At 42.0% G+C, this 111,773-nt stretch overlaps 2 protein-coding genes across 2 annotated transcripts; both read left to right on the top strand.

Annotated features, from left to right (window-relative positions):
* Nucleotides 1–1,949: 1,949 nt before the first annotated feature.
* On the top strand, nucleotides 1,950–46,427 carry LOC118211337 (NACHT, LRR and PYD domains-containing protein 3-like). Its single transcript, XM_035388486.1, has 15 exons — nucleotides 1,950–1,982; nucleotides 11,637–11,706; nucleotides 13,106–13,403; nucleotides 14,277–16,059; nucleotides 21,001–21,057; nucleotides 21,145–21,261; nucleotides 25,047–25,220; nucleotides 32,087–32,196; nucleotides 41,144–41,220; nucleotides 41,353–41,519; nucleotides 42,260–42,421; nucleotides 42,632–42,640; nucleotides 43,156–43,202; nucleotides 43,427–44,014; nucleotides 46,393–46,427. Exons 3-15 carry the CDS (start codon nucleotides 13,211–13,213, stop codon nucleotides 46,425–46,427), a joined length of 3,519 nt encoding a protein of 1,172 aa, XP_035244377.1. The 5' UTR covers nucleotides 1,950–1,982; nucleotides 11,637–11,706; nucleotides 13,106–13,210.
* Nucleotides 46,428–51,141: 4,714 nt separating this feature from the next.
* On the top strand, nucleotides 51,142–99,289 carry LOC118210811 (protein NLRC3-like). Its single transcript, XM_035387257.1, has 13 exons — nucleotides 51,142–51,342; nucleotides 56,905–57,035; nucleotides 59,141–59,286; nucleotides 59,386–59,496; nucleotides 65,804–65,873; nucleotides 67,273–67,570; nucleotides 68,489–69,960; nucleotides 70,066–70,373; nucleotides 75,483–75,656; nucleotides 86,998–87,171; nucleotides 97,454–97,615; nucleotides 98,324–98,370; nucleotides 98,601–99,289. Exons 3-13 carry the CDS (start codon nucleotides 59,228–59,230, stop codon nucleotides 99,224–99,226), a joined length of 3,501 nt encoding a protein of 1,166 aa, XP_035243148.1. The 5' UTR covers nucleotides 51,142–51,342; nucleotides 56,905–57,035; nucleotides 59,141–59,227; the 3' UTR covers nucleotides 99,227–99,289.
* Nucleotides 99,290–111,773: the final 12,484 nt, after the last annotated feature.

Consider the following 111,773-nt stretch of genomic DNA (forward strand, 5'->3'; position numbering starts at 1 on the left):
AATGCTGTTTCTTGTGTTTGCAGATTAAATTAATATTTTTGCAAGTCAGATAAGTTCATCATATGGAAAGGGTTTTGGCAATGAATTCCTTGCAGTAGACTCCCAGCCTTGAGGTTTCATTATTTTTGTCAGTTAATAGAGCCCAGTAATTTCCTTAGAATTTTGTGTATTAGTCAGAATACTTAATGAACTTAATTTACACAGCCCCCTCCCTGTTTCTGTGTGTACATCCCCAGATAGCAAGCGACTCCGGGCCGGATTCTGGCCTGAAGTCAGCACTGCCGGGCCGGACTCGGCGCAGATCCGGCCCGGAGTCGCTGGCTATCTGGGTCTCAGGAATCCGTAGGTACATATATATATCAAGTGCCACGGTGCACAGTGTCACAGCTGTGAATTTGTGTGTGTGTGTGTGTGTGTGTGTGTGTGGTTTCTCCACAGGCTGAGTTGGTGTAATCTCACAGAGGGCTGCTGTGATGTTCTGGCCTCAGTCCTGCGTTCTCCTGACTCAGGGCTGAGAGATCTTGAGCTCAGAGACAACAAGCTGCAGGATTCAGGAGTGAGAGCGCTCTCTGCTGGACTGGAGGACCCACACTGTAATCTGCAGAGACTGGGGTGAGTACAAACACACACCCCTTCAATCCAAAGGGCTCCAGTGTGACTAAATACAACACTGATGTCAATGTTTCTAATGTGAAAACAGACGCTTCACAGAACTGAAACAGCATGTTCCTGTTCTTCCTCTTGGAAGAATAAGACTCTACACACATGAATGAAGAAAATGAATTAGTCCTGTTTCCTGAACTGTAGTGGGGTGTAAACTCAAATGTGTTTGATAATGGTTCATTCTACATACATTTTATTTTATATATAGGTGTAGAAGGTGTGTGACACACTGCTATGTGTTTGACACATACAGCCCTGTTAGTTTATATTAATGTGTGTAAGGTGTGTAACACACTGATATGTATTTGACACACACAGCCCTGTTAGTTTATATTAATGTACTGTAAGGTGTGTAACACACTAATATGTGTTTGACACACACAGCCCTGTTAGTTTATATTTATGTGCTGTAAGGTGTGTAACACACTGATATGTGTTTGACACACACAGCCCTGTTAGTTCATATTAATGTGTGTAAGGTGTGTAACACACTAATATGTGTTTGACACACAGCCCTGTTAGTTTATATTTATGTGCTGTAAGGTGTGTAACACACTGCTTTGTGTTTGACACACACAGCCCTGTTAGTTTATACTAATGTGCTGTAAGGTGTGTAGCACACTGCTTTGTGTTTGATACACACAGCCCTGTTAGTTTATATTAATGTGTGTAAGGTGTGTAGCATACTGCCATGTGTTTGACACACACAGCCCTGTTAGTTTATATGAATGTGTGTAAGGTGTGTAACACACTGCTATGTTTTTGACACACACAGCCCTGTTAAATGGTAAATGGACTGCTTTTATATAGCGCTTTTATCCAAAGCGCTTTACAATTGATGCCTCTCATTCGCCAGAGCAGTTAGGGGTTAGGTGTCTTGCTCAAGGACACTTTGACACGCCCAGGGCGGGGTTTGAACCGGCAACCCTCCGACTGCCAGACAATCGGTCTTACCTCCTGAGCTATGTCACCCCTATTTAGTTTATATTAATGTGTGTACGGTGTGTAACACACTGCTAGGTGTTTAATGCACACAGCCCTGTTAGTTTATATTAATGTGTGTAAGGTGTGTAACACGCTGCTATGTGTTTAATGCACACAGCCCTGTTAGTTTATATTAATGTGTTTAAGGTGTATGTGTGTCCTTCTCTCTGCAGGCTGTCAGGCTGTAGAGTCACACAGAGAGGCTGTGATTCTCTGGCTTCAGCTCTGTGTTCAATCCCCTCACACCTGAGAGAGCTGGACCTGAGATACAATCACCCAGGAGACTCAGGAGTAAGAGCGCTGTCTGCTGCTAAACTGGACACACTCACACTGCTGTAAGTACAGAGAGTTTACACACTGCACCTCACACACACACACACAAACAGAAGGGTTTGGGGGGCATGGAGGGCACTGTACAAACCAGCGTTACCCAAGAGGGTTGGGGATCTACAGTGGAGGGGTCTGCACGGGATCACTGCAGTAAATAGTTTTATTTCTGTGATGAACCCGGCAGGATCCCACCATTGTCCATTCTGTATGGAGAGAGAAACTGTTTATCATTGTATTTATGGGTGTGCCAGCCTCTCTTTTCTTTTTTGGGAAGTTTATTTATTTTATCCTTGGTTTCCCATACAATCAAAGACAGATAAGTGCCAGCTAATTTATTTGATTTCAGGGCTAAAATGGCAGTTTCTATAAGTGGGAAAAATATGATTGGTGGAGGGGACTGGCAAGATGTGGCTGTTGTAGTTTGGGGTTTGATCAGGGACACAGTGATGGTGGAGTTTCAGTATTACGAAGCAATGGAGAACCTGAGTGTGTGGCAGGTATGCCATCCTGCCAAGTTACGCCTTGGCGGGGGCATGCCCCATACCTATACATTACATTACATTACATTTATTTGGAAGACGATTTTATCCAAAGCGACGTACAAAAAGTGCATTTCATGGTCATAGACAGCTGCTAAACACAGGTTCAGTAAGGTACAATACTTATTTTGTACAGCTATTTCTAGCCAAGAACACAGTTCACACAGTGAACACTATTCTGACCTAACCTCTGCAAAGCCAACTAGGCAGAAGAATAAGCTACAGTATTAGGACAAATACAAATTACCAAAAAGTGCTGGGATGGGGCAACATGTAACAATTGTCATGAAAAAAAGGGGGGGGGAGATTTAGAGTGAAATATACAGCGTGGTGGTGGTTAGTCTAGGTATAGTCTGAAGAGATGAGTCTTCAGGCCACGGCGGAAGATGGGTAGTGAGGGGGAGGTTCGGAGAGGGACGGGGAGTTCGTTCCACCACTGGGGAGCTAGGGTGGAGAAGCTCTGTGATCCCTTTGAGCGGGTGGGAGGGGTTACAAGGCGCCTTGCTGCCGCAGAGCGGAGTGGTCGAGCAGACACATAGAATCAAGTCATGTCCTGCAAGTAGATGGGGGCCGTCCTTTTGGCAGCAGTGTAGGCAAGGGTCAGGGCTTTGAACCGGATCCTGGCAGCGACCGGTAGCCCGTGGAGTGATTGCAGCAGAGGAGTGACGTGGGAGAATTTGGGAAGGTTGTAGATGAGTCGGGCAGCGACATTCTGAATCATCTGTAGTGGCTGTATGGCACAAGCTGGCAGGCTTGCAAGGAGAGCATTGTAGTAATTAAGGCGAGAGGTCACCGTAGCCTGGACGAGCAGCTGGGTGGAGTGCGTCGTCAGGTATGGTCGAATCCTTCTGATGTTGTACAGAAGGAATCTGCAGGACCGTGATGTTGCCTTGATGTGCTCCTTGAGGTCCAGTTGGTCATCCAGGACCATCCCCAAGCTCTTGGCAGAGTGAGAGGCAGTCACTGTGGTGCCATCAACCGTGATTGAGAGCTCACAAAGTAAGGAGGTCTTGCACGGGAAGAAGAGCAGCTCAGTTTTGTTGAGGTTGAGCTTCAGATGGTGGCTGGCCATCCAGGTGGAGATGTCAGCCAGGCAGGAAGAGATCTTATCATTGACCTGTGTGGCCAAGGGGGGGAAAGGAAAGAAGAGTTGTGTGTCATCTGCATATCAATGATAGGAGAAGCCATGTGAATTAATAACTGAACCAAGAGATCTGGTGTATAAGGAGAACAGCAGAGGACCCAGTACAGATCCCTGCGGCACTCCCGTAACAAGGGGATGAGAAGCAGAGGCAGACCCCTTCCAGGTGACCTGGTAGGACCTATCTGTAAGATAGGAAGCGAACCAAGACAGGGCAGTCCCGGCGATTCCCATCCCAGCCAAGGTGGAGAGGAGTATTTTATGATTGACCGTGTCGAAAGCTGCAGACAGGTCAAGAAGGATCAGGACAGAGGAGAGGCGTGAGGCTCTTGCAGTGGCAAGTGCCTCCGTCACAGCTAGGAGCGCAGTCTCTGTTGAGTGCCCGGATCGGAAGCCAGACTGGTGAGGGTCTAGCAGGTTGTTCTGATGGAGAAAAGAGGTTAGTTGTTTAAGAACTGCTCGTTCAAGGGTTTTGGACAGAAAGGGTAGAAGCGATACGGGTCGATAATTCGTTACATCGGAGGGGTCTGAGGTGGGTTTTTTGAGAAGTGGGGTAACACGAGCCATCTTAAAATCAGAGGGAACATGACCAGAGGAGAGAGAGGAATTAACAATGGAGGCCAGAAAGTCATCTGCGGAGAGGGAAGAGGGAGGTGGGGGTGGAGGAGGAATGAGGAGGGAAGAGTAGGTGGAGAATAGTTTGCGTGGATTAGAGACACATGCACTGATCTTAGATTGGAAAAATGAGGCTTTAGCTGATGTGAGGGCAGATGTGAAAGTTGCCAGCAGGGTATGATATGCGGTCAGGTCATCAGAGGATCGGGATTTCCTCCACTTCCTTTCTGCAGCCCGCAGTGATGTTCTGCTGGAGCGTAGTGACTCAGTCAGCCATGGGCAGGGGGGTGAGGAGTGTGCTGGTTTGGAGACAAGAGGACAAAGTGAGTCGAGGGACTGGGAGAGGCAGGAGTTGAAGGTGGAGGTGGCAAGATCAACTGGCAGGTTAGAGAAAGACGCAGGAGGGGGAAGTGTAGACAGAGCAGTGGAGATGAGGGAGGATTGTGACGGAGTAGAGAGATTTCTCCTGAAAGTTACTGTGGGTGAGCTGTTGGATGAATTGCGGGGGAGTAAATAGGAGAGGGAGAAAGAAAGAAAGAAGTGGTCCGAGACATGCAGGGGAGTCACTGTAAGTTGGGGAATGGAGCAGCTTCTGGTGAATACAAGGTCTAGTTGGTTACCAGCCTTGTGTGTGGGGGGGAAGAGGACAGGGATAGGGCGAAAGACCGGAGGAGTGAGGCAACCCTGGACAGTTGGGAGGTCTCTGGTGGGAGGTTGAAGTCTCCCAGTAGAATAGCAGGAGTGCCATGCTCAGGGAGGGAGCTCAGGAGAGTGTCCAGCTCGTCCAGGAAAGAGCCGAGTGGACCTGGAGGACGGTACAGAACAATAATGTGAAATTTTGAGGGATGAGTTACAGTAATTGCATGAAATTCAAAGGAGGAGGAAGTAGGGTTAGGACTGGGGAGGACACAGAACTTCCAGGACAAGGAAATTAGCAAACCGGTACCCCCGCCTCGGCCAGAGGTCCTGGGGGTGTGCGAGAAGGAGTATCCCACAGACAGTGCAGCTGGGGTGGCGGTGTTATCGGGAGTGATCCAGGTTTCTGTGAGAGCCAGGAAGTCAAGAGACTTCCTCTTGGCAAAGGCAGTAATGAAGTCAGCTTTCTGGACAGCTGACTGGCAGTTCCATAGTCCACCTGTGAGAGTGAATTCCTGAGGTGTGGATAACGGTGGGTAGATCAGGTTAGATAAATTGCGCCTGCGGTGAATAGACCATTTGGGGCGAGGCAGCGCACATAAGGGAATGGGGTTTATAAACATGATGAACTGATGACGAGGCTGCCTATGGCAACCTCCGCTGGAGCTATAAATACAAGGTGGCAATTACATACTTGCATTACCTTCATTAGGGCAGATAAGCACCTGGTGAAGCTACTCGAAATTAGCTCAACAATACCGGGCAATTTAACACCAACCCCACACACAGTTTCACTAACGCGTTTAACTAACAACATCATTGGCATTAGTCTCGGCTGTTCAGTTTTTACTGCTAGATGGCTGACTTTTAGTGAGCTCAGCGACGAATCAGGAGGAAAGAAACAAAACAAAAAATGCATAGAGAGTCCTTTTGTATTGCCCCAGGGTGCTCAAATGAGTATTACTACACAATACCTATCATTTTCATGAACTGCCTCTGACGAGACTGCAACTGCTGAGCTGCTGGCTGCTCTGAAATGGTCCACCTGTGGGACGGGGCGACGGGTCTGCAGTGCTGCTTTGTTCTTCACACCACAAACCAACTGAAGCCAGACGCTGTGGTTGGGTGGGAGGGCAAAATTAGCAATGAACTTATCTACAGTATGTCAGATATCAAGTGTTTAGATTATGGCCTCAGAGAGAGAAACAGTGAACTGGATACAATATTGGTTTGAAGAATGCTGCCTACCCTCCCCTCCAGGAAGATTAAAGGAAACGTTCTTTACGCCGCTCTGATACCCTAATCTAGGCGGGCGACCTATGGGTCCCACCTCCTGCAGAGTTTGTCTCGGAAGAGACAAACCAGAAGACAAAGCTATTTACAAGATCCGGTTCTGTTTGATCTTAGGTTTAAATGCAATCTGTGACATTTTATTGATATCATTGACTGAAAACTTTGTGTTTATGTTAGAAGCACAAGTAGACTTCCATGCTTTTTATTGGTATTCAATAGCTTAACTGAATTACCTATTCATGTTTGGTCTTGGTAGAAAGGGACTAAATTCCTGAATATTTTGGTAATATATGGTTCTTAGCCATGCTTTCAACAACATAAGGTCACTTTCATTAATAAGTACACTGTCAGCTTTTAGATAGGCCAGTCCTTGTCATAAATGAGCCTGCCTCCCTTTCTACATCTGACCGTGGAATTGCCCAATCAGGGCAAACATGCTCAAGCCATGCTGCGTTAAGTGTTTATGATGGCCTCAGTAAAAAGTTGTGTTGTGTTGCAGTTGGTCTTTATTAGAGCCCGACCGATATATCGGTTTGGCCGATATATCGGCCATTATTTGACTTTTTTGACGACATCGGGATCGGCAGTTATGCAGCCGATGTGTCCCGATTTTTAAATAAGTATAATAAACAAAAAAAACATTTATTATTTATCTGTACAATTTAACACCAACCCCCGCACACAGTTTCACTAACGCGTTTAACTAACAACAGCGAGTCAACTACAGAGATTCTGAGCTAACGCACAACTAAGTTTGCTGACTAGCAACAGTTGAGACAAGTTTTAAAAAGATTATCTAAATTACACACAACTATGTTCTCTTAACTAGCAACAGCAGTTAGAGAAATCTGTCTGTTGAAATGGGGTCAGAATGTACAGAACTTTACATGTCCACACAATAAGGTCCCAAACTAAGGGGATTTTGCGTTTTCTCCTTCTTCTTCTCTTTCTTCTTCTTCTCATTCTTATTTTTCCTGCCGCCTATCCCACTAACAACATGTCTCCCCATTGGACATTTTACCGACACCAGCCAAATCTTCACCTACACAACCCAATCAAAAACTCGCATACACACGCAAAATACCCATACCTTTTTACTCTGAAACATTTCCAGTTTAAACAGCTAGCCTGCCTATACAGCACCGAGTGTTTGGCACTTTTCAGGGTTCCCCACAGAAATAACCACAACAGCCACAGACACTCAGCCCTTAAAAACATTAAATTCTGTACATTCTGACCCCATTTCAACAGACAGATTTCATAAACAACTTCACATGTCCACACAAAGTCCCAAACTAAGGGGATTTTGCGTTTTCTCCTTCTTCTTCTTCTTCTCTTTCTTCTTCTTCTTCTCATTCTTATTTTTCCTGCCGCCTATCCCACTAACAACATGTCTCCCCATTGGACATTTTACCGACACCAGCCAAATCTTCACCTACACAACCCAATCAAAAACTCGCATACACACGCAAAATACCCATACCTTTTTACTCTGAAACATTTCCAGTTTAAACAGCTAGCCTGCCTATACAGCACCGAGAGTTTGGCACTTTTCAGGGTTCCCCACAGAAATAACCACAACAGCCACAGACACTCAGCCCTTAAAAACATTCAATTCTGTACATTTTGACCCCATTTCAACAGACAGATTTCATAAACAACTTCACATGTCCACACAATAAAGTCCCAAACTAAGGGGATTTTGCGTTTTCTCCTTCTTCTCCTTCTTCTTCTCATTCTTATTTTTCCTGCCGCCTATCCCACTAACAACATGTCTCCCCATTGGACATTTTACCGACACCAGCCAAATCTTCACCTACGCGACCCAATCAAAAACTCGCATACACACGCAAAATACCCATACCTTTTTACTCTGAAACATTTCCAGGTTAAACAGCTAGCCTGCCTGTGGCCTAGTGGCCAAGGGTACAGTCTTGGGAACATGGGGTCGTAGGTTCAAGCCCAGCTAGGAACACGTTTCTTTAACCTGCTTTTACCCTCACTAATAATTGTCTACTACTTCTCAATTATTGCTTTTGCACCATATCTACCTGCCGTTCACCGACCGTATACCGAACTGAACTGCATTGTGACGTACCGTCTGCACGTTCAGTTATTAACCGGCTACAATATTGCAAAGCCATATGGATTCAACGGGAGCTCTTCTGTGCTTAATGGCCTGTGTTCTTCTTTAAAACCACGGACAGGTTTGCCAATGATATTTCACGCATTGCATAGCTATGTCACGGTGCTGCATTAACAAAGTCACAGACTGGTAAACCTCCGGTTGAAGGATTGAATCCCGCCTCGCCCTCAGGCAGATAGTTTCCTCTTTTACACTAACGTTTTCTTACGCTTATATTTGCTTTGCCAAAACTCACTCACGGCCACCTATATGCATTTCATGGCGGCAAATGTATTCCTTTTATTAAAAAGTTACACCAGTTCACCACTGTGCCATTTCTACTAACTATTTCTTCACTTGGCTACCGTATAAAACCTTATCAGCAAACGCCACGTTTCTACATTCATGTTTCCTCGCCCTGTTCTCTATCTAGCCACATACAAACAATTACTATGTACGTACGTTCTGCAACTCCACATTAAAACATTACATTTAAAATCATGACTCACTCATAATTATAACTACTACTGAACATGACAAAAGCACATCAGTGCAATAGATTACACATGTTACTTAACCCTCCACTTCAACGACTAACATTTTATACAGACTGTTATATATACCAATCGATAAGGAAACTAAGCGCGTTCATGGTCACTTCATTTACTTCACACTATAGTCTGTGATCATGTCAACCTTCACCTACATGCCCATTCTGCTAAAAACATATTGTTTCAACTACGCAATTTTATAATTTTTCCTAATTTATCTCACACTGTTGTTATTTTCTCATGTGCAAAGCCTGCTGGGACATATGCGTCTGCTCCTATTCTCCACTATCAAGTTTTCTGGTTCTAGCTTAGCAAAACAGCGAAGAGGATTCCTACCTGCAGATAAGCCTATCAAAATACCTTATAAACCTTACAAACACTAAAACTGCATCTCCACGAAATAACAGACAATGGAGCAGGACAGAAGGCTACACAAGTTGCGACCTAGGGAGCTCTAATTTTTCGAGCTTGCTGATTGTTTTGTCAATCAAGGCTCGTTGGATGGCCGTGAGTACATACACTGGCCATATTTCACCTGCGTTTCTCATGCGTTTACGCTTACGCCACCGCACCCTTTGTCACAGCCACTGTTTTACATATATAGCAAACCGAAACTGCTAAACTGTACACGCTCATCAGACTGTACAACTTCACACAAGGATAGCCATAATCCACAACCATTTCTTACAGGGTCACTTCGCATTTCTCACTCTCATAATAAAACGCTTTGCAAAAAGAAATGATATCTACAAACAATATAGGCTATCTTGCCTCACCGAAATTTAAATAAGATGTATTCCAAAGCAATGCTACCCAATATTTTCTCAATTCTTTCAAGTCACTTGGCCCTGTGTGTATAAGCATGCAGTACATGGACAGGCCAAACATATGTGGATGGCTTTCTCAAAGTCAAGATTGATTGAACTTCGATTTATGGCGTTACTTACGAGTTGGAGTGTGGAGAGGAGAGGAGAGAGGGAGGAGGGAGGAGGAAGTGATCCCCGAGACTCAGCTGAGGCAGCACGCGCAAAGTTCAAAGCCGGAAAATGCAGCTTGGGACAAGCTAGCTTGATCAGCGACACCGGACTCCCAACACGAGCCCGTCAGTACTTCAAGGCGTAGACACACGGTTCCAAAGCGGTGCGAACACTCTTAAGTCCAAAGGTACAGCGATCCAGGGTTATTCGGCGGGGACACCGAGGCTAGGATAGCTTCCTAAAAATCAACGTGAACCACGGCTCGGGTACGGAGGAAAAAAGGAAAAAAAATTTTTTCCGGTGGTCATTGACTTAAAAACCTGGTCGGGATAGAGCGGTCTGAGCTGTCATTGGCTGTTTGGAGGGCACACCTTCGTATCACGTCCGCCTTTCCCATTGTGGGGCGGGTTTCGGTAACTTTGGTAAATGAAATTCAATTTTGATCTAGTTGGATAATTATTTAGCAATGCAAGAAAGGTGGATATACTTTGTACCCCGACCTTCGTTGTGAGTATTAAAATATACCCATACCAAACATGATTGCTTTTGGTTCAGGTTACGAGAAGATGAAGAATTATTTCTCGTGCAGGCTAGCGAACTCAGAAACGCGATTCTGTAATATTCTAATAGCCTGCACTCACTTTGAGTTTTTCAGACCTGTTGGGTATCGTAATTGTATTTGTTAATTCTTCAACTAGACTTTCCTCAATTCGCTGGTGTGAACGAAGCGGCCTTGAAATACTGACGGTGCCCGCTAGTCACCGGTGGTGCTGTATAGGGATACGCAGCAGTTACGTAGGCGCTGAGTTGGCGCAGTCCAGAGATATCACACCGTGGGGGTTCACACCACGAGCGTGGTTAACAGCGAATGAACATTCCTTACTATGCCTCCACTACGTGCAAGGAGGTTGTTAATCCCCCCCAGTGTCATCTATAGCTTTGATCTTAGAATTATGGGTATCTGGCATGAGGGGTCTGGCGATCCTGAAGGGAAGTGGAAGATAGTGTTGGAATGTTGAAAGTAACAGACGCAGGCTCATTTGGGAGCTTATTCAGAAATAAAGCATTTGAGCCCTCAGAGAGAGGACTGCAGTGAAACAACTTACAACTGTCCTACAGCGGTGAATGGATCTGCTTTAGACATTAGTGCACGCACTAACTTTGTCTAACAGGGAGTACTATACATCTCCCCTACTAAACAGAAACATTACCAGTAAACCCCTCAGTATGTAGAAGCAGATCCAAACAACAGGTGATGATGGGGTGGTGGAGGGTGAGTGCAGTTCTGTGCAGCAGCAGTGAAGCAGGCAATAGCAGCGCAGGCAAGCAGCAGCACTGAGAGGTCTGATTGGTGGGTTGAAAAGGCGCTCCATTGCTGATGTGTGCCTGTGATTGGATGGGTAAGAGAAAAGTGTTGTATGTATGCAATTGGATGATTGCGGAAACGCGTGAGTATGAGTTTAATGGAGCCGACCGATTGGTCAGCTGCAATTTTTGAGTTTCCTGACAGAACTTGATTTGCACATTCTGTTCGTTTCTAACTCTGATGTGTGTACAAGAGAGAAACTGCGCAAATGGTTCAGTACACAGTGTGAACAGATTCTTCTGGATAGAGCTGCTGTAAGAGGATGAGTTTAACTGGAAGCCCTGTCTCCATGTGCTGTGAGTTAGAGCTGCAGTAAGAGTATGAGTTTAACTGGAAGCTCAGTCTCCATGCGCTGTTAGAGCTTCAGTAAGAGGATGAGTTTAACTGGAAGCTCTGTCTCGATGTTTTGTTCACAGGATCCAGCAGTCACTGGAGTACAGCTCTTTTGATGAGAAGAGTTCAGATAAATTATCTTCCGCAATAAAGGTATGAGATCTTTTTTTCTAGTTTTTAATGGGTTATGTGTTTTCTTTGTGCTGTAAATTTATTTGGTATATATAATGCCTTTATAATACAGTGCCAGGGTAATGTTTACAAGTTCCTAACATTGCCCTTAACATTAATAACATATTGCACCTTTTTTATATTATTCATGATCATCAAAAGTGGAATATCATATGAACACAATAAACCAGCTTTTTACCTAAACATTTAAAAAATGTAATAAAAAATGCTCTATTTTAATGATCTTAGCACATAGTAAAGCACGTGGCACACATATATTTAGGTTGTGTCCAAACCCACTTATACTGGTTTAACAGTGGATTATTTGAGCGCAATGTAAGGCACAGGGTTCCAATGGGCTGAACTTACTGCCTTAATTTATAGATGTGACTTGGGCATAAACATGTTATAAACCAGTCAGCATATCATCTCCCATTCCCTCTAATAGCCACCTGCACTTGGACCTTGGTGGATTGATAATATAATGGTGGATTTAAAAAGACTTAGAAAAGACAGATTTACCTCTGTCATAAAAGACCTGTTTCTGCGCGAGTCCATTAAAATTCGGAGATCTAAAAAAAACAACCATCATGCACAGTGAATCCCGCAGACCATATTTGAAAATAAATCATAAAAAGGTGATTTAAAATGTCGAAATAAATGCAGTATTCGCTGGGAAATGTTGTGGATTTTTTCAATCAAATAAGCCATTCTGTCTACTTGGCTGGCTATAGATGAAGCTGCTCTTCTGCCAGCTGATTCCTCCTCGCCTGTGCTGCTGGGTATCTCGGTTCATTAATATGCATCAGCACATTCAGTTCACCATCCCGCCTTCTAAAGTCCTGTAATGTGTCCTTGTTTATGTCTGACACATCCATGACTTTGGCAATGTTATGCAACACACAACACACCACAAAGAATATTCAGGCCTTCTGAGGGCTGTACTGTAATGTTCCACCTGACTTATGCTAACATCTGAAGTGTATTTTCAGCATTCCAAACGTCCTCTCTATTGGGCTACAGTACATGTTTTTGTGCGTTTTCGACTGAATGACTATTCACACACTCTATTATATTATCTTCAGCTGTGTCTTTATTGGACAGCCATTGTCCCCTAACAGCCACCCCTCCAGGAGGGGGATTCCCCTAGAAGACTGCAGGAATGACAGAGTTGGCCAGTATAAAGGAGTCATGTCTTTATCCAGGATAATTTACGGATGCATGTGTAACCTTACATGTAGCATCGTAAAAATTAAATGTTATGGTTCATTAATTATGGCCCATTTTATTTGTTGTGTTAATTTATTATTGTGATACAGCACACCTCTTCATGTATTTATTTCACACTGATACAGCACACCTCTTCCTGTGTTTATTTCAGTCTCTCCTGCTCACTCTGATAAAGCTAAAGAAGGATGTGAAGTTGAAACTGTTTCAGAGGCATCTGAGTCAGGATTGCCCGGAATGCTGTCTTGACGATCAGTTTATGAAGTTTATTAATGAATTGTTCGACAGTCGTGAAGTTGATGATTACCCTGAATGCATTGAGAGAGAGCAGGAGGATACTGAGGTTGTGTGCATAGTTGAGAAGTTGCTGGAGACCTGTGGCAGTGAGGGGTTTCTGCAGATCACACTCCACATCCTGAGGAAGATGAAGCAGAAGGATCTGCCTGAGCACAGTAAGAGCTTTCTCTCATTGCTACTGTGTGTCAATTAGAATTTTGAAATGAGTTTAGATAGCAAATCTAACAGTGATCAATGTTCTGATTTACAGCATCTACACTTTCATAATACTGTTTTACATTGACAATATTTCATACTGTAAATAAAGGGCCAAAAATAACATTTATTCATTTTACATTTAAATGTATTAACATATTGCCTCAAGCAGTTATTACAGGGACAAGGAAATGGACAAGATTAAACGTCCCTGAGGGGGGTTTAAAGGCAGAATCTTGTGCTCAAAAACCAGTAACTAGACCACTGTCCCATCAGACATACTGCCCTGAGTTTGTATCCTGGAATCAATCTCAGCAATCAGTATAAAAATATCACATTATAAGGGCCTCTTGGTGTCTCATGCTGTAAAGAAGCTCGTTCCAAAAGCAAAAGCATGACCCTGCAACGGGGTTTCCTTGTCAGAGGCAGTTGGTTGGGAACTCGGAATCGAAAAAGCGCTCCTATTCATCATAATGAAAAAAATACCCATTAGTGTTAATTCGGTCGAAAATGATTATAGCGAGAGTGACAGTGACACTGATGCTGCTCTCAGCAAGAAATTCTATTTTAATGATGGAAGGTATGTAATACTGTGAGAGAGGTGTGTAATGCTGTGTGGGAGGTGTGTAACACACTGTGAGAGAGGTGTGTAATGCTGTGTTAGGTGTGTAACATGCTGTTACTATAAGCATATAACACTGATATGTGTGAAATATTGTGAAGACAGAATGCATTAATTCTTTTATTGGCTGTTTTCTCTTAAAATCTGTTATTGAGTGGGAAATGTTTATCACATTTTTTAAATTATTATTTCTCATATTTCCTCTCTTCAGAGTCCATAAAAAGAGCCCAGCAGGCACTGAAAACTCATCTGAAGAAGCAGTTTGAATGCATATTTGAAGGTTTTCCAAAGCAGACGACCCTCCTGAATGAGATCTATACAGAGCTCTACATCAAAGAGGGGGGAAGTGGGGTGGTCAATGATGAACACGAAGTCAGACAGATTGAGACAGCATCCAAGAGACAAACCACACAGGAGACTGCAATCCTCTGCAATGACATCTTTAAGCCTTTACCTGGACAAGGGAAACCTATCAGAACTGTGCTTACAAAGGGCATCGCTGGCATTGGGAAAACTGTCTCTGTGCGGAAGTTCATTCTGGACTGGGCAGAAGGAAAAGCCAATCAGGACATTGATTTCATCTTCACTCTTCCTTTCCGAGATCTGAATCTGCAGGAGAAAAGAGAATTCAGTCTGATGCAGCTTCTGCAGCACTACTTTCCACAGCTGAAAGAGATGAAAAGTGTTGAAGATGATGAAGTCAAAGTTGTATTTATCTTTGATGGACTGAATGAGTGTCGACTTCCTCTAAATTTCCAAAGTAGTAAGTCCTGCACCGATATAACAGAGTCATCATCAGTGGATGTGCTGCTGACCAACCTCATTAAGGGGAATCTGCTTCCCTCTGCTCTCCTCTGGATCACCTCCCGACCAGCAGCAGCCAATCAGATCCCTCCTGAGTGCGTCCACCAGGTGACAGAGGTACGAGGGTTCAATGACCCGCAGAAAGAGGAGTACTTCAGGAAGAAAATCAGAGATGAGAAGCAGGCCAGCAGAATTATCTCACACATTACGTCATCCAGGAGCCTCTACATCATGTGTCACATACCAGTCTTCTGCTGGATTTCTGCTACTGTTCTGGAGACAATGTTGGGTAAAACAGAGAGTGGAGATCTGCCCAAAACTCTGACTGAAATGTACACACACTTTCTGCTCATTCAGACTAAGGTGAAGAATCAGAAATATCATGGCACTGATGAGATAGACACAAAGAAGGTGTCAGCATCAGATACAGATATCATCCTGAAACTGGGGCAGCTGGCTTTTCTACAGATGGAAAAGGGCAATCTGATATTCTATGAAGAGGACCTGAGAGAGAGTGGCATTGATGTCAGTGAAGCTTCAGTGTACTCTGGGGTGTGTACAGAGATCTTTAAAGAGGAGTGTGGGTTGCACCAGGAGAAGGTCTACTGCTTTGTGCATCTGAGCATTCAGGAGTATCTGGCTGCCTTGTTTGTATTTCAATCATGTGTAAATGAGAACAGAAATGTACTCAGAGCAGAAGAATCAAAACCTCACAGTGACAGAGTGCAGCTGTCTGAGTTACACAGGAGTGCAGTGGATCAGGCCTTAGAGAGTAAGAATGGACACCTGGACCTTTTCCTCCGATTCCTTCTCGGCCTCTCTCTGGACTCCATTCAGACTCTCTTAGGAGGACTACTGACAGAGACAGAAAGCAGATCAGAGAACATTAAGAAAACAGTCCAGTACATTACGAAGAGGATCGAAGAGGAATCTTCAGCAGAGAGGATCATCAATCTGTTCCACTGTCTCAATGAACTGAATGACAACTCTCTAGTGGAGGAAATCAAGAATTTCCTGAGATCAGGAAAACTTTCTGATAAAAAGCTGGAACCAAAGCAATGTTCAGCTCTGGCCTTTGTGTTACTGATGTCGGAGGAGATCCTGGATGAGTTTAACTTGATGACATACAACACATCAGCAGAAGGTCATCAGAGACTGCTACCAGTAGTCAGGAACTGCAGGAAGGCCATGTGAGTATTACGTCATTAATAATGTAGATGATTGACCACGTATTTTCCCACTTTCTAATTCTAGTCAGAATGAAATGCAATAAAATTTCCGGGCAACAGAAAATTTGGTTAAAAAAAGATTTATGAATCAAGATGTTTTAACTTGTGCCCTCATTTAATGTCTTATATCCAGAACATAAGCAGCATCAAATGCAAAACCTCAGCACTTACCATATATTTTATTTTATTTAGTATTACTATTTACTGATTTGATACTTTTACTAATTATTTGCAAAGATAGCAATTGTGAAATAAATAAGGTGTTTATTGATATCAGAGTGATCTGATGGATCAACCTTTGTCAGAACATACAATTCATGCAGATTAAAATGAAGAGAAGCTATATTAAGTTACAGTATTAAGAAAAGGTGCCCTATTTTGGTGACAGGACAGGCACAAACACACCTGGAATTGCTTGTGATATTTTTCACTTTCACCAGGGTTGTTAGTTTTATGGTCTGCGATTAATCTGCTTGTGTCAACATGGGTTTGTTGGTGCAATCGGGGATGTGCCAATAGAAACATTCGGCACTGTGTTAGTTTGGTGTTGAATAATGCATTTGCAGTTAAACCAACCCATACCAGGTTTTAACTCGTGCTATTTTGCCATTATAACTGTGCCATACGTGAATCCATAAACACATAACACAGATACAATAAATATTTTGTTTATTTCAATTAACTATTTTAAAGAAAAGTTATTCAGTCCAATGCTGGCTATTTAGGCAGTGGAGTTAATTGTGTAAGCTACTTGAATGAGACAGGTGGGAGACCGGCTTTACACCCCTCAGATAGTGTTTACAGTGAGCCCAGAACGCACTGTAATCTTGCTTTTAATCATGTGTTTGGCTGGGCTAGGTCAATGATTGAGTGAACTTTTAGAATGTTTAAAATGCATTTTAGAATTTTGGATGGATTGGGTGGTACATCACTGTACAGCCCTCAGAATGTCAGTGCATTCTTTGTGGTGTGCTGTGTTCTACATAGCCATATGCCGTGGATGTGACATAGACCTCATAGAGGACACATTACAGGACTTTCATACAGAGAGAAGCAGAGTCGCATGTGACGATCACTACAGAGATTACAGAGCACAGAGTGCACAAGAGAGCAGGGACTGGTTGGCTGTGGAGCCATTTCACTAGTGAATGTACATTCATCTCATCAAGTGCATGTCTGAAATGAATGACACTTAGTTGAAGTAAATAATTTTTTTGTTTATTTTAAATAGTGGTATAAAACAAAAATTGACAGTAAAGAAACAAAAAAGCTATAGTAAATCCAGACAAAATGCTTCTTTCCTGTCCTCTGGTGCACAAGCGCAATGCCTGCCTAGCTGAAACAGTAGCGGCAGCAGCAGGATGGAGAGGCCGACTGGAGGCTGTCTCTGCCAGCTGCCAGCCGCTCCTGGCCAGTCTGGGAATATTCTCCCTGTGGAACTGTTCATGGGAACCGTTTATTACAGCTTTTAAAATTGGCATATGAACAGAAAATACACTGTTTTTGTTTAAATATTAACAAAAAATTTAATCACAACTATTCAGTTTCATCTTCATTGGTTTGTAGAAGTCCTCATAATGGTTGTAATAGTTCATAGTGTTGGGCAGAGAAAATTCTCCCCTTAGAATAACCAGGCATGACAAGGTATATCCATATAAGAAATAGGATTTATTTCTGCAGAAAGAGTCCAGTACCTACACACAACAAAATGGATAAGCACGAACTGAAGAAAGCAGGGGCAGTTGGTACTTGGTTAATACATAAGCAAATAGTAAAATAAAAAAACAAAATAAATGATTGGCTGTGACTAGTCATAGCATAAATACTGAATAAGCACACGGTGACCTCTTAGTCTTAAGCGTTACATAAACAAGCTTTAAATCAGAAATAATTAAATCAGAAATAATAGTTTGGTCTTTATCGATTGGTTGCTTTCAGAGTCCTGGGCAGCATGGTGTCATAGCCGGTTTCTCCCTGGTAGGATGGCAGGGCGAGGATAAGGAGGAAAGCCAAGGTCACCAGTTTGGACTTCTACAAATGTGTAAGACAGAGAGAAAGAAAACACAGAGTCACACACAAACACACGTACATGCATTATTTCTAACTTATTCTTGTCCTTGGGAGGTCTGGTGCCTGGAGACGGAGGGGCCCTGCTGCAAGGTCTAGGAATTTAGTGTTGTACGGACTTCTAGTTATGCTAGAGAACACTCTCCTCCCTTCAGTTGAGATGATCACAACACGCTTGCTGTTCAGCCATGGTGAAATTAGCATTTGGCTGTGTTTCCCAAAGGGACAGAAATGGGGTGATCTGATTGGCAATAATGAAACCAAACCCAACCACACAGTCAATTTATTCTGATAATAATAATAACAGGCTCAATTACATGAACAAAAATTAGACAGTCCTGGAAATGAAGTAGAAGATAATCATGAAAGAAATGAATGAAAGGCAAAACAAAACCACAGCTTGTCTCTCCCACATTAAACCTGATCAAAGCCAAAGACGCACCGCTGAGAAGCTAGACAAAGCTGAGACACAAGATCAAAGGCTCATGTTTGCTTAACAAGTCAACACTTTATAGCCTGTATTCAATGAACATTTGTCCTTAACTTGGACTTGGACTAGTAAATGCACTTCACACCTTTTCTTCACAAACTCAGTTTGGTGAATTAATTCAAGTTATTGCTGTAATTGCCAAACTATTTGTGAAGAAAAAACATGCCTTGCTTTTTGTAAGTTTTAATTATAAGAACAAATATTGTTTGAATCCCTGCCATGTGTTTGAAAGAGGGGGGTTCCCCTTCTCTTCCTGGTCTACGCATAATGAATTGATGATTAGAAGAGAGGAGAGAATTATCTATACCCCTTTTTATATTTTACTTTTAAGCCACTTGATAGGATAACACTTCTTTTAAATGTCATGATTAAAATTGTTAAGTTTGGTTTGGGAGGGATACGTTTGGTTATGAATTAAATGTTTGTGTTTCTATGTTGGGAGGCTAGGGCAGGCAGTAAAAGGCCAGTAGTACCACCCTGGTCTCTGCTTTATTCTGGTATAGGCTGACCCAGAATCTCCAGCATAGTGCTTGTAGATAGAATGAAAATATGAAGGTAGAGGAATTGTAGGATATAATTGGGTGCCAGAATGAGGTCTTCTCGGGGAACTGTTAAAGTGATCTCTGCCCCCAGTGCCTGTTCTTGAATTAATTCTATGGCTCATCTCAGGCCAAAGCCTGACCTGTAGAGGGATCCTGAAGTTTCCTGGAGCCCAGAACAGGCTGAATGGTGTCTCCTTTGGCTGCGCCATCAAATGTATCACTATATCAATACAGTAAACCCAAAGGTATCATTAACAGGAGTTCCCACAGACCTTTGGAATACCTTGTTTCTCTACCTGGTCATATGTAACACCAGAAGAACGGACACACAGCTGGTTATATGTGAACAGATAACTTCCTTGTGTTTCTGCTTCTAAAGTAGGGATGCACCGAAATTAAGGTCACCGAAAATGTTCGGCCGAAAAAAGCAAAAAATAACACATTCGGTATTCGGCCGAAAGAGTGAAAATGCCGAAAATTTTGACCGAGTGTGTGTGTTTAAAAAAAAAAAAAAAAAAATGATTGTAACAAAAGTATAGAAATAAATGTGACACTGTTTCGTTGCTCTCCTGCGGCTATTGATGACGCGTTCAAACAGTGCCGGTGTTGTAGCGAATTCAGTATCCTCGAAGCGAACTGATTCCCCTGTCCGTGCACGCGCGTCTCGCGCTTCGACTTTCATTTCAAACAGCGTCTTTTTGTGTGCATTTAGAACGGCTAATACTCAAAGCATGCAGCTAGTAGCCTATTTGTACAGTTATTAGGTATTTTACATTTTCCTTGATTAGTCAACAATCGGCACTGACTTATCTTTTGAAATCAAATGAAATATAGATTCCACCGTTAGGCTACAGGTGAACATTTGTGGTTGGAAATCATGTTGGTTGAATGATGTGTGTTTTCTCCGTTTATTTGGTTTTTTTTAAGTCATTGTATTCTTGTATTGTACAAAGGAAATCAATGAAGATCTTGAATTACCTCCCAAAAAGATTTTTACTGAATATTATACTAGTATCAACTTTCTGTGGAACACTCCCTGCCCTCTATGTTCATTACCCCAGTTATTGTGCTTTTTTAGTATAATGTCTTCTGGAAAGGACTGAATGTTCAATAGACTAATAAAAGTTTTTTCATCACGTTGTCATTTTGTAATTTAATTTTGTCATTGAAAAGCATAAATCAAAAGCAAAATTGATTTAATAGTACAAATGGGCAAATAAATGAAAAAATACCGGTATTCGGTATTCGGCCAAGTGTTTCCTTTTTATTGGTTTCCGTTTCGGCCAAGAATTTTCATTTCGGTGCATCCCTATTCTAAAGTAAATTTACTATTAACTGTATTTTAGCTTGCAGTGCTGTGGGTTGTTTGTCACAGAAAACCTAAACTAAAGAAGCAAACTCACTGTCCTCTCTGGAAGATGTGCTTTATCCTTTGCATCTTTCCTTTTGGTGGTAGCTGTGCCAAACATTCATCAGCTTTGCAAGTTCCCTCACTGTCCACTTTGAAAGACGGCAGCTGAACTTCTGGGATGGAGTGGGAACTTACAGTATAAGAAAAGGGGCCATTTGGGTCAGAATTACATCTGTGGAACTGTCAGAGTTGAGTCCAGCAGGATGTGTAATTCTCAGGTCCGAAGTGCGGCAGCTGGAGAGTGTAGCACAGACATCTTCCTCAGAGCATCATCAACCTTAAAATCCTCAATTTCACTCTTCATTACTGAACACTATCATTTGTATCATTTACCATATGTTTTATGCATACCTAATATTATTATACTATAATATATTTACTCTTCTTTGCAGACTGAACAGCTGTGGCCTCACAGAGAAGTCCTGTGATATTGTGGCCTCAGCTCTCCAGTCATCAAACTCACCCCTGAGAGATCTGGACCTCAGCTACAATGACCTGGGAGGTTCAGGAGTGGAGCTGCTCTGTGCTGGATTGAGGAGTCCAAACTGTAAACTACAGAGACTGGACCTCAGCTACAATAACGTGCGAGATTCAGGAGTGGAGCTGCTCTGTGTTGAACTGATGAGTCCAAACTGTAAACTGCAGAGACTGGGGTGAGTAGTGCTGTGTACTGTGTGACATTAACTAAATAGAATTACTGATTATGGAAATGTAAGGGTTTGAATTTTGTCACAGGGAAGACTAATTTCCTGACTCCATTCATTTTCAAAACCTCTAACCTGAATGTTTGTGTGAATACAATTTTGCTCATAAGATTATTGACTGGGGTGTGCTCATATGAAATGATGGGCAGCTTGACCCTGTATCCTGGAGAGAGAGACTAGCTACTGCTGCCAGGCATTCGTCAAAGTGTGACATTAAGACCTTCAAAGCTGGGAGGTAAATGTCCTGCTCATCCAGGAATCTAAAACCAACAACTATCCCTGGGATTAACCTAATTAAGATTTACCCCATTTGGGTAGTGAGACTATATAAATATCACAAGGCATGACCTCTGTTGACTGACCCTAGCAGCTATCCAAGAAGAGCTGCATATCCTGCTAGTGAATCTAACAGTATGCCCAGTGAGTACCTCAGTAAGGGTGTTACCCCAAAACTTTAAGTTACTGTCACTACCCCGGTTCTCCGAAACACAGAGTAGAGAGATCCACGTATGGGGAATGACATCCGGTCATCCAATTGCACCAAGTGTGACTTTGACAGCCAGTAGCGCATTCAATGCTACAGGAGACTACTGCCCTCCTGGAAGAACATATAGGACAAGTGCAGCGCTACTACTCCTCAGTGAACATATTCACTTCTCATGCGCGGCAAGCAGGGCAGTCTTGGTGGATCTCTCCACCGGGGTTACAACAGTAACCTAAAGTTATCTTTCATCATCTCGTGTTTGAGATCCACCTATGGGGAGATGTGGACAACTCCCAGATTGCCTTATGCTCACAGCTGAGATACTGTCAGGCCAGCAAAGGATGCCTCCTCCCCTGAGGGGAGGGTGGTGTCTGGCACATCCCGTGTAGGGAAGTACTAAACACATTCCACTGCCCAAAGCTATAGCCAGGGCCCAGGAACAATGTGAAGTAATAAAACCTATAGCAGATGAGGGGAGATGTGTGAGCCTCACACAGAGCTCACCCCCAGAACTGAGTGGGCTACCGGCCTCCTGGTGACGTTCAGGCGGTAGAACCTTGCAAAAGTATCTGGAGAAACCCAGGCTGCGGCTGAATAAATTTCCTGTAAGGAGACCCCATGGAATAGGGCCCACAATGCAGCCATACCCCTCGTAGCATGAGCCCTCAGGCCCAAAGGGGGTGTTATCATCTTTGAATTATATGCCATAACAATAGCTTCCACAAGCCAATGGGACAGCCACTGCTTAGAGATACTTTTCCTTTGCAGGCAGGGGCCCAGGCCCTGGTCGCTCTTTCTTGGTGATTGACATATGCTGCCTTCATTATCGCAGCGTACGAGCACATGATGTCCCCTTAGACAGGGAAGAAAATATCTGAGAGCTGTCCATATAGTTAATAGCTAAAAGAAAATTGATTCACCATGTAACCCTCCTGAGACCCCCCACCCCAGAGAGGGATGTGTCTGTCCTTTTTTCCCATATGAAAACGATCTTGAGAGGGGTTCCCTGAGTGTAAATGTCTGTGTTTTCCCAGTGACGCAGAGTTGCAGAGCGGTTGTGTTACTGTGAGACAGTGATGGAGATCGCACACGGGGCTGAGGTGGAGGGATGAAATCCACCTCATAAAGCCCCTCGTTCTTAACAGCCCCAGTGGCAAAACCTGAGAGGCTGGCACCATCAGCCCCTGTAGTCTGAGGCATGTGTGATACTGTACTCTCAAGCTGGGCTTGAACTGAGAGAGACATACACATACACAAACTGAGATCCAAGATAGGAAGTTGAGAACCGTCCTTCTTTGGGAGCTGGAAATAAGGAAAATAAAAACTATGTTGGGTTCGATCTCTGGGAACCACATGTATTTCCCCCTTTTTGTGAGAGGGAAGGAATTCATTCCTCTTAAACATGGGAGTGCTCTCTTTTGTTTGAGAGTAAATGACTCTGTTGAAATGGGGGGTTCACTCTGAACTGGAGTCTGTAGCCCTTGGCTATTGTCTGTAGCTTTTGGCTATAGTAGCGCTGCAGTGTTCTATGTGCTCTTCCAGGAGGGCATTAGCCTCCTTTCGCAGTGGACACACTACTGTCTGTCAGAGCCAGACTTAGTGCAATTGGATGCTTCTATGGAGGTCTGGACCAGATGTCATTCCCTAGAGTTGGCTTTCAAACACAAGATGATGAAAGAGAAGTTTATTTATGGCACCAATGCAGTGATTTGTTCAAGCAGAGATGCACACTTCAGTCATTGTGTAAGTAAGCCACGTACTTTGGATGCGCTGTAAGAGAAAGAGTACTTTATCATATAACAAAATATGAGAGTTGCTAATAACTATGAATAGAAAGCTTTAACAGTGTTAAGAGGCAATCATTTTATTTACAAGATGTGGCAAGATGGACTGGACACTATGCTATAAGAGAGGAAAGAACATGCACCTGAAGATATTGTAAGATAAAGAAAAGGAACACAAAGAAATTGTGATGCATACCAAAAATACTTTTTATGAAAGGACTTTGGATAATGAAGTAATTTGTGATCTTCCACCCACTTACAGATACCTTCAATTCCATATCTTTCATATCGTTTAATAAACTTTTATCACGTCCATACTGTACGCTACGGGAACGAGGCACAGACGAGGCAGACAGTGCTGGCAACATGCCTGTAGAGGACTTTTATTGTGACAGCAGTATCACAATGAATGAAGACGGGAAAAGTGAAACAAGACGAGATCAGGCTACTCAAATGTTGGGGAAAGCAGAAGTGCTAGAGAAGTGCAGACGGGTCCAAAACTAAAAAAATATATAAAAAAAAAACGAGAAACAGAGACTCAGTGAGGGGAAGGCCAGCACACCCCTGGAGTGAGACCTTGAGGCCTATATAGGGCCAGCTGCTACTCAGGCAAAGGGGAAAGTGGTGTGGAAAAAGCACTGGTATGCTTCCGGTGGCCTGACTGTATCTCAGGTCCAGATCTGAGTGTGGAGTGGAGGTGCTGAAACTCAGCCCTGTCCCTCCGGCGCTGTCCAGGTCTGAGTGCGGAGTGGAGGTGCTGAAACTCAGCCCTGTCCCTCTGGTGCTGTCCATGGTGCTGCAGGCTGGCCAGTGAGACACAGGTGAAGTGGAGCAGAGTGGCAGCTGATGGCAGGGAGGGGCGGGGCTCCAGAGGCCCACACCACAATACAGATATATGAGCATGTGCATTACTTCCTATTACAGTGAATCTGCCTTTAGCTGTGTGTTAGTTTGCAGTGCTGTGGAAATTTGTCACAGAAAACCAAAAGGAAATAAGCAAAGTCAATGTCCACTCTGAAAAATGTGTGTTTCCTTTTACATCTTTACTTTTGGTGGTGGCCAAACATCCTACAGCACTGAAAACTAACTCGCTGTCCACTCTGAAAGATGGCAACTGCACGTCTAGTATGGGATGGGAGGGTTAAGCCCAGAGAAAAGATCATAGGAAAGGTAGATGAGCCCTTTGCCCCAATTCAGAGAACTTACAGTATAAGAAAAGGGGACATTTGGGTCAGAATCTGTAGAACTGTCAGAGTTGAGTCCAGCTGGGTGTTTAATTTTCAGGTCCAAAATACTGCAGTTGGAGAGTGTAGCACAGACATCTTCCTCTGAGTATCATCAACCTTAAAATCCTCAATTTCACTCTTCATCGCTGAACACTGTCATTGGCACATTTCCCATATAAGATACATGCTTCATGTATACCTAATATAATAATACTATAATATATGTACTCTTCTTTGCAGACTGAACAACTGTGAACTCACACAGAAGTGCTGTAATACTGTGGCCTCAGCTCTCCAGTCATCAAACTCACCCCTGAGAGATCTGGACCTCAACTACAATAACCTGGAAGATTCAGGAGTGAAGCTGATTTGTGTTGGACTGATGAATCCAAACTGTAAACTGCAGAGACTGGGGTGAGTAGTGTTGTGTACTGTGTGATCTTAACTAAATAGAATTTGTGATTATGGTTCTATTCAGTGAAATATTAAAACGCTCTTTCTCTCTCAGTTTACTCCTCTGTCCACCAGCATTCTTTCTTTGCCCATATATACCTTACTCCTCTATTACAACAAGCAAATAAAAGCAGGATAAAACCTTTTGAGGGTTGCCAGGTTTGTGGTTCCTGAGCAGAATGTAAGGTTTCAGTGGAGTCTGTAGTATCAGGTCACAGGTGATGACTGGATGCTGAGTGTCTGATTGACATGGTAAAAGATTGACCACCTGCATAGTAAAATGTTTCAGGTCTGTCACACATTGCAGTCTTCATCCATCTCTATTATTCACTACCTGCTATGAACTCTAATGAAATCCATATTTACCCCACTCTCTTTCACACACTGACCTTTTGGTGAGTTTTACTCCTTCATCACACACCTGTGTGTGCTGCAGGATTGTGGTGTTTCTGAAAGGATTGTGAATAAAATGGTATTTTATTCTGCTGGTAAAGCCAAGCATTAACTATTGGCAGGCAGGGTATGTGTGTACATCTTGGTGGGAGAGTGTCCATCTGATCAACATGTGAGCTGCTGTTTAGATGCAGTGTTACATCGTTTAGTTTAGTCACTCTTCTGTGGTCCAGTCCCAAGTCATAGGATTGATATTATACCATTGTAAGCAGGCATGCTGTGTGGAATAGCCTGATTCAGAGATCAATGTTCTGGCTCTAGCTCCTATCATCTAAAGGATAACATCATTTACAGGAGTATTTCCTAGATAAGTATTCTAATAACTCTCAAATACCCACAGTTATTAAATTTTTTGTGCAGTTTATATTACTCCACAAGGTCTACCAAACATGTTGATAAGGGGTTTTAAAAGAAAAAAATGACTTAATACATCAGGCTTTTATTATCATTATTATTATCATTGTTACAATAATAATTAAATGCAACGCAATAATTAGTGAATTATATTCGCAATAGCGTGCGAGAATAAAATGAATGGATGGATTATAGGGCAAGGACACGCGGAAAATAGGTGCAATGTGTGGAATTTTCAAAAGACACCACGTTTTTAAAAATCTAGTGTCTACCAGCAGTAAAAGTTAGTGGCAATAATCAGTTGTGGTGTTCTCATACAGCCACTAGATGGCGATGCAGTGTAATTCCAGTTGATGCCGTAGTTCAGTGGTACTCACTAATTTTCTTAGGAGAGCCACTTACTAGTAAGGCCATTACTCAGAGCCACAGAGATTGCAGATATAACTCAGATGTTTTTTTTATCGTCACTCTCAAGATATTTACCATCTTTGTATATGTTTATAAAAATACAGTACCATGCTTTCCATCCTTACATCTCTTTTTATTCTCAATTCATAATTACATTGCATTATTAAAAGATATAATACTTGTGTGTGAATGTGTAAGGCTGGGAGTGGAACTCATCTTATGTATGTATGTACATATGCAATTATACATAAGCATTATCAACATGAAATAAAAAAAGTTCACAAAAATGTATATATTGGTCTACTAATAGAGATGAAAAACGTCTTTTTCTCTGTTATATTTGTATCAGTATGTTGAGGCTCTCATGTGTTTTAGCTGTCCCTTGACTTTCTCCATGCAAAACTTGTAGTTAGTGGTTGCAATCCTAGTCAAACAATCAAGATGCACATCTGTAAGCCTACTTCTATGTTTTCTTTTGACAATGCTCATTATAGAAAATGTTGCCTCACATGAGTAAGTGCTCACAAAAAAGCTCATTACCTTCTGCACACAAAGCTTTAAATATGGATAATCTGAGGCTGGGACCATGCTCCAGAAATGAGCAGCGCCTGATCTGAGCTCAGTTTTCAGTACACCGTTGACCTGAATCTCACTCTGTATTACAGCAAGGTCTGAACAAAGGTTTTTCAGAGCAGGTGTAAGGCTTGACAATGACACATTAAAAGGGTTCTCAATGAAATTGAAAAGCTCCCTTTACCCCACAACATCTTGAAATCTCTTTTCAAATTAATTTCTTATTTCCTCCCATATGCCTACAAATTTGTCATAGTCAAAATGTTGCGGTAGATCAGGGTTAGCAGTTGTGCAGGCTCTTAGATTGGGAAAGTGAAGAAATTCTCTGCCGGGTATGAAGAGAGTGGTGATCTTGTGCTGGAAAGCAGTGACTGCTCTTAGCATGTTACCTGTGTGCTTCCCTTTTCCTTGGAGTTGGAGGTTAAGGGAATTCAGCTGGGATGTGATGTCAGTGAGGAGTGTCAGCTGTAATATCCAGTGTGGGTCCTCAAGCTTTGGCTTGCAAGAAAATCACGGATGTGAGGAAGTTGCGTACAGAATCGTTCAAGCACCTGGTCACGCGATAGCCATCTCACTTCGTTGTGCATCACCAGATCCCCGTACTCTGCCTCGTCTTCCTCCAGAAGTGCACGGAATTCCCGGTGATTAAGTGCCCTGGCCTCGATAAAGTTGACGACTCGCACAACGAGCTGCATCACATTCTTTAGCTCTTGGTTTTTACGTTTTGACACCAGTGCCCCCTGATGAATTATACAGTGAAAGGAGACTAGCTTGGGAATGCTGTCTTCCTTTTCCATCAGTCCGATAAGTCCCTTCTCCTTCCCTCTCATGCTTGGAGCTCCGTCAGTGCACACCAACACAAGTTTCGACCAGTCGATTTGTTTCCCTGCAAAAAAGTTCATCAGTGCTTGAAAAACGTCTTCCCCTTTGGTCTGTCCATGAAGTGGTAACAGACAGGACAGCTCCTCCCGAAATTCGTCCTTTTGAATAAAGCGAACCCAGACACACAATTGCGCCATGTCGCTCAATGGCGTAGGTTTCGTTTGAACGTTGGGGGAGGGGGGGGGCACATTAAGCGGGGGTCTGGGGGTCCTCCCGCAGGAAATTTTGAGCGTCAAACACTTAATTTTTATGCACCAATTTGTGTCTTTTCTGCATCAATTTATGCTGGAAATGTCTTTATGTAAAGGAAAACACAAGATTCACAGGGACAAATGCACGTGTTCTAAATATTGAGGGGGGAGCTAACGTTAAAGAGATATTGATAGCTAAAACAAACTTGTAATTTTACAAGACGTGCCCATAACGTTACACAAAACATTGACTAAGGCTAAAACACTAACACTGCAACATGGGGAGTCACGTTAATTCCCTGCTTATCAACCGAGTGCAGCTATCGCCAGGTAGTTTTCTAAGTTAAGTGAACATCACATTCAGACAGTGTGATAAGTAGCCAGCAGCGGTACACTATCTGATATCATAATTCATTCGCTGACAACTAGCTAGCTAACATTGATGTTAGCTGGCATATTGATAGGGTTACCGTTACCGTTTTTTCCAACCGCTGTGAGTCACTGACTTTAGCTAAAAAAAATTTCCCGACCGTGAAAACTCTTCACGGTAATAGCTCTTCCGATATTGGGTGGGACAAATGCAACTGTTTCCAATATTGCGGGGGACGCGTCCCACCCGTTTCCTACGCCAATGTGCTAATTACATTGAATCGAGAAAACCAACCAATTCATCATGTTTTATAACCGTTAATATTTTTCATTCATCATGATATGATTTTTTTTTTTTTTTTTTGGGGGGGGGGGTTATTAGCCGGTTTATTTACGCCCATGATGTCGCATATGTCCGTGCTCTCATCGAGTGCAGTGCTGTAACATGGTGCCGCTGCAAGATCTGCAATTGGCTGTTCCTGGATATCTTTCCTAATAAGCTAGATCCTCCTCATTAATGTCGAATCTGAAAGCTGCAGTGCATGTATTTGCTTTATTATTGCGTCCTTATTGATGAAGTCACGGTACATTATCTCAGCTGAGGTCAAAAAGCATTGTTTAACAATTTCAGCGTCCGTGAAAGCCTTTTTATGCCTAGCGGAAATCCATGCCATCTCATAAGTGGCCTCGGTCGATTTCTCGGCAACAGAGACTGATCTCGTCATCATTTTTTGCTGCTCAGTCAAAGTCTGTGTCAACTGTTTAATTTTATTAGTCCTCAGGTTGCTACCTGGCGGGTACAACATGTTGTAGGCCTACTTGGCGTGAAAAGCACTAAAGTGGCGTTCAAGGTTAGACCGTTTACAATTGGCACTAGTCTTCTGGCAAATTAGGCAGAATGGAGTGGATTAGTATTGCACAAAGAAGAACTCATCAGTTCATGCATCCTGAAATTTTCGGTGTTCGTCCTGAATTGACCGCACCTTTTTCTTTGCTGGTGCAGCATCGGTGTCTTGGGCTTCTCGGCCAAACTGATCTGCATTTTCCCCCTCTTTTCTCACGTTGCTCTTTCTCCTCGGGCCTGTTTCTAACTCCGTCGCTGTCAGCTAATGAAGAATCACTTTTCTCGTTCTGCTTTTTTCTAATAATAAATCTGTCAATTTTGAGTGGGGCGGAGGCCGAGACAATATTTGATATAACATTAGGACGTACGGAATTATGGAATATCTAATTTAGGTTTACGTGCTAAACTTGCAAAACCATTCGCAAATGCAAAGCTACGCACATAGGCTATACGTCTACCCATGATCCCTCGCTGTTACGTAACCTACGTTCTTTGACGTATCTTCAGTATGCTGTCATCTGCTGGATAATTCATTTCAATGTGCTAAAACAGGACATCTGTAGAACCTAAACGGAACCTATAGAAGTAAGTTATAGCTATATTCTTATTGTTATCAGTGGGTCTGAGCCGCAAAACAAAGTCTCACGAGCCGCGTAATGAGTAACACTGATCTAAGTGTTCTCTGACATTAAGACCATCAGTCATAGGAGGTAAATGTACCGCTCATCCAGGAATCTTGTGATTCATAGACTTCTGCCCTGAAGGAGCAACTTAACCTGTAAATTCAGCAGATGTAAGTGCCAAAACTCACTATCCTAGGGATCAACCAAATTAAGGCTTATCTGGGTAGTGAGTAGGGGTGGGCGATATAGACTTAAAACTATAACACGATATTTCATGGTATTTTTTGCGGTAACAATATAAATGACGATATGAAAATAGTACCATTCAACACTATCTTTTTGGCCACAAGTGACATCAGCGTACAGTCTTGAGAGCTGTGCAAACAAACATTGATCCAAAAAAGTAAAACTTAATCCTGACCATCATCAAATACTAAACTGTACCAATTAAGTAGGCTAAAAAATAGAACATGAATTTTATTTCCAAATTAAAATTCCAGTGAAAATGCAAACACCGATACTCGCAGGATTCATAATTTAACGCCAGGAAAAACAAATGGACGTGTTGTAAAAATACTTTACTTCTGTAAAAGTGCAAATAATGTTTAAATAGTCCGAACTTAACAGGTCTTAAACTATGCTGCAAAACATCTAAACGGTATATAAACACAATAATGATTCAAATCAAGTTCAAGTTTGAAATGTAAAGACCGATTCTGACTTTAATCATAAACTACAAACAACAAATGAAAACGCAAACACTTATACAACCTCTGTTGTACTGTCATGGCACAAATAGTCGTAAAAATAGTGCAAACAGCAAATCAAAAAGTAACAATCCCAAACATGTCTTCAGTTAGTTTACAAAACTACAAAACAGTGCAAAAACAACACAGGCTCCTGTACAGATCCCTGTGGGACTCCTGTAGCACGCGGATGAGGAGCAGAGGCAGACCTCATCCAGGTGACCTGGTATGACCTGGGGCACTCCCAGAAATGCCCATCTCAGCCAAGGTGGAGAGGAGTAGTTTTGGTTGACCATGTCGATTGCTGCAGACAGTTCTAGGAGGATCAGGACAGAGGAGAGGCGTGAGGAGGGCAGTCCTTGTTCAGTGCCCCGATCGAAATCCAGACTGGTGAGGACCAAGCAGCTTAACCGGCAGTTATTACATGAATACATCTGACCGTGGAATTGCCCAATCAGGGCAAACATGCTCAAGCCATGCTGCGTTAAGTGTTTATGATGGCCTCAGGAAAAAGTTGTGTTGTGTTGCAGTTGGTCTTTATTTTGGTGTTGGTTTCTTTGTTGTGCGTTTTAGCTCATTTCCTTTGTTTCTGTGGCATTGGAAGAGGGTAATACTTTGATAAGGTCTGGCTCTTCAGTCTTTCTTTTCTGGTAATCTAAATTTAACGTCTTGTTTGATGTCTTCTGTTTTGTTTTGTAACTTAGAAGTAGACCTGATACAGAGTTTGTTTTGGTTTGTCGGTTGATTCCACCAGGTTACTGTCAACTGACCTATCAATGATTAAATTCATAATTGTCATTTTTAATATTACTTGTTAAATTAAATCGTAAAATATATTTTATATGTAGGTTAAGTGAGCAGTATGCAGCACCAGGGGGTCCTGAGGCAGACTCAGCACAGGTGCTCGGCTGATCCCTTAGCAGTGTGCAGCACCAGGGGGTCCTGAGGCAGACTCAGCACAGGGGCTCAGCTGATCCCTTAGCCCATAGTGATGGATGACAAAGAGATTTTACATTTGTGCAACCTCATATTTGTACCTTAGTGAAACAGGAAATGGTGAAAGGCAGCAGTACAGTTCCGGGGGACTGAGATCAATTTTTTTTAGTAAAATTTCTTTAGATGCCACTTTGTTTGGTTTTATTTTAAATATTCGATAGGGGTGCCAATAATTTTGACCCCTATGTTTTTGAGAAAAATCCTATTTTTTGTCAGTTTTTTATAAGAATTGTTTTATTAAAGTGAAAGTAAGCTGTTTCTACAGATGTTTGAGCAGATAATTAAAATCATTAGGTTTATTGTTTCTTTTATATAATCATTTATGCTAATTTTAAGGAAGAGTGCCAATAATTCTTCTTTACTTGAATGTATGAACTCTTCTTTGCAGACTGAACAGCTGTGACCTCACAGAGAAGTCCTGTGATATTGTGGCCTCAGCTCTCCAGTCACCAAACTCACCCCTGAGAGATCTGGACCTCAGCTACAATGACCTGGGAGGTTCAGGAGTGGAGCTGCTCTGTGCTGGATTGAGGAGTCCAAACTGTAAACTACAGAGACTGGACCTCAGCTACAATAACCTGCGAGATTCAGGAGTGGAGCTGCTCTGTGTTGAACTGATGAGTCCAAACTGTAAACTGCAGAGACTGGGGTGAGTAGTGCTGTGTACTGTGTGACATTAACTAAATAGAATTACTGATTATGGAAATGTAAGGGTTTGAATTTTGTCACAGGGAAGACTAATTTCCTGACTCCATTCATTTTCAAAACCTCTAACCTGAATGTTTGTGTGAATACAATTTTGCTCATAAGATTATTGACTGGGGTGTGCTCATGTGAAATGATGGGCAGCTTGACCCTCTATCCTGGAGAAAGAGACTAGCTACTGCTGCCAGGCATTCATCAAAGTGTTCTCTGACATTAAGACCTTCAATCCTGGGAGGTAAATGTCCTGCTCATCCAGGAATCTAAAACCAACAACTATCCCTGGGATTAACCTAGTTAAGATTTACCCCATTTGGGCATGACTTTTGTATTATTCTATTAAATAAGATTTGACTGACCCTAGCAGCTATCCAAGAAATGCTACATATCCTGCTAGTGAATCTAACAGTATGCCCAGTGAGTACCTCAGTAAGGGTGTTACCCCAAAACTTTAAGTTACTGTCGCTACCCCGGTTCTCCGAAACACAGAGTAGAGAGATCCACGTATAGGGAATGACATCCAGTCATCCAATTGCAGCAAGTGTGGCTTTGACAGCCAGTAGCGCATTCAATGCTACAGGAGACTACTGCCCTCCTGGAAGAACATATAGGACACTGCAGCGCTACTACTCCTCAGTGAACATATTCACTTCTCATGCGCGGCAAGCAAGGCAGTCTTGGTGGATCTTTCCACCGGGGTTACAACAGTAACCTAAAGTTCTCTTTCATCATCTCATGTTTGAGATCCACCTATGGGGAGATATGGACAACTCCCAGATTGCCTTATGCTCACAGCTGAGATACTGTCAGGCCAGCAAATGATGCCTCCTCCCCTGAGGGGAGGGTGGTGTCGGGCACATCCCGTGTAGGGAAGTACTAAACACATTCCACTGCCCAAAGCTATAGCCAGGTCCTGGGAACAATATGAAGTACTAAAACCCATAGCAGATGAGGGGAGATGTGTGCGCCTCACACAGAGCTCACCCCCGGAACTGAGTGGGCTACTGGTGACGTTCAGGCGGTAGAACCTTGCAAAAGTATCTGGAGAAACCCAGGCTGCAGCTGAATACATTTCCTGTAAGGAGAGCCCATGGAATAGGGCCCACAATGCAGCCATACCCCTCGTAGCATGAGCCCTCAGGCCCAAGGGGGGTGTTATCCTCTTTGAATCATATGCCATAACAATAGCTTCCACAAGCCAACGGGACGGAGTGTAATGGACGGAGTGTAGCACAGTGGGTAAGGAACTGGGTTTGTAACCGAAAGGTCGCAGGTTCGATTCCCGGGTAAGGACACTGCCGTTGTACCCTTGAGCAAGGTACTTAACCAGAATTGCTTCAGTATATATCCAGCTGTATAAATGGATGCAATGTAAATGCTGTGTAAAAGTTGTGTAAGTCGCTCTGGATAAGAGCGTCTGCTAAATGCCTGTAATGTAATGTAATGGGACAGCCGCTGCTTAGAGATACTTTTCCTTTACAGGCAGGGGCCCATGCCCTGGTCGCTCTTTCTAAAAACCTTAGTCTTTGTCATATACGTGCGGAGAACACAGCATATGCAGCCTATGCTCCTCGTCAGAGGAGAAAGGTGGTGGGTGCAAAGCGGCAAGCTCCAACATCTCACATGTGAAAGGAGGGAAGCTTTTAGGCATAAAGGCTGGATTGAGCTTAAGAAAAAGCCTGTGAATCTTAGGGGAGAATATTGTGCACGAGATATGCACTGAGAGCACATGGAGGTCACTGACTCACTTAGCTGAGGCTAATGCAAGCAGCAGCGCTGTCTGGAGAGACAACAATTTTAAATCTGTCTCGTTTATAGGCTCTAATGGCCTTAGAGACAGAGCCTCTAGCTCCAGTGATAAATCCCAAGGGGAAATTAGCTTTTTAGCTACAGGCAGAGAACAGTGAGCCCCCTTCATGAACCTGTGAATGAGGGGGTGCTGTCCCACTGCATGGTCTTTCAACCCAACATGACAAGCAGTGATAGCTGCCAGGTAGATCTTATTGGTAGAAAAGGATTTATCTTTATCCATAAGATTCTGTGAAAAGCACAGCACGTCAGAAACAGAGTACTGGTAAGGCACTGACTGATGAGAGGCACACCATCTTTCAAACACCTGACACTTATAGTCATGAAGTGACCTGGTAGAGGGCGCTCTCGTGCTCTGGATGGTTGCAGGCACGCGAGGGGGAAGCCCTAATGCGTTGAGGTTATGCCTCTCACGGGCCAAGCCCATAGAGACAGGAGGTCTGTGCGTAGCGGGAGCGTGAATGGCTGTACATAAAGGAAAGGGATAATCACTGCAGTAACATTTCCAAAATCTGGGCATGGAGACACCATTCCCCATACAGTGGGTTTCCCCTTGACAGCAGATCAGCGCTCGTGTTCAGAATTCCTGGAACATCAATCAATCAATCAAATTTTATTTATATACCGTATTTCACAGCGATTGTCACAATATGCTTCACAGACAACCCTGGCCTAGACCCCCACAGGAGCAAGCCTAAAGCAACATGGGTCACACGTAACCACAGAAAGTGACGGCTGCTCCAGACCAACAGACTGTGGGCTAGACCATGGAGCTGGAGGGAGCGCATGCCACCTTGGTGATTGACATATGCTACCGCAGTCATTATCGCAGCGTACGAGCACATGATGTCCCCTTAGACAGGGAAGAAAATATCTGAGTGCTGTCCATATAGTTAATAGCTAAAAGAAAATTGATTCACCATGTAACCCTCCTGAGACCCCCCACCCCAGAGAGGGATGTGTCTGTCCTTTTTTCCCATATGAAAACGATCTTGAGATGGGTTCCCTGAGTGTAAATGTCTGTGTTTTACCAGTGACGCAGAGTTGCAGAGCGGTTGTGTGTTACTGTGAGACAGTGATGGAGATCGCACACGGGGCTGAGGTGGAGGGATGAAATCCACCTCATAAAGCCCCTCGTTCTTAACAGCCCCAGTGGCAAAACCTGAGAGGCTGGCACCATCAGCCCCTGTAGTCTGAGGCATGTGTGATACTGTACTCTCGAGCCGGGCTTGAACTGAGAGAGATATACACATACACAAACTGAGATCCAAGATAGGAAGTTGAGAACCATCCTTCTTTGGGAGCTGGAAATAAGGAAAATAAAAACTATGTTGGGTTCGATCTCTGGGAACCACACGTATTTCCCCCTTTTTGTAAGAGGGAAGGAATTTATTCCTCTTAAACATGGGAGTGCTCTCTTGTGTTTGAGAGTAAATGACTCTGTTGAAATGGGGGGTTCACTCTGAACTGGAGTCTGTAACCCTTGGCTATTGTCTGTAGCTTTTGGCTATAGTAGCGCTGCAGTGTTCTATGTGCTCTTCCAGGAGGGCAGTAGCCTCCTTTCGCATTGGACGCACTACTGTCTGTCAGAGCCAGACTTAGTGCAATTGGATGCTTCTGTGGAGATCTGGACCGGATGTCATTCCCTAGAGTTGGCTTTCAAACACAAGATGATGAAAGAGAAGTTTATTTATGGCACCAATTCAGTGATTCGTTCAAGCAGAGATGCACACTTCAGTCAGTGTGTAAGTAAGCCATGTACTTTGGATGCGCTGTAAGAGAAAGAGTACTTTATAATATGACAAAATAATGGAGTTGCCAATAACCATGAATTGAAATCTTTAACAGTGTTAAGAAGCAATCATTTTATTGAGAAGACATGGCAAGATGGACTGGACACTATTCTATAAGAGAGGAAAGGACATGCACCTGAAGAGATTGTAAGATAAAGAAAAGGAACACAAAGAAATTGTGATGCATACCAAAAATGCTTTTTATGAAACGGAACGGACGGAGTGTAGCACAGTGGGTAAGGAACTGGGCTTGTAACCGAAAGGTCGCAGGTTCGATTCCCGGGTAGGACACTGCCGTTGTATCTTTGAGCAAGGTACTTAACCGAAATTGCTTCAGTATATATCCAGCTGTATAAATGGATACAATGTAAAATGCTATGTAAAAGTTGTGTAAGTCGCTCTGGATAAGAGCGTCTGCTAAATGACTGTAATGCAATGTAATGTAATGAAAGGACTTTGGATAATGAAGTAAATTGTTTGAGCTTCCCTTAAATGCTATTCAGAGAACATCTCCCACAATCCACACTAGTTTACATTTGACAAAATGAAGTCTGACCTGACCAAAACTCTAGTACCTACCGCCATCCCCACGAGACCCCCCCCCCCCACCCCCACCCTACAGAGACAGGGGTGCTGCATGGTAATTTTACTGACAGTAAATAAGGGGCATTGTACTGCTGGTGTGCCCTAATGATTGAATCTGTCATTCCTGTATGTGTTGCATGTCCTCCTGCAAGGGTTTACAGTGATGGTCTTTCTAAGGACTGTTTTATACTTCTGTGTAGTCTGCATCGTTTGCATGATTTGCATTGTGTGCAACATTTGCAAACGGGCAGAGCATTTATATGGCATGTTGTACAGGTACAGGTTGTGATTTTCCACCCACTTATAGATACCTTCAATTCCATATCTTTCATATCCTTTAATAAACTTTTATCACATCCATACTGTATGCTATGGGAACGAGGCACAGACGAGGCAGACAGTGCTGGCAACATGCCTGTAGAGGACTTTTATTGTGACAGCAGTATCACAATGAATGAAGACGGGGGAAAAGTGAAACACAAGATGACATTACATTACATTACATTACATTACAGGCATTTGGCAGACGCTCTTATCCAGAGCGACGTACAACAAAGTGTATAACCATAACCAGGAACAAGTATGACGAAACCCCTAGAGAGAAGTACCGGTCCAAGTGCAGGGAACAACCGCATAGTTCAACTTGGACCCTGATGGTTAAACTGATTAACACTAACAACGAGAACGGCAACAACGCAATCTATGGAAAAAAACACAAGTAGTCATTAAGACAGTTAATGCACCTAGTCACCTACGAAACAGCTGCCTAGTTACAACCCTAAGTTTAGTCATTTACAGGGGGGAAGGGAGGGAGGGGGAGAGGTGTAGCCTGAAGAGGTGAGTCTTCAGTCGTCGTTTGAAATGGGTCAGTGTCTCAGCTGTTCTGACCTCCACAGGGAGGTCATTCCACCATCGTGGGGCCAGAACAGACAGGAGACGTGTTCTGGAAGTGCAGGTGCGAAGAGGGGGAGGTGCTAGGCGTCCTGAGGTAGCAGAACGGAGGGATCTGGATGGCATGTAGGGTTTGAATATCTTGTGGAGGTATGCTGGGGCTGATCCCTTGACTGCCTGGTATGCTAGGACCAATGTTTTAAATTTGATGCGAGCTATAACAGGCAGCCAGTGGAGGGTAGTGAGCAGGGGAGTTACGTGGGAGTGTCTGGGGAGGTTGAAGACCAGACGAGCCGCAGCATTCTGAATGAGTTGCAGGGGTCTGGTGGCAGATGCCGGTAGTCCAGCCAGAAGAGAGTTGAGATGAGATCAGGCTACTCAAATGTTCGGGAAAGCAAAAGTGCTAGGGAAGTGCAGGTGGGTCCAAAATTCAGGCCATGAGGAGGGGTACGTCTGAGTCTGCCACAAAAAAAAAAAAGAGAATCAGAGTCACTCAGTGAGGGGAAAGCCAGCACACCCCTGGAGTGAGACCATGAGGCCTATATAGGGCCAGCAGCTACTCAGGCAAAGGGGAAAGTGGTGTGGACAAAGCACTGGTATGCTGCCGGTGGCCTGACTGTATCTCAGGTCCAGGTCTGAGTGCGGAGTGGAGGTGCTGAAACTCAGCCCTGTCCCTCCGGCGCTGTCCAGGTCTGAGTGCAGAGTGGAGGTGCTGAAACTCAGCCCTGTCCCTCCGGAGCTGTCCAGGTCTGAGTGCAGAGTGGAGGTGCTGAAACTCAGCCCTGTCCCTCCGGCGCTGTCCATGTCTGAGTGTCCAGGTCTGAGTGCAGAGTGGAGGTGCTGAAACTCAGCCCTGTCCCTCTGGTGCTGTCCATGGTGCTGCAGGCTGGCCAATGAGACACAGGTGAAGTGGAGCAGAGTGGCAGCTGATGGCAGGGAGGGGCGGGGCTGCAGAGGCCCACACCACAATACATATATATGAGCATGAGCATTACTTCCTGTTACAGTGAATCTGCCTTGAGCTGTGTGTTAGTTTTCAGTGATGTGGGAAGTTCATCACAGAAAACCAAAAGGAAATTAGCAAAGTCAATGTCCACTCTGAAAAATGTGTGTTTCCTTTTACTTCTTTATTTTTGGTGGTGGCCAAACATCCTACAGCACTGAAAACTAACTCGCTGTCCACTCTGAAAGATGGCAGCTGCACGTCTAGTATGGGATGGGAGGGTTAAGCCCAGAGAAAAGATAGAAAAGGTAGATGAGCCCGTTGCCCCAATTCAATTTCATTTTCAGGTCCAAAATACTGCAGGTGGAGAGTGTAGCACAGACATCTTCCTCAGAGCATCATCAACCTTAAAATCCTCATTTTCACTCTTCATCACTGAACACTGTCATTGGCACATTTCCCATATTAGATACATGCTTAATGTATACCTTGTATAATAATACTAAAATATATGAACTCTTCTTTGCAGACTGAACAACTGTGACCTCACACAGAAGTGCTGTAATATTGTGGCCTCAGCTCTCCAGTCATCAAACTCACCCCTGAGAGATCTGGACCTCAGCTACAATGACCTGGGAGATTCAGGAGTGGAGCTGCTCTGTGCTGGACTGATGAGTCCAAACTGTATACTGCAGAGACTGGGGTGAGTAGTGCTGTGTACTGTGTGATCTTAACTAAATAGAATTTGTGATTATGGTTTTATTCAGTGAAATATTAAAATGCTCTTTCTCTCTCAGTTTACTCCTCTGTCCACCAGCATTCTTTCTTTTCCCATATATACCTTACTCCTCTATCACAACAAGCAAATAAAAGCAGGATAAAACCTTTTGAGGGTTGCCAGGTTTGTGGTTCCTGAGCAGGATGTAAGGTTTCAGTGGAGTCTGTAGTATCAGGTCACAGGTGATGACTGGATGCTGAGTGTCTGATTGACATGGTAAAAGATTGACCACCTGCATAGTAAAATGTTTCAGGTGTGTCACACATTGCAGTCTTCATCCATCTCCATTATTCACTACCTGCTATGAACTCTAATGAAATCCATGTATTTACCCCACTCTCTTTCACACACTGACCTTTGGATGAAGGTGAGTTTTACTCCTTCATCACACACCTGTGTGCGCTACAGGATTGTGATGTTCTGAAAGGATTGTGAATAAAATGGTATTTTATTCTGCTGGTAAAGCCAAGCATTAACTATTGGCCGGCAGGGTATGTGTGTACATCTTGGTGGGAGAGTGTCCATCTGATCAACATGTGAGCTGCTGTTTAGATGCAGTGTTACATCGTTTAGTTTAATCACTCTTCTGTGGTCCCAGTCCCAAGTCATAGGATGGATATTATACCATTGTAAGCAGGCATGCTGTGTGGAATAGCCTGATTCAGAGATCAATGTTCTGGCTCTAGCTCCTATCATCTAAAGGATGACATCATTTACAGGAGTATTTCTTAGATAAGTTTTCTAATAACTTTCAAATGCCCCCACTTATAAAAAAATTTGTGCAGTTTATATTACTCCACAAGGTCCACCAAATATGTTGATTTTAAAAGAAAAAAATGACTTAATACATCAGGTTTTTATTATCATTATTATTTTCATTGTTACAATTATAATTAAATGCAATGCAATAATTAGCCTGTTATATTTGCAAAAGTGCTCGAGAATAAAATGAATGGATGGATTATAGGACAAGGATGTGTGGAATTTTCAAAAGACACCACGTTTTTAAAAATCTAGTGTCTCCCAGCAGTAAAAGTTATTGGCAATAATCAGTTGTGGTGTTCTCACACAGCCACTAGATGGCGCTGTAGTGTAATTCCAGTTGATGCCGTAGTTGCATTGCTGGGAGGTCGTGCCAGCCAGATGAACTGAAGTGTAGCACAGCTCGTACACGGCTCCGGCACAGCTTCAGCTGTTAGCAAGTACAATATCGCAGGTCTGACCAATGATATCATTACTGTTTAGATGAAACCTTCATGTTATTTTATATACTGGTGTATATATTTAAGTTGTCTGTGACAGTAAGCTGCTTAATTGTTCACTGGCTCCCCTAGCTAGGTGGATTCATGAAGTAACCAACCGACCCTCCTATCGGACACTTTTAAACAGTGTCGTCAAGGTTACCGTCACGTTAAGTAAGAATTCGCAATTTTGTATAGAATGCGGTTTCATTTCACCGTTGTGAAAATTTTAAAATGAATGTCAAAAACACTGAATTAGTTAACCATAAATTGTTTGATAACTTGATGGTTACAAGATTAGGAAGAAAATATTATCATGATAACAGTTGACGTATTCAGCTAATGGGTTTTACGTGTACATTAAAAGTTATATTTATCTATTCATAGTGATGAATATTGAACGTTTTTAAAACGTATAGATGTTTGTGGACCGAAGAACATGTCAGGTCAGGTAAAGTGCGCCACAAAAATGCTGTTTCTTGTGTTTGCAGATTAAATGAATATGTTTGCAAGTCAGATAAGTTCATCATATTGAAAGGGTTTGGCAGTGAATCCCTTGCAGTAGACTCCCAGCCTTGAGGTTTCATTATTTTTGTCAGTTAATAGAGCCCAGTAATTGCCTTAGACTTTTGTGTATTAGTCAGAATACTTAGTGAACTTAATTTACACACCCCCCTCCCTGTTTCTGAGTGTATATCCCCAGATAGCAAGCGACTCCGGGCCGGATTCTGGCCTGAAGTCAGCACTGCCAGGCCGGACTCGGCGCAGATCCGGCCCGGAGTCGCTGGCTATCTGGGTCTCAGGAATGCGTAGGTACATAAATATATCAAGTGCCACGGTACACAGTGTCACAGCTGTGAATTTGTGTGTGTGTGTGTGTGTGTGTGTGTGTGGTTTCTCCACAGGCTGGGTTGGTGTAATCTCACAGAGGGCTGCTGTGATGTTCTGGCCTCAGTCCTGCGTTCTCCTGACTCAGAGCTGAGAGATCTGGAGCTCAGAGACAACGAGCTGCAGGATTCAGGAGTGAGAGCGCTCTCTGCTGGACTGGAGGACCCACACTGTAATCTGCAGAGACTGGGGTGAGTACAAACACACACCCCTTCAATCCAAAGGGCTCCAGTGTGACTAAATACAACACCGATGTCAATGTTTCTAATGTGAAAACAGACACTTCACAGAACTGAAACAGCATGTTCCTGTTCTTCCTCTTGGAAGAATAAGACTCAACGCACATGAATGAAGAAAATGAATTAGTCCTTTTTCCTGAACTGTATTGGGGTGTAAACTCAAATGTGTTTGATAATGACTCATTCCACATTCATTTTATTTTATATATAGCTGTAGAAGGTGTGTAACACACTGCTACGCGTTTGACACACACAGCCCTGTTAGTTTATATGAATGTGTTTAAGGTGTGTAACACACTGCTAGGTGTTTGACACACAGCCCTGTTAGTTTATATTAATGTGTGTAAGGTGTGTAACACACTGATGTGTTTGACACACACAGCCCTGTTAGTTTATATGAATGTGTTTAAGGTGTGTAACACACTGCTAGGTGTTTGACACACAACCCTGTTAGTTTATATTATGTGTGTAAGGTGTGTAACATACTGCTATGTGTTTGACACACACAGCCCTGTTAGTTTATATGAATGTGTGTTAGGTGTGTAACACACTGCTATGTGTTTGACACACACAGCCCTGTTAGTTTATATTAATGTGTGTACGGTGTGTAACACACTACTATGTGTTTGACACACACAGCCCTGTTAGTTTATATTAATGTGTGTAAGGTGTGTGTGTCCTTCTCTCTGCAGGCTGTCAGGCTGTAGAGTCACACAGAGAGGCTGTGATTCTCTGGCTTCAGCTTTGTGTTCAAACCCCTCACACCTGAGAGAGCTGGACCTGAGATACAATCATCCAGGAGACTCAGGAGTAAAAGCGCTGTCTGCTGCTAAACTGGACACACTCACACTGCTGTAAGTACAGAGAGTTTCCACACTGCACCTCACACACACACACACACACACAGAAGGTTTTGGAGGGCATGGAGGGCACTGTACAAACCAGCGTTACCCAAGAGGGTTGGGGATCTACAGTGGAGGGTGCTGCACGGGATCACTGCAGTAAATAGTTTTATTTCTGTGATGAACCCGGCAGGATCCCACCATTGTCCATTCTGTATGGAGAGAGAAACTGTTTATCATAGTTTTTCTGGGTGTGCTAGACTTCAGCCTCTCTTTTCTTTTTTGGGAAGTTTATTTATTTTATCCTTGGTTTCCCATACAATCACAGATACGTGCCAGCTAATTTATTTCATTTCAGGGCTAAAATGGCAGTTTCTATAAGTGGGGAAAAATATGATTGGTGGAGGGGACCGGCAAGATGTGGCTGTTGTAGTTTGGGGTTTGATCAGGGACACAGTGATGGTGGAGTTTCAGTATTACAAAGCAATGGAGAACCTGAGTGTGTTTCAGAGTGTGTGTTATAAGGGTGTTTTATGTTCAGTGGAGGGAGGGGAGCTATTTTTGCACATGGAATAGGGTGAAGGAATGGAATACGTTTCCTTTGTGACAGATTTGTGTTTTTTTCATATGATCTTGGTTTTGTGTTTTATTGTGTCTTTGTTTTTATTTATGTGATGTCATTGGTGTGTTGAGAGTGGAAATAAAGTATTGTTAAAATTCAGAATTCTGTTCTGCTGTTCTTACAGTGTGGACAATGGAGGAGAGAACAGGACCAAACCAGGACCCAGGAAATGTGAGTGTGTATCAACACAGAACACTTTCCATAGATACACACTCTGTTGTGTGTGTGTGTGTGTGTGTGTGTGTGTGAGTGAGAGACTTCTCTCTTACACACATAAACACACAAACAGAAACACACATGTACACCGGTACTATCACAGCTCTTTCTCTCACACACACATAAAGAGGTGAATATTAGTAATGATAATTAATCTCATTAATGTCTCTGGTGTGCAGACGGCTGTCAGCTCACACTGGATCCAAACACAGCGCACAGAGGGCTGTCTCTGTCTGAGGGGAACAGGAAGGTGACACACACACTGGGGAGTATGCAGCCATATCCTGATCATCCAGAGAGATTTGAGTACTGGCCCCAGGTTGTGTGCAGAGAGAGTGTGTGTGAGCGCTGTTACTGGGAGGCTGAGTTCAGTGGGCCTGTGTGGGAGGAGGTGGGATGGGTTTCTATAGCAGTGACAGATAAAGGAATCAGCAGGAAAGGACGGGGGTCTGACTGTAGGTTTGGAGAGAATAGAAACTCCTGGAGTCTGGAGATGTTCATTCACTTTGGTGGAAGCTATGAAATCTCTGTCTTTCACAATGAGAAGGAAACACGCCTACCTGACCCCCCCTCCTACCGCGGAGCAGGAGTGTGGGGTGATGGTGATGGTGCTGGTAGAGGAGCGTGTGTGTACAGGGTAGGAGTGTGTGTGGATCGTCCGGCCGGCACTCTGTCCTTCTACAGCGTCTCTGACCCTGACACACTGACCCTCCTGCACAGATTCCACACACACTTCACTCAACACACACCCCTCTATGCTGGATTTAGTGTGTGTGACTCCTCAGTGTCCCTCTGTTAACTGGAGTAGAGACACACACACACATTCACACACTCACGTGCATGCACACACGCACACAAACATGCACACACAAACATGCACGTGCACACAAACGCATACACACACACACCCATGCGAATATACACTCGCACTCACACACACACACACCCATATACACATACACACACACACTCAATCACACACTCACACGCACACACTCAGATACACATAGACACACACCCACACCTACACACACACACACATACTCACACACACCCTTTCTCTCTCACACTCACACTTATGCACACGCACTCACAAATACACACACTGATGTACACTCATGGACACACTCTCACACATCTATGCATGAACACACTCGTGCACACACACTCACACTTACACACACATACACACTCTCTCACACACCTAATCACACACTTGCACAAACACACCTACACACATGAACACACACAATCTCTCGCACACACAAACAGACACATTCACCAGTTCACTCTCACGCACACACACACATGCATGCATACGTACACACACTCATAACCGTATGCACACACACACTGTCTCTCTCTCACACACACACACTCACATCCACACACATTCACACATACGCACACAAACTCATGCACTCACGCACACACACATACATGCGTGCAGAGACACAAACACGTGTCAACACACACTCTCCTCAGTGTCCTTCTGCTAACTGGAGTAGAGACACACACCATGCGCGCACACACAAACATGCACACACACACACGCATACACACACACGTGCGCATACACACTCGATCGCATGCACACACACACACGCACATATATATATATATATATATATATATACACACTCATATACACATACACACATACACTCAATCACACACTCACACACACATATAAACACAAACACTCATATACACCTAGACCCTCACACACCCACACCTACACACACACACACACTCACATACACACACACACACTCATACACACACACACTTATATACACATACACACACACTCACACATATATACACACACTCATATGCACCTAGACCCACACTCACACACCTACACAGTCTCGCACACCCAGTCACACACACACACAGCCTCTCTCTCTCACATACACTCCATCACACACACACATACTCTCACACACACCCTTTCTCTCTCAGTCATGCACACGCACTCACAAATACATACACTCATGTTTACTCATGCACACGCACTCACACACCTACGCACGCACACTCTCTCACACCCAGTCACACACACACCTACACACAGACACACACAATCTCACGCACACACACAGACACGCGCATGCAAACATACACACGCTCATACCCGTATGCACACACACACTCTGTCTCTCACTCACACACTCACATACAGTATACAGACACACACATTCGCAAATGCACGCGCACACACACTCATGCACTCACGCACAAACACAAACGTGTCAACACACACACATTCTCATTCCCATACGCACGCACGCACATGTATAAACACACACATTCTCTTACCCATACGCAGAGACACACATACTCATGCACTCACACATGCACACACATGCATACACATACATGCGTGCACACACCATATACACATGTATACACAAACATTCTCATACCCATACATACATACACACACATACACAAAGGCACTCTCACGCACACACACATACACATACATACACTCATTCTCTTGCAGGCACACACGCTCAAATACACAGTCACACACACATTCACACAAACGCACGCACACACACTTTCTCTTACCCATACACACACGCACCCGTGTGCACACACACACATACTCATGCACTCAATCATACTCTCACACATGCACACACATATACATGCGTGCACACACACACACACATTCTGTTACCCATACACACACGCACCCGTGTGCACACAGACACACATACTCATGCACTCAATCATACTCTCACACACGCACACACACATACATGCGTGCACACGCACACACACACACATTGTCTTACCCATACACACACGCAACCTGGGCACACACATACACACACACACACACACACACACACATACTCATGCACTCACACACATGCACACACTGTCATGGGTCTGGGGTGCAGTGGCCTTGGGCTGCCACTAGAAGGCACCTGGTGTCTAGGAATTTCTTAATTTGTTTCAGGTGTCTGATTCCCTATTATTTTCACCTGGGGAGATGCCTTTATAAGCACTGACAGAACAGCAATCAGCGCTTCTGTGTTAAACCCCTTTTTCACTAAGCCGGTAAGGTATAGGTGCTCGGTGGACTCTGTACAGAATTGTGTTCGTGGGTGATTCTGTGTCCTCTTTTAAGGCGGTCAGTCTCTTAGTGCAGTGAGCGCATTCTGACGCCTTAGGGTATTTGTACTTTTATTTTGAGCTTGTGTGAGCCGTTGGGTATTGGGACGTCTTTCTGAGCTGCGTCTCAGGTTTTTTCTTTTCGCTGAGTAATTTTGCTACTCAGTTGTCTTTATTTTTTTAAGACCAGTTTTGGGTTTGGTACCAGAGCTTCGCCTCTGTACCACTGGTCCCTTTCTTTTTCGCCCTGGTTTGTAACGGGTAGTTTTTGGTTTCGCGAGCCAGTTTTACGGCTGGACAAGGTTGTCCTTCGGAGTCGTTTTTTACTCCGTGTTTTCTTTTGGTTTATGATCCTGTGTGTGCGGGAGTTGCTCTCCCGAGGATCTTATTTTGTGTTTTAGTTTCTGGTGTTCCCTTTCCTTTGTCCTTCGGGACTTTGTGGTTAACGCTTCCTGTAGCGTTACCCCTGTATTAGTCGTTTCTGGTTCTCCGACACCCCCGCACCATTATACACACACATGTTCACATCTACAGTCACTCCCACAAACGTACGCATGCATGCGCACACATTCACAAATACACCCACACAAACACACTCTCACCCAATCACACACACACACACACGTCGACACGCTTGCAACCTTCCTTGACCAATGCCTTACCAGTGCAATTTCAGCTGTGCCCAATATTAACCTCAGTACAGCTTAACCCCTGTACATAAGAGTATGATCTTTTAGCAGATTCAGGTTAAGCACTTCCTGTCTAAATATGATTGTATTTTTTTACATTTTAATACATTTATATTGAAAATGTTCAAGGTGTGGTTATGTACTTTTGATTATTAAAACATTAATATAACATTGAGAGTAATAATGCCAAAAGATGGCAAGGTAAAATGTTTTTGAAGTAATAATTCTGTCTCCTGTATCTGCATCTTTTTTAAAAGAAGCCAGTGGCAAACTCCACTTAAATGTGCATTTTACTAGTTTTTACAGTTGCTTTCATTCATTTTCACAAGAGTTCCAATGTGTAAATTTCTGTGAGCAAATGCAGCTGATAGGGAGAATGCAGAATGATCACTGCAGTGTACTTATTTCCTTTCCATACTGTAAACAATGATGGATTGAGTTTCCTCATTAATTCTGTTAGGATTGTTTCTTTTTTTGTTGGTTTTTTTTTTTGCTTTAATTTTCTGCATTTTCAGACAGTAATATGCAATGATTAAACATGAATTATAAAAATATCAAATGTTTTGCTGTTGTGATTTATTATTGTGTAATGTTTTGAACTCCTGTGACACAGTAGTACTTATTTCATATTCTGTATGGGATTATGTTTGGACTCAATATGAGTAGATGGGGCTAAAATCTGCAGTTGAAGCAATGACATTCATCTACGGTAGTGGAAATAAAATCCATTATAAGAAAAGTTGTGTAGTGTCTGATGAATGCTTGCTTGTGTTACTGTAGTGTGACCACAACTCAATACATTTTGAAAAGTCACTGCTTGTCTATTGAGCTGGTATATTTATGTTACCTCTCAAATAAATGGTTTTCCTGTAGGTTTGAACTTGGATCTGCTGCACATCAGTTGAATGGATTAGACCACTTAGCTAAAATCAGGGCAGAAGTGTGGTTTGCATGACATCCAGTCTCTGAGATGTTCCTGAGACCCTACAGTTTTTCTCATTTTTTCAGATGCATTTCTAATATTTGCAGTCACACATTACAAATGTATTGCAGTATGTTATGACTGCTTTGGCTCAATGTGGAAAACTCAATTTGCCAAACTGACTGGCAAAATTCTTACCCTAAGACACTAATTGCAGTACCTACTCACAAAGTGCACAACTCTAAATCACACTCAGTTTTCACAATTTCACAGTTTTTACAGTTGTCTTGTATTAGTACAATGTTCCAATGCTTATTGCTAGACATGCAGATTGTGAAATTACGTCTAGATGTTTGCAATCCTGTCTCGTCACTTCCAGCAACATTGCCCAGATGAGTCGCATTGCAGCACAATTGGTAATCCCAACATAAAAGGCTGTTTTACAGCACTACATTCAGCAGTGTCTGACAACATGGAGCACCCCAATGCAGTTGGTACTGATGGACGGGTCGTGGCTGTGGCTGAGGTTGTGGTCAAGCAGGTAGAAGAAATATTGTTGTATTGAATTAATTTAGAGCCACAGTGATTGACCATGTCATAAATCCAGGCATAACAATGGGAGAAGCTGGAAGGATTGTAAGGCCAAACTTAAAAATGTCAAAAGTGGCATCTAATAAGAGCTTTTGGACTGAACATTGATAAGTCAATAATTTACTGCAAAATGCGACACTGTAATTACATTACAGGATTGTTGTGTTGGTGTCATTTTATATTATTTGTGTTTCGTGACGAGCCTGTAAGCCATGTTAATAATTTTTATTAGAGACCGCGCAGCTCTGTTTTTCCAAAATGCCGGCTGATTCCACATGGGGGAAAATTGCATTTGTGTAAGCTATTCCTGTGGCAATGTTTGTTCTGTCTGTTCTGATAATGTGATTATTTTTCTTCTATTGGATAAGGCCTGCTGGTGCAAGTTTGTAATGTTCCATTTGTATGTGTTTTTTTTACTGCTTACATGTCAAATGTCTAGAGTGTAAATGTTTCTGTTTAAATGATTGGTTGAATAACACATATCACTGCTATGTTCACCGACCATGTTAAACGTACTCACTTGCGCGTCTCAGCTCCAAAGGCATGCTGATGTTAAACCCATATTCCAATCTGTTTGAAATGACACAATGAAATTCTGCCTAGTCAGAAATTTCTTTAAGGCTTAAGGCTTTGCTTTTTCAATAAAAAAATCAGCTTTAGTACGATATCAAGCCTACACATTAATGGATTATTTTACTCTGCTTGGGCAAGAAAAAGAAACATTTACCACATTTCAGCTTGTGCGCATATATATTTTGCAATGGAATAGGACAGAAAAGCTGTTTTTCATGCCGGAGGAAGACCTTTCATAAGCGGCTCTGACATGCAGTCATACGAGAGCCCAAGGGGGGTCACTAGAGAGCAATGAAACACAGATCCCTGTCTGACTGAACCCTCCCGTACCCTGGGCAACACAGGCACCAATCGTGCGTCGCCCTTTGGAGCTACCGGCCACAGTCGGCACTGGCACGGTCCGGATTCGACCCGAGGCTGTGAGGCTCATCCATGCACCTCAGCGTGGTGCCTTAACCAAATGAGCCATCCAGCAGCCCCAAGCCTTCTTTCAATAAAATTGCACCTTATCAGCATCCATAAGAAATGCTAACTTCCATACAATATGGCAAATAATCACTGAATTGATAGGAACCACTCAAAGCAGGTACACGAGGCAGACAGGAAATCAGCAGGTCAGGTGACATTTTCCCACTGTAACAGACTTTAGTACAATATGCACCAGGGAAATACCCACTACGCAGCAAGTAGAGGCATTCTCCAAAGACTCACTAAGTTGTCTCAGTCTTGATAGTATTTTCTGAGCATCACACCTCATAAGGTCACATCTCACAAGCATGGAGGCTCTGTCTGTGGTCAAACATGCCTGTTACATCAGTAATTAGGCCTCACAGCACACAACATAACAGCACAGTATAGTGCCTGGGACGGGGGTGGTGTATCGCCATGGTGGGTGCCAAAGCTTTTCGGGTCCTCTCAGGAGTGCACTCGGGACGGCCCTGAGCTGCATCCCATCCTCCTGGTAGCTCTCCATCGCTCTTCTCCCTCATCGCCACGGTAACTGGGAATGTGGAGACTGGGACAAGACTGCAGGCCTAGGCATAAGGGGCCAGGAGTGCATACAGAAATACAGAAAGATACACTTCCCTTCACTATCTTAAGCCTCCAAGCAGCTGTACACTGCAGAACACACAGAACAGTCTGAAGTGCATTAATCACTGCAGGTTTCCCACTGAATCTACAGGAACTGAGGCGGAGCAGTGAAAGAATGGGCAGTCATTCACTATGTGCGCTCATATAGACATGAAAACTGTTTTTCTGATTGATCAAATAGTGAATTATTTGCAAAACATTTTAGTTTAAAGCCATATCTGCTGCAATTATTAAGATGTAAGGATATCTGGGGAGTTCTGGAAATGATTGTTGAAAAAATATTGTAGTTTCTTTATACATACATATACAGCCACTAGATTGGTAAGGTAAAAGGTAAAGGTAAAAGGTAAAACTTCAGTTTCACACTGAGCTGTTGTGTCATGGGCGCGTCCTGGTTTGAACCGTAATCTAACCGACCGAATGCACCGATTGTTTTTTTTATTTTATTTTATTTTAATTATTCGCTGTCTCTTGCCCTATCTTGAAATAAGTTGATGTCGTAAGTTTTTACGGACAATCGTTATACTCAAACAGGTTTGTTGGTTTTGCCTACAAATACTACACTGGTATAGCAAGTAATATAATAGGCCTATAATATAATATTGGACTGGTGTACTTAAAGTCCCTAAAGAAAAATAATTCTCTAGTTGTTGCCCTGCTGAAAATTACAACTTATATTTGTCGAAGCTGGTTTGCTATGTGTTACCCACACTTTTTACCTGTTCGCCACAGGAGCGTGTCCAGGGAGTGGCCTGGGGTAGCACGGGCCTCCCCTGGAATCTGATTGGCCACCCCAGGTGCCACCCCATTATCCTAAACTATGATTGGATATCTGCCCAGTAAGATACAGGACTTAGTTTTAACTCTTTGACGAGTAAACCAAACTTCCGTGTATAGGCGCAATTCAGTCCTAAACCCGAGAGGCAGTAATACGCTAGAGTAGTGTCTAGCCTGACAAAAACCCAGAGACTATCTTGTATTGATTTGGGGCGGGGCAGCAGCTGAGCAGCAGCCAACTACACATGTGCGTCTCATGAAGAAGTCTCCTCGTCGGATTCCCGGCTGTCTCGCTGGTAGTCTCATGTCGCTCCTGAAAGATGTGAGTAGGTTTTTTGATACACATACTGTGCCAGTGGTTAAAAAAGTTTTAGCTGTAGTAAGCTGAGAAGTTTCCCCTGTCGGGTTTCGTGATAACATACCTGCCAACATTAGGCTGTGAAAAAGATTTTCACTTTCACTTTCGGCAAACGCACCCTCGCCTAAATTTGGCGCGTTATCGCCAGCTGACCAGCCTATATAGTTATAACTTTGCCTACAGATACTATACTGGTATAGCAAGTAATATAATAGGCCTATAATATAATATTGGACTGGTGTACTTAAAGTCCCTAAAGAAAAATAATTCTCGAGTTGTTGCCCTTCTGAAAATTACAGCTTATATTTGTCGAAGCTGGTTTGCTATGTGTTACCCACACTTCTTACCTGTTCGCCAGCTGACCAGCCTATATAGTCAGCTAGTCCACCAGTTTGACCACCAGCTTAATCAACCAGTTTGACCAGCTTTGTCCAGCCAGAGACCAGCTATGACCAGCTAAATGTGCTGAACACAGTTTTAACCATCACCAGCTTAGAATTCCAGATATTTACAAGCATGTAATGATTGTTTCTTTTGAATAACCAATTCAATACAATAATTGACGCAGGCAAGAAAAAAAAGCTTAATTCAGCCAAATAAAGAGGTCAAACTTTTTTGTTAAATCCGGATGTGGAACTGAAAGTGTTCAAACTCAAACGCTATTTTAAAGACGGGGAAGAACGAAGAGAGAGTAGCCTAAAAGAATAAAACTGAGAAACAAAAGAACGGAGTAAGTAGTCTGTAACGGAGTAGGATGGAGAGAAAATATGAACTAAAGGTGAACAAGTGAGGGGAAGCTATAATCGCAATTAACACGCTTAGTAAAAACGGAAAACTGACAAGAAAATATGCGATGAGTAGGCTACTAGGCTATTATCAGGTTCCCCATTTGGGAGCAAAAACGAAAGTAATTTAAATTTTTTATTTTAAGTTTTACGTTTTAATAAACTGTTTACTAATGCATTTTTGTATAGCCTATTTCATGGCAATATTTACCTCGCTGGACAGGACGTAGCCTACGTATTTGCAATCCCACTCGAACTAGATGATCTAGTGGCATTTATAATAGCCTAATGATGTACGTCTCTTTACATTAAAGCGTCTCCCAAATAAATGTAAAGTAATGAAATAATAACAAATAATTATGGTTTGGTTGGATCTGCGGCTTCTTTGGATACAAGTAGCCTATGTTTCTCTGGACCTGTGTATATCTGTTAAATGTCATTTAAGGGGATATGGGTTAATATGTTTAAAAAACTTGAAACATGCGAAGTAAAGTTTATATTGCCAAATGTTTTGTTATAAATGTATGAAGCACAATGATGGGGATATTACCGGTAGTGTAGCTAGCTACGCCTTCAGGCAACAAACAACAAGAGATTAGCTTACATTCGCAAACAAAACATTGTAGTGTAGCAGTCTGAGACTGTCGAGTGGCTACTGTTTAGCTAGCCAACGGTGTATGCCAGCGAACAAAAATCAGCAAGTTAGCGTTAGTTGGCTAACAGGGCAGGTTGTCAAAGCGCAGTAACCTACTGAGGGCAAACGGCCGGGACATCTGCATGGGAAATAAAAACGAAGTTAACCACGCAGTTGCAGATCAAATCCTCCCTTCTAGGAAAAAAGCTTCAGATCAAAGACACGTCACCGGGCGGAGGCAGGTTTCTCTCTACTGAGATTTTCCACAGGGGGGAGATCCAGCTGAATTCCCACTAAATCTATGTGTTTAAGTGTTTATGTACAAAAGAAAAAAAATCCCTGTAGGCTACTTCCCAGTGAACAAATATACATACGCGTCACCATAAATAGGCTATTGGGAGAGTGTCTGTGACTGACTGACGCCTGGTCCACACCGCTTACCCCGCCTGTGCGTGACGGCTACCTCGGCGAACTGCGGCTCGCATGCATATGTGTTTCCAGTCACACCGCCAGCTTTGCTGCTGCGGCGCTGCTACTGCCGGCCCTATCTTTCAACATTGAGTTTGCCTTTGATAATGGCCATCAATAATAGAATGTTTGATGTCATTTCATTAGAAAATTTATATTTAGTTTAGACAGAAAAAAGGTTAAGAAGCGTGTGCTCAATTGTAAAAAAAAAAAAAAAAAAAAAAAAAAATATTGTAATGAACCAAGACCCGAGAGCATTCAACAGGGTTCGTACGGTCATGAAAAACCTGGGAAAGTCATTGAAATTTAAAATGCAATTTCCAGGCCCTGGAAAAGTTATGGAAAATATTTTTTTTTGAAAAGTAATGGAAATATAGCTAAAGTTGCATCAAATATAATTACTAATTAATCCAATCATAAAAATAGTATGTAGGCTATAGGCTAGTAATAAAACGTAAATTGGCACGTAACCTTCACGGTATTTTGGTGGTGTGAGAAGTTAATTCGGTCTGGCTCAGTCTGTTTACAGGCACGCCCAACTGGCACGCTTCTGCTAATGTAGCAGTTAGTAAACGTAGGCCCAACTGTGCCGACAATAGCCTATGTCAGGGAAGTGCAGCTTCAATAATAATATCAGGACTCGAAATTAACTTTTTAGCCTACTTGTTAGCACTGGTGCTCCCAACTTCAAAAAGTTAGGAGCACTCACCAAAATGTAAGGAGCACCAACCATATATGCAATAGATTTTTTATTGATAAAAAACAATCTAACAATATAACTTTACGGTTTACAAGTCCAGTTAAACTGTCACGCCTAAAATGTGTCGACTCTTCAAGGAATTGCGTGTTATGCATTCAACCGACAAAGCGCTTCTCGTCACATTAATACCGCTAATTAAATCAACCGCCAGTAAACTACATCGGAGAAATTGGCAGTTTCAACCGGGTCGCTACACAAAACACTACGTTAACGTTTAAAAAGAAATGACGTAATCGTTCGCTTCAACTTTTCAGCTTTCGATAACGCTAATAAATTGAACATAAACTTTTGTCTTCAGGTAGGCCTAACATTAGTTAACGGATTAGCTCTCTATGTCGCGTGACAGTGGAGTGCAGCGAAAGGGAGTGATTGAAGGCTAATATTAACCAATTTAAAATCAGCATTAAGGTAAGAATGTCAAGCTCACGATTGGTTAGAAGGGTCACCGTCAGCTCACAAAGCACATAGCCTACTGAGTGTCTACTAACTAGCGAATGTACAGGGAAAGAGACGTTCGACTGGAAAAAGGAAAAAAAAAAAAGGTTGCACCAGAACAATTATTTGCACTCGCACAAATGCTCCCAATTATATTTCGAGGTCGCACAGATTAAATTTCAGGAGCATATGCGACCAAAATGGTCGCAATTTCGAACCCTGTTTGAGACATTGACAAAAATGTTAAACTATTCGAATAAAAATATGAGACAGTGTATCTAAAGCCTGGTGCACACTAGAGGATTTTCAGATCTTAACCGATTTTAAAAACGTGGGAGACCACAGACATAACGACAGATTTAACCGATTTTTTATATTTTAATCGTAAGAACGCACACACCAGACGATTCAGTCAAGACACAGGACCACACACTTGGCGTTTATACTAAACAATTTCAGAGTGGCGATTCCAGGGACTTTTTTTTATTTCCGCAAACTGATTCCCCGTCTCAATGGAGACCACAACGTTACAATAATTACATATATACATAATACAATAATATTGATACTTTTGTTGCTACGTGCAGTTGCCTAACTGCATCGAGTGAAAAAACAATATCGTCCGCGGAGAACTTCTTCGGTTTCGGCAAACCGAAATAAATTCGGTTGGTGACGCTTCCCGGTCAGCTCGCTCTCATTGGCTGTTGCGGGTTTCTGCTCAATATGCCATCGCTGTTCCTTTCACACTACAGGATTTCAAATCGTAAATATCAAACATGTTTGATATTTACGATTCGAGATCGGGGAGACTCCGATCCAGTAACATTAAGATGATGTCTGTAAACCCCTCACACTACAGGATCATTTGGTCAAATAATCGGTTCAGATTTACCTCGGATTGGGAACGCCCCCGCGATTGTCGGGAAGAGCGAATCGGGCACAAATTCGGCCCAATTGTCCTCTAGTGTGGGGCCAGCATAAGTGTGTGTCTGTCTGGTGTTTATTTGTTTTAGAGAGGCACCATATGTTTCAGATGCAGACCTAATTTTACTTAGCGTTACAATAAATAATTTTAAATCATCCCGCTGAGATAAAGTCATTTGTTTTGGTCATGGAAATTCAGTTAAAGGTTGTGGAGAAGTCATGGAAAAGTCATTGAAAATGACCCCTGAAAAAGTGTATGAACCCTGATTCAATGAGCAGAACACCCTCCGTGGGTACAATATTGTTGCCACCACCTTCTGAATAACAGATCTATGTCAGAAGCACAGAGAACAAACAACCTTAGGAAAAATATTGCTTTATTTCATCCTCAGTTTAAAAAGACAACGGGTTCAGGGACCACAGTTAATGAAGGGCTATGACAACCTAAGGCTGACCCAAGTTTGAGCCACAGACTCTAAGCTAATAAATTGCACTGCACACCAATTTGCACAGTGATTCACTCGTTTATCACACGTGAGGGAAATGTTACACACTCCAGCATTAAGGGTGATTACACTACAAATATAATGTCAAAAGGCTATGCGGCATAGCTACACTGCACTGCACACACAAACAAATCGCCTTACGGCTTTAACTGGGACAACCGTCCCCCCCCCCCCCCCCCCCCCCCTTATCAGCGGCCACCCCAGCAGCTCCAATCCCCCCTCTCCCGGTCCTCAATTTAAAGAGACTAAACACTAAACACTTAAAGACAAACCATTTGGAATAGTTAAAATCACTTCCCTGCCTTCCGGTGGCAACACCCTCCCATGGGAAAAGGGAGCAGGTATTGAGGGCGGTGGTTACAGAGTAGCAGCAACGATGTCTTGACTGCTGGACGGTGCAGTGGTAACCGGGAACAGCCACGGGAGAGCCGGGTCGCGCAGCACTATGACTCAGCAACACTGCAGACCCAGTTCCGGAGGGTTCTTTCCCCTCGTATAGACGGAGCTTATACTCAGGTCAACAGGCATGTGCACCGGCAACAAGCCCAACTAATTGCATGGCAGGGGAGTAAACACGCACTCCTAAAACCCCAGCTAATAACTTTCTTATCCCGTCTCGCCCACTCCCTAACTGCCTATCTTCATCGCCGGTGGTCCTAGCGACCACGAACGACTCCCTCCCCCCGAAATGAGTGCTAAGTTTAGAAGGAGAGTGACTTCTCTGTAAACGTCCAGACACTGCTCCCCCGTTTCGATCTACTGTGCTCTGGGCTCCGCCTTATAGAGTCACTCGGCAGAGTCAATCAGACACAGGTGAAGTTCTCACCACTCACATTACAATATTTATGTTTTTTTTTAATGTCTGTGACACATTCAGATATAGCCTAGACATTGAAACTATAGTGAACGGTGTCAGTTATGTAATGTTGCTGGTATGATGTCAATATGACTATCAACAGCTCTTCTCACTGTCTATTTTTGCTGAGAACCGCGCGCCTCACATGTGAAAAATAGGCTCCACGCCGAAACCCTAGATGACCCGCCTCAGACGCGCGTCTCACGCAGGCTGTGTGGCTGCTCCAACCTGTTAACATGGGCGCCGAAATGAAAAGCAAGAGGTTCCGCGACCGTCACGCACACGCGAGGTAAGCGGTGTGGACCGGGCCTGAGTGACTGAGTGATGAAGTCACGCCATTGGTCGGCCGGTCCAGCCATACACTAGGTTTTTAGTAGAGGAACAAATCTCCAAAAAAGGCTTTAGTGTTTGAGATACCCCTACCCGAGGTAGAATAAAGCACAACCATGTTTCTATTCAGTCCTTTGTTTTCTGGTAAATGTTTTCCTTTTCCATCCAGTGTAATATTTATATCATAAAAAACACATTTTCAATGTACATGCACTGTCTATAACTCATTCATTCAAACTGGAAAAATATAGGCCTGCCATTAAAAGTATTGATATCAAAATGATGCCAAGTTACTGTACTACAAACAGTATAAGCTATCTTGCCTCACCAAAATTAAATAAATTGTATTCCAAAGCAATGCTACCCAATGTTTCCTGGCCATCTAACAAGCCTTGATTGACTAAATTATCAGGAAACTTGTAGAATTAGAGCTCTGTAGGTTGCAACTTGTTTACCCTTCTGTCCTGCTCCGTTTTCTGTTATTTCGTCGAGATGCACTTTTAGTGTTTGTAAGGTTTATAAGGCAGTTTGATAGGCTTATCTGCAGGTAGGAGTCCTCTTCGCTGTTTTGCTTTGCTAGATCAGTCACCTTACGTGAGAATTGGAAGTAGTAGAAGTGGAACACTTGATAGTGGAGAATAGGAGCAGACGCATATGTCCCAGCAATCTTTGCATATTGTAAAATAATAGTACAAGAGAAATGAAAACAAGACTAGTTGAAACAATATGTTTTTAGCAGAATGGGCGTGTAGGTGAAGTTTGACATGATGACAGACTATAGTGCAAAGTAAATGAAGTGATGAGCGAGATGCGTTTCCTTATGGAACGGTATATATAACAGACGGTATAAAGAAACCTTAAGATAGTAGAGGGTAAAGTAACGTGTGATAAGATATAGGGTATCTCATAAAAAACACGTTTTCAACGTACAAAAATGCCAAGTTACTCACACATACAAGACATACACTGTCTATGACTCATTCATTCAGACTGCCGAAATCCAGGCCTGCCATTAAAAGTATTGATATCCAAATGATGCCAAGTTACGGTACTACAAACAATATAGGCTATCTTGCCTCACCGAAATTAAATAAGATGTATTCCAAAGCAATGCTACCCAATATTTCCTCAATTCTTTCAAGTCACTTGGCCCTGTGTTTTGTAATCTTACCGTTTTACAATGTCATGCACACTTTGTGTCAGATCAAAGTGTCGAATATTTCGAATTGCCTCATGGAACACATTGAAATTCATGTAGAAAACTGCTGGTCAGTAACTACAGCAAGCATATTTCTCCGGAAAACATGTTTACACTTGCTTCTGAACTGAATTTCAGTAAATGTACAAGTGATTGTATATTTGCTACGTACAATAAATACTACATGTAAAATACATATTGTACATACATACATAGAGAACTTCTTTATCCCCATAGGGACATTTCCCTCGCAGCATGTTACATTCACATTTACGAACAGACATTTATACCAAGAAACATACAATCATTCACGCAACAGAAAGGCAGGACAGTGAAATACATACATACCAATACAAATTGAACATGTAGACACCTATTCAATCAATCCTGATTGTGAGAGAGCCATCCACACACGTTTGGCCTGTCCATGTACTGCATGCTTATACACACAGGGCCAAGTGGCTTGAAAGAATTGGGGAAATATTGGGTAGCATTGCTTTGGAATACATCTTATTTAATTTCGGTGAGGCAAGATAGCCGATATTGTTTGTAGTACCGTAACTTGCCGTTATTTGGATATCAATACTTTTAATGGATTTTGGCAGTCTGAATGAATGAGTTATAGACAGTGTATGTCTTGTATGTGTGAGTAACTTGACATTTTTGTACGTTGAAAACGTGTTTTTTATGAGAGAGAGTTTACAACTTACACTTATGTAATACAGTTGCTGTATAGAACATGTTTAGGGCCTATTTAAATTATTGATTGCTTCCTGTCAACACTGTGGCGTGTTGTATATGCGTGTCTCTGTATATTAGTGTGTCTATATGTGTGTTCAGTGTGTTCTCATTTTGTGTGTTTACAGGTTGGCTAGTTTGGGATAGAATCCACATGTGGTGTAAACTGGTCTGATGTGTTCCAGTCTCCTGAGATAGGGGGTGCTGTTTCTAAAATGAGTCACTCAGGAGAGCCAGACACCGAAGGAGGAACCCTCAGCACTAACAAAAAACGGTATGAATGCACAAATCAGATATTTAATGTGATGTGAGTTAGAGCTGCAGTAAGAGAATAAGTTAAACTGGAAGCTCTGTCTCCATGTTCTGTTCACAGGGTCCAGGTAGAAAGAGCAGGGTCACCTGTACCCAGCTGTGTGTCTATGAAGAGTGATCATTCAATGGGGACGATATTCAACTTCAGAGAAGAGGTTCCAGGTGATTCAAGGTAAATGAACAGGTTCATATTGACACAACTATTTAATTAAACCTAAATCTGACTGGCTAATTTCTGTCGTAGGTTAGGTGCTCCATGTCATATTCAGGTATAGGTAGATGTATTGTGCCGAACTAAGGTGTTGATAATATATTATATCATATTCAGGTGTAGATGGGTGTGTTGTGCCATATTCAGGTGTAGGTGGGTGTATTATGTCACATTGAGGTGTAGGTGGGTGTATTATGTCACATTGAGGTGTAGGTTTGGTTTATTGTCAAATGCAGGTGTCGATTGAGTGTAATATATCACACAAAGGTGTTGGTTGGTGTGTTTTGTCATTCCGGTGTAGGTGTGTGTACTATGTAAAATTCAAGTGTTGGTAGACATACTATGTCATATTCTGATGTAGGATAAGCATATTTCTGTCACATTATATTGTTGGTGAGTGTATTGTGTAACATTCAGGTGTAGGTGGGTGTATTATGTCACATTGAGGTGTAGGTGGGTGTATTATGTCACATTGAGGTGTAGGTGGCTGTATTTTGTGACATTAAGGTGTAGGTGGGTATATTATGTCACATTGAGGTGTAGGTTTGGTTTATTGTCAAATTCAAGTGTCGATTGAGTGTAATATATCACACAAAGGTGTTGATGGTGTGTTTTGTCATTCCGGTTTAGGTGTGTGTACTATGTAAAATTCAAGCATTGGTGGACATACTATTTCATATTCTGGTGTAGGATAAGTATATTTCTGTCACATTATATTGTTGGTGTGTGTATTGTGTAACATTCAGGTGTAGGTGGGTGTGTTGTGCCATATTCAGGTGTAGGTGGGTGTTTTCTTCCACATTCAGGTGTAGGTGGATGTATTATTTCACATTCAGGTGTCGATGCATGTATTATGTCATTTTCAGGTGTAGATGAGCATATTATGTCACATTCATGTGTAGGCAGGCATGGACTGGGCCTATATTCTACCGGGCAAATGCCCGGTGGGCCGACCTACTTTTGGGCCAGTGGGCCTTTTGTTCATACTGGCACTGACCTGGCCCAATTTCAGTGGCCCATTGGTTCGTTTTCTATACTGACACTGGGCTGGCCCAATCACATGTCTAGGCCCCACCCCTCGCTGTCCGTTTCTGCCCTTGAGACTCGGAGTCGACATCACCTCAGCCTCGTAGGCGGTGCGGTGTGCGATGGAGAAAGGAAAGCGTAAAAGTGGTGCTGAGAAATTGCGGGAGAAAAAAATAAGAAAGCTGGCGGAGGATGCCTCAAAATGTGTCAAAATAACTTAAATGTTTGCTGGAACGACTGTGGGGGCTCCTGCAGTACCTGCTGCTGGCAGTCAGCACCAGCAACGGGTGTTTAAAATCAGAGATGTGACGGTCCAAGATGAGGCAGACAGCGAGACAGCTCTGATAGTGAGTTCTGAGCAGGATGAACCCGAAAGGGCAGACGAGGGACAGTCACAAAATGAGCAGGATAATGAAGCTGAAGTGGTAAGCAGCAGCATGTGGTTAGTCTAGTGTCAAGCAAAACTATAAGCTAGTAATGACGTTAGCATTGTTTGGCCGCAAGCTAGCGTTATCATTATCAATGTTGGGGAGACACTATGCACTGTCGTTAGCTTAGCTCTCTTGTGTTTTTCTTGATGAGCTAAAAATATTGTACTGTGGTTCTTCTGCCTCTGATAATACCATTGCCTAAAACACATTTAATTCCGCTCTGCAGATCAGTCTGGTCACTCATGCTAATATTAAACGGATTTCTCTCGTCCTGAGATATGGCGGGCCAGTCACAACCGTTTGTCTAATATGGGGCGGGTTTAATAAGATTCATACATAAACAAGTCGATCAAAAATGCTTTTGGGCTTTTTCTTTTCTCTGAATATTTTAACAGAATGAACAATAACACCTTGTATTCTCAAATTCTTATGGCAAAAACGGAAACACTCGGGACACATCACTACTACACTATCAGAGGTGTGAGCGGAGGAGCGAGAGAGAGGTGCACGTCGAGACTAGTCAGCGCGAGCGAGGTAGTCTACGAATGAGGAGGCAGGAGAAGTAGCTAAATTTGCAAGGATATAATAAATAATTGTATGGAATAGGGCTGCACAATTCGTTGTAAAAAAAATCACGATCATACATCAATGCGATCTCATTTCTAAATGACGACGATTCTAAAGCATTTGCGTTAAATGGAGAAAACTAAACCGAGTGAAAGCGAAGTTGCCTTAGCATTTAGCATGTTCCATTGTACGTTGTCTACTGTAGAGAGTCTGTATTGTAGGCTATTTGTTTTATTTAAGACCTTTATTCTTTGCCTTTGAATGGCAATCAATGTACAGTGAATGTGGTTTTTTTTTTTTGTTTTTTTTTTTTTTTACGTAAAATTGTATTAAATCATTTGAATTATTCATACAACGTCTAGCAGAGTTTTTCTTTAATAATTACTTTTTGAGTATGGGTATTGTTTACTCCACAGCCACCTCTGATCACCAGGGTCAAGAGGGAGTGAGTACACTGCTCCACTTGCATTGGTATACTTGACTTGTCCATAACACTCCGCTCTGTAGGGGCTTTGGCAAATGGTTAGATATATATCATACATATTGAACGGTCTGCGAGGATGTTGTTCTGATGGGCGGTGTCCGACCGATTGCGGTGGGCCCGGTCTGAGCCAAAAATGGCAGGGCCTATTTTTTGTCCCAGTCCAGCCCTGTGTGTAGGTGGGTGTATAATGTCACATCTTGATGTAGGTGGGTGTGTTATGTCATATTCAGGGGTTGATGGTTTATTATATCATATTCAGGTGGAGGTGGTGTTGTTTGTCATCTTCAGGTGTGGGTGAGTGTATTATGTCACATTCAAGTGTTGGTAGGTATATTATGTCCCATTCAGTTGTTTATGGTGTGTTATTATATTCTGGTGTCGGTGGTTGTTTTATGTCATTATCAGGTGTAGATGGGTATATTGTGCCACATTCAAGTGTAGGTGGGTGTTGCAGAGCAGAGTAAATTCTCCCCTTAGAATAACCAGGCACAACGAGATATATCCATCTAAGATATAGGATTTATTTCTGCAGAACGTGTTTGGCACTTACACACAAGATGGAAACGCTCAAACTGAAGAAAATGGGGCAGTCCCTCCTTTTTAATAGCACAAAGTGTTTTACTTATGATTTGTACAGTTCTGTTTCTTATTGATGCATGTGACCTTTTAGTCTTCAGTGTTAAATAAACAAGCTTTAAATCAGATATAATAGTTTGGTATTTTATCGATCGGTTGCTTTCAGAGTCCTGGGCATCATGGCATCACAGCCGGTTCCTCCCTGGCAGGATGGCAGGGGGAGGATAAGGAGGAAAGCCAGGCTCACCAGTTTGGACTTCTAGAAGTGTATAAGACAGAGAGAAAGAAAACGCATACACAGACACACACACAAACGCACGTACATGCATTGTTTTTAACTTCAGGTGTAGGTGGGTGTATTATGGCATGTTCAGGTGTCAGTGAGTGTATTATGTCACATTCCAATGTAGGTGGGTGTATTATGTCACATTCCGGTATGGCACAGCACTCTGAATACTGAACCCAGAATAACTGGAGATCACCCTTTATCAACCTCAACACTTGAAATTATTTAGAGGGAATTTACCCTCTGCACTTATTAATTCAAATGTCTCGATTTGGCTTCGTTGGTGGATCATTCCATCAGCACGACATAGGAACCACAAACACACATATACAAAAATATAAGCTTTAATGACAAATAATTCTTATTTTAAGTTAAGCAGTTTGGTTGTATTATGGGATAGGATACTGTCACAGTATAGCACGATACAATTCAGTACATATAACCTCACTATCCATCTTCCGCCGTGGCCTGAAGACTCATCTCTTCAGACTATACCTAGAATAACCACCACCATGCTGTGTATATATATATTTAAAAAAAAAAAAAAAAAAAAACCCTTTTTCCTTGTCACTTGTTACATGTTGCCCCATCCCTGCACTTCTTGGTAAATTGTATTTGTCCTAATACTCTAGCTTAATCTTCTGCCTAGTTTGGCTTTGCAGATGTTAGACCAGGATAGTGTTCATTGTTCTCAGCTAGAAATAGCTGTACAAAATAAGTAATTGTACCTTACTGAACCTGTGATTCAGCAGTTGTCTACGATCATGAAAATGCACTTCTTGTACGTCGCTTTGGATAAAAGCGTCTGCCAAATGAATGTAATGAATTTAGAATGTAGTGACGAGTCAGACGTTACAGTATTAATATTATGGTTCATAAGTAAAACGCTCTCTCAACAAGGTTACTGGGTACCGCTACACAGAAACTCACTATGAACTCATACCATTTTACGCACGTAGCCTATGATTAGTATGAGACAGAGAACAATCAGATACACTCGACTCATAGCACAAAGTTCTTTAACCATATAATTAGGTTTACGGTCCAGCCGCTGCTGTCTTGCTACTGCTGTCTCCGTACGGATGTACGCATAAATAGCTAACGGTAGGTTAAACTTCGAATTATGGCGTTACTTACGAGTTGGAGTGTGGAGAGGAGAGGAAGAGAGGAAAGAGGGAGGAAGGAGAAAGTGATCCCCGAGACTCAGCTGAGGCAGCACGCGCTAAGTTCAAAGCTGGAAAATGCAGCTTGGGACAGGCCAGCTTGATCGGCGACACTGGACTCCCAACACGAGCCCGTCAGTACTTCAAGGCGTAGACACACTGTTCCAAAGCGGCGCGAACACTCTTAAGGTACAGCGATCCAGGGTTATTCGGCGGGGACACCGAGGCTAGGATAGCTTCCTAAAAATCAACGTGAACCACGGCTCGGGTACGGAGGAAAAAAGGAAAAATTAGAAAAAGATAAAGAGAGGAGAGGCAGCCTCGGTGGTCATTGACTTAAAAACCTGGTCGGAATAGAGCGGTCTGACCTGTCATTGGCTGTTTGGAGGGCACACCTTCGTATTACGTCCGCCTTTCCCATTGTGGGGCGGGTTTCAATAACTTTGGTAAATGAAATTCAATTTTGATCTAGTTGGATAATTATTTAGCAATGCAAGAAAGGTGGATATACTTTGTACCCCGACCTTCGTTATGAGTATTAAAATATACCCATACCAAACATGATTTTGGTTCAGGTTACGAGAAGATGAAGAATTATTTCTAAGTCGTGCAGGCTAGCGAACTCAGGAACAGGATACTGTAATATTCTAATAGCCTGCACTCACTTTGAATTTTTCAGACCTGTTGGGTATTGTAATTGTATTTGTTAATTCTTCGACTAGACTTTCCTCCATTCGCTGGTGTGAATGAAGCGGCCTTGAAATACTGACGGTGCCCGCTAGTCGCCGGTGGTGCTCTATAGGGACACGCAGCAGTTACCTAGGCGCTGAGTTGACGCAGTCCAGAGATATCACACCGTGGGGGTTCACACCACGAGCGTGGTTAACAGCGAATGAACATTCCTTATTATGCCTCCACTACGTGCAAGGAGGTTGTTAATCCCCCCCCAGTGTCATCTATAGCTTTGATCTTAGAATTATGGGTATCTGGCATGAGGGGTCTGGCGATCCTGAAGGGAAGTGGAAGATAGTGTTGGAATGTTGAAAGTAACAGACGCAGGCTCATTTGGGAGCTTATGCAGAAATAAAGCATTTGAGCCCTCAGAGAGAGGACTGCAGAGAAGCAACTTACAACTGTCCTACAGCGGTGAATGGATCTGCTTTAGACATTAGTGCATGCACTAACTTTGTCTAACAGGGAGTACTATACATCTCCCCTACTAAACAGGAAGAATACCTGTAAACCCGCCAGTATGTAGAAGCAGATCCAAACAACAGGTGGTGATGGGGTGGTGGAGGGTGAGTGCAGTTCTGAGCAGCAGCAGTGAAGCAGGCAAAAGCAGCGCAGGCAAGCAGCAGCACTGATAGGTCTGATTGGTGGTTTAAAAAGGTGCTCCATTGGTGATGTGTGCCTGTGATTGGATGGATAAGAGAAGAGTGTTGAGTATGAGGTTAATGGAGCCGACCGATTGGTCAGCTGCAATTTTTGAGTTTCCTGACAGAACTTGCTTTGCGCATTCAGTGCGCAACGCTCATTAGTTTCTGACTCTGATGTGTGTACAAGAGAGAAACTGCGCAAATGGTTTAGTATACAATGTGTAAAACTTATTCTTCTGGATAGGACTGCTGTAAGAGGATGAGTTTAACTGGAAGCCCTGTCTCTATGTGCTGTGAGTTAGAGCTGCAGTATGAGGATGAGTTTAACTGGAAGCTCTGACTCCATGTTCTGTTCACAGGATCCAGCAGTCACTGGAGTACAGCTCTTTTGAGGAGAAGGGTTCAGATAAATTATCTTCCGCAAAAAAGGTACGAGATCTTTTTTTCTAGTTTTTAAAGGGTTATGTGTTTTCTTTGTGCAGTTAATTTATTTGAGTATATATAATGCCTATATAATATAGTGCAAGGGTAATTTTTTCAAGTGCCTAACATTGCCCTTAACATTATTAACATATTTCACCTTTTTTATATTATTCATGACCATCCAAAGTGGAACACATATGAACACAATAAACCAGCTTTTCACTTAAACATTTAGAAAATGTAATAAAAAATGCTCTATTTTAATGATCTTAGCGCATAGTAAAGCACGTGGCACACATATATTTAGGTTGTGTCCAAACCCACTTACACTGGTTTATCAGTGGATTATTTGAGCGCAATGTAAGGCACAAGGTTCCAATGGGCTGAACTTACTGCCTTAATTTATAGGTGTGTCTTGGGCATAAACAAGTTATAAACCAGTCAGCATATAATCTCCCATTCCCTCTAATAGCCACCTGCACTTGCACTTTGGTGGATTGATAATATAATGGTGGATTTAAAAAGACTTAGAAAAGACAGATTTACCTCTGTCATAAAAGACCTGTTTCTGCGCGAGTCCATTAAAATTCGGAGATCTAAAAAAACAACCATCATGCACAGTGAATCCCGCAGACCTTATTTGAAAATACATTAAAAAAAGGTGATTTAAAATGTCGAAATAAATGCAGTATTCGCTGGGCAATGTTGTGGATTTTTTCAATCAAATAAACCATTCTGTCTGCTTGGCTGGCTATAGATGAAGCTGCTCTTCTGCCAGCTGATTCCTCCTCGCCCGTGCTGCTGGGGTATCTCGGTTCATTAATATGCATCAGCACATTCAGTTCACCATCACGCCTTCTAAAGTCCTGTAATGTGTCCTTGTTTATGTCTGACACATCCATGACTTTGGCAACGTTATGCAACACACAACACGCCACAAAGAATATTCAGGCCTTCTGAGGGCTGTATTGTAATGTTCCACCTGACTTATGCTAACATCTGAAGTGTATTTTCAGCATTCTAAACGTCCTCTCTATTGGGCTACAGTACATGTTTATGCGAGTTTTCGACTGAATGACTATTCACACACACTATTATATTATCTTCATCTGTGTCTTTATCGGACAGCCATTGTACCCTAACAGCCACCCCTCCAGGAGGGGGATTCCCCTAGAAGACTGCAGGAATGACGGAGTTGGCCAATATAAAGGAGTCATGTCTTTATCCAGGATAATTTACGGATGCATGTGTAACCTTACATGTAGCATCGTAAAAATTCAATGTTATGGTTCATGAATTATGGCCCATTTTATTTGTTGTGTTAAATTATTATTGTGATACAGCATACCTCTTCATGTATTTATTTCACACTGATACAGCACACCTCTTCCTGTGTTTATTTCAGTCTCTCCTGCTCACGCTGATGAAGCTGAAGAAGGATGAGAAGTTGAAACTCTTTCAGAGCCATTTGAGTCAGGATTGCCCGGAATGCTGTCTTGACGATCAGTTTATGAAGTTTATTAATGAATTGTTCGACAGTCGTGAAGTTGATGATTGCCCTGAATGCATTGAGAGAGAGCAGGAGGATCCTGAGGCTGCGTGCATAGTTGAGAAGTTGCTGGAGACCTGCGGCAGTGAGAGGTTTCTGAAGATCACACTCCACATCCTGAGGAAGATGAAGCAGAAGGAGCTCGCTGAGCACAGTAAGAGCTTTCTCTCATTGCTACTGTGCGTCAATTAGAATTTTGATATGAGTTTAGATAGCAAATCTAACAGTGATCAATGTTCTGATTTACAGCATCTACACTTTCATAATACTGTTTTACATTGACAATTTACATACTGTAAATTAAAGGCCAAAAATAACATTTATTTATTTTACATTTAAATTTATTAACATATTGCCTCAAGCAGTTATTACAGGGACAAGGAAATGGACAAGATTAAATGTCCCTGAGGGGGGTTTAAAGGCAGAATCTTGTGCTCAAAAACCAGTAACTAGACCACTGTCCCATCAGACATACTGCCCTGAGTTTGTATCCCGGAATCAAACTCAGCAATCAGTATAGAAGTATTACATTATAAGGGCCTCTTGGTGTCTCATGCTGTAAAGAAGCTCGTTCCAAAAGCAAAAGCATGACCCTGCAACGGGGTTTCCTTGTCGGAGGCAGTTGGTTGGGAACTCGGAATAAAAAAAGCGCTCCTTTTCGTCATAATGAAAAAAATACCCATTTGTGTTAATTCAGTCGAAAACGATTATAGCGAGAGTGACAGTGACACTGATGCTGCTGTCAGCAAGAAGTTCTATTTCAATGATGGAAGGTAGGTAATACTGTCAGAGAGTTGTGTAATGCTGTGTGAGAGGTGTGTAACTCACTGTGAGAGAGGTGTGTAATGCTGTGTGAGAGGTGTGTAATACACTGTGACTGTGAGAGAGGTGTGTAATGCTGTGTTAGGTGTGTAACATACTGTTATAAGCTTATAAGACTGATATGTGTGAAATATTGTGGAGACAGAATGCATTAATACTTTTATTGGCTGTTTTTTCTTAAAATCTGTTATTGAGTGGGAAATGTTTATCACATTTTTAAAAATATTATTCTCATATTTCCTCTCTTCAGATGAGTTCATAAAAAGAGCCCAGCAGGCACTGAAAACTCATCTGAAGAAGTTTGAATGCATATCTGAAGGTTTAACAAAGCAGACAACCCTCCTCAATGAGATCTATACAGAGCTCTACATCACAGAGGGGGGAAGTGGGGAGGTCAATAATGAACACGAAGTCAGACAGATTGAGACAGCATCCAAGAGACAAACCACACAGGAGACTGCAATCCTCTGCTATGACATATTTAAGCCTTTACCTGGACAAGAAAAACCTATCAGAACTGTGCTTACAAAGGGCATTGCTGGCATTGGGAAAACTGTCTCTGTGCAGAAGTTCATTCTGGACTGGGCAGAAGGAAAAGCCAATCAGGACGTTGATTTCATCTTCACTCTTCCTTTCCGAGATCTGAATCTGCTGGAGAAAAGAGAATTCAGTCTGATGCAGCTTCTGCAGCACTACTTTCCACAGCTGAAAGAGATCAAAAGTATTGAAGGTGATGAAGTCAAAGTTGTATTTATCTTTGATGGACTGGATGAGTGTCGACTTCCTCTAAATTTCCAAAGTAATAAGTACTGCTCCGATATAACAGAGTCATCATCAGTGGATGTGCTGCTGACCAACCTCATTAAGGGGAATCTGCTTCCCTCTGCTCTTCTCTGGATCACCTCCCGACCAGCAGCAGCCAATCAGATCCCTCCTGAGTGCGTCCACCAGGTGACAGAGGTACGAGGATTCAATGACCCACAGAAGGAGGAGTACTTCAGGAAGAGAATCAGAGATGAGAAAAAGGCCAGCAAAATTATCTCACACATAAAGTCATCCAGGAGTCTCTACATCATGTGTCACATACCAGTCTTCTGCTGGATTTCTGCTACTGTTCTGGAGACAATGTTGGATAAAGTGAGTAGAGACCTGCCCAAAACTCTGACTGAAATGTACACACACTTCCTGCTCGTTCAGACTAATGTGAAGAATGAGAAGTATCATGGCACCAATGAGACAACGCCAAAGAAAATGTCAGCATCAGATACAGAAATCATCCTGAAACTGGGGCAGCTGGCTTTTCTACAGCTGGAAATGGGCAATCTGATATTCTATGAAGAGGACCTGAGAGAGAGTGGCATTGATGTCAGTGAAGCTTCAGTGTACTCTGGGGTGTGCACAGAGATCTTTAAGGAGGAGTGTGGGTTGCACCAGGAGAAGGTCTACTGCTTTGTGCATCTGAGCATTCAGGAGTATCTGGCTGCCCTGTTTGTATTTCAATCATGTGTAAATGAGAACAGAAATGTACTCAGAGCAGAAGAATCAAAACCTCACAGTGACAGAGTGCAGCTGTCTGAGTTACACAGGAATGCAGTGGATCAGGCCTTAGACAGTAAGAATGGACACCTGGACCTTTACCTCCGATTCCTTCTCGGCCTCTCCCTGGACTCCATTCAGACTCTCGTAGGACTACTGACACAGACAGGAAGCAGACCTGGTGGAGCAAGATGCAAAACAAACACCCGTTTAGCTTTGTTTCAAAGATTACCCAGAATGAAAAGATCACTTCTACCAGACCCGCAGACACAGACAGGAAGCAGGTCAAAGAGCATTAAGAAAACAGTCCAGTACATTAAGGAGAGGATCAGAGAGGAGTCATCAGCAGAGAGGACCATCAATCTGTTCCACTGTCTCAATGAACTGAATGACATCTCTCTAGTGCAGGAAATCCAGAATTCCCTGAGATCAGGAAATCTTTCTGATAAAAAGCTGGAACCAGGCCAATGTTCAGCTCTGGCCTTTGTGTTACTGATGTCAGAGGAGGTCCTGGATGAGTTTGACTTGAATACCTACAACACATCAGCAGCAGGTCATCAGAGACTGCTACCAGTAGTCAGGAACTGCAGGAAGGCCATGTGAGTATTACGTCATTAATAATGTAGATTATTGAACACACATTTTCCCACTTTCTAATTCTAGTCAGAATAATGTGCCATAAAATTGCTGGGCAAAATTAGGTTAAAAAAAGATTTATGAATCAAGATGTTTTAACTCGTGCCCTCATTTAATGTCTTATATCCAGAACATAAGCAGCATCAAATGCAAAACCTCAGCACTTACCATATATTTTATTTTATTTACTATTACTATTTACTGATTTGATATATTTACTAATTATTTGCAAAGATAGCAATTGTGAAATAAATAAGGAGTTTATTGATATCAGAGTAATCTGATGGATCAACCTTTGTCAGAACATACAATTAATGCAGATTAAAATGAAGAGAAGCTATATTAAGTTACAGTATGCAGTAAGAAAAGGTGCCCTATTTTGGTGATAGCACAGGCACAAACACACCTGGAATTGCTTGTCATATTTTTCACTTTCACCAGGGTTGTTAGTTTTATGGTCTGCGGTTAATCTGCTTGTGTCAACATGGGTTTGTTGGTGCAATCGGTAATAGAATAGAAACCAATAGAAACATTTGGCACTGTGTTAGTTTGGAGTTGAATAATGCGTTGCAGTTAAACCAACCCATACCAGGTTTTAGGTCGTCCTATTTTGGCATTATAACTGTGCCACACATGTGAATCCATAAACACATAACACAGATACAAGAAATATTTTCTTTATTTCAATTAACTATTTTAAAGAAAAATTATTCAGTCCAATGCTGGCTATTTAGGCAGTGGAGTTAATTGTGTAAGCTACTTGAATGAGACAGGTGGGAGACCGGCTTTACACCCCTCAGATAGTGTTTACAGTGAGCCTAGAACGCACTGTAAACTTGCTTTTAATCACATGTTTGGCTAGGCTAAGTCAATGATTGAGTGGACCTTTGGAATGTTGAAAATGCATTTTAGAATTTTGGATGGATTGGGTGGTACATCACTGTACAGCCCTCAGAAAGTCAGTGCATTCTTTGTGTTGTGCTGTATTCTACACTACATAGCCATATGCCATGGATGTGACATAGACCTCATAGAGGACACATTACAGGACTTTCATACAGAGAGAAGCAGAGTTGCATGTGACGATCGCTACAGAGATTACAGAGCACAGAGTGCACTAGAGAGCAGGGACTGGTTGGCTGTGGAGCCGTTTCACTAGTGAATGTACATTCATCTTATCAAGTGCATGTCTGGAATGGTTGACACTTAGTTGAAGTAAATAATTTTTTTGTTTATTTTAAATAGTGGTATGAAACAAAAATTGACAGCAAAGAAACAAAAAATCTATCCAGACAAAATGCTTCTTTCCTGTCCTCTGGTGCACAAGCGCGATGCCTGCCTAGCTGAAACAGTAGCGGCAACAGCATGATGGAGAGGCCGACTGGAGGCTGTCTCTGCCAGCTGCCTCCTGCTCCTGGCCAGACTGGGAATATTCTCCCTGTGAAACTGTTCATGGGAACAGAACCATTTATTACAGCTTTTAAAACTGGCATATGAACAGAAAATACACTGTTTTTGTTTAAATATTAACAAAAAATTCAATCACAACCATTCAGTTTCATCTTCATTGGTTTGTAGAAGTCCTCATAATGGTTGTAATAGTTCATAGTGTTTGGCAGAGAAAATTCTCCCCTTAGAATAACCAGGCATGACAAGGTATATCCATATAAGAAATACGATTTATTTCTGCAGAAAGAGTCCAGTACCTACACACAACAAAATGGATAAGCACGAACTGAAGAAAGCAGGGGCAGTTGGTACTTGGTTAATACAGAAGCATATAGTAAAATAAAAAAAACAAAATAAATGATTGGCTGTGACTAGTCATATAGCATAAATACTGAATAAGCACACGGTGACCTCTTAGTCTTAAGCGTTGCATAAACAAGCTTTAAATCAGAAATAATTAAATCAGAAATAATAGTTTGGTCTTTATCGATCGGTTGCTTTCAGAGTCCTGGGCAGCATGGTGTCATAGCCGGTTTCTCCCTGGTAGGATGGCAGGGGGAGGATAAGGAGGAAAGCCAAGGTCACCAGTTTGGACTTCTACAAATGTATAAGACAGAGAGAAAGAAAACACACAGACACACACAAACACACGTACATGCATTATTTCTAACTTATTCTTGTCCTTGGGAGGTCTGGTGCCTGGAGACGGAGGGGCCCTGCTGCAAGGTCTAGGAATTTAGTGTTGTACAGACTTCTAGTTATGCTAGAGAACACTCTCCTCCCTTCAGTTGAGATGATCACAACAAGCTTGCTGTTCAGCCATGGTGAAATTAGCATTTGGCTGTGTTTCCCAAAGGGACAGAAATGGGGTGATCTGATTGGCGATAATGAAACCAAACCCAACCACACCCACAGTCAATTTTTCTGATCGAACCAGCCTCTTTTACAACTGTGCCACAGTTGTGCTAGTGCCTGGAGTCAAGAAATGACTGAAATACCCAAATTCACCAGCGCCTTGCGTTGCTGCTAGTGTTTGACAGTTGTGCCTTTACTGAGAAAATAGGGCCCAATTAAATATCTAATTTAATAACATAGGCTCAATTACATGAACAAAAATTAGACAGTCCTGGAAATGAAGTAGAAGATAATCATGAAAGAAATGAATGAAAGACAAAACAAAACCACAGCTTGTCTCTCCCACATTAAACCTGATCAAAGCCAAAGGCGCACAGCTGAGAAGTTAGACAAAGCTGAGACACAAGACCAAAGGCTCATGTTTGCTTAACAAGTCAACACTTTATAGCCTGTATTCAATTAACATTTGTCCTTAACTTGGACTTGGACTAGTAAATGCACTTCACACCTTTTCTTCACAAACTCAGTTTGGTGAATTAATTCAAGTTATTGCTGTAATTGCCAAACTATTTGTGAAGAAAAAACATGCCTTGCTTTTAATTGTAAGTTTTAATTATGAGAACAAATGTTGTTTGAATCCCTGACATGTGTTTGAAAGAGGGGGGTTCCCCTTCTCTTCCTGGTCTACGCATAATGAATTAATGATTAGAAGAGAGGAGAGATTTATCTATACCCCTTTTTATATTTTTACTTTTAAGCCACTTGATAGGATAACACTTCTTTTCAATGTCATGATGAAAATTATGTTAAGTTTGGTTTGGGAGGGATACGTTTGGTTATGAATTAAATGTTTGTGTTTCTATGTTCTAAGGCTAGGGCAGGCAGTAAATGCACCATGTTACAAGGCCAGTAGTACCACCCTGGTCTCTGCTTTATTCTGGTATAGGCTGACCCAGAATCTCCAGCATAGTGCTTGTAGATAGAATGAAAATAGGAAGGTAGAGGAATTGTAGGATATAATTGGGTGCCAGAATGAGGTCTTCTCAGGGAACTGTTAAAGTGACCTCTGCCCCCAGTGCCTGTTCTTGAGTTATTTCTATGGCTCATCTCAGGCCATAGCCTGACCTGTACACTGATTGTGAAGTTTCCTGGAGCCCAGAACAGGCTGAATGGTGTCTCCTTGGGCTGCGCCATCAAATGTATCACTATATCAATAAAATCAACTCAAAGGTATCATTAACAAGAGTTCCCACAGACCTTTAGAATACCTTGTTTCTCTACCTGGTCATATGTAACACCAGAAGAAGGGACACACAGCTAGTCATATGTGAACAGATAACTTCCTTGTGTTTCTGCTTCTAAAGTAGGGATGCACCGTTATTTCGGTCACCGAAAATGTTCGGCCAAAAATAGCACAAAATAACACATTCGGTATTCAGGCCAAAAGAGTGAAAATGGCAAAGACTTTGACAGAATGTGTGTGTTTAAAAAAAAAATGATTGTAACAAAAGTATAGAAATAAATGTGACACTGTTTCGTTGCTCTCCTGCGGCTATTGATGACGCGTTCAAACCGTGCCGGTGTTGTAGCGAATTCAGAATCCTCGAAGCGAACTGATTCCCCTGTCCGTACACGCGCGTCTCGCGCTTCGACTTTCATTTCAAACAGCGCCTTTTTCTGTGCATTTAGAACCTCTAATACTCACAGCATGCAGCTAGTAGCCTATTTGTACGGTTATTAGGTATTTTACATTTTCCTTGATTAGTCAACAATCGGCACTGACTTATCTTTTGAAATAAAATGAAATATAGATTCCACCGTTAGGCTACAAGTGAACATTTGTGGTTGGAAATCATGTTGGTTGAATGATGTGTGTTTTCTCCATTTATTTGTTTTTTTTTTTAGTTATTGTATTCTTGTATTGTACAAAGGAAATCAATAAAGATCTTGAATTACCTCCCAAAAAGATTTTTACAGAATATTATACTAGTATCAACTTTCTGTGGAACACTCCCTGCCCTCTATGTTCATTACCCCAGTTATTGTGCTTTTTTAGTATATTGTCTGCTGGAACGGACTGAATGTTCAATAGACTAATAAAAGTTTTTTCATCACGTTGTCATTTTGTAATTTAATTTTGTCATTGAAAAGCATAAATCAAAAGCAAAATTGATTTAATGGTACAAATGGAGAAATGAAAAAATACCGGTATTCGGAATTCGGCCAAGTGTTTCCTTTTTTTCAGTTTCGGCCAAGAATTTTCATTTCGGTGCATCCCTATTCTAAAGTTAATTTACTATTAACTGTATTTTAGCTTGCAGTGCCGTGGGCTGTTTGTCACAGAAAACCTAAAGTAAAGAAACAAACTCACTGTCCTCTCTGGAAGATGTGCTTCATCCTTTGCATCTTTCCTTTTGGTGGTAGCTGTGCCAAACATTAATCAGCTTTGCAAGTTCACTCACTGTCCACTTTGAAAGATGGCAGCTGACCTTCTGGGATTGGGTGGGAACTTACAGTATAAGAAAAGGGGCCATTTGGGTCAGAATTACATCTGTAGAACTGTCACAGTTCTGTCCAGCAGGATGTTTAATTCTCAGGTCCAAAGTGCGGCAGCTGGAGAGTGTAGCACAGACATCTTCCTCAGAGCATCATCAACCTTAAAATCCTCAATTTCACTCTTCATTACTGAACACTATCATTTGTATCATTTACCATATGTTTTATGTATACCTAATATTATACTATAATATATTTACTCTTCTTTGCAGACTGAACAGCTGTGACCTCACAGAGAAGTCCTGTGATATTGTGGCCTCAGCTCTCCAGTCATCAAACTCACCCCTGAGAGATCTGGACCTCAGCTACAATAACCTGGGAGATTCAGGAGTGGAGCTGCTCTGTGCTGGATTGAGGAGTCCAATCTGTAAACTGCAGAGACTGGGGTGAGTAGTGTTGTGTACTGTGTGATCTTAACTGAATAGCATTTGTGATTATGGTTCTATTCAGTGAAATATTAAAAAGCTCTTTCTCTCTCAGTTTACTCCTCTGTCCACCAGCATTCTTTCTTTGCCCATGTATACCTTACTCCTCTATCACAACAAACAAATAAAAGCAGGATAAAACCTTTTGAGGGTTGCCAGGTTTGTGGTTCCTGAGCAGAATATAAGGTTTCAGTGGAGTCTGTAGTATCAGGTCACAGGTGATGACTGGATGCTGAGTGTCTGATTGACATGGTAAAAGATTGACCACCTGCATAGTAAAATGTTTCAGGTGTGTCACACATTGCAGTCTTCATCCATCTGCATTATTCACTACCTGCTATGAACTCTAATGAAATCCATACATTTACCCCACTCTCTTTCACACACTGACCTTTTGATGAAGGTGAGTTTCACTCGTTCATCACACACCTGTGTGTGCTGCAGGATTGTGGTGTTTCTAAAAGGATTGTGAATAAAATGGTATTTTATTCTGCTGGTAAAGCCAAGCATTAACTTTTGGCCGGCGGGGTGTGTGTGTACATCTTGGTGGGAGAATGTCCATCTGAACAACATGTGAGCTGCTGTTTAGATGCAGTGTTACATCATTTAGTTTAGTCAGTCTGCTGTGCTTCCAGTCCCAAGTCATAGGATGGATATTATACCATTGTAAGCAGGCACGCTGTGTGGAATAGCCTGATTCAGAGATCAATGTTCTGGCTCTAGCTCCTATCATCTAAAGGATAACATCATTTACAGGAGTATTTCTTAGATAAGTATTCTAGTAACTCTCAAATGCTCCCACTTATTAAATTTTTTGTGCAGTTTATATTACTCCACAAGGTCTACCAAACATGTTGATAAGGGGTTTAAAAAAAAAAAAAAGACTTCATCAGGCTTTTATTATCATTATTATTATCATTGTTACAATAATAATTAAATGCAACGCAATAATTAGTGAATTATATTCGCAAAAGCGTGTGAGAATAAAATGAATGGATTATAGGGCAAGGACACACGGAAAATAGGTGCAATGTGTGGAATTTTCAAAAGACACCACGTTTTTAAAAATCTGGTGTCTACCAGCAGTAAAAGTTAGTGGCAATAATCAGTTGTGGTGTTCTCACACAGCCACTAGATGGCGATGCAGTGTAATTCCAGTTGATGCCGTAGTTCAGTGGTACTCACTAATTTTCTTAGGAGAGCCACTTATGAGTAAGGCCATTACTCAGAGCCACAGAGATTGCAGATATAACTCAGATGTTTTTTTTTATCATCACTCTCAAGATATTTACCATCTCTGTGTATGTTTTAAAAAATCCTGTACCATGCTTTCCATCCTTACATCTCTTTTTATTCTCAATTCATAATTACATTGCATTATTAAAATGTATAATACTTGTGTGTGAGTGTGTAAGGCTGGGAGTGGAACTCATCTTATGTATGTATGTACATATGCAATTATACATAAGCATTATCAACATGAAATAAAAAAAGTTCACAAAAATGTGTATATTGGTCTACTAATAGAGATGAAAAACTTATTTTTCTCTGTTATATTTGTATCAGTATGTTGAGGCTCTCATGTGTTTTAGCTGTCCCTTGACTTTCTCCACGCAAAACTTGTAGTTAGCGGTTGCAATCCTAGTCAAACAATCAAGATGCACATCTGTAAGCCTACTTCTATGTTTTCTTTTGACAATGCTCATTATAGAAAATGTTGCCTCACTTGAGTAAGTGCTCACAAAAATAGCTCAATCCCCTTTCTGCACACAAAGCTTTAAATATGGATAATCTCAGGCTGGGACCATGCTCCAGAAATGAGCAACACCTGATCTGAGCTCAGTTTTAAGTACATTGTTGACCTGCAGCTCAAGAATCTCACTCTGTATTACAGCAAGGTCTGGACAAAGGTTTTTCAGAGCAGGTGTAAGGCTTGACAATGACACATTAAAAGGGTTCTCAATGAAATTGAAAAGCTCCCTATACCCCACAACATCTTGAAATCTCCTTTCAAATTCATTTCTTATTTCCTCCCATATGCCTACAAATTCATCATAGTCAAAATGCTGCAGTAGATCAGGGTTAGCAGTTGTACAGGCTCTTACATTGGGAAAGTGAAGAAATTCTCTGTTGGGTATGAAGAGAGTGGTGATCTTGTGCTGGAAAGCGGTGACTGCTCTTAGCATGTTACCTGGGTGCTTCCCTTTTCCTTGGAGTTGGAGGTTAAGGGAATTCAGCTGGGATGTGATGTCAGTGAGGAGTGTCAGCTGTAATATCCAGTGTGGGTCCTCAAGCTTTGGCTCAGCCCTCCCCTTGCTTGCAAGAAAATCACGGATGTGAGGAATTTGAGTACCGAATCGTTCAAGCACCCGGCCACGCGATAGCCATCTCACTTTGTTGTGCATCACCAGATCCCCGTACTCTGCCTCGTCTTCCTCCAGAAGTGCACGGAATTCCCGGTGATTAAGTGCCCTGGCCTCGATAAAGTTGACGACTCGCACAACGAGCTGCATCACATTCTTAAGGTCTTGGTTTTTAAGTTTTGACACCAGTGCCTCCTGATGAATTATACAGTGAAAGGAGACAAGCTTGGGAATGCTGTTTTCCTTTTCCATCAGTCCGATAAGTCCCTTCTCCTTCCCTCTCATGCTTGGAGCTCCGTCGGTGCACACCGACACAAGTTTCGACCAGTCGATTTGTTTCCCTGCAAAAAAGTTCATCAGTGCTTGAAAAACGTCCTCTCCTCTGGTCTGTCCACAAAGTGGTAACAGACATAACAGCTTCTCCCGAAATTCGTCCTTTTGAATAAAGCAAACCCACACACACAATTGCGCCATGTCGCTTATATCCGTGCTCTCATCGAGTGCAGTGCTGTAACATGGTGCCACTGCAAGATCTGCAATTAGCTGTTCCTGGATATCTTTCCCAATAAACTCTATCCTCCTCATTAATGTCGAATCTGAAAGCTGCAGTGCATGTATTTTCTTTATTATTGCGTCCTTATTGATGAAGTCACGGTACATTATCTCAGCTGAGGTCAAAAAGCATTGTTTAACAATTTCAGCGTCCGTGAAAGCCTTTTTATGCCTAGCTAAAATCCATGCCATCTCATAAGTGGCCTCGGTCGATTTCTCGGCAACAGAGACTGATCTCGCCATCATTTTTTGCTGCTCAGAGTCTGTGTCAACTGTTTAATTTTTATTAATCCTCAGGTTGCTACCTGGCAGGTACAACATGTTGTACTTGGCGTGAAAAGCACTAAAGTGGCGTTCAAGGTTAGACCGTTTACAGTTGGCACTAGTCTTCTGGCAAATTAGGCAGAATGGAGTGGATTCGTATTGCACAAAGAAGAACTCATCAGTCCATGTATCCTGAAATTTTCGGTGTTCATCCTGAATTGACCGCACCTTTTTCTTTGCTGGTGCAGCATCGGTGTCTTGGGCTTCTCGGCCAAACTGATCTGCATTTTCCCCCTCTTTTCTCACGTTGCACTTTCTCCTCGGGCCTGTTTCTAACTCCATCGCTGTCAGCTAATGAAGAATCACTTTTCTCGTTCTGCTTTTTTCTAATAATAAATCAGTCCATTTTGAGTGGGGCGGAGGCTGAGACAATATTTGATATAACATTACGACGTACGGCATTATGGAATATCTAATTTAGGTTTACGTGCTAAACTTGCAAAACTATTCGCAAATGCAAAGCTACGCACATAGGCTATACGTCTACCCATGATCCCTCGCTGTTACGTAGCCTACGTTCTTTGACGTATCTTCAGTATGCTGCCATCTGCTGGATAATTCATTTCAATGTGCTAAAACAGGACGTCTGTAGAACCTATACGGAACCTATAGATGGAAGTTATAGCTATATTCTTATTGTGATCAGTGGGTCTGAGCCGCAAAACAAAGTCTCACGAGCCGCGTAATGAGTAACACTGATCTAAGTGTTCTCTGACATTAAGACCATCAGTCATAGGAGGTAAATGTACCGCTCATCCAGGAATCTTGTGATTCATAGACTTCTGCCCTGAAGGAGCAACTTAACCTGTAAATTCAGCAGATGTAAGTGCCAAAACTCACTATCCTAGGGATCAACCAAATTAAGGGTAATCTGGGTAGTGAGTAGGGGTGGGCGATATAGACTTAAAACTATATCACAATATTTCATGGTAATTTTTGCGGTAACAATATCAATGACGATATGAAAATGGTACCATTCAATACTTTTTGGCCACAAGTCACATCAGCATACAGTCTTGAGAGCTGTGCAAACAAACATTGATCCAAAAAAGTAAAACTTAATCCTGACCATCATCAAATACTAAACTAGACCAATTAAGTAGGCTAAAAAATAGAATATGAATTTTATTCACAAATTAAAATTCCAGTGAAAATGCAAACACCAATACTCGCAGGATTCATAATTTAACCCCAGGAAAATAAATGGAAATGTTGTAAAAACACTTTTCTTCTGTAAAAGTGCAAATAATGTTTAAAGAGTGCAAACTTAACAAGTCTTAAACTATGCTGCAAAACATCAAAACAGTATATAAACACAATAATGATTCAAATCAAGTACAAGTTTGAAATGTAAACACCGATTCTGACTTTAATCATAAACTACATACAACAAATGAAAACGTAAACACTTATACAACCTTTGTACTGTCATGATATGTACAAATAGTCGTAAAAATAGTGCAAACAGCAAATCAAAAAGTAACAATCCCAAACATGTCTTCAGTTAGGTTACAAAACTACAAAACTGTGCAAAAAACAACCTGATAAATTAACAACAAATTAACAAATAAAATACAAGTTCAATGAAAATGTAAACACTGATATACTCTGAAATAGTAAATAAAATAACTTACGTGGAAATGAAGTTGTGGCTGGAACATGCCACAAATTAGGTAGTGCAAGTTATCACACACATACTACTAAAGCATGTGATTCAGGAAGAGGTAGCTATCAAAAAGAGAACAGGACGTCACAGCTTAAGATTTTTGGTTAAGAAGACTAGCATATTAACTGTGGCTGGTTTCAGAGCAGACTTTTGGCATGTTACTGTATTTCCCCCAGCACTGAGTAGCCTCTCTGATGCTGTAATTGTGGCAGGGATACACAAGTACTTTTTTGCCAAACCACTGATCTGAGGAAAATTCACCTCGCGTAGCTTCCACCAGGCGAGGGGATCGCTCTCACCATCTGCCAGTGGACAAAGCAAACAGCTGTTTAATTCAGCCTCAATTTTCTCTGTGTCAGAAAGGCTGGTCAGCTCAGCAGCTGGTTTCTTGAAAAAGCTTGCAAGACTCTCCCTCTGCCTCTTAGATGCACTTTGGGCTTGTCCTGTAGATCCAGGTGATTTTTCAGGGGCAGCAGTGTCACTTGGCATGACAGAAAGGGATTCCACCTCTCTGACTACTCTGGCTTTGATGACCAGGATCTCTTCTTGACTCATGTATTCAGTGCAGAAGCGTGGATCAACCATTGTTGCCATGTTGATCAGTTTCTCAATCTCTGGCTCTTTGTACTTGGTGTTCAGATTGTCCAGTATTGAACTATTAATTGTCTTGGTAAGATCTGTGTCTTCATCTGTCCCCTGTAGCAGCTCACTGTTGAATAGCTGAAGAACAGGCTTCAAGCATGACACAGTGACATAATTTTCAGCAGTGAGACCATCTGGGAAATCAAAGAGAGGCCCTAGTGCCTTACTCACAGAATCAAGGACATCAATGTCTGGTTGACCTATCAGCAGCTAAGACTTGTGTGAGGGCCTTTTCTTGTTCAAGCAGTTGCTTCGTTGTTTCTCCTCGTCTAGATTCCATGCTTGAAGAAAATGCTTCAAACCACTTGCGATGTTTTCGCACGTGTGGTCATCTGGAAAAAAACTTGTCTCGAGGCAAGAGCTGTTCAAACTCCAGTCGCTGGTTATGTAGTGAACCGTGAGGCTAATGTATGACTCCATCACTCGGCTACTCCACATGTCTCTGGTTGAGGCATAAAACTCCACTGTAGACAGCGTTGTTTGTAACCTACCGTGACACTCTTCATACATAGCTGGCAGGGCCGTTTTTGAAAAATATTTCCTTGACGGCATGTTGTATCTACGGTCCATTTTCTGGATCGTTAGCCTGAATCCCTCCTTGTCAACAGTTCGGACTGGCAACATGTCTTTGGCTAAGCAAAATGCCTCCGCCTCCGTCAGTCCGTTCCAGCGTTGACTTTTTTTTAAATCATAGGGAGTGCCACTGGCAAACGCGCTGACAATACCCTTCTGAATTAAAGGAGTTTGCTTAACTTTTACTTGTTGCCGCTTTCTCCTCGCGCAACTTCTGGCTTTCCTCATATTCTGTTCGGTGCTTTTGCTTGAGCTGGTGGAACAAATTTGATGTGTTTCCACCCTTTGTCGATATAGGTTTTTGACACACTTTACAAATCACAGACGTTTGATTCACATCTGATCTTTTGTATCCAAACCTCCATATTACGGAGGACACTCCTTTTTTTGGGATTAATTCTTCCACCTCGTCTAGGATTGGAACTCCTCCTTCCGCCATGCTTGTTCTCGTTCTACATGTGAGATGGTGAGATGCCCAAACACGTCATCAACTATATCATCAATATCGCGGGATGACAAATTCTTATCGTGGGGAGGAATTGTATCGGTATATCATGGACGATACAATATGGCACAGCCCTAGTAGTGAGACTATATAATTATCCCAGGGCATGACCATGACCTGTATTATTTTATTAAATAATATTTGCTTGATTTTTTCAGCTATTCTAGAGAAACTGCACATCCTGAAAGTGAAAGTTACAATATGCCCAGTGAGTAACCCAGTTAGGGTGTTACCCGCTACATGGCTCTTTCTAAGCCCGTTTTTCGTGTTCGAGGAGCTACACTTGCATGCCTGTCCAGGTGTGTGCAGTGCCCTCATCACTGCCAGAGTGTGAAACCCTATCCCCATCTCCACTCCCCCGCCCCCCCCCCCCGTGTGTGTGTGCATACCTTTTAAAACCTTTATATTACTTAAATCGTTTTCATATATTCATGGCATGCTTTCCCAGACGGTCAATGGAATAACTCCAAAAATGCAAAGCCCAGCTGTTCTGTCCCTTAAATGGTTAACGTTGTTGTGCATGATGGTGCCATCTTGTGACCGTTGTTTGTTACTGCATGTAATTTCCTGTTCCAAATTGTACCGTCTTCCACTGCGTGTTCAGAAGGAAAAATAAGTGAGCAAGCTACAGCGTGTTCTCCACAGCTCTCCGACGTTTTATGCCTTGGAGTTGATATGTCTGTGAGTAAAATTGAAATAGTTATAGATAAGTGTTAAGGTTTACAAGAAAACGAATGTAAAGAGGTGTGCAGGCAATTTTGTTGTTTAGTCGCGTTAGAAATGTCCGTGTAGAAATGCTTGTCGCTAGTTTTCTGTGTGCTACGTTGGTTGGCTAGCTTGTCTGCGTGCGATCAACATTTATGTAAGTTAGCAGGTAGCTATATTGCTACATATGTATTTACATATTTTCATAAGTTAGAAAGCTAAAACAATTTATATTGGTACTATTTATAAAGTAGCTTATTTCATTGTGACATTTTACATTTAACAGCATTGTATTAAGACATTTATTTTGTATTCTTGCAGTTTTACCATGTCAACCCTGAACTCAACTTATAGGAAAGACCATACTTCTGAAGAAACGGCTTTATTATTGGGGTTTTTGTACGCTGTCTGTCTAGCCTTGCACAGTCACGCAAGTGTGAGGGCAGAAAACCAGCCATCTAGCACTCCTTATATTTTCAATACAATAATAACAGTATTTTAAATGTTAAATATAGTATATTTATAGTATGTTTCTATATCTTTATGAGCCTTCCGATTCTTTGTAAGTACACTTGGTATAATGGAAGACTGGAATTTTGAAATGTTATTACATTAACGATTGAAGTATTACATTATTCATCAAAAAAAACTAACTGTTGTAAGTTATTACATTACGGCAAAACTTATTACGTTAGCCATTAAATATTTTATTGCATTAATCATTACATTTACATTACATTTATTTGTCTGTCACTTTTATTCAAAGCAACATACAATTAGTGCATATCGGAGGTCATTGGAACAACTACAAAACACAGGTCCGATAAGGTACAATACTCATTATGTAACAGTTATTCATAGCCATGAACACAGTAAGTCCAGTTCATGCAGTAAGCATAGGCTAGGTCAGAAAGTAATGTTACATCAAACTAGAAGGTACAATACTCATTATGTAACAGTTATTCATAGCCATGAACACGGTAAGTTGAGTCCAGACAGTAAGCATAGGCTAGGTCAGAAAGTAATGTTACGTCAAACTAGGAAGCAAGATAACGAGCTACAACATCAAGATAATGATACAAATTCAATATGAGCGCTGGCTGGAGGTGCATGTGTAACATGAAAGTGCTACAGGAATAAGGTAGAAGGGTACAAGTGATAAGTGATCCTAGTTGGGAGTACCCTGCAGAGTAGTGGTAGTTAGTCCAGGTGCAGACTGAAGAGATGTGTCTTCAGACTACGGCAGAAGATGGGCAATGACTGAGTGGTTTTTAGAGGACCAGGGAGTTTGTTCCACCACTGGGGAGCTAGGGTGGAGAAGGGGCGACACTGGTTGGATCCGGTTGGATCTATGGGAAGTGAGGTCCAAAAACACACCTGCAATTACCGCTTCTCGCCATTTGCACCGCCTGAATTCCTGAATATTTTGGTAATATATGGTTCTTAGCCATGCTTTCAACAACATAAGGTCACTTTCATTAATAAGTACACTGTCAGCTTTTAGATAGGCCAGTCCTTGACGTAAATGAGCCTGCCTCCCTTTCTACATCTGACCGTGGAATTGCCCAATCAGGGAAAACATGCTCAAGCCATGCTGCGTTAAGTGTTTATGATGGCCTCAGGAAAAAGTTGTGTTGCAGTTGGTCTTTATTTTGGTGTTGGTTTCTTGGTTATGCGTTTTAGCTCATTTCCTTTGTTTCTGTGGCACTAGAAGAGGGTAATGCTTTGATAAGGTCTGGCTCTTCAGTCTTTCTTTTCTGGTAATCTAAATTTAACATCTTGTTTGATGTCTTCGGTTTTGTTTTGTAACTTAGAAGTAGACCTAATACAGAGTTTGTTTTGGTTTGTCGGTTGATTCCACCAGGTTACTGTCGACTGACCTATCAATTATTAAATTCATAATTAGAGCCCGACCGATATATCGGTTTGGCCGATATATCGGCCATTATTTGACTTTTTTGACAACATCGGGATCAGCAATTATGCAGCCGATGTGTCCCGATTTTTAAATAAGTATAATAAACAAAAAAAACATTGATTATTTATCTGTACTTGTCTGTTCGAATGTTGTAATTGCTATTTACTAGAATTATCCAGTAGAGGGAGCTCTAATACAAGTGTGAACTGTAGCAGTTGACGCTACTTCTGTCATAAGACGTTTGTCACTCGTGCCTCATCCAATATTCTCCACTGCAAGACTTGTCTGCACAGATTCGATTGCCCCAATAAAGGTATGTATATTTAGCGAAAGTTTTTAATTAAATGCGTTTATACGACCACTATGTTTATCAATCATCATTCTCAAGCCAGCGAGCTAGCTAAGGTATTTGGTTCACTTTAGCAAGCTAGCTGGCTAGCAAGCCTTTATGAAGTGGCAGTGAGCACATAAGCAGCGTAGGATCTACATTTCCAGAGGACATCGCTGTATTCTCAAATAACCAACCAAAATAAAATGGTGATTGAATGCATCACACATTTGTTTTTTTATCTAAGATAATGATATTAGCTACTATATGATGCTGTGTCAATAGCCAGCGCGTTATTGCAAGCGAGTGTGTCATCTAGCCACGCGTCATCGTAGCAAGCTAACCAGACAGTAAAGACGCCGACAAAACACTTCTAACGTGGATCATTTTAAGCCATGTTATCTAGCTTTGTCGTGATAACATGAGAGAAGGATTGCTGTTGGAGAAGTGAATCAACCAACACTTAGCGCGGGTAACCTGCACGAAAGCGCATTGTACTTTTTTTCACCACCAAATTCTTATGAACAAGGCTCACGTTACGTATTTCATCCAGTCAATTTAGTTTCATCTAACGTTAAAGTTGATTCACTCATTAGCCCCGCTAGATAAAGTCTTACTCTTTGAGATCATGTAGTAGGAATAAAATAAGAAAATATAATTCATTTACTGAGAATAGATGCTAAGAAATAATAACAAATTAATAACAACAACAACAATAATAATAATATTCATAAAAATACATGTTTGAAACTGGAAAACTGATTTTTTTAAATAATTTTTTTTATAGATGGCTGGAAAAGGAGTAAAAGCAACGTGTGGAGTTATTTTGAATTCACATGGTGTTTATATATATATATATATTTAATTTAATTTAATATCATCTTTTACATTTTTTTATCTATCAAAAAGTTCTTTGTGTGTTTATTTTTATTTATTTGTTTGCTTAAGTTAAATGTTCTCAAATATAGAAACTTTGATAAAATATAAGTTTTTCAAATTGATTTGAAAATGTTGCACTTTTGACAAAATATCGGTCAAAACATCGGTAATCGGTGGGCTAGGACTCTCCAAAATCGGGATCGACATCGGACCCAAAAATCTGGCATTGGTCGGGCTCTATTCATAATTGTCATTTTCAATAATACTTGTTAAATTAAATCACATAAAATATATTTTATATGTAGGTTAAGTGGGCAGTGTACAGCATCAGGGTGTCCTGAGATGGCCTCAGCACAGGGGCTCAGCTGATCCCTTAGCAGTGTGCAGCACCAGGGGGTCCTGAGACGACCTCAGCACAGGGACTCAGCTGATCCCTTAGCCCACAGTGATGGATGACAAAGAGATTTTACATTTGTGCAACCTCATATTTGTACCCCAGTGAAACAGGAAATGGTGAAAGGCAGCAGTACAGTTCCGGGGGACTGAGATCAATTTTTATTTTGTAAAATTTCTTTAGATGCCACTTTGTTTGGTTTTATTTTAAATATTCTTTAGGGGTGCCAATAATTTTGACCCCTATGTTTTTGAGAAAAATCCTTTTTTTTTTTTTTAAAGTTTTTTATAAGAATTGTTTTATTAAAGTGAAAGTAAGCAGTTTCTACAGATGTTTGAGCAGATAATTAAAATCATTAGGTTTATTGTTTCTTTTATATAATCATTTATGCTAATTTTAAGGAAGAGTGCCAATAATTCTTCTTTACTTGAATGTATGAACTCTTCTTTGCAGACTGAACAGCTGTGACCTCACAGAGAAGTCCTGTGATATTGTGGCCTCAGCTCTCCAGTCATCAAACTCACCCCTGAGAGATCTGGACCTCAGCTACAATGACCTGGGAGATTCAGGAGTGGAGCTGCTCTGTGCTGGACTGATGAGTCCAAACTGTAAACTGCAGAGACTGGGGTGAGTAGTGCTGTGTACTGTGTGACATTAATTACATAGAATTACTGATTATGGAAATGTAAGGGTTTGAATTTTGTCACAGGGAAGACTAATTTCCTGACTCCATTCATTTTCAAAACCTCTAACCTGAATGTTTGTGTGAATACAATTTTGCTCATAAGATTATTGACTGGGGTGTGCTCATATGAAATGATGGGCAGCTTGACCCTCTATCCTTGCTACTGCTGCCAGGCATTCATCAAAGTGTTCTCTGACATTAAGACCTTCAATCCTGTGAGGTAAATGTCCTGCTCATCCAGGAATCTAAAACCAACAACTATCCCTGGGATTAACCTAATTAAGATTTACCCCATTTGGGCATGACTTCTGTATTATTCTATTAAATAACATTTGACTGACCCTAGCAGCTATCCAAGTAGAGCTACATATCCTGCTAGTGAATCTAACAGTATGCCCAGTGAGTACCTCAGTAAGGGTGTTACCCCAAAACTTTAAGTTACTAAGTTTAAGTTACTGTTGCTAAAACCAACAACTATCCCTGGGATTAACCTAATTAAGATTTACCCCATTTGGGTAGCGAGACTATATAAATATCACAAGGCATGACCTCTGTATTATTCTATTAAATAACATTTGGGAGATGTGTGCGCCTCACACAAAGCTCACCCCCAGAACTGAGTGGGCTACCGGCCTCCTGGTGACATTCAGGCGGTAGAACCTTGCAAAAGTATCTGGAGAAACCCAGGCTGCGGCTGAATACATTTCCTGTAAGGAGAGCCCATGGAATAGGGCCCACAATGCAGCCATACCCCTCGTAGCATGAGCCCTCAGGCCCAAAGGGGGTGTTATCCTCTTTGAATCATATGCCATAACAATAGCTTCCACAAGCCAATGGGACAGCCGCTGCTTAGAGATACTTTTTCTTTGCAGGCAGAGGCCCAGGCCCTGGTCGCTCTTTCTAAAAACCTTAGTCTTTGTCATATACGTGCGGAGAACACAGCATATGCAGCCTATGCTCCTCGTCAGAGGAGAAAGGTGGTGGGTGAAAAGCGGCAAGCTCCAACATCTCACATGTGAAAGGAGGGAAGCTTTTAGGCATAAAGGCTGGATTGAGCTTAAGAAAAACCCTGTGAATCTTAGGGGAGAATATTGTGCACGAGAGATGCACTGAGAGCACATGGAGGTCACTGACTCACTTAGCTGAGGCTAATGCAAGCAGCAATGCTGTCTGGAGAGACAACAATGTTAAATCTATCTCATGTATAGGCTCTAATGGCCTTAGAAACAGAGCCTCCAGCTCCAGTGATAAATCCCAAGGGGAAATGAGCTTTTTAGCAACAGGCAGAGAACAGTGAGCCCCCTTCGTGAACCTGTGAATGAGGGGGTGCTGCCGCATTGCATGGTCTTTCAACCCAACATGCCAAGCAGTGATAGCTGCCAGGTAGATCTTATTGGTAGAAAAGGATTTCTCTTTATCCATAAAGTTCTGTGAAAAGCACAGCACGTCAGAAACAGAGCACTGGTGAGGCACTGACTGACGAGAGGCACACCATCTTTCAAACACCTGACACTTATAGTCATGAAGTGACCTGGTAGAGGGCGCTCTCGTGCTCTGGATGGTTGCAGCCACGCGAGGGGGAAGCTCTAATGCGTTGAGGTTATGCCTCTCACGGGCCAAGCCCATAGAGCTACTCTCTCGGGGCAGGGGTGGTGTATTTCCCCATTCACCTGAGACAGGAGGTCCGTGCGTAGCGGGAGCGTGCATGGCTGTACATAAAGGAGAGGGATAATCACTGCAGTAACATTTCCAAAATCTGGGGATGGAGACACCATTCCCCGTACAGTGGGTTTCCCCTTGACAGCAGATCAGCACTCGTGTTCAGAATTCCTGGAACATCAATCAATCAATCAATCAAATTTTATTTATATAGCGTATTTCACAGCAATTGTCACAGTACGCTTCACAGACAGTCCTGGCCTAGACCCCCACAGGAGCAAGCCTAAAGCAACATGGGTCACGCGTAACCACAGAAAGTGACGGCTGCTCCAGACCAGCAGTCTGTGGGCTAGACCATGGAGCTGGAGGGAGCGCATGCCACCTTGGTGATTGACATATGCTACCGCAGTCATTATCGCAGCGTACGAGCACATGATGTCCCCTTAAACAGGGAAGAAAATATCTGAGAGCTGTCCATATAGTTAATAGCTAAAAGAAAATTGATTTACTATGTAACCCTCCTGAGACCTCCCCACCCCAGAGAGGGATGTGTGTGTCCTTTTTTTCCGTAAGAAAACGATCCTGAGAGGGGTTCCCTGAGTGTAAAAGTCTGTGTTTTCCCAGTGACGCAGAGTTGCAGAGAGCTTGTGTGTTACTGTGAGACAGTGATGGAGATCGCACACGGGGCTGAGGTGGAGGGATGAAATCCACCTCATAAAGCCCCTCATTCTTAACAGCCCCAGTGGCAAAACCTGAGAGGCTGACACCATTAGCCCCTGTAGTCTGAGGCATGTGTGATACTGTACTCTGGAGCCGGGCTTGAACTGAGAGAGACATACTTTGAGAGATAAAATGCAGTCCGCTGATAGGCAAGCTCACATGGATACAGAGTATAAATCCACTCCCAAGAACGTTACACTCCGGAATGGGGAGGAATTGCTGTGAAACCAAGAGACATCAGATGTGTCTGAACTCGCTGAGTGTCCTGCACAACTCTGGGTTTTGAATTGGCAATAATCAGCTAATCGTCTGTGTAAGTCAGTATTCTGAGCCTCATTAGTCTTAATGGAGCCAGACCCGCCTCTACACATATACAGAACACCCGTGGACTCAGGGAAAGGCAACAAGGTTGGAACTGTGTATTTGTAGCAAACACCGCGATGGGCAAAGCAGAGGAATTTTGTGAGGGGGATAAATGCTTATGTGGAAGAAGGCATGTTTAAGATTTACTGATGTGACATAGTGATGTTAACTTAATCAATTAACTTAATTCTTAATAAGAATGTTGATTGATGAATTTCTATAGATTAAACGGTTAAATTTCAATAAACCATTTCAATGAATAACCTAATGTTGGTGATTAGATTTCAAATTAAAGAGACGTTTCTAAAATGTTAAATTAGAGAGTCATGGTTCCCTTGACTGGCAGCATTAGTGAAAAGTTATTGGTCCATTCCTGGAACATCAGTGCCATCTGAGCGTGTCTTCTGAGCTGCTGGTCTCACCTTCAGCAGACTGCACACCAGACTGACCCCAAAGCACATAGACATGCTCATACTCCTTAACAAAAATGCTTAGGTATTAAGTTAAGCATATTTTAAGTCATTCTTTTCATAGGCCATGGAGTAGATTTTAATCTAATCAGTTAATCATTATTAATCAATTATTGGGTGCTGACGATTGATTAAAAGAATTTCACAAAATTTTCCAATCGTTCTGATATATTGAACATGAATGAGTGCTATAAGTTAACATTTTGAAATTATATTGCCTCAAATGTTTGTTTAACACTGAGATCCAAGATAGGAAGTTGAGAACCGTCCTTCTTTGGGAGCTGGAAATAAGGAAAATAAAAACTATGTTGGGTTCGATCTCTGGGAACCACACGTATTTCCCCCTTTTTGTAAGAGGGAAGGAATTTATTCCTCTTAAACATGGGAGCGCTCTCTTGTGTTTGAGAGTAAATGACTCTGTTGAAATGGGGGGTTCACTCTGAACTGGAGTCTGTAGTCCTTGGCTATTGTCTGTAGCTTTTGGCTATAGTAGCGCTGCAGTGTTCTATGTGCTCTTCCAGGAGGGCGGTAGCCTCCTTTCACATTGGACGCACTACTGTCTGTCAGAGCCAGACTTAGTGCAATTGGATGCTTCTATGGAGGTCTGGACCGGATGTCATTCCCTAGAGTTGGCTTTCAAACACAAGATGATGAAAGAGAAGTTTATTTATGGCACCAATTCAGTGATTTGTTCAAGCAGAGATGCACACTTCAGTCAGTGTGTAAGTAAGCCATGTACTTTGGATGCGCTGTAAGAGAAAGAGTACTTTATCATATGACAAAATAATGGAGTTGCCAATAACCATGAATTGAAAGCTTTAACAGTGTTAAGAGGCAATCATTTTATTGAGAAGACATGGCAAGATGGACTGGACACTATGCTGTAAGAGAGGAAAGGACATGCACCTGAAGAGATTGTAAGATAAAGAAAAGGAACACAAAGAAATTGTGATGCATACCAAAAATGCTTTTTATGAAACGGAACGGACGGAGTGTAGCACAGTGGGTAGGGAACTGGGCTTGTAACCGAAAGGTCGCAGGTTCGATTCCTGGGTAGGACACTGCCGTTGTACCCTTGAGCAAGGTACTTAACCGAAATTGCTTCAGTATATATCCAGCTGTATAAATGGATACAATGTAAAATGCTATGTAAAAGTGGTGTAAGTCGCTCTGGATAAGAGCGTCTGCTAAATGCCTGTAATGCAATGTAATGTAATGAAAGGACTTTGGATAATGAAGTAAATTGTTTGAGCTTCCCTTAAATGCTATCCAGAGAACATCTCCCTCTATCCACTCTAGTTTACATTTGACAAAATAAAGTCTGACCTGACCAAAACTCTAGGACCTACCGCCATCCCCAGGAGACAATACAGGGACAGGGGTGGTGCATGGTAATTTTACTGACAGTAAATAAGGGACTTTATACTACTGGTGTGCCTTAATGATTGAATATATCATTCCTGTATGTGTTGCATGTCTTCCTGCAAGGGTTTACAGTGATGGTCCTTCTAAGGACTGTTTTATACTTCTGTGTAGTCTGCATAGTTTGCATGATTTGCATTGTGTGCGACTTTTGCAATCGGGCAGAGCATTTATATGGCATGTTGTACAGGTGCAGGTTGTGATTTTTCACCCATTACAGATACCTTCAATTTCATATCTTTCATATCCTTTAATAAACTTTTATCACATCCATACTGTATGCTATGGGAACGAGGCACAGACGAGGCAGACAGTGCTGGCAACATGCCTGTAGAGGACTTTTATTGTGACAGCAGTATGACAATGAATGAAGACAGGGGAAAAGTGAAACACAAGACGAGATCAGGCTACTCAAATGTTGGGGAAAGCAAAAGTGCTAGGGAAGTGCAGGCGGGTCCAAAATTCAGGCCATGAGGAGGGGCACATCCGAGTCTGCCACAAAAAAAAAGAGAATCAGAGACTCTGTTAGTCACTCAGTGAGGGGAAGGCCAGCACACCCCTGGAGTGAGACCATGAGGCCTATATAGGGCCAGCACCTACTCAGGCAAAGGGGAAAGTGGTGTGGAAAAAGCACTGGTATGCTGCCGGTGGCCTGACTGTATCTCAGGTCCAGGTCTGAGTGTGGAGTGGAGGTGCTGAAACTCAGCCCTGTCCCTCCGGCGCTGTCCAGGTCTGAGTGTGGAGTGGAGGTGCTGCAGGCTGGCCAGTGAGACACAGGTGAAGTGGAGCAGAGTGGCAGCTGATGGCAGGGAGGGGCGGGGCTCCAGAGGCCCACACCACAATACAGATATATGAGCATGTGCATTACTTCCTGTTACAGTGTATCTGCCTTTAGCTGTATGTTAGTGTGCAGAACTGTGGAAGTTTGTCACAGAAAACCAAAAGGAAATAAGCAAAGTCAATGTCCACTCTGAAAAATGTGTGTTTCCTTTTACATCTTTACTTTTGGTGGTGGCCAAACATCCTACAGCACTGAAAACTAACTCGCTGTCCACTCTGAAAGATGGCAGCTGCACGTCTAGTATGGGATGGGAGGGTTAAGCCCAGAGAAAAGATCATAGGAAAGGTAGATGAGCCCTTTGCCCCAATTCAGAGAACCTACAGTATAAGAAAAGGGGACATTTGGGTCAGAATTACATCTGTAGAACTGTCAGAGTTCAGTCCCGCTGGATGTTTAATTTTCAGGTCCAAAATACTGCAGTTGGAGAGTGTAGCACAGACATCTTCCTCAGAGCATCATCAACCTTAAAATCCTCAATTTCACTCTTCATCGCTGAACACTGTCATTGGCACATTTCCCATATTAGATACATGCTTCATGTATACCTAATATAATAATACTATAATATATGAACTCCTCTTTGCAGACTGAACAACTGTGAACTCACACAGAAGTGCTGTAATACTGTGGCCTCAGCTCTCCAGTCATCAAACTCACACCTGAGAGATCTGGACCTCAGCTACAATAACCTGGGAGATTCAGGAGTGGAGCTGCTCTGTGCTGGATTGAGGAGTCCAAACTGTAAACTACAGAGACTGGGGTGAGTAGTGTTGTGTACTGTGTGATCTTAACTAAATAGAACTTGTGATTATGGTTCTATTCAGTGAAATATTAAAACGCTCTTTCTCTCTCAGTTTACTCCTCTGTCCACCAGCATTCTTTCTTTGCCCATATATACCTTACTCCTCTATCACAACAAGCAAATAAAAGCAAGATAAAACCTTTTGAGCGTTGCCAGGTTTGTGGTTCCTGAGCAGAATGTAAGTTTTCAGTGGAGTCTGTAGTATCAGGTCACAGGTGATGACTGGATGCTGAGTGTCTGATTGACATGGTAAAAGATTGACCACCTGCATAGTAAAATGTTTCAGGTCTGTCACACATTGCAGTTTTCATCCATCTCCATTATTCACTACCTGCTATGAACTCTAATGAAATCCATGTATTTACCCAACTCTCTTTCATACGCTGACCTTTTTATGAAGGTGTGTTTTACTCCTTCATCACACACCTGTGTGTGCTACAGGATTGTGGTGTTTCTGAAAGGATTGTGAATAAAATGGTATTTTATTCTGCTGGTAAAGCCAAGCATTAACTATTGGCCGGCGGGGTATGTGTGTACATCTTGGTGGGAGAGTGTCCATCTGATCAACATGTGAGCTGCTGTTTAGATGCAGTGTTGCACCATTTAGTTTAGTCACTCTTCTGTGGTCCCAGTCCCAAGTCATAGGATTGATATTATACCATTGTAAGCAGGCATGCTGTGTGGAATAGCCTGATTCAGTGTTCAATGTTCTGGCTCTAGCTCCTATCATCTAAAGGATAACATCATTTACAGGAGTATTTCTTAGATAAGTATTCTAATAACTCAAATGCCCCCACTAATTAAATTTTTTGTGCAGTTTATTTTACTCCACAAGGTATACCAAACATGTTAATAAGGGGTTTTAAAAGAAAAAAAATGATTTAATACATCAGGCTTTTATTATCATTATTATTATCATTGTTAAAATAATAATTAAATGCAACGTAATAATTAGCCTGTTATATTTGCAAAAGTGTGCGAGAATAAAATGAATGGATGGATTACAGGGCATGGACACGCAGAAAATAGGTGCAACGTGTGGAATTTTCAAAAGACACCATGTTTTTAAAGATCTAGTGTTTACCAGCAGTAAAAGTTAGTGGCAATAATCAGTTGTGGTGTTTTCATACAGCCACTATATGGCGCTGCACTGTAATTCCAGTTGATGCCATAGTTGCATTGCTGGGAGGTCGTGCCAGCCAGATGAACTGAAGTGTAGCACAGCTCGTACACGGTTCCGGCACAGCTTCAGCTGTTAGCAAGTACAATATTGCAGGTCTGACCAATGATATCATTGCTGTTTAGATAAAACCTTCATGTTATTTTATATACTGGTGTATATATTTAAGTTGTCTGTGACAGTAAGCTGCTTAGTTCTTCACTGACTCCACTAGCTAGATTGATTCATGAAGTAAGGTTAAGTTAGGTTGGGCTGGCTAGCTAGCTAACTCGTGCCTGTGAGTCAAAGCTAAAGTTACAACAGTTGTCAACTTGAGGGTCATGTTGTTTGAAGAAAATGATAAACGAATGATTTTTGCAAAGTGCTAATGGTTATTATCAGAGACTTGTTTTATGTAACTGTGTAGTTCTAGATTTATTTTAAAGAATAACTATCTGAGGTAACGGTAAACGGAGCGAGCTGTCATCGCCATGGTAACCAACCAACCCTCCTAACGGCCACATTTTAAACAGTGTTGTCAATATTACCGTCAAGTTAAATACGAATTCTCAATTTTGTATTGAACGTGGTTTCATTTCACCGTTGTGAAAATTTTTTAATGAATGTCAAAAACGCTGAATTAAATGGTAAATGGACTGCATTTATATAGCGCTTTTATCCAAAGCGCTTTACAATTGATGCCTCTCATTCGCCAGAGCAGTTAGGGGTCAGGGGTTAGGTGTCTTGCTCAAGGACACTTCGACACGCCCAGGGCGGGGTTTGAACCGGCAACCCTCCGACTGCCAGACAATCGGTCTTACCTCCTGAGCTATGTCGCCCCGAATTAGTTAACCCTAAATTGTTTGATAACTTGATGGTTACAAGATTAGGAAGAAAATATTATCATGATAACAGTTGACGTAGGCCTATTCAGCTGATGGGTTTCACGTGTACATTAATAGTTATATTTATCTATTCATAGTGATGAATATTGAACGTTTTTAAAACGTATAGATGTTCATGGACCGAAGAACATGTCAGGTCAGGTAAAATGCACCACGAAAATGCTGTTTCTTGTGTTTGCAGATTAAATGAATATGTTTGCAAGTCAGATAAGTGTGTGTGTGGTTCCTCCACAGGCTGGGTTGGTGTAATCTCACAGAGGGCTGCTGTGATGTTCTGGCCTCAGTCCTGCGTTCTCCTGACTCAGAGCTGAGAGATCTGGAGCTCAGAGACAACGAGCTGCAGGATTCAGGAGTGAGAGCGCTCTCTGCTGGACTGGAGGACCCACACTGTAATCTGCAGAGACTGGGGTGAGTACAAACACACACCCCTTCAATCCAAAGGGCTCCAGTGTGACTAAATACAACACTGATGTCAATGTTTCTAATGTGAAAACAGACACTTCACAGAACTGAAAGAGCATGTTCCTGTTCTTCCTCTTGGAATAATAAGACTCTACACATGAATGAAGAAAATGAATTAGTCCTGTTTCCTGAACTGTAGTGGGGTGTAAACTCAAATGTGTTTGATAATGGCTCATTCTACATTCATTTTATTTTATATATAGGTGTAGAAGGTGTGTAACACACTGCTATGTGTTTGACACACTCAGCCCTGTTAGTTTATATTTATGTGCTGTAAGGTGTGTAACACACTGCTATGTGTTTCACACACACAGCCCTGTTAGTTTATATTAAGGTGTGTGTGGTGTGGGGATGGCTGGTTTAAGCAGCCACACCTGCCCTGGGTCAAGCTAATTAGACCTGGCCAATTGGATAATTGGTTAAGAATTAGATAATTGGCCAGGCTAATTGGACCCAGGAACAGGAGTGGCTGCACCTGTGCGTAGTGAGGTAATCACTGCGCACAGGTTAAATCTGCCATCCCCGCCCACACAGGGGAGCTTCGGTCATGACTGTGTTACACCTGCTCATTTTGGCTGTAAGATCTTGCCAAACCCTCGCAAATAAATCTGGACTGTTTTAACATCATCTCCCTGTGTCTCTGTGCTGGAGGGCCCCAAAGAAAGCCACTTCGGTGGCCTGTGGCAGGCGTGTTTGCCACAGTGTGTAACACACTGATATGTGTTTGACACACACAGCCCTGTTAGTTTATATTAATGTGTGTAAGGTGTGTAACACACTAATATGTGTTTGACACACATTGCATTACATTACAGGCATTTGGCAGACGCTCTTATCCAGAGTGACGTACAACAAAGACATACAACACACAGCCCTGTTAGTTTATATTTATGTGCTGTAAGGTGTGTAACACACTGCTATGTGTTTGACACACACTGCCCTGTTAGTTTATATTTATGTGTGTGAGGTGTGTAAGACACTGCTATGTGTTTGACACACACTGCCCTGTTAGTTTATATGAATGTGTGTAAGGTGTGTAACACACTGCTATGTGTTTGACACATACAGCCCTGTTAGTTTATATGAATGTGTGTAAGGTGTGTAACACACTGCTATGTTTTTGACACACACAGCCCTGTTAGTTTATATTACATTACATTACAGGCATTTAGCAGACGCTCTTATCCAGAGCGACTTACACAACTTTTTACACAGCACTTTACATTGTATCCATTTATACAGCTGGATATATACTGAAGCAATGCAGGTTAAGTACCTTGCTCAAGGGTACAACGGCAGTGTCCTTACCCGGGAATCGAACCTGCGACCTTTCGGTTACAAGCGCAGTTCCTTACCCACTGTGCCACACTCCGTCCACATATTAATGTGTTTAAGGTGTGTGTGTGTCCTTCTCTCTGCAGGCTGTCAGGCTGTGGAGTCACACAGAGAGGCTGTGATTCTCTGGCTTCAGCTCTGTGTTCAAACCCCTCACACCTGAGAGAGCTGGACCTGAGATACAATCACCCAGGAGACTCAGGAGTAAAAGCACTGTCTGCTGCTAAACTGGACACACTCACACTGCTGTAAGTACAGAGAGTTTCCACACTGCACCTCACACACACACACACACACACAGAAGGGTTTGGAGGGCATGGAGGGCACTGTACAAACCAGCGTTACCCAAGAGGGTTGGGGATCTACAGTGGAGGGTGCTGCATGGAATCACTGCAGTAAATAGTTTTATTTCTGTGATGAACCCGGCAGGATCCCACCATTGTCCATTCTGTATGGAGAGAGAAACTGTTTATCATTGTATTTATGGGTGTGCCAGACTTCAGCCTCTCCTTTCTTTTTTGGGAAGTTTATTTATTTTATCCTTGGCTTCCCATACAATCAAAGACAGATAAGTTCCAGCTAATTTATTTCATTTCAGGGCTAAAATGGCAGTTTCTATAAGTGGGAGAAATATGATTGGTGGAGGGGACTGGCAAGATGTGGCTGTTGTAGTTTGGGGTTTGATCAGGGACACAGTGGTGGTGGAGTTTCAGTATTACGAAGCAATGGACAACCTGAGTGTTTTTCAGAGTGTGTGTGTTATAAGGGTGTTTTATGTTCAGTGGAGGGAGGGGAGCTATTTTTGCACATGGAATAGGGTGAAGTAATGGAATACGTTTCCTTTGTGACAGATTTATGTTTTTTTCTTTGTTTTCATTTACATGATGTCATTGGTGTGTTGAGAGTGGAAATAAAGGATTGTTAAAATTCAGAATTCTGTTCTGCTGTTCTTACAGTGTGGACAATGGAGGAGAGAACATGACCAAACCAGGACCCAGGAAATGTGAGTGTGTATCGACGCAGAACACTTTCCATAGATACACACTCTGCTGTGTGTGTGTGTGTTTGTGTGTGAGTGAGAGGCTTCTCTCTTACACACATAAACACACAAACAGAAACACACATATACACAAACACACACACAGGTACTATCACAGTTGTTTCTCTCACACACACATAAAGAGGTGAATATTAGTAATGATAATTAATCTCATTAATGTCTCTGGTGTGCAGACGGCTGCCAGCTCACACTGGATCCAAACACAGCGCAAAGAGAGCTGTCTCTGTCTGAGGGGAACAGGAAGGTGACACACACACCGGGGAGAGAGCAGCCATATCCTGATCATCCAGAGAGATTTGAGTATGAGCCCCAGGTTGTGTGCAGAGAGAGTGTGTGTGAGCGCTGTTACTGGGAGGCTGAGTGCAGTGGGACTGAGTGGGAGGAGGGATGGGTTTCTATAGCAGTGACAGATAAAGGAATCAACAGTAAAGGACCGGGGTCTGACTGTGAGTTTGGATACAATAAAAACTCCTGGAGTCTGGAGTGCATGTTCAGTGACTCTGATAAAGTCAGATACTCTGTCTGTCACAATAACAACAAAACACGCCTACCTGCCCCCCCCTCCCCCTACCACAGAGCAGGAGTCTGTAATGATGATGATGCTGATAGACGAGTGTGTGTGTACAGGGTAGGAGTGTGTGTGGACCGTCCAGCCGGCACTCTGTCCTTTTACAGCGTCTCTGACTCTGACACACTGACCCTCCTGCACAGATTCCACACACAATTCACTCAATACAAACCCCTCTATGCTGGATTTGGAGTGTGGGACTCCTCAGTGTCCCTCTGCCAACTGGAGTAGAGACACACACACACATTCACACACATGTGCGCACGCACACAAACATGCACACACACACGTGCGTGCACACAGAAACATGCACACATGCGCGCACACACAAACATGCACGTGCACACACGTATACACACACACACATGCGCATACACATGCATGCATGCATGCGCACACACACTCACACACTTATGTACACACACACACCACATTCATATACCCACTCACACACACACACCACACACACTCATATACACATGCACACACACACTCAATCACACACTCACACACACTCAGATACACATAGACACACACACATCCACACACACACACACACACATACTCTCACACACACCCTTTCTCTCTCACACTCACACTCATGCACATGCACTCACAAATACACACACTGATGTACACTCATGCACAGGGATGGGTTTCTATAGCAGTGACAGATAAAGGAATCAACAGTAAAGGACCGGGGTCTGACTGTGAGTTTGGATACAATAAAAACTCCTGGAGTCTGGAGTGCATGTTCAGTGACTCTGATAAAGTCAGATACTCTGTCTGTCACAATAACAACAAAACACGCCTCCCTGCCCCCTCCTACCGCAGAGCAGGAGAGTGTGATGATGATGATGATAGAGGAGTGTGTGATGATGATGATGATGATGATGATGATGATGCTAGAGGAGTGTGTGTGTACAGGGTAGGAGTGTGTGTGGACCGTCCAGCCGGTGCGTGTGTGCGTGCGTAGGTGTGAGTGCGTACTCACACCTACGCATGCACACACTCGTGCACACCCACTCACACTTACACACACATACACACTCTCACACCCAATCACTCTCACACCTAATCACACCCATGCACACACACACCTACGCACATGAACACACACAATCTCTCGCACACACAAACACACACATTCACCGGTTCACTCTCACACGCACACACACACATGCATGCGTACGTACACACGCTCATAACCGTATGCACACACACACACACACTCTCTCTCTCTCTCATACTCAGTCACTCACACACACACACACACACTCACATCCACACACATTCACACAAACGCACGCACACACACACACACAAACCCATGCACTCGCACACACACATGCATGCGTGCAGAGACACAGACACGTGTCAACACACACTCTCCTGTGTCCCTCTGCTAACTGGAGTAGAGATACACACACATCCGCGCACACACAAACATGCACACGCATACACACACACACGTGCGTATACACACTCGATCGCATGCACACACACACACATATATATATTATATTATAGATTTAATTAGTTAAATAAATGTTCTCTCCCTCTCCACCTTCGCTAATGTGTGGTGAGCGTTCTGGCGCAAAATGGCTGCCGTGCATCACCCAGGTGGGTGCTACACATTGGTGGTGTGTGAGGTGAGTTCCCCTTCACTGTAAAGCACTTTGAGCATTTGGAAAAGTGCCATATAAATGTAATTATTAATAATAATAATAATAATAATAATAATAATATATACACACACTCATATACACATACACACACACACACTCAATCACACACTCACACACATATATAAACACAAACACTCATATACACCTAGACCCTCACACCCCCACACCTACATACACACACACGCACACACACTGATATACACGCACACACACTAATATACACACACACTCTCAATCACACACACACATATATACACACACTCATATGCACCTAGACCCACACTCACACACCTACACACACTCGCACACCCACACACAGCCTCTCTCTCTCACATACACTCCATCACACACACACATACTCTCACACACACCCTTTCTCTCTATCATGCACACACACTCACAAATACATACACTCATGTTTACTCATGGACACGCACTCACACACCTACGCATGCACACTCTCTCACACCCAATCACACACACACCTACACACGGACACACACAATCTCATGCGCACACACAGACACGCGCATGCAAACATGCACACACACACTCTTTCTCTCACTCACACACTCACATACAGTATACAGATACACACATTCACAAACGCACGCGCACACACACTGATGCACTCACACACAAACACAAACGTGTCAACACACACACATTCTTATTCCCATACGCACACGCACACACACATGTAAAAACACACACATTCTCTTACCCATACGCAAAGACACACATACTCATGCACTCACACATACACACACATGCATACACATACATGCGTGCACACACCATATACACATGTATGCACAAACACTCTCATACCCATACATACATACACACACACCAACGTTTCTGCTGGTAAGGTTTTGCCGTGGCAAATAATAAAAAAACTAAAATAAAAAAATATATATATACTGTATATAGCCTATATATTAAGTTCATAAATTAAAAATGTTAAACTTTCTAAATATTTCTGCCTAAATGCGCTTTCAAATTCATACTGTCACGTCCACATATTTATTTTCAAAAAGAGCCTAGGCCGCGCGCTCCGTGCTTGCTCCTTTCTGAGGTGGTCGGAAGACTTGCAGTGCGCGAATGTCGCACGGTCTGTCAAAGCGTCACTTTTTTTTCTTCAGCCACTGAAAGACAAGGAAAAGGTAGTTGCTTTCATTAATTTTCACAAGAGTTCCAATGTGCAAATTTCTGTGGGCAAATGCAGCGGATAGGGAGAATGCAGAATTATCACTGCAGTGTACTTATTTCCTTTCATTAATGTAAACAATGATGGATTGAGTTTCCTTATTAATTCTGTTAGGATTTTTTTTGTTTGTTTTTTTGTTGCTTTAATTTTCTGTATTTTCAGACAATAATATGCAATGATTAAACATGAATTATAAAAATATCAAATGTTTTGCTGTTGTGATTTATTATTGTGTGATGTATTGAACTCCTGTGACACAGTAGTACTTATTTCATATTCTGTATGGGATTATGTTTGGGCTCAATATGAGTAGATCAGCATGGGGCTAAAATCTGCAGTTGAAGCACTGACATTCATCTACAGTAGTGGAAATAAAATCCATTATAAGAAAAGTTGTGTAGTGTCTGATGAATGCTTGCTTGTGTTACTGCAGTGTGACCACAACTGTTGCGTGAATGATTGTACGTTTCTTGGTATAAATGTCTGTTCATAAATGTGAATGTAACATGCTGCGAGGAAATGTCCCCATGGGGATAAAGAAGTTCTCTATGTATGTACGTACAATATGTATTTTACATGCAGTATTTATTGTATGTAGCAAATGTACAATCACTTGTACATGTACTGAAATTGAGTTCAGAAGCAAGTGTAAACATATGTTTTCTGGAGAAATATGCTTCCTGTAGTTACTGACCAGCAGTTTTCTACATGAATTTCAATGTGTTCCATCAGGCAATTCGAAATATTTGACACTTTGATCTCACACAAAGTTTGCATGACATTGTAAAATGGTAAGATTACAAAACACAGGGCCAAGGGACTTGAAAGAATTGAGGAAATATTGGGTAGCATTGCTTTGGAATACATCTTATTTAATTTCGGTGAGGCAAGATAGCCTATATTGTTTGTAGTACCGTAACTTGGCGTCATTTTGATAGCAATACTTTTAATGGCAGGCCTGGATTTTGGCAGTCTGAATGAATGAGTTATAGACGGTGTATGTCTTGTATGTGTGAGTAACTTGGCACTTTTGTACGTTGAAAACGCATTTTTTTATGAGATCTTATTTACAATGGCCCTGGCAAAAGTTAAGAGCTCTTGAGGGGGAATAAGGATTGACAGAGGGGGTAAAAACTGTTAAAATATAAGATAAGATAAGATAAAATAAAACAAAACAATAACAAACAGATCAACACCATACAATATAGACAGACAAAAGACAAGCATTAGTCAGATAGCAAACACCAGACAAACAGCAAACAAGTACAAAATGCAACAGCAAACTACAGAAGCACAAAACTAATGACAGGTGAACATGTGCAGTGCATGGCAAGATGAGCAGCTGCAGACATTTGGCCTCAGCAGGATAGAGCAGATAATTGTTCATTAAAACAGAAGCATGTTTCTGAGTCCATAAGACAGTCTTTCATGCAGAGGGATAAAATTGTCCAGGTTTATGCTTCTTTGAAGGTCTTCCAGTCTCTAGCAGCAGAGAATCTGAAGGACAACTGATTCCTTGATGTCCTTACTGTGGGAACATTGACCTTAAATAAGAAAATGAGATTTTTTAAAAATTACAAAAATACGAGGGGGTTAAAACAAGTCTTATGAATGTGTGAGCCTGTGGGTCTTGCAGTGTCTGTACAAGGATGGTCAGTTAACAGATGCAAAGTTGCAAGCTGGCAATGGTGGCAAACCTGATGCCAGAGTGGTAGAGCACATCAAGACCCCCCAGTGTACCCAATGGTGATGTCATTTTAAATACACCAATTTAAAATGACATCACCATGATCTAGAATGTACCGCTGCACTAAGAGCAATTTGAAATGAAGTGAAGTGGAAGATGAGCGATTGTGACAGAAAACTGAGACTGGATGTTATCGTTTGTCTGCAGCTTAGAAATGTAGCGCTAGAAAGATAAGCTGCCATCAAGCCAAATACCCAAGTGTTTACACCATGTCTCCTGACCTGTTCCGCTGAGAGTCTAAACCGTGCCGCGGGGCGGGCTGAAAGGACTGTCCCGGCCACATGTCCTCGGCCTTTGATGTATTCAACACGAGGTGAAGTGTTGAGAGAGCCATGAAGCCATGCTTCTGTTATTCTTCTTAATTAAAATTCTAGTAGCTGCTGTTGCTTCCAAGTGCGTTCAGGAAAGAAAGAGTCTTAATCGAATTCGATGGTGAAAGACAGTTTAGCTCTTTAATTCTTGGTTACAGATCTGTGTGGTCTTACGAGCTTCTCCAGTCTAACGACGACCCTCATTGAAAAATGGCACAGCTTTAGTACAGTCTCTAAACAATGGAGTCTAGCCAGGAGGAAAGGTTTCATGCACGTGATAATTCACTCCTTCCCTGGTTCCTTTTCCTGGCTAGATCAATGACTCTTCACATATTATAATTTATATTCACCCAGGGTTGCTTTCCAATGGCTCTCAGCACCTAAGTCTTGGGGGAGAGCTTGCATTTGAAAGGCTACTCAACACCCAGATGGAAACAGGATGGGTGCGGGGACTTAAGCAGATTATAACTCTGAAACTTTAAATAAGATACATTACTAAAAAAACACCAAAATCTAACAGCCAGTTGAAACCTGTTTAAGCTGTCCTGAAGGGTGTGAAGTATGGGTTTTGAGGAGTGGGGTGACTGCATATAGCATTGTGACATCAGCTACAGATGGACAGAGATTAGTTAGATTGCTAAATGGACAGATTTAATTAGATCACCAGGACGTGCAACCATCTGTAAATAAAAGCAGAAGGTCTCACGCATGGCTTCTGAATGTTGGCTTGTTTTTGGTTGAATAAATAATTCTAAAGTAAAAATTGAGCATGCTGTTAGTCATATGAGGTTAGCCCTCCTGCTATGTTCCTAGGTCCATTTTGACCCAGTATGGTTTAACTACTCGACACAACTTTTATGTTTTGGATCAAAATTGACCCGCGCATTACAGATTTAAACAAAAGAATCAATTGCAATTTTTCCTGATACAAAACTTTATTTTCAGGCAAAGGTAGAATATCAGAAATGACCATGAACATACATTTTATCCATGTGCACTGCCACTTGTCACATTTGGTTGCTTTTTATCATTGAACAGCAGTACCATTTGGATGGATGGGCGAAGGGACTGATGAGATTGTAGCATGTGATCTATTCACAGTGCACATGAATGACAGCATATGAGAGCCTGTGTGTGTGGTTGCAGTGGTATGGGGTTTTACAGTCTATTTTGGAAGGGCGTGTGTGGCACCTCCTCCACTTGCTTCTGCCTGGGGCAGGAATTCCGGACTTCATGTGGAGCAGGACCAGATTCCTCCAATGGCCCTCATGATGAATACAGAGGGTGGGGTTTCAGGGAGGGTGCCATGGTGTTTGTATGAGGGGCAGGTGGGAGTAGGGGGTCACAAGAGCTTTAGGAAGTAATACACTCCTCCTGTGAAGTTTCCCACTGTTCCATACTGAGTCCATCTGAGTCCAGATCACAAATGCATTGTATGCAGACACATCAGTGACACTGTAAAAATAACCACCAAGGCCACCAACTTATCCCACACATCTCCAACAGCACCCAGCTTGTCTTTCTCATGTCTTAGTAGTTCCCGCATAGACTGTACCCCAGAATATGACTCGGAACAGTATCTTTGTACCCAAATGGTGTTCCAACTTGATAAAAACACCAAATTGGTTGCTATAAATTTCATATGATCATATCCACACTGTTGAGGATGTGGCCAAGTTTAACGCTGAAAAAAATTTAGTTTATGGGTCTTTCAATTATGTTAATGCCTGAGATCTGAAAAGGGATCATTTTGACCCAAATACACCACATGGCCCAAAGTATGTGGACACCTGACATCCAACATCTCATCCAAAATTATGGGCATTAATAGGGAGTTGGTCCACGCTTTGCTACTATAAAAACCTCCACTCTTCTGGGAAGGATTTAAACTAGATGCTAGAGCATTGCTGCAGGGATTTGCTTCCATTCAGCCAGAAGGGCACTGGTGAGGTAAGGCACTGCTTGGGCGATTAGGCCTGGCTCACAGTTGGTTTCCAATTCATCCCAAAAGGGCTGGATGGGGTTGAGGTCAGTGCAGATCAGTCAAGTTCTACCACACCATTCTGGACAAAAGCATTTCTATATGGACCTAGCTGCCAAGCTGAAACAGGAAAGGGCCTTCCCTAAACTGTTGGGGAAGCACAGAATCGTCTAGAATGTGATGGCATGCTGTAGCATTAAGATTTGCTTTCACTGGAACTTTCTTTCAGGAGGCTGAAAGAGGGTGTGCTTTCTTTCTCACACCACTGTATACATCATGGTATGTATTTACCAAAACTGATTTGCTTCAGGGTTCCATAAGTGTAAAGGGTTGTCATGGGTACCTGCACGTTGACTCAAAGGTCTTTCTGTACGTGCCTCATGAGGAATCTGGCTGCAGTCCAGGGCCTTAATGACACAAGGAACCTGCATTAACATGAAAGGATAATTGTCAGATTGCACAGTTCAACCTAGGCATAAACATAAGAATAATAATCTGAAAAAACAAAAATGCCAAGTTGCTCACACATACAAAGCACTATATATAAATCATTAAGACTTGCAAAATCTAGGCCTGCCATTAAAAGTACTGATATCAAAATTAAGATTAAAATGTTACAGTACACAGTATAAGTAACTTGGCCCTGTGTTTTTTCATCTTATCATTTGAAGAGAATGTGGTCATTCAAAGCACGCGTCACATTCAATTTCGGCTTCCGTGCTCTCAACTTGTGTAGCCTTCTGTCATGCTCTGTGTTCAGTTTTTTCTCTTCTGAGATCCACGTTTCGTGTTTATGAGGTTTATAAGGCATACCCTTAGTTGTAGCAAGGACTCCTCTTTGCTGTTTTCCTCAGCTAGGTAGCTGACCTAACATTTTACACAGTAAATATTTCCCAGCAATATTTGCATATGAGAAAATAAAAGTAGTACCAAATAAACAACAACAAATTATTCAATGGAATAGTTTAAACAAGGTTTTCTACAGAATGGGCATGTAAGATGAAGTTTGACATGATCACAGACTTTTGTACAAAGCACACTAACCATGACCATGATGAAGTTGCTAATTGAACAATGTATAAAACACAGGACACCATAATACATTCAATATTCTCTGATGATCAAAGCATGTAAAATACAAGTCAGAAGCTTGTGCGCGAATGTGTTTTTTCACGTAGACTACTACTAGATATGAAAGTGTTTAGCGTGTGTTAAAATAGAATTGATTTTAATGGGGTGTTGTAGACACAACAGACGCACTAATTGTTTGTATGTCGGTGGAGAAACTATGTCTTGCTAAAGTGGCATTTGCAAGTAATGGGAGCTCGTAGCCCAGTAAAAAACATAGGTAAACAGTAGAAACGGCACAACGGTCAGCTGTTGTCGATTTTTAATAAAATCAATAAATCTGCCGTCATGAAATGCATATGGCTCCCCGTACGAGACTTCTGCTAAACCACCAAAGTGAGCCGCCATCATAGCAGCTGCAGTGGTCCGGAATTTTCTTGTGTTGCTTGTGTATGTAATGCTTTGTTTGGCTGGTGAAGGTAAATGTCCAATGGGGAGACATATTGTTTGTGGGCTTGGAGCATTGTGCTGATGTAATCAGGCAGGAAATCCCCTAAGTTTGGGGCTTTAATGTGCGGACGTGTGAAGTTGGTGAATTCTCTCTGTTGAAATGGGGTCAGAAGGTACAGAAATGAATGTTTCTAAGGGCTGAGTGTCTGTGGTCATTGTGGTTATTTCCGTATAGGAAACCCTGAAAAGTGCCAAACCCTCGGTGCCGTACGTATAGGTATGGGGCATGCTGCCCCGCCAAGGCGTAACTTGGCAGGATGGCATACCTGCCATCCCAATATGGCGCTAACAGATTTACTAGGTAAATCATACCCCGGAGAGGTGGGCATTGGTCCGGTACACTCTCAGAAAAAATTAAAACGTGCCTATATAGGTACAAGCGCTGTACCCTATAGGTACATAAAATTGCACCTCTAACCAACAATGCATAATTCATTTCTATATTATTTCCTTGAAAAAGGTACGTATTAGTACCCAAATAGAACATTATTGCACGTTCAGTGTACATTTGGCAAATTTGTTCCTTAAAGAATAAAAATGTTCATCTACTGTACCAATATTTCACAGTGTACTCTATGGCTCTAACAGATTTACGGGGTATATCATACTTTACAATTACAGTACAATCGCTTAGCAGATGCTCAAATCCAGAGTGACATACAGTAGTGGATCTTGCCAACCAAGTCTAGGGCACTCAATAAAACGATCATTTAAATGAACAAAACATCTTGACAGTCTCTATAAAAGTCAAAAACCCATCACACTCTGCAACCCTTTCATCGGCCATTCTTCTGGCGCGTGGTTGGAGGAGGAGGGGAGAGTGGCCACACCCACTTTTAGAGGAGGAAGTGCGGTCACAGTTCGGCTGGCGGGACAGAAGAACGCACGATAGCGCTGGGGGTTGGTATCGGCTGATAATGCCTTAAAAATGAACTGGCGGGTGACTGCCTGATGCTGTGATTACAGCTGGTATGATTGGCCGCTATGATGGCGTAACGCGTGTCAGAGAGACGATGCATCTGCAGTGCTGTATGTAATTAAGAAAAAATGCCCACCTCAAAAAAAAAAAAAAATCTAAATGGCCTAATCATTGTCATCTGAACCTCTTTTATTTATTTTTCATTTATCATTTTTGCAAACACCAAACACCCAAGCAAAGCTCCACAGAGACTCTGTACCTCTCTAGACTCATGCTCTCTGCTTAATAATAAAAAAGTAAACCGGTTTTAGTATTTTGTCATACAAACAAAATGCTAATTTCTCCATCATAAGTTGCTGTCTGTGATTACCTACTTCCTTGAATGTGGAAATCAGGTTGCAGTTTGTAAATGTATGCAAAATGTAAAACAGGAAGGTAACAACATCAGTCAATATGGTCAGACAAATATCAGTTGACCCAGAAATTTCCCATTGTGCATCTCTAGTTGGAAATATATTTTGTATGCAGAAATGACACAAATCTACCTTCTTATTTGCCTCAGTGAGGAGTTTGCTATAGCTGGTTTTACACAGTTATGCAACTGGATATTTCCCATCAGGGAAACGTTACTGGGCCTTATTTATCAGAAGGAAAGTGTGACTGTATGGACAGTCATCACAGTACAGAGTTCACCAGCTGTTCTATGAATGACCACGGAGGCCAGGATCTTTCCATATTCCACAACTGCACTGAAGGTAAAGTCTCCACATGTATGAGTGAAACACGACAGCCACGTGCTTCTGGACTTTTCCGAACTTGTGAATAACTACAAGAGGCATGAAACCTACTCCCTCATAACAGTACACCCTGTGATTTAGTCATGGTTCCTCGTGGTTTCATACACATTAAGATATAATGTTCTGACTATTTGCTGTAAAGCGGTGTCACATTCATTTCTTGTATAATTAATGCCTTTCTGTATGGTCCTGTCAGTCAAACATCAAAATAAGAGTTTCAGATAACCATTACACAACAGCTCTGTAGGATAACTTACCTGAAGAGCGCATTGTTAGTACTAGAGCCAACTAGCTTCTTTCCTAAACATTTTTCCTTGGGTTTTCAGGTAAGAATGAGATGTCAGAAACACTGTTTATCTAAAACAGACATCATTTGCTGCCAGGCAACTTATAAACAAGAATGCTCCAGTATTTTCCCATAATACCGTTATAAATACACATATTAATCAGTGCAGTATGTCCTTTTAGAAACACCAACAAAAGAAAACATATAGGGAAACCGTAATGCCCTGGAAAATCACAAGATCCATTTAATACCACCTGTCATGATAAATCAAATCGCAATATTCCTAAATGGGTTTTCAGGTGTTTTCAATGGTACCAATGGCTTCAAATTAGAGTTAAGGGCTCAAATTAGGGTTCAGCTAGGGTTAGGGTTAGGAAAACGATAAGTCTGAGGGTTGAGGCAAGTTCACGGTTGTGTTCAGCAGCTTGAAGAAAGGTTGGTACATGAGAATTATTTGATTTTGAATCAATCAAAAAAAATGTCTAGTTGCATGTGTACCCATGACCTTACAAAATGTCTAATGCATGTTTTTCTTAGGGAGACCATTTTTCTTTTTTAAATGACCTCATACATATTATTTTGCATTTAAATTATAGTATTCATGCTATTTACCATGTTTTCCATCCATTTTAAACGGGTTTTCAAGTGTTTTCAATGGTATAAATGGCTTCAAATTAGAGTTAAGGGTTCAAATTAGGGTTCAGCTAGGGTTAGGGTTAGGAAAACGGTAAGTCTGAGGGTTGAGGCAAGTATACGGTAGTGTTCAGCAGCTTGAAGAAAGGTTGGTACATGAGTTTTATTGATTTTGATGAACCAAAAAAAATGTCTAGTAGCATGTGTACCCATGACCATACAAAATGTCTAATACATGCATGTTTTTCTTAGGGAGAACATTTTGGTCTTTTAAATGACCTCATATATATGATTTTGCATTTAAATTATAGTATTCATGATATGTACCTTGTTTTCCATCCATTTTAAATGGGTTTTCAGGTGTTTTCAATGTTACCAATGGCTTCAAATTAGAGTTTAGGGCTCAAATTAGGGTTCAGCTAGGGTTAGGGTTAGGAAAACGATAAGTCTGAGGGTTGAAGCAAGTTCGCGGTTGTGTTCAGCAGCTTGAAGAAAGGTTGGGACATGAGTTTTATTGATTTTAATGAAGCAAAAAAAATGTCTTGTAGCATGTGTACCCATGACCATACAAAATGTCTAATACATGCATGTTTTTCTTAGGGAGAACATTTTTCTTTTTTAAATGACCTCATACATATTATTCTGCATTTAAATATCGTATTCTTGAGATTTACTTTGTTTTCCATCCATTTTAAATTGGTTTTCAGGTGTTTTCAATTGTACCAATGGCTTCAAATTAGAGTTAAGAGCTCAAATTAGGGTTCAGCTAGGGTTAGGGTTAGGAAAACGGTAAGTCTGAGGGTTGAGGCAAGTTCACGGTTGTGTTCAGCAGCTTGAAGAAAGGTTGGGACATGAGTTTTATTGATTTTGAAAGAAGCAAAAAAAATTGTCTTGTAGCATGTGTACCCATGACCATACAAAATGTCTAATACATGCAGGTTTATCTTAGGGAGAACATTTTTCTTTTTTAAATGACCTCATACATATGATTTTGCATTTAAATTATAGTATTCATGCTATTTACCTTGTTTTCCATCCATTTTAAATGGATTTTCAGGTGTTTTCAATGGTACCAATGGCTTCAAATTAGAGTTAAGGGCTCAAATTAGGTTTCAGCTAGGGTTAGGGTTAGGAAAACGGTAAGTCTGAGGGTTGAGGCAAGTTCGCGGTTGTGTTCAGCAGCTTGAAGAAAGGTTGGGACATGAGTTTTATTGATTTTGAATGAAGCAAAAAAAATGTCTAGTAGCATGTATAGCCATGACCACACAAAATGTCTAATACATGCCTATTTTTCTTAGGGAGAACATTTTTCTTTTTTAAATGACCTCATACATATGATTTTGCATTTGAATTATAGTATTCTTGAGATTTACCTTGTTTTCCATCCATTTTAAATTGCTTTTCAGGTGTTTTCAATGGTACCAATGGCTTCAAATTAGAGTTAAGGGCTCAAATTAGGGTTCAGCTAGGGTTAGGGTTAGGAAAACGGTAAGTCTGAGGGTTGAGGCAAGTTCACGGTTGTGTTCAGCAGCTTGAAGAAAGGTTGGGACATGAGTTTTATTGATTTTGAAAGAAGCAAAAAAAATTGTCTAGTAGCATGTGTACCCATGACCATACAAAATGTCTAA

The sequence above is a fragment of the Anguilla anguilla genome, chromosome 13 (assembly GCF_013347855.1).
Source record: "Anguilla anguilla isolate fAngAng1 chromosome 13, fAngAng1.pri, whole genome shotgun sequence".
Lineage (NCBI taxonomy): Eukaryota > Metazoa > Chordata > Actinopteri > Anguilliformes > Anguillidae > Anguilla > Anguilla anguilla.

Excerpts from the sequence above, each read along its gene's own strand:
- LOC118210811 (XM_035387257.1), top strand. The coding sequence starts at position 59,228 with ATGAGTCACTCAGGAGAGCCAGACACCGAAGGAGGAACCCTCAGCACT. Across the intron at positions 97,616-98,323 it reads CTGGACACACTCACACTGCT|TGTGGACAATGGAGGAGAGA; the intron begins GTAAGTACAGAG and ends CTGTTCTTACAG. Across the intron at positions 98,371-98,600 it reads CAAACCAGGACCCAGGAAAT|ACGGCTGCCAGCTCACACTG; the intron begins GTGAGTGTGTAT and ends TCTGGTGTGCAG.
- LOC118211337 (XM_035388486.1), top strand. The coding sequence starts at position 13,211 with ATGAAGTTTATTAATGAATTGTTCGACAGTCGTGAAGTTGATGATTAC. Across the intron at positions 41,221-41,352 it reads CGGCGCAGATCCGGCCCGGA|TGGTGTAATCTCACAGAGGG; the intron begins GTCGCTGGCTAT and ends CACAGGCTGGGT. Across the intron at positions 41,520-42,259 it reads TGTAATCTGCAGAGACTGGG|GCTGTCAGGCTGTAGAGTCA; the intron begins GTGAGTACAAAC and ends TTCTCTCTGCAG.